General features: G+C 31.4%; 2 protein-coding genes across 4 annotated transcripts in view; one reads left to right on the top strand and one right to left on the bottom strand.

The window, feature by feature from the left end:
- Positions 1-33,586: 33,586 nt before the first annotated feature.
- On the top strand, positions 33,587-131,545 carry LOC115887881. Of its 2 annotated transcripts, none has more exons than XM_030907401.1 (9): positions 33,587-34,137; positions 62,698-63,034; positions 67,888-68,098; positions 68,164-68,363; positions 70,686-71,136; positions 74,492-75,383; positions 92,662-92,862; positions 127,450-127,579; positions 130,801-131,545. In XM_030907401.1, the coding sequence occupies exons 1-9, from the start codon at positions 34,042-34,044 to the stop codon at positions 130,986-130,988; spliced, it is 2,706 nt and encodes a 901-aa protein (XP_030763261.1). In that variant the 5' UTR covers positions 33,587-34,041; the 3' UTR covers positions 130,989-131,545. The 2 variants fall into 2 exon arrangements, with proteins under 2 accessions (XP_030763261.1, XP_030763263.1); XM_030907403.1 differs by lacking the exon at positions 33,587-34,137 and adding an exon at positions 51,724-52,121.
- An 11,080-nt stretch (positions 131,546-142,625) lies between these two features.
- The window catches only part of LOC115887884 (recQ-mediated genome instability protein 1-like), a 2,885-nt gene continuing 1,331 nt past the window's right edge, over positions 142,626-144,179 (bottom strand). Inside the window, exons 5-6 of one of the 2 annotated variants that reach the window (XM_030907408.1) lie at positions 143,435-144,179; positions 142,626-142,995 (exon numbers count right to left, since the gene is read on the bottom strand). The exon at positions 143,435-144,179 is cut by the window's right edge and continues 346 nt beyond it. In XM_030907408.1, the coding sequence (XP_030763268.1) occupies positions 142,882-142,995; positions 143,435-144,179 (859 nt within the window). In that variant the 3' untranslated portion in view covers positions 142,626-142,881. The remainder of the gene's footprint in view (positions 142,996-143,434) is intronic. The other variant, XM_030907407.1, reaches the window with a different exon arrangement.

The following is a 144,179-nucleotide window of genomic DNA, read 5'->3' as shown; positions in this document are numbered from 1 at the left end:
ATTTTTCATAAAAAAAGTTACAGCTATTTGTCAAAAATGCAAATTTTTGAAAAACATCCCGTAGGTAACTACGAAATGGTAACAGATATCGATATGCGGTTTTCACCATCATGTTTTTGATAAAAATTGAGCTCCAGACACCGATATTATTTTTCATCAATCTCCTATAGAAAAGGGTGTTTCTCTTTAAAATCGTCCAATTTGACCCACCCTGTACATTATAACTAAAAGATAAAATATTTATAGTTGAAAATAAGGGTCTTTGATATTATTGATGTAAATTCATTAAAAACGTAATTAAAGCACAAATTAATGAACTAAATACAGTCATCAATAAAGTGGGTCTCATTTAAATTGTATTTACTCAAACCCGTGATAATTGTGAAAAAAAACTTAAAAAGCTGTGTGAACTGTGAACTGCAAAAACCATCGTGGATCGTGGTATAACATTGGTTTCCAATGTTTCATAGGTATTTCATACATGTCCTTATATAAAATAAAGTTTCTTATATGCAACACACTGTATTTTATTTAAAAAATTAAAAGAAATTAATAATAATTTTGAATAAATAATATTTGGCGACATAATTCCGGAAAAAGCCGAACCGCTCCGAAATTATCAAAAGCTTTGAAGAGCGACCGTTGTAAGAATAGCGCCAAATAGTATTTACATTATCCTTATGGGCACTTTCCAATCTAAACTTGTATGACTTAAGTTTTCTGTGAGCTTGCAGCTCTGACTAAGAATAAAATTGTTTTGATATCTAAAAAAAATCTCTTTTCTTCACTCTAAGGGGTAGTAGTAAACAGCCATTTTCTCAACCATCTATCAAGATTTCTTCCGTATCGGGGGAACAAGTAAATCGATCCAAAGCTGTTTTATTTTCCGCTGAAATCCGGTGACAAACATCCATCATTATACGCTTTGATAATCGGAGAAACGCTCACTTCAAACTGCAGATAATCGAATTGGTTTTAATCTAAACCGAACGGGGAATGCAAAGGAATGTTTTGAAGTCGATATAAAGAGGTTTATATTTGGACGGCAAATATTATGTGTTGAGCTTTTAGGAATATTAAAATCGATTGTAATAATATAGGTGAAGCACAATACAGGGTGTTTAAAAAAACATGTGCCACAAATAACATTTATTTTTCGTATTATCATAGGTGCGATTCTGCTTTGTTTCGTAGCTACTAAGTCATTTTCGTAAAGACTTAAATTAATTTAACATGAAATATTTTTTTGGTTTATATTTTGTTGATTCCGGTGCTTGAAATTTAATGTTGATGTCAATATGACTCCTAATTGTAGGGGGCACCACCTACATATTTTTTAACTGGTTTGAAGAGTAATAACTTTTCGTCCCTACCTGTATAAAACTACTGAGTAAAAAATATACATTACCGACGTTTTTTACCTGAAAAAGGTATCTTGGTAAAAATCGCTGCGAGTAATGGTTCTCGAGATATTTGGAATCTAAATTATCAGTACCTGTTTGGATAACCAATAATGTTTTGAATTGATGTAACTTAAACATGTTGACTAAATAGTTTGACTGAAATCATAAATTTGAAATAGTTTTGTGCTAAAAGTTCAACAGAAACTGTTTTATGGTCATATTTTAAAAGAAAAATCTATAATAAATTTAAAAAAATAAAAAGTTCCCAAATTTATAATATCAGTCAAATAACTATCCACCCAACATGTTTATTTTTTGACAATAATGACATGTATTGACTATTTCCAATCTAAATATCTTGGGAAAGGTTGCTCGTAACGATTTTTACCAAGAGACATTTTTTACGAAAAAAATCACGGAAATGTACAAATTTTTTACTCAGTAGTTTTATGCAGGTACAGATGAAAATATATTACTCTTTAAAACAGTAAAAACACATGTTGGTGGCTCCCCCTACAAATAGAATTCATATTGACATCAAAATAAAATTTCTCATGTCAAAAAACTCCCAGACACCAATTTTCATCAAATATTGACGTTACTTCAGAAATTATTTGGAAAAAATCGAAATAAAAATGAAACTTCTACACCCTGTATCTCCTAAACTAAGCATTTTAGGACATGCATTCATACGAACTTTTTTACTTATTTTTATCTGCAGTATATGCTGCCGAAGTTTCCGGAATACAGTTCGGACCATCCTGTATAAAATTAAATGTGGTGTGTGCCTAAAAAGTGTTGGATTATAAATCAGTATAAAACTTCTTAGCGTGCTATAATAATAAATGCTAAAAATAGGACATACATTTATATGGAGTAATAATAATTTTTATCTGCAGAACATGCTTTGTAATATTCAGTTCACCCTGTATTCTGAATTGATTTTTTTACTGAATATTACGTTTTTACTGAATATAAGTTCTTTCTAATTTTAGAACATCTTCGAAGATATAATACACTTCTAAAATATAGAGTGTTTCAATATTCAGAAGATATATCATAACCATTCAAATGCAACCAAAACAGGACCCACTCTGTACACTAAAAATGTACTGCTTGAATTCATATTTAAATCCAATATTTTTGGATTTAAACAAAACAATAATTTCCGATTAAATTATTGTTTTATATAAATAGAATTTTTAAAACTTTTAATCAAACCTATCGTGTAGCAAATGCTTGTGCAATTATTGAGCTGTTATTAATTATTACACGTATTTGAGTTAAATTAATGAACTATCTGCAGAAGAAATAATCCGCACCTTAAAATCATTTATTTTCCTTAAGAAGGATGGATTTAAAAGAAAATAAATACTTCAAAGAAAGCTTTATAATGACCAATTAGAGTTACAGTTATCATTATAAAATAAAACAGTATCTTTTTTTCCGTAAGTACAAAAATTACATGTATATATACAAGGTGTCCCAATATTTCGATGACATAGCACTACTACGTATTTTTGGAATCAAAATAAGTTTATTGAATTTACCTCTATACTAAAGTGCTTCGTTTGTCCGTTAGAGGGCATCAACCTTTAAAAAAATAAACAAATTTTTTCAGATATTTTAAGAACCGTTATTCCGATTTGAATGAGATTTAGAGTGGCTATGTTTTAGTAAGTGCTTTATTATTTGACATTCACAAAAATCAAGAATAAATACGGAAAGGGTGAAAACCCCTAAAATATGTAAAACGGTAAAAAACCCTACATAAATCTTAGTAGAATTAATTTAATTTATAACATCACCAACGATCGATTTTTTTGTAAAATGGTATTTCTAGTATTTACTACATTTTTTGTCTTGTATTTTTTTTCAAACGTCACAAAAGTATTAATTTTTGCAACCGTGATTGACAATAAAAAAAAGCACAAAATACGGAAATATATTATTAAACCAGTGCCTTCTATTAAAAGATCAGCCTGGAAGCGGACTTTTGTTTACTTCATCAGCTGTACATACTTAGATATTGGGTTAGATTCCGTTTCATATTTTGTCGGTTGATTTTTGGTTTTAACTCTTTGATTTTTGGTATTATTTATTATTTGTAGTGCAAAAAACTAATTATTTTGGTGTTTAAGTGACATAAACTACTACCAGATATATGGTCACTCTCGGTTTCGCATAAAAAAATAGAAAAATTGAAAAATTACACGTTGTGTAATTTTTTTTAACACATTTAACCTAAAAGTGCCCATACATTTTTTACTTATCGTGATTTTTGTGTGTGTTTTTTAAGACTCTAACAATTCATCAATAAAGCTTAAGTGGAGTGTGTTTTTGGTGCTATGCCTCATCTTTGTTGTGTTCCTGGTGGAAAGGATAGTTATACTAGGCAGCCTAAAGTGTCCGGAAGAGCAAGAAAAGTGGGTACGAGTTATAAATCAAGAGAATTCTATTGAAAATATCTTTAATAAATTTAAAAATAATATTCTCCCATGATCGTATTAATGAAAACTGGACAATTATGTTTATTTTATTCATATTGTGTCACTCCACTCCAAGTGTTGTTGGTTCAGCTTCGATAGATTCAAACACGTAAGTAGGTATTATGATCTAGAGAAAAATAAAGAATATGTGTATTAAAGATCACGAAAAAGATTATTATTTTGAGTTCAAATTTTAAAAGAGATTTTTGTAAAGACAAGACTGATACAGTTTAAAAGACGAATGTGTTTTTGTTTGATAATATATAATGTATGTCAAGCATAACATATATTTGTTCAGTAATTTTTAATGAATAGTTTTGATTATTTATAATACCAAATTAATATCAAATATTTAAGTGATGGCTGAATACAGTATGAATAAAATAACAATAAAATTGGTATATTTGCATAATACAAAATTAAGTTTTAAGAATAAAGGTGTTACTAAAAATACTAAGAAATTCATACTTCTTTGTTTTAATTGGTCTAATGTTATTTACATTTTACGTAAGAATTATACCGTATCATCGAAAAAAATCGGCGTCTAGTTGGCTTGAAATGAACATCGATGACATTCCCTAAATAACTGTACACATAAAATAATTAACTACAATTTTACAATCTTGGAAAATTTGATATTCTTGAACCTTGTTTCTAAATATTCTAAATTTTTTGATTTTCTTGGGATTTAGGTTCGGGAAAAACGCTGATTAAGTTTTCATTTGGTTTTTCATTATTTTTATTTGGTTTAAAAAAAACGTTTCGGCTAACATTATAGCCTTCATCAGTGTTGTGTGATATGAAATAATAGTGTCGAATATAATCCAAAAAATTACATATAAAATATTCACACCACGCACATAATGTTTACTGCGTACTCCATAGTCAATGTAGATAATTTTAGTATTAAGAATAATAATTTTAAAAAATATGTGGTCATCTTTTGATAAGTTTATATTAGTTTATTAATTGCAGTAAACATTATGAGGTATGAATTATATTGTATATGTAATTTTTTGGATTATATTCGACACTATTTTTCTCATATGTTACAACACTGATGAAGGCTATAGTTAGCCGAAACGTTTTTTTAAACCAAATAAAAATAATGAAATCCCAAATGAAAACTTAAATCAGCGTTTTTCCCGAACCTAAAAATCCCAAGAAAATCAAAAATTTTAAAATAATTTTACATATAAAATGCCAGCGATCTTCATGTCATAGCCATCGCTGACGCCTTTTTTTAGATAATATTATATTATTTGTAAATATAATTTTTCGAACATTGATACTTGCAAAATATACATATAAATTTTGTTAATGCAAATAATAATACATCACTATTAGTAGATATTGAATGTTTTTTGTTAAATTAGATCGATTTTCAAACTCAAACATTTAAAATATATTTACATTTTACCCATTATCATATGTACCTATACATTATTTGTACATTGTAAAATATTTGCTGCATTTGTATGGTTCATAGTTTATTTACCAAAGTAGTTATTAACTGTATATTATGTATATTTCATGTAAACTATATCAATTTTAAAATACAAACCAAAAATCTGAGGAATAATTATTTTTTCCATGTATTCTACAACATATTTATTAATCCGTTATATCTAACTAGCGTGACGTCATAAATCTCGCCCGTAGGCTGATCTTTTAATAGAAGGCACTGATTAAACTGACACACAAAGTGTCAAATTCAACGAGCGTAACCATAGTTTCGCGATATATGATTACATACAAGGTATTACTTTTAAATCTTTTTATAATATTTGGAATGTTTGAAATTGTTTAACAAATTATTTGTGGCGTTTGAAACGAAAATAGCATGTTCTACTCGGAGTAAAAGAGAGTCTCGAGAGTTTCTTTTAAATATCATTTGTCATTGATATCCGATGTCAAACATTGTATACCAGCTTCAAACAAACTTTAAAAACACGTAAAGTTTATTGTAAAACAATTATATTATGTGACAACTATCTACTCAATTATTTATATAAAGAAATAACAATTATTAGATTCTGATGTTTAACAAGTTGTTTCCATAGTTTGAAACAATATTACCTCGTACAAATGAGATTTAGCAAACACTGGATTTTCCTAATTGCCTCGGAGAATTTAAAGTTTGCATTTTACTTATGCTACAAGTGGTAGCAAAATTAGTACACCGTGAATCCGGAACTTCCAGAAAACCAAATAATATTATATTATTTAGGAACCTTTTAATACGTCTAGGTAACTAAAATTTGTATACTAAATTCTGTTTTAAAGCTCTCTGTTTTAGTGTGATTCATTAAACAATAATGGAGAGATTATGTTAATCGTTTTAAATAAAATATTTCTAAATGCTTTTAAATATATGACATTAGTTCTTTTGTATTAAATTAATATTAAATTTAAAAAAATATTACAATACTGGGTGCGTTTCAAAAGGTACTTAGCACTTTAACTTTTTTATTTTTTCAGATAAAAAACGAGATTTGGTATATTAGCCCAGTGAGTATTTTATTCCTTTAAGGGAAATATGTCCTAGGTGACGTCGTTGTTACGTTACCAGACCCTTCTTTTGCTTGATAAAAATGAATAAAACGCAGATACGTAATTGTTCCCTAAATGTGACTTTGCTTACTTGAAGTATATGATATAAATTAGGATTGATTGACGTATACAAATTGTTTTCGGTCACTTCCTATTTCACAGGAAATAACTACAACTTTTGATTTTTAAATGACATCCTCGATATTTTTGGACTTTATTTCATTTGATAGAAAGCGACAGTCTGAAGAAAATGACATATCATATGTCAACTTTTGACATATTCGCATATGGTTTACTTGATACTGTAACACGCGGATTATAACGACAATTTGACTCGAAATACCAAGTGTGTGGTACCAATAAATTATTCGTAAATAATGCTTTTTTCAAAATGCTAATGAGCCATCCTTGTTCTATTTGAAGAAACTGAGATACGATTAAAAATACGATTTGGGCATCTTTTAACCGGAGGAGACACGAAAAACATTACACGATCAAATCTATTTTCCAAAGCTCCTTGAAAAAAAAAATAGTGTTTTAACACAGCTATGATACTCTAGATTGAAATTTAAAATACAATTTTTTTATAAACGAAAATGTCAAAAGTGTCATTTTCTATCGAATAAAGTAGAAATATGAAAATCAACAAATCACAGTAAGTTACCACTGATTTTTTAATTGCTTTAAGTAAAACATTAATTTTATCATCAACATATACTATTAGGAATTGCAAATTTACCGACTTTTTAATTTACTGGTACCGGGATAATATAAAACATGGAATTACCAGCAGCATTTTCAAATATTTTCTCTAATTACTTCTTGCTGAAAATATTGCGTTTCTGTTTTCAAGAATTGAGCAATAACCATAGATGTTATATATTTTACAGCTAGTTAAGCTTGGTTGGTTTTTACTTTTTTTCTTATTGCAAGAAACATATTTTTCTTAATCGATAACAGAGTTATTGCAAATGTTGAAAGAACCTGAGTCTTAACGTAATTCAACTTTGACCTTTTTAGAGACTGAGTTAGAAGTAACGAATTGGTCAATATCAATAGCGTTGGTATTCGAATTTTTCCTTTTTAACTTTGAGATCTGTTCAACTAGTTAAAATTTTTCCGAGGTTAATTGGAATAGGATGGGACTCTTAATTTTGTCACTATTTGGCGTCATAGTTGATATGGTCTGCACAAACGAATTAAGAGCCTCAGTATTTTCAATTCTTTTCGGAAATACTAGAGGGTGATTCACGGCGATGGCATGTTCGACGTTTATGGAGAACCGGTGGATTTTTACATAAAGGCACCTGCTCTATCTTTCTAAAATATTTTCAGCATTACAGTGTTGCCACGTCATTCGAAAAGTGGCAGCATTTTTCTTATTTTAAAAGAAACACCTAGTATATACTTACATTTTTGGAAACTACTTTTATATCTGATATTTTTTTTATTATACTAACTATACCTATCCCTAATAGCTTTTAAAATAAAAAATAAAACATTTGTAAAATTGGCAAAAACATGATCGTGAATAAGCATTGCTAAAATCATGAATTAAACATTTTTTAAACTTGAAATTTGGGTTGTATGTTAACGAAAGTCGATATATACGATCTGTTTAAATAAACCAATTGGATGTTACAGAGAGAGAGAGAGAGCAAAAATATCATTTATTTCCGTTTGTTATAAAATTACTGAAATCTTTATTATTTTAAATTCATCCCCATGAATATTATTCAAAAAATCAAAAGACTAATAAAATTGCTTTTCAACAATATATCATGTTCCTTTACCTAAACCTTCCGATTCCTTTAGTAAAGCTGTTTAAAAATTAATAATTATTCTATTATTATAATAAAATTATATAAGGATTCTTGCCACTTAACTGCTGATATAGAAATTTAATTCTACGCTGTGTTTGTCATAATGTGGATCAACCTGCTCACTACCGGTTTCGGAGCCCTACTCCATCATCAGGTGAGCTTGGGCAGATCCACAAAATGAGAACCACAGCGCAGAGATAGTTAATTCCGACTTGTCGGAAAGTGTCGGTTAGATATTAAGTCCCGAACGGGAGATAGCGGCCTGCGTGCAATGGTAGTACTTTCGTACCACCCAGGCGCACTATCGATAGCAAAAGGTTGTGTAACCGGTAGTGAGAGCAGGTTGATCCACATTATGGCAAACATAGCGTAGAATTAAATTTCTATATCAGCAGTTAAGTGGCAAGAATCCTTATATAATTTTATTATATACCTATACTGCAAGAAATTTGTTTTCTATTCTATTATTATAGTTTCATATCAAGAATTTCGTTACCATGACAATTTTAGAAATTTAGCACAAATTCTAAATTGATACTTGAATGATAATTGAATATTTTTTTCATGGCAACGATTTTCATTAAACGTCCATGGTTGGAAACAATGAATTTAAAAATCGCGCCCCGATTACGTAACTAAAAGTTTAATTGATATCAAATAAATATAGTTGCACTTATTGAAGGAACAATAAATATTTGATTTAACTCCAACTACTTTCTTTTACCAGAACAAAACTGTTACAAAAATGGATTATTTAATAAGACCTTGAAAACGATATGGCAGCTAAAGTCCAGACTGAGAAGGAAAAGTTGAAAAGCAAGCTGTTGCGTCAAGTTTCCCAACGCCTCGATCGAATTGTCATTAAATACACTTTCCAGGCATAAAGAGAAAAAGAAGATTTTGGTGGAAAAAGACGATCTGTGGATAGAAAAGAGACTGGCGTTTCGATCGAGTGACGTTGGAATTTAAAGAATTTCTCGATTCTAAGAGAAGTTTTTAAGCGGAGTGGTGTAATTAACTTTTGGTTGGAGATGGGAAAATGATAAGATACTTGCAATTTACTTTAATTTTTGTTACGTTTTAATGTTTTAATGAAAATGGTAATATTTTTATATGTTCTTTTAGGAGTGGTCTAGTTTATCTAAAAGAAAAATAAACAGATTTAGAGCTTAATTCAGAACCTCGAAATTAGTGATATAAATTAAATAAAAAAAAGTATTTCTTCTACGATGGTTATCTCTTTCTTACGCACCTACCCCAGTATCCTTCAGGCAGAAATTTACGCTATCGAAAGATGCGTACAATTTATCTTAGATAGGAACTATCGAAAACAGGAAACTGCCATCCTATCCGATAGTCAAGCAGCACTTAACGCGATCAGCTCAGTAACCATCAATTAGAAGTTGGTTAAAGAATGCCTAGAGAAGCTCAACAAATTGGGCAAAGAAAACAAAGTCCTCCTACTCTGGGTGCCTGCTCACCCAGGGATAGAAGGCAATGAAAAAGCAAATGATCTAGCTAGGAAAGGAGTGAACACTTCACTAACTGGACCAGAACCGTTCTGTTTTCCAAACGGGAACCAACTGAAAGCGGAACTGAAGAATCTGGAAGACTCCATCCGTAACTTGGAATGGGTGTCCTCCAACGGTCTAAGATATTCGAAAAAGTTCCTCAGAACTTACGACCGATACTAACTGGACCAGAACCGTTCTGTTTTCCAAACGGGAACCAACTGAAAGCGGAACTGAGGCATCAAGAAGACTCCATCCGTAACTTCGACTGGGTGTCCTCCAACGGTCTAAGACATTCTAAAAAGTTCCTCAGAACTTACGACCGAGAAAAATCAAAGATTTTCCTTGATTTAAGTAAAAACAATCTTCGGATTGCCACGAGGTTTCTAACTGGACACTGTCTCCTCAACGAACACCTCAGTAGGCTGAAGCTGAGAAACAACGGCGAAGGCAGATTCTGTGGGGAAAATGGGGAAACACCAGAACACCTTATCACTGAGTGCGCCGAGACGACGACCATTCGTGCCATGAACTTTGGTACGGCTGGTGTCGAGGATGCTGGCCTCTGTGGAGCCGTCTCAGATACTGGCTTTTGTTAAAGCCCTGAGACTGTATGATGAGTTATATCTCGTTATAACTCAAGAAAGGGGAACACACAATAGATCTGTAAGGTCGCGGTGATTAACTCCCCTCCTAACATTCTACATTCTATATTCTATGTATGTACCTATGTATGTGAATTCAGTACATGATTTTATTTTGTTTCCGTTTGCCATTTCTAGGTCTAGTCCATTGTTGCCCACGCATAGATATTCTGTCTTTTTAAAATTTATTTGTAAACCCAATCTATCATCTTTACTTTTTTTTTAATGTGCCAATATGGTGATTAAACTTGACCTGCACAGCGTTGCCAACTTTTACATATTTTTTTTAATCAAAATATTTTAGTAAACAAAAATAAATTAATTATAAATATCGTAACGTTTTTAGTTCGTTACATGTCTTTTTTATATATGATATATATGATGTCTGGCGTATCGTCATCGGATTCCGTATCGTTCAAGGCTGATAATTTATTTGGCACGCTTGGCGTAATTTTTACGTTCCCTAGTCGCCAACCCTGTTATCGTTTGACACAACCCTGTTATCGCTTTGAGGAGGCGCTGTCAACATCGCTTCTGTCAACTCTCTCCGTGCTTAACCTCACTTTGTTTTGCCGCTCTGTTGTATCCGGACTTTTAGAAATGGTGATTATTTAAATCTTGCTGTATAATCTGAATCAGCTGCTATTTCAAAGCAACAGGGTAGAGTTACGGAGGCCCCAACCTAACTTGTATTTGTATTTTGCTGGCATGTTGGCGTCCCTTTTCTTTTGTCCTCCAGAATGTCACATGGAAGAAAGGACAAGTTCTTTATTATTTAGTGAGCCCTCGGAAGTAATTCGAGGGTCTTATGAACGGACTGTGTCCAGGGTTATGGTCCAAGGTTATGGTCCAGGTTACGGACATTATCCAAGGTCCTAGTAGTGTTCCAAGGTACGGGTAGTGTCCCCATATTGCCACAGTATGGATACAGCGTAACCCCCATGCTGCTTCGCTCCCATTTCTAAGCCTAGTCAGTAGCTACGGCTGTATTGATTCATGGTGTCCTCCTCCCTTTTGTTGTTTTGGCCAACAGGATCGCCGACAGACAGTACAGAGATACGAGCCCACCTCACGCTGCTACTCTTAGAAACATGATTGCCTCAAGAGCAGCTAAGTGTAGATTTAGGTTCTGGTTTTCAGTCAATTTTCAGTCTCAACTTAACGTACATTTTAAATAATATCGTACAGACTATATTTAATGGTTAGATTATTAAGAACATTTATGTCGATTTAGTTGTTACAATATGATTTAGATTTTAGGTTTCATTACATTACGCCTTGTAATAGTATTACTTTCTATAGATATTATTATTACGCTATATTAACAGATGAATAACCAGACATAGATTCTAGAATCTACAGGTTGCAACATATCAGATTTAACACCGCATAAAATTTAACAATTTAAATAAAGTAATGCTACCTTTCTTATATTTTCTATAACGTTACACGCATTGTATTTTTTCATAGTCTTTTCATAGAACATATTTAATATTATTTACATACATAGCTTTTTTTACTCGACATATAACCACTATAATAATTATTAAAATTGTACAATGGTATTTACCATCAGTATACATCATGAATGAATATAGTCACTAGTTTTAAGTAATAAACAACTGTGTTTTCTTTCTCTCTTCATGCCTGGCGCCCAATATTTATAATTTCGAGTTATTATTGTTAATTAGTTCTTTCCAGTGAAATACCTTATCCACGACTGCTCTACCAACGAAAAGCTGTCGTTCGCAGTGGTAATGTTTATAAAAAAAACGCTACAATATATAAACAGTTATTATTTACATCGACAAAACTCACCTCCTTAACAGCACTTACTTAAAGTATGAGCATAAAGGGTCATTACTTACACTACTACTACCGCTTTCACGTTCAAAATGTTCTGATAGAGTTGCGATGAGTTTTTACGGCTATTACGCTATCTTGTAAACTTCGCACTAAAAGAGGTTCTATAAAGAACAATGTTCGACTGCAAGTTCATTCTGCTAGTAAACAGTTTTAAGCTTGAAGTATCACAACACAATTCATTTAAACCAAAAACTCGTAATACAAAACTAAAGTGTCAAAACGAATGACAATGTCAGGAAATAAATAAATAAATGTGGCGATTTAACATCTTTTACATTAGATCTACCACCTGAATCACAAGCGGGAAATTTAAATTCCACTTAGTCAGCCCGGCGCCGAATAGGTCTATAGATGGCAACAATGAATTTAAAAATCGTGCCCTCGATGACGTAACTAAAAGTTTAATTGGTATAGCTTATATATTTTTTTCTAAATGTATTGCATAAAATCTTGGTATATATATATAGTATATTCCAGAAAAGTATAATATCTAGATCGGATATTTATTTGGACATTAATGTCTTAAAATGTAATCTGTAGGTTAAGTAAAATTATGTCAAATATGGACTTAACCTTAAGGCTTTCTTCTTGTCTAATTTCTTTAATTGTGTGTCATTTTAGCTCTATATAACTTCTATATCTCTATATGATGACATGGGTCTATATTTTCAGCTTCAAATACTTAACCAAAACAGTAAGTAAGGTTTTTAAAGTCGTTAACCATCTATGCAATGCAATAATTTATTTTCCAACTTTTTTTTCAAATCTTTTTTTTTATTATTTTGTATATAATTATTACTATTATCCAAATAATAGTATTATTAATATTGGTTTAATTATTTACAAGTGCATATGGTGAATAATTTATTCCAATGAAACTGATTTTGTATTTTATACTTCTTATTACTATCTTATTTTTTTTACCAATATTTATTTTGATCTGCGGGGCCTTTTTTATGGAATTGGAAATGTTTATCTGGAAAAACCGGGATTCTAAGTCGACAAGCGACAAATAGGACAGACACAATCGCGTCACCTTGCTCCAGAAAATTTCGAAAAGTTAATCCGCAGCATTTCTTAGATAAATAAGTATGTACTATATACACAGGCACTCCATTCGTTTAAGACGACGATGTGGGTAACTAATATATTATTAATTTTTTATGATGTGCTTAGTTAAAGGGGAAGAACCATGGAAGAACATTGGAATCTAATATACAGGGTGGTCCGAATTGTATTCCGAAAACTTCGGCATCACATTCTGCAAATAAAAATAAGTAAAAAAGATCGTATAAATAAATGTCCTAAAGTGCTTAGTTTCAAAGTTACAGGGTGTACAAGTTTCATTTTTATTTCGGTTTTTTCCAAATAATTTCTGAAGTAACGTCAATATTTGGATGAAAATTGGTGTTTGCGAGTTTTCTAACATGAGAAATTTGATTTTGATGTCAATATGATTCCTAGATGTAGAGGGCGCCACCTACACATTTTTAACTTGTTTGAAGAGTAATAACTTTTCCTGCGTACCCGTATAAAACTACTGAGGAAAAAATATACATTTACGACGTTTTTTACGTAAAAATGGTATCTTGGTTAAAATCGTTACGAGGAATAGTTCTCGAGATATTTGGAATCGAAATTATCAATACCTGTCATCGTTTGACATAAATTAAACATGTTGACTAAATAGTTATTAGACTGAAATCAAAAATTTGAAATATTTTTGTGCCAAAAATTCAACAGAAACTGGTTTATCATAATTTTTTTGTAGAAAAATTTATGATTAATTTAAAAAAATAACATTTTTCCAAATTTATTATTTCAGTCAAATATCTATCGACTATTTCCATTCTAAATATTTTGAGAACGGTTGCTCGTAGCGATTTTTAGCAAGAGACATTTTTTACATAAAAAATCACAGAAATGTATATTTTTTCACTCAATATTTACAGTTTTATACAGGCACGGACGAAAAATTATTACCTTTTAAAATAATTAAAACACATGTAGGTGGCGCCCCCTACAAATAGGAGTCATATTGACATCAAAATCGAATTTCTCATGTCAAAAAACACCCAGACACCAATTTTCATCCAAATATTGACGTTAATTCAGAAATTATTTGGAAAAAATCGAAATAAAAATGAAACGTCTACACCCTGTATCTCTGAAACTAAGCATTTTAAGACATATATTTATATGAACTTTTTTACTTATTTTTATCTGCAGAATATGCTACCGCAGTTTTTGGAATACAATTCGAACCTACCCTGTATATAAATACAATACATGTATATTATAGGTATAAAAGTAATAATAAATAATATAATAATATGGTATATTGAAAGTTTTGTTAATGAGTTCTTGAAAAATATTATTAAAATAAATTCAACATACTCAGCACCAAAAAAAAGAAGTTAAAATCAAAAGCAAACTTTATTGGATACGTACCTACAAATCTTTAAATTCTTGTTCTCATTTAAAGAAAATATTTAGAATTTATCCCAATTTTATTTTATACAAGCTTTTCGACAGAGAACTTAATCTTTTAGTATCTACAATGTAGAAAATTTTAACTGGCACACAAAAATTCACTAGCATAAGAGCTTTATAGCTGTCTGAAAATATGTTTCATAAATTTCTAGAATTTTAAATCTTTTCGACATATAGGGGATAGAAAACGACCTATATTATAACATACAACACATAATAAAAAAAGTCCTTCTACTATGCTCGTGTTTGTTTTCAAGCCATGTTTAAAACGTGACTTTATTATCCTAGCAACAGAAGTTTTGTAAACAGCATAGAAGTTGTTTTATTTGTAGTTGGTTACATTATTGTAAAGCTCATTTCCGCGTTTACTTCGTATGTTTTTATGTAACAATTTTAGAGACTAGAAAATAACGTAATTATAATCAATTCATACGAAAGATAAATTTATGTGATATGGATGATTAATCAAATTATAGCAAAATATAAGAAAAATATAACAAAATAAAACTAATGATGTACCGCATGATCGAGAAAAAACGGCGTCCAGTTGGCTGGGAAATGACGATCGATGACATCTCCCATATAAATTTACATATAAAATGACAGCGATATTCATTTCATAGCCATCGCTGTATATAAACACCATACTAATACCTATATAAAATCCTTAAGTGACTGACTCACTGATTAATCACGATCCTGCTCAAACCACTCAACGTAAGAAGCTCAATTTTGGCATACATGTTGATTCTAGGGTGTAGAGGTTCGATAAGAAACTTGAAATTCCAGTTCCAAGGGGGTGAAACCACCCCTCAAATATTACAATATTTTTTATTTAAAAAAACGGTCAAGTTTCCGAAAAAACTCTTAAACACGTACATTTTATTTTGTTGTTTTACATATTTTAAGATTTTTTATAAATTTATACAGGGTGTTTCATAAAATATGGCCATTGAGTAATCACGATTCTGCTTAAACTGGTTGACGTTTAAAGCTGATTTTTGGCAAACGGATTGACCGTGGGGTGCAGAGATTCGATAAGGAGGGGTTTCTCGAATCTCAAATTCCAAGAGGGTAAAAACGCCCCTCAAATATTACAATATTTGTTATTTAAAAAAAGGTTATAGTCTTTCGGGAAAACGCTTGGACACGCATAATTTATTTTGTTTTTTTACAAATTTTGAATTTTTTTAAAAAATCATACAGGGTGTCCCAAAAAGTTGTGTAATTGATTAACCACGATTGTGCTTAAACTGCTTGACGTAAAAAGCTTATTTTTGGCAAACGGATTTTTCGAAACTCAAATTCCAACGAGATGAAACTACCCCTCAAATATAACCAAATTATATAATAATATCGCCATATTTTTTTTTCTCATGCTGACATAAATGTGAGAAAATTTTATCCAGTTTGTATGTTAAAGGAAATTCTTGCTTTGATCTATCATCACCATTACAAATTATTAATTCGACACGAACGAAGTCGCGGGTGATAATATAAAGTAAAAAAAAACAATTTAATATTTGAGTGTAATTTATTAGATAAAATTCTATCCCCCCCGTTTTGGTTTATAAAACTTAATAATAGTAACTAAATAAATGAAATGTGAACTATACAGGGTGGTCTCAAAAACACGTGTTATTTGTCCTGAAGAGATTCCTCACATATAAAAATAAGATTTATTTTTTATACAAATATAGTACCTATTCTGCTCTGTTTCGAAGCTACAGGGGGTTAAAGTATTCATTTTTTTATTACGATTTTCTTCCCAGTGCTTTTAGTGATTGAAATGAAATGTTGAGCGTAAAAGTTACTATAAGTCCTACATATTTCAATGGTAAAAAAGTGTCGACAGATTCACCAGGGACGTACAAATTCCTACATATTACATATGGGTTATCAATGGAATATTTTTCTAAAAAAAAACATGTACGCCACTGACTTTCTTTTCTCTTGTTAGAAAAATAAAAAAATATAAAAGTTCCTTGATATTTTGTCGATTACAATAGAGAATTTTTATTTAACTATTTTATTCATACAAATAAAATAGTTATAAAATATTACCTAATATTTATATAATATACAACGATGAGAACAATTAGCTTGACCAGAGGTGTATAATAAAATTTCAATATTTTGTGACACATCCTTTATTTTATAGTTTAAAAGATTAAATAATCGAAAAAGCTATCATATCGTAAAACACTTTTTATCACAGTTTGTATTAAAAAAATTAATAATAAAATTAGTAACTAATATTATTTGTATTCGATTTATACAGGGTGTGTCTTAAAGAAGTGCAAATATATTTAGGGGTAGTATATTTCGGCCCCAGAAACACGATTATGAGTTTTTTTTGCAAAAAAGACTTTAAAAATCAAATCTAGATTTTTAAAGTCTTTTTTTTTGAAAAATATTTTAATTTTTTTTTAGGTTTTAGTTAAAAAACATATTTTTTTGATAATATGGCAACATATGTAGTAAATTAAGTTTACAAGAAAGAAAACCCAGAAAAGATCTAGTGGTTTGGTTGTTTTTCTCAAAATTTAAGCAAAAATCATTTTTTTGTTGAGGAAATTTTCAAAGTAAAATAACTAAGGTTATTTTGAACTTATTTGAAAAACGGCAGAGAGAAAATATGTTTGTTTGATCGAGACCTATCAGCCCTGATATTTGCACTTATTTATGACTCGCCCTGTATTAACTATTCTCCTTAAATATTCTTATTTTCTACCAACTTTGACTTATTCAAACTTACTGAAAAACGACTTTAAGGAACTCGAAGGCACATGAAGCACACAAATCCTAAAGAATGGGAAACAAAATATGTAGACCAAAAAGCATTCCTTCTTTGAAATGATATTTAATAAAATTCTGGAATTTGAGAAGTTGTAAAATATATCCTGGAAAGGAAAACGTGTCTATTAAAATCTGGAATATGGATAAAAAACTGGGCCACCCCGTTTTGAGTCATTTGTGTTTTCGGGACATATTTAGAACGTGACGCTATTGCCCCAGAAAAAGGCTGCATTTCTAAAATATGGGTTTAGAGATGTCTAAAACAAGCATATAAAGGCTATCTCACAAAAGAAGACTATTGCGTCACAAGAATATTATCCAGAAAAAATATAATATGGTATCAATATCTACATATAGTTCATATCAAATAAAATTTTAGTCACGTGATTAAGCTTGGCCGGCACAGAGTTGCCTACTTTTTTATGTTCTCTTTTTTATAGGGCATTTTTATAAAAAAAATCAATAAAATGTGAATGGTGTACAAAAATATTATGAATATAATATAGGAATTATTTTTTTACATTGTTTTCATATGCTTCTCGTATATATGTTTTAAAAGGTTTTGATACTTGATTAATTTGGCGATATACCGGGTGCGTCTCAAAAGTGGCTTACCCCTATAGCTTTTTTTATTTTTTTAGTTAAAAAAACGAGATTTGGTATTTTAGTATATGACATAAACTAGGATTGATTGACGTATTCAATTGTTTTCGGTCACTTCCTGTTTCACCGGAAATGACTACAACTTTTGATTTTTAAATTACACCCCCGGTATTTTTTACTTTATTCGATAGAAAATGTCACTCTGAATAGAATGACATATCATATGTCAACTTTTGACATTTTTACGTATGGTTTATTTGAAAATATAACTTGCGGTTCGTAACGAAAATTTGACTCGAAATACTAAATATGTGGTATCAAATTATTCGTAAAAAAATGCTTTTTCCAAATATGCTAATGAGCCACCCTCGTTCTATTTGAAAAAATTGAGATATGATTAAAAATACGATTTGAGCATTTTCTAACTGGTCAGGACAAGACACTAAAAACATTAGACGATCAAATCTATTTTTCCAAGATTACTTGATGAAGAATTAGTGTTTTTAACATAGCCATGGTACTCTAGATTGAATTTTAAAATACAATGTTTTATTAAGCGAGAGTGTCAAAATTCATTCTATTTAGAATGTCATTTTCTATCGAATAAAGTAAAAAAATTCCGAAGGTGCTATTCAAAAATCAGAAGTTGTAGTAATTTCCGGTGAAACAGGAAGTGACCAAAAACAATTATTGAATACACCAATCAATCCTAATTTAGGTCATATACGAACATACCAAATTTTGTTTTTTTATCTGAAAAAATAAAGAAGTTATAGGGGTGAGCCACTTTTGAGACGCACCCGGTATATGTATTCAGTCAATCATTTATTCTTTTAGTCAAAATATTTTATGAAAAAAAATAAATTATAAATATATAAACAGTTATTATTTACATTAACAAAACTCACCTTTTTAACATAACTTAAAAGATATAAGGGGCCATTGCTATCGCTGTCTCATTCAAAATAGTCTAATAAAGTTGCAATGAGTTTTTTACGGTTATTAAGCTGTCTTGTACACTTCGCACTAAAAGAGGTTCTTAAAAGAACAATGTTCGACTGCAAGGTCTGTTAATAAAAATGGTTAAGCTTAAACTTTCAAAAGTTCATTTAAACAAAAAACTCGTAATACAAAACTAAAGTGTCAAAACGAATGACATTGTCAGGAAATAAATAAATAAATGTGACAACTTGACATTTTTTACAGCAGAGCTACCACCTGAATCCACAGCGAGAATTTTAAATTTCAGTTAGTCCGCCCGGTGCCAGCGCCATGGTTGGCAACAATGAATTTCAACATCGCACCCTCTATTACGTAACTTAAAGTTTAATTGGTATGAAATATAGTTGTATTTTGTATATTAAATCTTAGGTTCCCTTGACTAGCAATCCTTTAGATGTAGACGGATACAACCAAGGGTGTACAAGGTATTTTTATAAAAATAAATTAATAAAATGTGAATCATGTACAATAAGTATAATTAATTTGATGAATATAATGGATAATTTTTTTTTAATCGTTTTTATATGGTTCTGGTATGTATGATTTAAAAAGATTTGATACATTGATTAATTTGGCGATATGTGTGTTCAATCAATCAATCATTTATTTCCATAAAACAATATTAAAATTATTGTATAGGAACATTCAATAATAAAAACAAACACAAAAGGTATAATAAAAGATATTTTTTCATACTTGAAAACAGAAGACAAAGTAAGCAAGTATAAAACGAAGTAATTTTTTGATACTTATTAAATATTTATGTCTATTAAAAAAATAATTAAGATTTATGCTCTTGTTGTTTGAAAATATAAAGATTTCTTAAAAACAATATTTTTAATATTTTAATATTTTTCATCTCAAAATAATAATATTTGTTTCAAGAATTCTTTATTTTTCTCCTTTAAATATTCTTAAATTTAATTAAAAATGTTTTTTGTTTCCATTTCCTCAATAAGAATCTCTTTGTAGAATAGTCAATAATTAACAGAGATATATTCCAATGCAATTTTTAACAATAAGTGAATTATCATAAGTACGTTAATCCTAATACTCAAAGTATTTTTTAAACAATTTTATTTAAAAATAAAACTGAATACTGATAAGATGGTGTTCTACCATGACGTTGGTTAAGTTAGATTGTAAAAATACCATTTTTATTATTTTTCTAGATAAAAGTTTTTCCGGGTAAAAAAATATTTTCCTGAAATACATCATAATACATATACACATGACCAAAATTTGTATGTATATACACGACTAACTAATATAAAATTAAAAATCTAAGTGCAACTAGGCTGTTATTATAATTTTATTTCATAACGAGTGAAAATCAACAAAAACAAATTTTATTTTAAACAGAAAATATTGAAAACAATTTTAATTATTTCTCACAACTAATAGTCTGTATTGGCTCCTCGAGCCTCAATGCAAGCTGTGAGATGACGTGGCATGCTCTCAATTAAGTTGTCCAGAAAATGTTGAGGACTGGCTTCCCATGTTTCGCGCGCAGCAATTTTCAATTCATTTAAGGCACAGGGGGATCATTCCTTTTGGCAATATGGCGTTTTAGCATGTCCCAAGCATGCTCGATCACATTCATATCTGGAGACATCAGTGGCCACTACAGTTACCACAGATACCCTCTTCCTCACAAAATTCGCGAACCGCTAAAGTGCGATGGGGAGGAGCATTATCGTCCATGTAAACAAATTCATCCCCCTCTGCCCCTCGAAATGGACGCACAATAGGCTCTAAAACGTCTCTAAGATATGAGGCACCTGTCATTGTGCCATAAATAAAAACAAGAGGAGTTCGTGCTCCGTGCATTATACCTGCCCATACCATAATGCTTCCCCCCTTGAAACGGGACACGGGGTTGAGCAGCATTCAAGCGTGTTTGTCTTCCAGATGCTCTCCAGACCAAAGTTCGTCGCGGGTCTGACACTAGGCCTATTCTTGTTTCATCACTAAACATGGCGAAATTCCAATTAGGTCCATTTGCTCTCATCTCCTCAGCCCATTATAGTCGCGTAATTTTGTGCTGTAAATTAAGCTTCGGAACACGTGGAGGTCCCTTTAAATATAATCCTCTGTCATGGAGCCTTCTTGCTATGGTCTTTCTCGAAACATTTACTCCTTCAAGGCGAGCTAACTCGTTTTTAATAGCAGTACTAGAAAGCAGGAGATTGCGTCGTGCAATTAGGGATATTTAACGGTCTTGCACAGCAGTAGTAACTCTCTTTCTACCTCTTCCAGGCCGGTCTGTAACCTCGTTTGTCTCCCTGATTTTTTTTATTATTCGCGAAACATCGCTTTGGTTAACTCCTAGAATTTCAGCTATTGCAACTTGCCGATTGCCCTGTTGAGACAGTGTTACTATTCTGACTCTATTAAACTGTAAATAATGTTCCTATGCATTTAAGGCCAAAATGGTAAAATTTCTTCTGAAACCCAAGAGACCACAAATCGAAATGTGCAAGAATTTGTAATAATATTGGGTCAGAAAGATAAACATTGTTTACCATTTCCATTTTAACAAAAAAAAAATGATTATTACAGATTATCAAAAAAAATCTTTAAATTCTTTTCCGTATATTTTTAAACGATATATGCAATAATTTTGGCCATGTGTGTATTTTAGCATATTTCGTCCTATTGAGTGTTGTGCAAGTCGATAAATAAATTCGATATAACAAGAGTTCTCTTGCAAACTACTAATATTATTAACAATATTTTTAAAAAATTGTTCTATATCCGAATTCTATTAGAACTTCTTCTAAGAATCCTGTGGTTCCATCATGTCTCAAACGTATCGGTCCTTGAAAAAGCTAACTGCGAGAGTATTGAAGTCATGGTTACAAAATCCCGCTTAAGATGGGCTGGTCATGTATGCAGAATGCAAGAAAACCGCATACCAAAATTTCTGCTTTACGGTAAGCTTGTAGACGGTAAGAGGAGGCCGGGTGGACAACTCAAAAGGTACAAGGACATTTTCCACGAAAACTTAAAGGGGATTAACATGCAGAATCATTGGGAAGAAGCAGTTCACAATAGAACTGAATGGAGAAGGATTGTAAATTCAGTTAACAGCGACAACCAAAAAGTAAAGAGGCAACAAAGCAATGAGATTTTTGAATGTCCGAAGTGCGGTAGGCAAATAACATCACGTATCGGGCTTTTCAGTCACAGAAAAGCTCATGAAAGAAAACGCCTTGCGTGACCATCTTCTTTATGTGTGTCGAATACTCGTCGGCGAGTAATGGCAGTATGTATGTATTAGAACAAGATCACCGACTGATAAACTTATTATAAATTATTTTAAAAAAAGTTATATTATGAATATATTAAAAATTTTAGCCGGTTATTTGCCTTCAATAAACCTAATTTTGGTAAAAATCAATTTAACATTTTTATTAGGGTTTATTCTATAACAAAACCTCCTGTTCTTCCTCTATTCCCTTTTTTTTTGGTCGCTCCGAAATTCAATTATATTGTACCGATTGTTTTCCAGGCGTTTTCGAACAGTTTTGTAAGGACAAGATTTTCAGACGTTTTTCTTTCTCGGAAACCCTGTCTTTAGGAAACCTTTAACGCCACGAGAAAAAAAACAATTTCATTTAATTTTCTCTTATACTTCGGATATTTTACTGGCATTTTAGGTAGCGTCATATATTTTTTCTTATTATAGATTTTTATTTATTTATTTTTAGTAGTAAGTAAGACCCACATTTAAAAATTTGAGACCCAGGTTCAAAGAAGTGTGAGTGGATGGGGATGATTATTTTTAAATGAAACACCCTGTATGTTGCAATTTTGGCCTCTTTTCTGATCACTTTACATAATCCTAAGATATTAGTAAATAAATTTCAATAGTTTCAGAGATATTAATAAATAAATCAGGAATTTTAATTTGTCAGCCTTTATTAAAAAAAAATAAAGTGGTCCTGAAATCAAAACTATAGATAGTCTGTACTTACTTTGCTATAAAGATCAGAATCTTAAATTATACAGGGTGTTCAAAATTCTACGCCAAACTTTCTAAAATATAAAATAATATTTCTTCATTTTTTTAAAATGAAACACCCTGTATCTGATTTGTTTAATAAATGGAGAATTAAAAAAAGAACATTTTTTGTATTTAGATAATTTTTTTAACGATTTTGCAGATATTCGCGGCTTTATACATATAGCGTTTTCCACAGTAAATTTTTATCAAGGCCAATTTATATAATAATTTTTTTCTCCTATTTTACCGTTAAAAAGAGCCATATCAAACAATACTGTGTATATCTCCAAAACTGTTAAACATTTTGAAATACTCTAAATACAAAAAATGTTTATTTTTTAATTCTTTATCTATTAAAAAAATAATCCACATGGTGTTCCATATAAAATGACGAAGACAAAATTGTATTATATTTTAGAAGGTTTGGCGTAGAATTTTGAACACCCTGTATGATTTAAGATTACGATATTTATAGCAAAGTTAACCATGGACCATCTAAAGTAAATACCTAATATAGTTTTGATTTCAGGACAGTTCTTGTTTTTGTAATATTTTTAAGGAAGGTTGAAAATTTTTGAAATTGAAGCATGGTAATTCCAAAGCGTCTAAGTGCCAAAAAGTTATTTTTGAGTTATTAAGGTTTTTGTTATAATAAATAAAAAAAACAAGTATATTGCGGTGAAAAGTACTTTAATAATCAGTATTAACTGTTTGAAGCATAAAACATTTTAAAAAACTTTAAAATGTAGAAAAGTTTTGTTACAAAAAATTACCAAATTCATAAAACAAAGAAACAGTTCAAAATTAACATAGATTCAAAAGCGTCTATATTCCAACTAAACATACATCTAAAAAAATAAAACTGAACACGAACGTAGATTAAGTTGCTACTTATTTTGATTTCTTGGTATCATCAATCAAAGTTTCCCAATAACTTAAATATTTTAAAGGTCTAGCATATCTTCAAAATTTTTAATTTTTTCAGCAGAGATTCGATTCTTGCATTCTAGGAGAGGGATTTCCTTAAATGTCTTGTATCATTTTTCCCTGCTTGAAAACATTACACTCAGTCCATGCTTCCAGCTTACTGAAAGATTTCCTAATTTTCACCATTTTTGGATTTTCCTTATCAACCATAATCCAGGAAACCTGAGATATTTTTAACTTCGTTGTGTTCAGCATTTCGTCGGCAAGTTTCTGAATGTCTTTAAAGTCCTCAGATTGCATCGTAAGAGCTTTAAAAGGATTCTTGTGACATGCATTCTTTATCATATCTTTTATACCCTGCTGGCAAGCGAACCTTTGGGTCGGCGTTTACATGTATAGGAGTGAGTCGTTATGGCAATCTAGTAAGTCGGAGTGAGCAAAAATACGACGTATTTATTACATAACTACTTAATCTGCCGCTAGATTCCATGTGCTTGGGAAAATACTTGCCTTCTATCTTTATTCAGTATATCTTATTTTACTAAGCGTGTTGACCGTATACTCTTCGTACACATGAAAACCGGCATCCAAGACCAGAAATGCCCACCCTTAGTATTATCAGGTGTGAGAGCTTTTGTTACTCTTTTTCGCTTTTCGATTTGAGCGAAGTCACGATCACAACGGAAGTATTAGTGACCAGAAACTAAGAATTTTTGTTCAACTTGTTCATATACTCCCATAGCCACCAAATATATTAACAACAAGAGCATTATTTTATTTTTATTTTGACCAATGCAATTGTCACTCCATATGATCAAGTTTTTCTTTTTTGGAAAATCCACCCTCAATAATGCCAAACCCAAATACCAGTTTTTTTACGAGTAACAAATAAAACACCACGCGTCACTACTACCACTTTTCCAGGTCGTTACCACATGGTTACGTTTTTAGTTCGTCTGTCACAGCCTTGAATTTTTATTCGTAGCGTGCGTAAATAAGGTTCACTTCAAAATATGCTCTTTAAATGAACTATTTTCTGTGATCTACCATAATCCACCTCACTCATTTCTAAAAAAAGTTTCTGAAAAAACATCTTCCATATAAAACATTACAGTATACACTCGCCATATTTAGTAACTCATATCTCATATCTGTTCTAGCCGCAAAAATGGACAAAAGGGAATTTAATATTACCGCAAAATACTAGAGTCTAGAGTAAGCTTTAAAAATGGCTTAAACACACTGCCTAGTCTACATTAAAGCTGCTTAAATATAAACGAGTCCTTTGTCTCCTCCATAAAGAGGTTTTTAAAAAGTACTGGCCTAACGAAAAGGTTTTTAAGCTAATATTAAAAATAGTAGAAGAAAATAGGTCTCTAAATAGGAAGTTTGGTAAAAACTTTGTGAAAGATTTTTTTTTAATTCACCCCCGACAAGGAGTGAAATAAATAAATAAAATTATTTTTCGAAATTTTGGAGAAACGGTAAGAACTAGAAAAAAAAATTAAAATAAAAGTTGTGGAGCGTCAAATTCTACTTAGAAATAACCTGTATACTTTTTTTGCTCAAATCAAAATTAACCGAGATAGGGTGGCTAGAAGCTAGGGGACAGCTTTTATGGAAACATTTTTTTCAAGTCCTTACCGGTTTCTCTGAAATTTGGAATAAAAAAACACTTTATTTATATTTTCACCCCTTCTCGGAGTGAATTTAAAAAAAAATTTTATTGAAATTTATAATTTTCCAAACAAATTAAATATTATATATATAATAGCTCTAAAAGCCTAAAAGGGCTCATGGCTTGATTGGTTATCTTTCTCCATTTGTTTCTGTCTTTCGCCTTTATTTAGCACCCATCGACCCATCCACCCTTATCCTTCTCAAGTCCTCTTCTACATCCTTTTTCCATCTGATTCTCGGTCTACCCCTCCTTCTCTTTCCACCTATTTCACGTTTCATTATCATACTAGGAATTCTTGCTTCAGCCATTCTTTCAATGTGTCCCAGCCATCTCAGTCTTTGTGCTCTTGCTACTCTCGTTATACTCGGTGAATTAGGATTTTAAACAACGTTGCAGTTTGTACTAAATTAGGCTTCTAGCCAACGTCGGTATCCAACGTCGTTTCGACCCAAAAATTATTCTCCAAACTAGTGCAGACTAGGGTTGGCACGAGGTTGTGCCGACGTTGCTCCCCGACGTTTGGTCGCGTGACACAACGTTGTCCCGACGTCCAAATGCTGCTTGGGTTACAAAATTAATGAAATCTTAAATTTGATCAATTTGGCACTTAGACGCTTTTGAATTTCCACGCTTCAATTATCGAAATATATTTATTCATATCTTAGGATTATGTAAACTTATCTGAAAGGAAACTCAAATGCAATAATATACGAGGTATTCCATTAAAAAAACATCCCGATCCACTCACACTTCTTTGAGCCATCCTATAAAAGTTAAAATATTTTCCTGAAATACATCCTCGTACATATTTTAGGTTTGCATTTAAACAAAATTCCGAACTTGTTTTTTTATTCTAGGAGCTACAGATGCCCGACGCACTATTGACTGACCCTGTATAATCGAATTTAAAGTTTTTTAGAGTTTAAACTGGGGATATTTCAAATAAAACACCTATCAATTTGATTTTAAATAAATATATATCAAAGAATAATTTGATTTTAATAATAAAAATCAAAAACGGAAATGTTCAAAAATTTGAATTTATCTTTTAGGTTAAACTCTAAATACATTTTATGCTAGAGCTTTTATAATAATTTTTATATAATAGCACAGATAATAGATTTTATGTTTATATTTAAATATAAACTTTCTATCGGATATTTTCAATTTTGAAGCTAAAATGACATTTGCCGAGCGAAAAATAATTATTAAACATTTTTCTACATCGATGCATTTTTTAATTAAGTAATTTACAGAGCCTTCTCTCCAAAAAGAGACTAGTTTATTTACATTTTTCAAATAATTCAACAAATAATATACCGGGTGCGTCTCAAAAGTGGCTCACCCCTATAACTTTTTTATTTTTTTAGATAAAAAAAAATGTGATTTGGTGTGTTAGTATAAATTAGGATTGATTGACGTATTCATTTGTTTTTCGGTCACTTCCTGTTTCACCGGAAATGTCTACAACTTTTGATTTTTAAATAGCACCCTCGGTATGTTGTTACTTTATTCGATAGAAAATGACACTCTGAAGGGAATGACATATCATATGTCAACTTTTGACATTTTCGAATATGGTTAATTTGAAATTACAACATGCGGTTCATAACGACATTTGACTCAAAATACCAAGTGTATGGTACCAAATTACTTGTAAAAAATGCTTTTTCCTAATATGCTAATAAGGAACTCTCGCTCCATTTGAAAAAATTGAGATATTATTAAAAATACGATTTGGGCATTAACCGGCCAGGACAAAACACCAAAAAAATTATGCGACCAAATCTATTTTTCCAAGGCTTTTTGATTAAAAATTAGTGTTTTTACACAGACATGGCACTTTATATTGAATTTATTACAATTTATACAATTTTGTTCTAAGCGAAAATGTCAAAAGTTTGTGTGTCTGTCAGGGGTGGATGGGCCATATGGGAAAACGGGAAAATTCCCGGTGGGCCGGTGGAAAAATGGGCCGGTAGGTCGGTCCCGATCAGAGCTCAAAAAAGATTGGATTAGCAAAAATTAAATGGTTAATCTTCTAACTAAAGTGACGTAAGATCCTTAGTGACTTCATAACTAATTAATCAATTTTCATCAGAGTATAATCGTCAGTTGCTTTTAAACATAAACACCAATTTGTAAAATAACTATTGTAAAATGTCTTTCTCTGGGACTCTTATAATTTTAATAATCATCTGTTGTTTGTTCGGTTTGAAAATGTTTATTATACAAGATGAGTCTATAAGTGCAAATATTTTCAGGGCTGGTAGATCTCAATAAAATAAACATAATATATTTTCTTGATAAGAACTACATAATAACTTAAAAATGCTGCAGTTTTAATGGCGACCGCGGTTCATTCAGTTAACAACACGTGTACACGAGGAGGCTGCTGCTGTAGCAGAAAAGAGAGAATTCCTTTCTACAATGTGTAAGAAAGTATATACCCGAAAAGCTAAAAGTAATGTATTTCACAGAGGATTGGGTCAGCTGAACTGAATGAATCAGGAAGTCTTATTAAAGTTTCTCAAAATCGTGAATTTTATCTTGAATCGTAGCCTATCGAAGATTAAATTACTGTTATCGATAGTGGAAATATAGCAGTAGAACCCTGTAAAACTGAGCCATTTTGTAGTAAAAATTCTGATGTCCGACCCAATATTGGTCTTTACGAAAATTTTGACCAAGACAACTTGTTTTTTTTTAAAACCGGAGGCAAAAGAGCTTTTTCGCACGAGCGAAAAACACCCTTACTTATATACAGGTTGTCCCAGAAATAAGTCTCTCTCTCTCTCTCTCTCTATCTCTCTCTCTCTCTCTCTCTTGTAATAACATCAAAAAATTTGGTGGATAGTCGTTTTTTATTAATGTATTTTTTATGTGGTTTATATCTCTGTTTAGTGAAATGTCGTCTCATTATATTATTTTATAAACTATCATATAAACTTTTTATAACACCTTTTTTCACACTTCTGACAAGTAGTGTCCGTTTGGGATTAACCCAGAATAAGTGTTTACAAAAAATAACTATTTTATTTTGAAGATTTTCTTGCAGTGGCGAAATACCCCTTTACCAGTTTTAATGTTAGTTTACCCAAATACCAATTTTTTACGAGTAACAAATAAAACACCACGCGTCACTACTACCACTTTTCCAGATCGTTACCACATGGTTACGTTTTTAGTTCGTCTGTCACAGCCTTGAATTTTTATTCCTAGCGTGCGTAAATAAGGTTCACTTCAAAATATGCTCTTTAAATGAACTATTTTCTGTGATCTACCATAATCCACCTCACTCATTTCTAAAAAAAAGTTTCTAAAAAAAACATCTTCCATATAAAACATTACAGTATACACTCGCCATATTTAGTAACTCATATCTCATATCTGTTCTAGCCGCAAAAATGGACAAAAGGGAATTTAATATTACCGCAAAATACTAGAGTCTAGTGTACGCTTTAAAAAAAATGGCTTAAACACACTGCCTAGTCTACATTAAAGCTGCTTAAATATAAACGAGTCCTTTGTCTCCTCCATAAAGAGGTTTTAAAAAGTACTGGCCTAACGAAAAGGTTTTTAAGCTAATATTAAAAATAGTAGAAGAAAATAGGTCTCTAAATAGGAAGTTTGGTAAAAACTTTGTGAAAGATTTTTTTTTAATTCACCCCCGACAAGGAGTAAAATAAATTAAATAAAATTATTTTTCGAAATTTTGGAGAAACGGTAAGAACTAGAAAAAAAAAATTAAAATAAAAGTTGTGGAGCGTCAAATTCTACTTAGAAATAACCTGAATACTTTTTTTGCTCAGATCAAAATTAACCGAGATAGGGTGGCTAGAAGCTAGGGGACAGCTTTTATGGAAACATTTTTTTCAAGTCCTTATCGGTTTTTCTGAAATTTGGAATAAAAAAACACTTTATTTATATTTTCACCCCTTCTCGGAGTGAATTTAAAATTTTTTTTATTGAAATTTATAATTTTCCAAACAAATTAAATATTATATATATAATAGCTCTAAAAGCCTAAAAGGGCTCATGGCTTGATTGGTTATCTTTCTCCATTTGTTTGTGTCTTTCGCCTTTATTTGGAACCCATCGACCCATCCACCCTTATTCTTATCAAGTCCTCTTCTACATCCTTTTTCCATCTGATTCTCGGTCTACCCCTCCTTCTCTTTCCACCTATTTCACGTTTCATTATCATACTAGGAATTCTTGCTTCAGCCATTCTTTCAATGTGTCCCAGCCATCTCAGTCTTTGTGCTCTTGCTACTCTCGTTATACTCGGTGCCCGATATAGTTGCTTTAATTATTCATTTGTTCTTCTGGTCCATATGTTGTCTATCTTCTTTCCTCCAAAAATCTTCCTCAGTATTTTTCTTTCCCAAATCTCTAGCCTCGAACTTTCCGTTGCATTGAACGTCCACGTTTCACATGCATACAGCTATTGATCTTATCATTGTTTGGTACATTCTGATTTTTGAACTTCTAGAAATGTTTTAACTCTTAATAATTTTCTATAATGCGCTGACACATCTATTTCCTGCCATAATTTCTTGAGTTACATTTGGATTCCTTAGAAATACGGCTCCTAGATATGTAAATGTATCTACTTCCTCAAACTTGTATCGTTTACCTCTCTCAGACTTTGTAGACGTCTTCCCTTCTTAAAATCCTTATCTGACCACTCCATTTCTATGTAAAATTTGGCGCTCCACAAAACTTTGATTTGCCCTTTTCTTCTAGTTCTTACCGTTTCTCCGAAATTTCGAAAAAGTAATTTTATTTATTTATTTATCTCACACCTTTTCCAGGCGGTTGAATTTAAAAAAAATCTTTCACAATTCGTTTACCAAAACTTTGTATTTAAAGGTCCATTTTCTTGGACTAAAAATACACTAACCGCTGCACGAAAAATAGGTACCTTAAAATTTTGATGTATTTTAAAGTTTTTTTTAGTAGCCGATTTTGATTATTTTTTAAACAATATGTAGCTAACATATTCGGCTTTTTAGTATCTCTTTCTAAATTAAAAATAATGTTCCCATCTGTCAATAATACGAGGAAAAACAAATGTTGATGTTTTGCTGAAAGTTTGGAACACCGGGAACACCCTATGGACTATGGATATTGTGGAATATGTTAAGACAGCAAGGAATTTAAAAATCATTTTACCACTTAGGTACATCCTTTCTCAATAATTTCTTCTTTGATTTATCTCAATATCTTTATTTTTGTTGGAGATATTCGCTCTTGAAGCAGACATAAAAATTGAAAAATGGGAAAATTGACATAAAGATATTAAAGAGAGGTTTTTTTTATATAAATATTATATACAGAGTGGTTCGAACTGTATTCCGGAAATTTCGGCAGCATATTCTGCAGATAAAAATAAATATAAAAGTATTTCCTAAAATGATTGATTTCGGACTTACAGGGTGTAGAAGTTTCATTTTTATTTCGATTTTTTTCAAATAATTTCTGAAGTAACGTCAATATTTGAATAAAAATTGGTGTCTGGGAGTTTTTTGACATGAGAAATTTGATTTTGATATTTATATAACTCTTACATGTAGAGGGCGCCACCTACACATTTTTAAACTGGTTTGAAGAGTAATAACTTTTCGTCCGTATCTGTATAAAAGTACTGAGTAAAAAATATAAATTTTCGACGTTTTTTACTTAAAAAAGATCTCTTGATAAAAACAAGCTACGAGTAATGGTCCTCGATATATTTGTAATCGAAATTATCAATACCTGTCATCATATTAATTAAACATGGTGACTAACTACCATAGGGTCGAATAAAAACGGCGTTAGCGATGGCTATGAAATGAAGATCGCTGCCATTTTGTATGTAAAATTATATGGGAAATATCACCGATCTTCATTTCATAGCCATCGCTGACGCCGTTTTTATTCGATCATACGGTAGTTTAGACTGAAATCATAAATTGGAAATGTTTTTGTGCCAAAAGTTCAACAGAAACTGTTTTATCATAATTTTTTCGCAGAAAAATTTATAATTTAAAAAAAAAAATTCCCAAATGTATTATTAGAGTCAAATAACTATCTACTGAACGCGTTTATTTTTTGTCAATAATGACATGTATTTACTATTTCCATTCTAAATATCGTGAGAACGGTTGTTTGTAGAGATTTTTACCAAGAGACATTTTTTACGTAAAAAATCACGGAAATGTATATCCTTTTACTCAGTTGTTTTATACAGGTAGGGTCGAGAAAAGTTATTACTCTTCAAAACAGTTAAAACACATGTAGGTGGCGCCCCCTACAATTAAGAGTCACATTGACATCAAAATCAAATTTCTCTTGTCAAAAACTCCCAGACACCAATTTTCACCCAAATCTTGACGTTACTTCACAAATTATTTGGAAAAAAGTCGAAATAAAAATGAAACTTCTACATCCCGTATCTTCGAAACTAAGGATTTTAGGGCATACATTTATACGAACTTTTTTACTTATTTTTATCTGCATAATACACTGCCGAAGATTCCGGAATACAGTTTGGACAACCCTGTATAATATTAAAATTCATGTACTTGGTTTGAATTTGACCTTTATATGGTGATAAGAATAATATTTGTAAAATAGAATTTTACTATTTAAAAGCCAAATGAAACACAAATGACTAATATTGGCTACATTCATATTTTAAAGAAACTAACAGTGATTTTAAACAGCAATCCACAGTTTATTAAGTCTGTAAACTTTGGGTTGTATTATACAAAATCTAGACTAATCCCCAGACTAATTTTAAATTCTGTTTAGTTAGCGCGACTTGCAAAATTAATCACGTGGCGCCATCTGTTAAGGTAAGTGTGAAAAGTTAATTCCCTATTAAATTCATATGATGAATTGAATATTTGATGAAAAATAATGTTTTTAATTAATGTTCATTTTCTCTGGTGTTTATTTTGTTTCAAAGCATAAAATAATTGTAATTAGGCTTTATGAATTTTTAATACATATAAAGAAGCAAATATAAACAAGCAAAAATAACTAGGGAATAAATTATATTAAATTTTGTACTTCTCTTGAATGGAAAATTTAATGTTAAATTAATGTATCTAATAAACATAAATTTAAAGACAATCAATAGTAATTAAACTAATTACTATAGAGTAATTTTAATAGATAATATTATAAATAATATAATAATATAATATTATAAATAGATATAATAAATAATTTTAATAGTAATTTTTCTATAAATGTATGTATGTTTTCCCTCAGAAGGAATAAGAAGAAGGAAGAAAAAAATATAAAAGTTGCAGAACATTTTAAAAAATTTTATAATGTCGGTAGATAATAATAATATCTAGTCAATTTGCATCTTTAATATATTTATTACATTACGAGGTGCTGATAATTAAAATTATTATAATCACATATTGTGGCGCGCTTCTTTCTGCTTTACTGGCTGCCTAAACAAGCAACTTGATATTGTAGAAATTTACTTCCGAATATTTATAGTTTGAAGAGTTACCCCAGAGAGGGCGCCACCAGGATAAATGTCGTTTAAAAATCTAAATTAACTTTGTTATCTCTCTCCGATCTGCAGTCTTAAACAAAGACAGATAATAACCTCAGTTTTATGATTTTGTATTGATTTTGATTCTCTGTTATGATGCTTGCTAGGCTGAACAAATTCCGCTTCATCCTTTTTTAACTCATCATGTGTGTTATAAAAAACGGTGCCCATATTTCGAATATATCACCAGTGACTTGCGCTCTCTTTTCACAACTGTCAGATGGGGCCGCTACAGAATGAGCGAAATTAAATTGAATGCATTAAACAACTTATTTGATTCCATTGATGTGTGTGTATGTGCCAGTACATTTAATAGATTGTAGTTTTTTTTCCATGTACGTTAAGTGAGTGAATGCGTTTCTAGTCGGTATCCGCGTGTGCATCGTAAGGAACCGTAGAACTGTTAGTTAACGTATTTTCAAATTTTCTCGATAGATTTATACGATTATTCGGTTATCGGTTAAATAATCGCGCTTTTATTTGATTTAATTTGTTAAAAAAAGGTTAAACAATCAGATCTTATCTTATTTTTTATGTATCGAAAGTAATTCGTATTATTTTTAAACGGAGATAAAACATCTCACTTGACTTTCCAATATTGATTGAAAGTAAACAACTCGCCATGCATTTTTTCTCTTAATTTTACGGGTTTCCGGATTTTATTCTGTTGGAAAATAATGGCAACAACAGCTGTAGTAAATGTTAGTGACGATATACCCCAATGGAAAAAAGATTTAATTGCCAGATTGAGGAATCAAAACAAGAGGAATGAGGTAAGACTTTTAAGGGTATTTATTTAAAATGATTTGTTTTTATATCTACTAAGATTTCGTACACATATTATCTAGCGATAATGTTTTGTAGATCTTAATATAAATATATATTAATTATAGGTACTATTATTCTCCTCTTAACAATATTCAATATATGCACACAACATATTAAATAATCTGATATGACATATCTTAAAGTAGATTGTTTATTTACTACATATCAAAAGGTTTTTTTTTGCTAAAAATACGTAACTGTTGTTCTTTAAATTTTAAAGGCTGTTGGTTTTAATCATATGACTCACCAGTCACCACTTTTAAACGTCTTTTCAACCCTCCTAGTTTAATTCTCGAAGGGCAAGAATAAAGAAGGGTCTTTAGCATGTTACAAGAAGGGAAAGGCCTAAGAAATTATTTAGAAAGTTGTTAAATCATGTGCAATTTATGATTAATACAGCTGCAATATGTATCAAACCAGAAACATATTGGCCAGATGATGACATAATCGGTTATCTCGTTATCTGATCTAACGCTATGCATAATAAGTATCGACTGGGTATTCGATAAAACAAATAAAACTTGATCTGAAATAGAGCCTTACGTAATAACGAAGAGAAATTCAGAAGGCAGGTAGGCGTTCACAATGCTCGCGAATGGTTGCAAATTCGGTTTTGCAGCACCAAATTGGTTAAGTTAATTTGCATTAAATGGACAATACAATGCGTTCTCTTTAATTTTTTCTTTTGTAACAACATAAATTTAGTTTATTGCTCTGTATATTAAGTATTTGCTTTTCCATTTGAGTGGAGTAATCTGTACTCAATATTTTTTTAGTAACCTATGTATATAAAATATAAATTTTGTACTAATTTATGTTGAAAATATTTAGTGATTTCATTCGTTAAACATAAAACATACACATACATACCTACGTATTCTATGTTTTAAAATTTTCAAGAAATATTTCGTTATTTTTTGTCTAATTGCTAATAATATATTATTAAGGGTATTATTTAAGATTTTTTTCTTTTTCTGACAGGCACATTCAAATATTTATCATTTGATATTAAAACTCGAATTAAAATATAAATATTAGTTGTGTTGTTATAGACTCTTTAAATACAAGGTGGCGCCAAGGCTCCAAGGAGAATGTCAGTTGTCAGTAGAAGCTGGTAGAAGTGTCTAGTTCTAGCAGTCAACTATTAAGCTTGACCAATCAGGTTGGTTAGCGTGGTTATTTGGAGTGTATTCATTCATTCGTGTTTGTCAAAAACTCTAACGTGATTGGTCGGGCTTTACAGTTGCGTGCTAGGGCTAGACACAAGTGTTGTCAGTTTGTATTGAAATGAAATTTTGTGTGCATATTAGGGGTTTTCGGAAATAAAATCCTAGATTAGGTAGTTTACTAATCAGCTGTTCCAAGATCAGTGCTGAGAGTATATCAGCTGGTAGTTTAATTACGAACGGTTTGATCATTAGATTAACCGGGTTAACAATCACATTTAAATATATTTTGTAAAAAGAGATAAATTAAACAAATATAATCTTTACCTAATCTTAATATCCCTCTTTAACGATTGTATAAGATCTATTTTTATCCTATTTGTTTTGCTTTAAGCAACAGGGTGAGACAAAATTAATATTGAACCTTGGTCACTTTTAAAAGCATGTTACTCTTTTATTTTAAATGGAACACCCAGTATATTATTCCGATATTCAATGGAGAATTCTTGTCTCTTCAAAATACTATTAAGGTTACCTACCCCTCAAACAAAGATTTTCCTAGATACTTTCATTACATGATTTGATCTGAGTAGATCTTTATTATTTGATAAAATCTAGGGTGGCTGTGACATGTCTGACGTTACGTCAACATAGCTGTCTAATTAGTCCAACTTTAACAACTTGTTATCATTTTGTCAAATTATTGTAGCTGCTTTTCTAGGTAGCATTCCACATATGCCTTTTAAAATGAAAATATCCTTTTGAAAATTCGACCCTTTTAATTATTTTAAAGTTCCTAGCAAAATAACATGCATGTACCATTGTTACATATTGATGTGCGGTCCATCATGTTTTTGATAAAAATTGAGCTCCAGACACCGATATTAGTTTTCGTCTATCTCCTATAGAAAACGGTGTTTCCATTTAAAAGCGTCGAATTTGACCCACCCTGTACAGAAATTCGTCAGCGGTCAGTGGTGTTAACCCCTCGGTTAAAACAACTAAAAAACATTCAAAATAGTATATCACTTGAATATTGAATCTGAAGCTTTATCTTTTCCAATACTTTATGTAGCACAATTTACATCTAATTAGGTAATTAGGTAAGAGTTTAAGAATGTGCTCAAGAGAAATACAAGTATTGTTTAACTAGAACAAGACTATCAAGTGTCCTTCTGAATCTCCTACGCTATGTATATGTATAAAGAAGCTGAATGAAACAAGCCAATAATTTTTATTTTAATTTCTGCAGAGATTCGTTTTGCAATATCTTCCTTTATTTATTAGATTTTAACTATAATACTAACTATATATTTAGCTTAAATTTAAAAGCGAGATTGTACATGCTACCGCAAATTCCGATTTTAGATATTAGAAAGTGTTTAAAGCCAACACATACTTAAGTTTAGCGTGTAACACATAACAATCAAGTTTGGCATGGTATCCATTCCTTTAGGTGTCGATATACGCTTTCAGAATAATAATTATTGATTTATTTTGATTTAGATATCAAATATTTTTATTTATTATGAGGCTTTTGCAAATCCTACCAAGGTTGAATCTCGAATCAATGCCTTAAATGTAAGTTGAAAGAGTTCTGTAATTCTTTTTGCTAATTGAAATCTCTCGGCTGATGATAGATTGTTCGCTTACTAGAAAGTGCGTTGGTATTTCAATAGAAATTGTAACAGAATACATTTTATTTAACATTTACAATCATTAGTCAAATAAGTCGTGTATTTGCTATTTGTCAACAAATCTTATCGGTGTATTTTTTATTTATTATATTATGTATAAATAAATGTTATTGAACTTGCACACTCAAAAAAAATCATTATCTACAAAAAAGGTCCTGACACATTTTTTCGTAAGATCACTGGAAAACAGTCCTAAACGGTCAAAGAACGGTGTTTCCGCCAATATTGGCTGAAATATGGCATGTAGATGATTTTCATGATCGCCAAGTGGAAGATTCGGTCCTTAGCTAAAAAATGATCCTGCCACTTTTTTCCTAAAGTTTTGTTCGTAAAAAGAAACCAATTCGACTATTCATAATTATGCAATTTTCTTTTGTTTACGACACATTCCGGAAGTTCCAAAAAAGCGGAAATGGCAGTCACGAATAGTTATAATAGTTTTTTATTAAATGTGATTAAACAAAATACTTCAAACTTTCTGAGTTGCTTAAAAAGAGTATGCGTGCCCTAAGAACAACTGTTAAAAAAATCTTGACAAATAATTTTCTAGAAATAAGGAACAATTTTTAAATTACAATAAAAGCTACCTAAATTGGAATTTGCCCGGTATAGCCTAATATGTAGTTAAATTAACTATTGTACTTTAAATCAAATTAAAACTTGATCCAAAAAGTTATACAGGGTGAGACAAAATTAATATTGAACATTGGTCACCAAAAAAATTTCTAAATTGCCTATTTTGGCAGATATTTGTGAAAAACTGATTTTTGGGCCATTTGGGGCCATTTTTCTCGGCTAAAGCTGGCTGAGCAAGGTGTTTCCCCTAAAACTACTACCCCAAAAGGTACACAATCCACCTGAAAAGTCTTGGTCGACGAATTAAGCCGTGGTAGTTTCAACCTTAATTTATTGGACTACTAGCTTATCGCCTCATCAAAAAATTCTATTACAACTTTTACATTAAATCGGTACAAAAAGTTATATGGATATCACCGATCGTCATCCAAGGCAACTTGACGCCGATTTTTCAAAACCATAAACCATAACCAAATAGAAATCTTTAACTGCCCATTGAAGACGTTAGTACATATTTATAATCTGTCCAACAGGAGGATCCCTGACAGTCAGAGTCGTGTCTGTCATTTTAATTCACAGGCATATCATGTCCTGTCATTTTTTGGATGTCGTCTGTCAAAACCTTCGCCGACTCGTTGGACAGACTTTAGTCGTGTTATACAGGGTGAATCTTAAATAAGTGCAAATATTTTTAGGGGTAGTATATTTTGACCTCAGAAATACGATGTGAGTTTTTTTTTCGCGAAAAAGAAATTTCGAAAATTTGGTTGGAGTTTCTTTTAGTTTTTAGTTAAAAAAAAATACAATTTCCTGATACTATGGCAATATAGGTAGTAGATTAAATTTACAAGAAAGAAAACCTAGAAAAGATTCAGTGGTTCTCAAAATTTAAGCAAAAAATATTTTTTTTTGGTTCTCAGTCATTTTGGACTTACTTGAAAAACGGTAAAGGGAAAATAATGTTTTTTTTTATCAATATCTACCATCAGCCTTTTAAATATTTGCACTTATTTAAGACTTGCCCTGTAAAAACTGTGTAGTAGGTAAGTAATAGAACGGAAGAGTAATAAAATATTTGTAGTTCATATTCCTTGGGAATAGTACTGGTTTTCTTCGAACCTATGTATGTGTATAGAACGAGTTATATAGATCTGCTACGTGTATGAACTTCGAGATAAGTGATTATCATTTGGAGAGAATGCAAATAAATGCAAGAATTTCACCAGTAGAAATCGATAATTCAATATATTGTGTAATTGAATTTTTTCTCGCTAGGGATTTGCGAATAGTATAATTTATTATTCGATAGTAGTCTGTTCGAGAGAGAATTCAATTCCGACAAGTTATTTGCTATTAATCACGTGATGTCTGATTTAAAAAAAAATGTGGAATTATTTGGTGATATAACATCATGTAACATTTTTTTTTCATTTTAGCATCCAACTTTCACAATACATTAGATCCCCACAACATAGTGGACGACATATTGTATAGTTCTAGCTTATTATATTATTTGTTGAAATTACTGTGTACCTATCTATAACAGTAAAAGAAGTACCACCAGTAGTAATATCTACCTAAGTGGAAAGTACCCATCGAGGTACCCATTCGGGGGTGTTACCGAATCTTACAGGTTATATAGCCATTCTCTTTGCCATTAAAATATGTGTTAAAGTCCCAAATTTCAAGAAAACCAGTTTAGCAATATGTTTTTAAAAATAAACAAAATATATTAGTTTTATTTATCCTGTCGAGGGCTGTAACTTTTTCAGGAATCATTTTAGGGCATATGTTCATGGAACCTTTTGTTTCATTTTTATCAAAACACAATCAAACAAACAACGCTTTATTGTACAAAAAACCAAAACAGCTTCATCGACAAAGCACTCACAAACAACAAAATCACAAAGAAATACAAACAACAAAAAATACACAATACAAATAATACAATTCAAAAAAATTTAAGTCTTTAAAGTTACAAAAAGAATATACATGGACAATTTTAGAACAGTATGCAGTAAATAGATATAATTTTAGAGTTATAAAATATTAAATACTTGATCTTTGAACAGTGTGTGAGATGATCAAAATTTTAAAATTCAAAATTGTTCATAATTAAACATCAACAAAAAAGTCGTTTACCGCATATAGGGCTCTCTCCAGTAGGTATGATTTTAGAGCTTTGCGAAATGCGGGAAAGAATGAAAGCGACTTGATATTCAAAGGCAGATGATTGTACATTTTTTTGGCATTGTACAGTATTGAACCTTTAACTAGTTCTGGGGTTGGCAGATAAAGATCGTGCTCTGCATTCCTGAGTGAATAGTTATGAGATGGCCTTTCGGGAATAGCAGATATGTGCTTGCGGATTAAGCAAACGGATTCAAAAATGAATAAAGAAGGAAGAGTCAGTATTTTCAAATTTTTAAAGAAATTCTGGCACTGAGTTCTACTGTTCAGTCCCAATAAATATCGAACTGCTCTCTTTTGAAGTCTGAAAACACGATCAAATTTTGTTGCGCAGCAAGTACCCCAGAATGGAAGAGCATAACGAAGATGTGACTCAAAAAGGGCATAATAGGCTATTCTAGAGATTGAGAAGTTAAGTTCCTTAGAAACTGATCTTAGCGCAAAACAGGCCGCGCTTAGTTTCTTTGATAGAGCTTCGATGTGAAAAGTCCCATTTTAACGAGTTGTCTACAACAAATCCTAAGAATTTCACAGAGGCCACGACGTCAATAGTGGTGTTATTAAGTACAAAAGGTTGTATAGTACTTTTATATGACAAAACTTTAGTTTTTGATAGGTTGAGGCATACGAGATTAGAATCGCACCAATACTTAATGGTGCGTAAGTCACTGGATATAGTATCTTATAGTGCCGCAACATCTGGGCCGCTCCAAGTAATACTAGTATCGTCCGCAAAGAGGCAGATTTTACCGCTAATGTCTAGATTTGCAATGTCGTTGATAAACACCAGAAACAAAATAGTTATATCTGCAGAATAGCCAATGAAGTTAGATACAGTATTTCTTTGACACCCTGTATATAGAATTTATCAATAAATGGATTGTTTCTTAAAAATAATTAAAAACCAAATTACCAGATATATATAAACTCGTAAAATGGTTTATACCTAAATGTTTAAGTACCAGTTTTATTTTATTATTCCAGTACTCGATTATTGACGACAGAAAAACATGAAAGATGCATGTAACATGTAAACCTTGAAGCACACAATTTTGTTATAATTAGCCGATTTTGTGATTACTTTTATAGCGACAATTTTCCTTATAATTAATTCCAAAAATTATTATTCACTTTCTTCGAGAAAAAAATTCAATATCCAGTTTACGCTATTTATACATTTATTAATTAATTTATAACTTCCATTATTTATAGATGGAAAGTTGTACTGTGCATTTAATACTCTTATCTCCTTTGAATGATCTGTAAAATTCCATATTTTTTTTTAAATTATATAGTAATTTTTTAAATATATTTTTCTTTTTTTAATTTAGTACAGAAATGAATGTTATCTCTTTTATTTTGTTTAAAAACATTTTTCAGTTATTTTTTAATGCTTTAAACTTCTTGTAGTACATGTATGTGTACAGGGTGGCGCCTCTCATACGCCGCGGAGGCTCCAAGGAGAACGACAGTTTGTATTGAAATGAAATTTTGTGAGCATATGTAGGTTAATTCTAAGGTTAATTCAGAGCACTTTTTAAAAATATAGAGAGTTCTACAGAGTGTTTCCAAAAAAAAGTTATGTACATATCAAAGTTGTGTTTTTGGTAATGGAACACCCTATATATTAATTGATTTTAGGATTCTGGGAGAAAAATAAAGGTGAGTTTTATAAGAGAAGTATATGACTAAAATAGGCTAAAATGTAAAGTTTTTGACTTATTTAACATTTTCTAGAAATAAAGAACAATTTTTAAATTACAATAAAAGCTACCTAAATTGGAATTTACCCGGTATAGGCTAATATGTAGTTGAATTAACTATTGTACTTTAAATCAAATTAAAACTTGATCCAAAAAGTTATACAGGGTGAGACAAAATTAATATTGAACATTGGTCACCTTTAAAAGCATGTTACTTTTTTATTTTAAATGGAACACCCAGTATATTATTCCGATATTCAGTGGAGAATGCATGTTTCTTCAAAATACTATTAAGGTTGCGTACCCCTCAAACAAAGATTTTCCTAGATATTTTCATTTACATGATTTGATCTGAGTAGATCTTTAATATTTGATAAAATATAGGTGGCTGTGATATGTCTGACGTTACTTCAACATAGCTGTCTAATTAGTCCAACTATAACAACTAGTTACCATTTTGTGTCAGTTAATAAAACAAAAACATTTCTCAGAAATTTGCCGAAATGCAAACTCATCCTACATCAGAGAGGAGTGATATAATTCTATTAGTTGGTGAATGCAGTGTGCATTCAGCTATTAATAGAATACTTAAATGCTCCTGATTTTATCTAGATCTAGTCTGTTTTTTTTTATGGGGATATGTTAAAGACAGTATACAAAACTCGAACAACTATTGTCGACAACATTAGAGAAATTATTGTAGCTGCTTTTCGGGATAGAACTCCACATATGCCTTTTAGAATGACAAGATCCTTTTGAAAATACAATCATTTTATGCAGTTAACAAGAAAGGAAAGGAAACATTTTGAGCATTTGATTTAACTGGTAGTCAGGGGCGCAACTAGACACAGTCTTAGGGGGTTCAAGTCTTTTTTGGGGGAGAGGGGGCTTAGGTCACTATAAGATAATATTGATTTGAGGTTAAAACCAATTTTATATAACTCGCACCGGGGCTTAGCTTAAGGAGCTGGCAGTAAGCACCATTGCAAAAAGAAGAGTTCGGGCCAAATGAATGACATCTAGGGGTTGACCTCGCCAAAATTATCATCGATTGTTATTTCCCAGTCGTTTTTTATCGATCGTATGATTTAATACCAAAAACAATGTTAAGTTGTGTTGTTAAGTTTTGTTTGTATAAATAGGTACATATATTATTTATCAAAAAAGTAGTGTATTTAACTTCGGTGGGTCATTCTACAGATAAAAATAGAACAAAAATTTCCTATGAACAATTGGTAAAATGCTTCCCGAAGAAATGACAAATGCCTTCGAAAAGTTAAATAAAAATAATATACAGGGTGAGTTTCCTAGGATGTTTTCTATGGGTATCTCAGAAACTACCGAGGAAACTACTGGAGATAGAGAGTCAGTTAAATGGGGAAAGAATTGCAGTTTTGTGAGGTCATAAATATGCGCTTTTCAGATTTTCGAAAAAGTTCATGGCTTACTAGAGAGGCACTCGAAGAGGCGGAACAGGAGAAGTTTAATTAAGTCGACCGGTCGTTCTGTGACAATAGCTAGAAATTTAGTTTTAAAAAGATGCATTTATGTACTCAAAACAATTGCGGATTTTTTGAACATTTTCTAAAATAACTTAAAGTGTATGTATTGATTATTTTTTAAGTTTTAGATTGGGTAATGTAAATTGTAAAGAACCGTTTAATAATATATTTTGTCTTTTTATAAGTTATATATAATCATAACAAAATTAGAACACCATTGGAAACCGTTCTCTAAAAAACGTAAGAAATTTTCACTGGTCAACGTATCTTGTGTGGTTTAGAAAAGTTGAACCTACACGTTTTTCTTCATTTAAAAAAAAATATTTACAATTTTTGTTTATTTTAATTTACAAAGATTGGATGTGACAATTTCACATTTCTGAGAGCAATGACGATTGAACTTGTTTCCATGGCTAACTAAGTGAAATTAGTCAAGAAAGATAAGAATTGGCTATAACTCAGTAACTTTGTAAAAGTAACATATTATAGCTTACATCGCTGAAAAGCTTAAAAAATGGCGCTTTTTATGAAGTCATGGCCAACTATGGTTTCCATTTAAAAAAATATATGTTTGTGTCATATGTCAAAAATGACAGGCTTTAGAAAAAATCGGAGAACACAACCTCATTAGAAATGTGACTATCTACAACTTTTATCTGAACATTTTTTGTCTAAAATGGATTATAATGAAATTAGGGACAATTTTTAAAATAGCCAAAATTTGTTTTTTTCGAAATATCTAGTAAGCCGTGAACTTTTTCGAAAATCTGAAAAGCGCATATTTATGACCTCACAAAACTGCAATTCTTTCCACATTTAACCGACTTTCTATCTCAAGTAGTTTCCGAGATGCCCATAGAGAACATCGTAGGAAACTCACCCTGTATATTGTTTATTTTTAAGAACATTGGTAAACCGTTTTTCTTTAAATTTGGTACTCTTACACATATTTTAATGCCAAAACGAATGGCAATATAAAATTCCGTAACAGGGTAATACTACTGGTGGTCCTTCTTTTATCCTTATAGATACACTAATTTCAATAAATGAAAATTAAAGCTAGTACTTTTTTATGTAAAAAAGGTGCTCTTCGTTTAGTTCGAAACAGTGAACGGTTTTCAAGATATTTGCGTTTAAAGGTTCCGGTGCGTCGAGATTAATTTATTTAAAATTTCTTTACATTTTATCATTTTATGATACCATCATCATTCATTTATTATCATCATTCAAATTTAAACGCAAATATCTTGAAAACCGTTCACCTTTTCGAACTAGACGAAGAGCACCTGTTGAAGAAGAAAAATTTGCAATTTTCAAACTTAACTTATAATTATGCGCTATGTATAAACAAAGGTGTTTTTAATATGAATGTAAAACTCCAGTTATATATATTTAATAAAACAGTACTTAACCAATTAAATATAGACGGATGCACTATATATTTACATATAATTTTTTTATAGTTAAAGATTTAAATTAATTAATAATAAAAGCCTATAATTTGAATATTAAAAATATCAAGTTAATTTGTGTATGCAAATGAATAGAAAGGTAGACGATCTTTGGGATTCTGGTAGCATTATGTGCATATCAAGGCCGTAGTGTCAATTTAACAAAAGTTAAAAAAAAAACAATGTCTAAAAGGTCGTTTTGCGATAAAATCATCTTGAGATTTTGCATATTCCTCGATTTTAAGTGGAGAAGATAACAATTAAGATAATTTTTACAGAATTCAATAAAAGGTGCGGACTACCGACGGTGAAGAATGTGTACAGAACAGAAGCTGTTTTGGATTTAAAGCCGTGTTGCCAAAGATTTCCTATTTTATGAAAATTTATCGAGTTTCTCTTTCGTGTTTTTATTGATTATTATCGATGAAATATTCATAAAGCCGACATCAAGAAATGATATATTTCTATTTGTGACAAATACGGCATCAACTACTTTCTGAATTAATTAGTGAGTATTTATAATGGAGAATTTCAGTAAATTTCGTTTTTTTATGCAATTTCTTTTCTGGTTCGTAAAAATTACAAATTGCAACAATATCGCGAAATACTTCTGGGGAGTATGTAGTGTATAATTTCAGGTAATATAATAGAAAATATATAATTATTAGACGAAATAGGTTCGGTTAATCCGTACTATTGGACTAGTGTATGTGTGGTGAATGTTTCAAGAACTTTTTTGTTGAAATTCCTCATAATATTTTCTAAAGTAGAAAAAAAAACAATAGAAGGTAAGATGGTTTTTTACTAAGCATCAAAATTGATAACTGTTTTTACAATTAACTTTTTAGAGTTTTGCATAGTTGTTGTTTTTTCTTCTCATTTTATTTGCTAAAGCAAATGGCGTTTATGTAAAAACAGTTCTGAAAGGATACTTTCCATTAGGATAGAGGGTAGTACTGGTACTACTTCCTTTTATACACGGCGAGTCTTAAATAAGTGCAAATATTTTCAGGGCTTAAAAATGGTCTCGATTTAAGATACATATTTTCTCTTTACCGTTTTTCAAATAAGTCCAAAATAACCGAGTTATTCAAGTTTGAAAACTCAAAAAGAAATTGTATGTGCACTATGTTCGAATATTTGAAGTGAAACTTCTTACTAACAGCTATAAAATTGAACGATTTGAAGGACATGTTTGAAAAAGTAATGAATTAAAAATTAATAAATAATTTGATTTAAAAAATATCTATACCTATGTGGCGGATTCATCTCTCCAAAAAATCCTATATGGGTATTTTTTTTAAATCTACAAAATAACATAGTTATTTTTTATAAACACTTCTGCGTTAAACCCAAACGGAAACTACTTGTCAGAAGTTTTTGATTTACTTTTACAAAATTTGTATTAAATTGGCCGCCTCTCCCTTTGAGTACTCCATTCGGGTACCTCTATCCACGTGTCGAGTTTGGTTCCAATCGACCAATAATTAAGAAAAATCCTGACGAGTTCGTCCATTTAGAGGCATCGGTTTGAAACATCGAGGTCGTCATCCTGTAGTCGGTCTCCCATTATGCTGAAATTGACCCACATTTTCCTTCAATATCAAATTCTTAGTCCCACCCTGATGAAGATATAAACGAAACGTCGTATCCAACTTTGCAGGATGGGTCCGTGTGCACCGTCGCTCACATGGAAGGATCCTATTTCAGTTAATATGGAACTTTGTAAATTAGAAAAATCTGAAACATCCAGATATCTTTACAAAACTAGTCTAATACAAATTTTAGACGAAAAATGTCGTGACTATATTTGTTTTTACACACATGGCTCGAAATCTGACCAAGGTGTTGGCTGTGCTTTTTATAGCCCGGTTGCTAATAAAAAAATCAGGTTACCTATAATTTCTCTTGCATTTTAACAGCCGAACTCACAGCTATTTCTTATCCAAATTCAGAGCATGCCACCGATTGGAGCATTAATACTATCTGATTCACTTAGTTCCCTCAACAGTATTGCTTCTTTAAACTCCAAAAACTCTCTAACCTATGTTTATATACAATTTTAACTTTATGTGGATTCCTGGACAGACATTGCTAGTAACGACCGAGCAAACAAACTGGCTAACGAGGCAACGCTCTTACATAATATTGAAGGAATTCCATCCGTTGTCGATTTCAGAAATTTCCACAAAAATGTGTTCTTCAGTATACTTCAAAATGAATGGGACATCCTCGAGGGAACTAATAAACTTAGATCACATATGTCACATTCTTCATCTGTTTCAAAATATATTATACTTTCTTGAATGCAGATCTGTTTGTAAAGTTGTTAGAACCCTCACAGGACACTCATATCTTACCAAATCATATATTATCAGAAATGAACCCCCTCCGAAATGCACCTTATGCAATAATTTAATGTCAATGAGACACATTCTTTTTGAATGTGTCTTACCTGTTTCTTCCCATAGGTCTAGATTCTTTAATGGTGTTACCTATGAGAATATTTTCGCGCCTTTTAACATTTCGAAGATTAAAAAAGTTATGGAATTCTTAGACAGCATCAACATAACGAAAAAACTTTAATTTCTAATAATTTAAAATAACCTCATATTAACTAAAGCTTATTATTGAGCGCTAAAAAACCCTCGCTGTTGACGCGCTCTATAAACCAATACCTCTCTTTAAACCAATACCAAACTTTTGACGTTTCTTACGTCAAAACTAACTGTCACAGTGACACGTGTCGTACACGGTCAAGTTGGCCTTGGTCCAGCCTATCGACATACCAAATTTCATTTAAATATCTCAATTTTTTCTAAGCCGTAGGCTGTCCTTTACTTTTCCTCTCGCCTGTCGTCTCGCGTGTTGTGTCACGGCCTTGAATCTTTAATCTCAGCGCGCTTAAAGAAATTTCACTTTTTCGGGTCATATCACTCGCAGAGGTGAAGACGACCTTGAAAAACTCATAGTGCAAGGCAAAGTAGAAGGCCGAAGACCCAGAGGACAATCACCATCAAGATGGCTTGGCCAAATAGCAAATATTACAGGTATCAATTTCAATCAAATCTCCTAGCCATAATGTCACGATTCTTCAGATATGAAGAGACGACGAAGAAGAAGAAACTTTTAGTTACGTAATTGAGTGATTTTTAAATTCATTGTTGCCAACCATGGGCATATTCGGGGCCGGGCTGACTAACTCGAATTTAAATTTTCCGCTATGGATTCAGGTGGTAGCTCTGCTGTAAAAAATGTTAAGTTGCTACATTTATTTATTTATTTCCTGACATTCTCATTCTTTTTGACAGTTTAGTTTTGTCTTACGAGTTTTTGGTTTTAATAAATGGTGTTTTGACACTTAAGCTTAAAATTTTTTACTAGCAGACCTTGCAGTCAACATTGTTCTTTTTAGAACCTCTTTTAGTGCGAAGTGTACAAGATAGCGTAATAGCCGTAAAAAACTCATCACAACTTTATTAGAATATTTTGAACGGGAAAGTGGTAGTAATGGCCCTTTATGTCCCTTAAGTGCTGTTAAGAAGGTGAGTTTTGTTGATATAAATAATAACTGTTTATATATTTATAATTAATTTATTTTTGTTTTCTAAAATGTTTTGATTAAAAAAAAAGTGAACGTGGGCAACGCTGTGCCGGTCAAGCTTAATCACGTGACTGAAAGGTTATTTGATATGAACTATACAGGGTGTCCAAGAAATAAGTGCAAGTATTTTAACTCGGAGTATAGTTCAACCCCAGAAACACGCCTATGAGGTTTTTTTCGCGAAAAAAAAAATTGAAAATCCGGAATTTTTTGAAAACATTTTTGAATTTTTTTTTAGTTTTTAGTTAAAAAACATAATTTCTTGATAATATGGCAACATAGGTAGCAGATTACATTTACAAAAAAATCCAAAAAAGATCCAGTGGTTCTCAAAATTTTAGCAAAAAATATATTTTTTTTTAAAATTTTCAAAGTAAAATAACTCCTCCCTAAAATAATTAAAGTTATTTTGGATTTATTTGAAAAACGACAAAGAGAAAATATGTTTCTTTTATGGAGATCTACCACCCCTTAAAATACTTGCACTTATTTCTGGGACACCCTGTATATTATTTTTATTTACCATTTACTATTTTTTTTGGCACCCTGTATAAACTATTTTATAGTTTTTTTCGGGTGATGGAATTAAAATATGGATAGTTTTTACTACAATTATAATGATAATTATTATTTAGTGCTATTTTAATACACCAATTAGGTCCACTGTCTAAAAAGTTATTTTATTATCAAAATTAGAAAATATCTTTCTTGGAAAATGTATCGATCATAGCAGATACGTAATAGGTACTCGACATTTTTCAATAAAATTTAAAAATAAGTATTAATAATAAAACTATTATTAATTAGGGATTGTTCTGTGACTTGTTTTTTTTTCTTAAAATAATGATGTATTAGATAGATAAGGTAATATTTTTAAAACGTCTATAACTATTTTGTTTTATTAACACGTAATACTAATAATAACTAATACATATTCAAAAAGGAAGATATTTTTTTTTGGAAATTGATCAATCTGAATCGGCAACGCCGTTCGCGTTCATCAACCCGACCATCATCAGCGGCGCGCCAGCTGTCCGGTGCACCATGCGGTGTTGTAATATCTTTCGAATTTACGTCATTATTCTGAAATAATAAACAAACATTTTGTCGTGCACACGTGGATTTTTTAGAAGTTAAAAAACTGGTAACATTTTTTGTGAGAAATAGTAAACATTTTTTAGCTTTATTGTCGTTAAAAATAGGAATACATGGAAGTAGGTACCTATTGTTTAAATGAAATATAGTAAATGGATGTTTTTGTTTCTCAGTGAGTGTGTATGTCGGTATCAGTTTATGTGGAATTCGCACAGAATGCCTAATTACACAAAAAAATAAGTTCTCTATTATACCCAAATATACTAGAATTCAAAGAAAAAAAATATATAGTTAATTACATACAGGGTGAGTCTTAAATAAGTGCAAATATTTTCAGGGTTGGTAGATCTCGATAAAAGAAACATATTTTCTTTTTCCGTTTTTCAATTAAATCCAAAATAACTGAGTTATTTTCTTTGAAAATTTCTGGATTTTCTTTCTTGTTAACTTAATCTTACCTATGTTGTCATATTATCAAAGATATTGTATTTTTTAACTAAAAATTGACGTCATTACGGCATTTCGTAAATTACTGCATATTCTTTTTAGTAACTTTCATTGTCACTTGATTTGGGGTTATAATTTTATTGGGGACATCGATCACTGTTAAAATCAAGTCAAAATTAAAAATCGATTGTTGCTGCCAAACAAAATTCAAAATTTTTTATTATAAAAATGCCTCAAAGATTTAATCAAAATGAACAAGAGTTCATTGCTAAGCTTTTAAAATATTTTTCTCGAAAAAAATACGCTGGTAGAACACTCTTGCCCGTGGACCCGTGGACGCCATATATATGAAGTATGAAAATATGAAGTAAGAACAATGCAAATGTATAATATTCATATGTAAAATACAAGTTGATAACGTATAACGTTTTTAAATAATATAGCGAGTTGCTGATGCTTTAGAAATAGGAATTTCAACAGTCCAAAGGATTGAAATTAAAGGGATCGTAACTTAGTTCAAGAAAAAAATAAATAACTGTCGAAAAAAGACGGAACTCCCTCAATCTATACTAATATATTTATAAAATTCTTCAGTGACTGATTAATCACGATCCTGCTCAAACCACTCAACGTAAGAAGCTCAATTTTGGCATACAGGTTGATTCTAGGGTGTAGAGGTTCGATAAGAAGGAGTTTTTCGAAATTCCAGTTCGAAGGGGGTGAAACCACCCCTCAAATATTACAATATTTTTTATTTAAAAAACGGTCAAGTTTCCGAAAAAAGCGCTTAAACACGTACGTATATTTTATTTTGTTTTTTTTTATAAAATCTATACAGGGTATTTCGAAAAATCTGGTCATTGATTAATCACGATCCTGCTTCAAGCGCTTGACGTAAAAAGCTGATTTTTGGAAAACGGACTGACTTTAGGGTGTAGATGTTCGATAAGAAGGGATTTTTCGAAACTGGAATTCTAAGGGGCTGAAACCACCCCTCAAATATTAGAATATTTCATATTTAAAAACCGGTGAGTTTTTTGGAAAAACTCTTAAACACATTTATTTTATTGTTTTACATATTTTAGGATTATTTAAAAATTTATGCAGGGTGTTTCATAAATATGACCATTGAATAATCATGAATCTGCTTAAACTGCTTGACGTTTAAAGCTGATTTTTGGCAAACGGATTGACTGTGGGGTGTAGAGGTTCGATAAGGAGGGGTTTTTCGAATCCCAAATTCCAAGAGGGTGAAAACTGAAAATACCCCTCAAATATTACAATATTTGTTATTTAAAAAACGGTTAGTCTTTCGGGAAAACGCCTGGACACGCATAATTTATTTTGTTTTTTACATATTTTGAATTTTTTTAAAAAATCATACAGGGTGTTCCAAAAAGTTGGGTAATTGATTAACCACGATTCTGCTTAAACTGCTTGACGTAAAATGCTTAGTTTTGGCAAACGGATTTTTCGAAAGTCAAATTCGAACGAGATGAAACTACCCCTCAAATATTACCAAGTTATATAATAATATCGCCATATTGTTTTTTCTCATGCTGACATAAATGTGAGAAAATTTTATCCAGTTTGTATGTTAATGGAAATTCTTGCTTTGCTTTATCACCACTATTACAAATGATTAATTCGACGCGAATGAAGTCGCGGGTACACGCTGGTCAATAATATAGGAACGTATTTAGAATTTTCTAAACAATACGAACTGATCTGAGACACGCCCTAAAACTCGCATTTGACATATAATGATGACGTAACGTTGAACGATGGCTGAACAGTCTATATATTTTCACAGAAAACTCCTGCAATAATAAAAGTATTAATTTTTCTAAAAAGTAATTTAAATATGACATTGCTTAAACTTTAAAGTTTAATACTTAGTCATTAACAAAAAAATACCGATCAATATAAATTAAACCAAACACTAACAACCTCACTAACGGATGTCAATACACAATGTGCGACATTATTTTAATATCTATAGAAATTTGATAAAAATAATCTCATACGTCATTACCGACCCAAATGAAATTCGTAGCAAATTGCATTTATCCAACCATTTTATTTAGTTCGGTTTGTCGATAACAGTTAAAGCACTTAATAATGTTTATACATTAAGTTTATTGCTATAGAACAAGCGGCAACAATGCGCGAATTCACGGTCATCTCAAGCGGAACCCTGTTTTACCGAGAACCCAGCGAATCGAACACCAAACTGGTATCAGCGGCGCGGTGTCCAAATCGGCTTCACGGGCAACAGTAGTACCATTTCAGTCGTTCGGTACTGCCGGCAGTACCATCGAATAAGATAAAAACATCTTTGTGTGGATTTTCGCGATTTTTCCGCATTTTCATGACAGAAACAATAATGTGGACCTTGTGTTCTACGGTTGTAGAGTGTTAGTGTGTTCTTCGGTGGTGATTTTCAGTGAAATATTTCGGATTAATACATGATAGAGGTCGATATCAACATGGTACAGGTACGAAAATGTATAATAACTTGTTTTATTGATTTAAAACAAAATTATTATTGTGTTATAACAATAAGGGGTAAAGGGAGCGACTTTCTTTGATTATTGCGGGTACCACTTTCACCGGCATTTTTCAACAAAACCGCAATTTTTTTGTGATCCAATAACCACGGTTTGCGAAACGTATCGGTTTTGAGTCATATTTCTGCGTTTTTGAAGCGTTCGATGTAACCTTATTTCAACGATTTTACTACGAAAATGTATGGGTACCTACTATTTGAAATAGAATTCCTAATTTCTCCTTGTTTTGTGGAATATTTGTTGATGAAATTAAGCTAAAAAATAATGTTTTATTTGAATGTCATAAAATTAGTCATTGGATATAATAAAATTAATTCAGTAAGTTTTAACACTTTTGATAAGGTTTTATTGAGGTCGATAAGAACGTATGATATATATTATTTTTGTGTTCATTATTATTATTAAATATTAACAAATAAAGGATTTTGGTTAATGCACCCAAAAAAGCATATCTTGATATTAATTTATCAACAAACAAACTAAATTAAAAATAATTATAAAAGTTCAATTTATAATTTAATAATAAATAAGAAAAGAAATAATCCAGAGAAGAATTAAACTGTATTAAAATACATGGAAATATTCAAACAGAGAAAAAATATAGTATTTACTACTATTTACATTCAAATCTATATTTACTATACAAAATACCGTGTGATCCAGAAAAAACGTTGACTCGAAAATGACATTCGTCATATAATTTTACATACAAAATGACAGCGATCTTCATTTTCAAGCCGTATCTGACGCCGTTTTTTTTTCCTTCATTCGTATGATACGATACCTGTAAGTGAAAATATTTCCATAATAACATGTATTTTCACTTATAGGCATAGAGTATTTTTTATTGGTTAATTTTTTTAATATATTCATGTACATATTTTTTTAAATTTTAAATTTTGAGGTTCTTTCTTTTTTGTATTCTTTCTTCTTTCTATTCTTAATTAGTTTTTCTTTTATGCACAAACATGTTGTTATAGTCTATAAAATGAATAACTTTGAATTTTGACCGTTATTTTTTACCAACATGGCAAATATAAAATCCCTCTATCAAAAAAGTTACTGATATTCTTTAAATTGAGTGCCTGAACGAATCAGATAGATAACTCTTTTTACTTTTATGAAATAGAAACGGAAAATAATAAAACAAGTGACAGTTCTTCCTCTTCTTGCAAAAATCAAAACGAAATGTCATAATTGACAAAAGTAAAATGTCATTAGCTTTTGACATTTCTAAATATTAGACCAATGCCGTCTCTAATAGAACAGCCACGGAGCGAGATTTATGACGTCACGCTAGTCAGATACTACGGATTAATAAATATGTTGTAGAATACATGGAAAACGTAATTATTCCTCGTATTTTTGGTTTGTATTTTAAAAATAATATAGTTTACATGAAATATACATAATATACAGTTAATAAGTACAATATAATATATACCTATTTATAGTAATAAATACTTTGGCAAATAAAACTATGAACCATACAAATGCCAGCAAATGTTTTACAATATACAAATAATGAATAGTTGGTGCATAAGATAATGGGTAAAATGTAAAATATATTTTAAATTTTGGGGTTTGAAAATAGATCTAATTTAACAAAAAACATTCAATATCTACTAATAGTGTATTATTGTTTGCAATCACAAAATTTATTTATATATTATAATGTTTACTGCAATTAATCTAATATAAACTTGTCAAAAGATGACCACATATTTTTTTAAATTATTATTCTTAACACAAAAACTATCTACATTGACTATGGAGTACGATTTCAGCCATATTGTAAAACATTTGCTGCATTTGTATGGTTTATAGTTTATCTGCCAAAGTATTTATTACTATAAATAGGTATATATATTGTATTTATTAACTGTATATTATGTATATTTCATGTAAACTATATCATTTTTAAAATACAAACCAAAAATACGAGGAACTACAACATACTTATTAATCCGTAGTATCTAACTAGCGTGACGTCATAAATCTCGCTCTGAGGCTATTCTATTAGAGACGGCATTGCGTCAGCATGGCCGCAAGTTGATAACCTAATAAAATTAACACTAGAAAAGCCCGCGGGAACTTTCAAATTCAAAGTTATTCGTTTTACAGACTATATCTCAGTCATCTTTATGCAATATTTATCTCTAGACGAAAGTATTTAAGAATTTTTTATTGAAACCTGGTCATTTTCTTTTCTTCGTTGTTTATAATTTATTATAAATTCTCGATACATAAGTATAAAGTGCATAATGTATAAATATGACTAATTTTCTGTGAATAATAATTCACATAATTGATATTTATGTCTGGTTAATTTTTTTCTACATAATTGACAAATATTGACTGTATAATACATAATTACAGGTAACTGCAAACTTATCCATATATCGATACCTATCTATATACATATAATAACAATAATAATAATACTGGCAATATATCGTCACCTATCGATGCATCGATAGCATTTATCATTCACTCAGATGCAAAAAAAAACGCAACGGAAAAATTTTCCAACAAATTTAAAATGTTTTTAAGTGTTTAAATTATATTTCTTTCTACAGTCACGATCACGATACCTTTCAGCGAAAATATCATTTAAATTTAGTACAATATTTTAATATTGCCGCTACCCCTCCCAAACTCAATCTCTAGATGCGCCACTGACCCAACTTCACGCTTTATCTTAATGTAGCATCCGGCCCTAGGCCAAAAGAAAGGCGAAAGTAAATAGATAAATAATAGGAAATAAAGGTTCCTAAATATTTTCAAACGATCTTTAAAGCAGGTGGAGATCGTTGATAGTTTTGATATTCAGTTTGCGTAGAATAAATAGCAGGTAACAGGTAATGTTATGTCGTGTATGGGATCGGAATATCAATGAGAACTCACAGGCGAAAATTTATGATAAGAAAAGCTCTTGATCTTTGACTTATATACCGTGTGTTCCAACGCAGAGCTGAATATGAAAATTTTAAAAAATGTAAATCTTAAAATGGAAAAAATGAGAAAAAATCTCTCATGTAAATTTTAAAATATGATGGAAAAAAATTGACTATTTTAATTAATTTCATAATTAGCAAGAAATCCTGCAAGAATTCATTAAAATGAAGCACATCGTTCATTTTTAATAGTACCTTTCGGAATTCCTTGTTTAGTTATGGAAAATAAAAGGTTGTCTTTTTTTCTCTCTTAAATATGTGATCAACGTAGTCACGTGATTAAGCTTGACCGGCACAGCGTTGCCCACATTTCCATATTTTCGTTTAATCAAAATATTTTAGGAAACAAAAATTAATTATAAATATATAAACAGTTATTGTTTACATAACAAAACTCACCTCCTTAACAGAGCACTTAAGGGACAAAAAGGGCCATTACTACCGCTTTCCCGTTCAAAATATTCTAAAAAGCTTGCGATGAGTTTCTCGCAACGGCTATTAAGCTATCTGGTACACTTCGACTGCAAGTAAACATTTTTAAGCTTAAAGTATCACAACACAATTATTCATTTAAACCAAAAACTCGTAATACAAAACTAATGACAATGTCAGGAAATAAGTAAATGTGGCAACTTGACATTTTTTACAGCAGAGCTACCACCTGAATCCCAGCGGGAAATTATAAGAAAATACATTTTCCACGAAAACTTGAAAAGATAGTTAAAAAAATGGTATAATACAATTTGATAGACAATTAAATAGTGCATCTGACCCTCGTAAAATATACAGGGTGTTCTATTTAAATTAAACAAGTTATTGCAATCATTTAAAGCTCCTAATTATTTAAAACAAATTTTGAGACACTCTGTATAAGGTAGTATATTTTTTATTATTGCAACACAAAATTTAGCCAATAGAAAAACTTCAGTACAATATTTGGTTTAAAAACTGAAATACGCCTAGAGAAATGAAGCATTAATTCCTACTGTATTTTGACAAATACGTAAATATTATCGACTAGAACGGTAAGATTAAAATGCGATAAACTTTAATCAAATTTACCTTTATTTTAATAGTAGAAACAAAATATAATAATATACAGGGTGTTCCATTTAAAAAGATATAACTTTGATATTTTTTATTTATTTGGGACACTCTGTATTTTGTAAATATATTTTTATATTGTAGCTCCAATAGTCCTCCAACGCACCCAAAACTTACAATTTGTAAAAAGTCTAATCGTTTAGCTACAATATTCCGTGTCGTTTTTGGTGAATAACTCTGTAGATGTGTTCAACGGCAGCAATTTTTGATACCCCTGTGCCCCTGTATACATTAAAGGAAGCAATCCAATTTTTTAGTAAAAGCTAAAAAAAAGGTAATGCTTATTTATTCTTTTTTTATTGCTTTAAAGCTTATTTCTCTGGCTTAAAAATCAGCACAAGAATTAATTTTATTCTGAAAAGTAGTAAAGTACAAGGTGTTGACAAACTTTTTTATTATAGCATCCATATTATTTAAACATTTTTAAATATCTCAAAAACCAAAGATTTTTAACATTAAACCCTTATAATAAATGCCTTATTTCATGGCCATGAAACCAAAAATGAAATAAAATACCGGGTGTTCCATAAGAAAAAATATAACTTTGGTATGGATCTTAGTTCTGACACACCCTGTACATTTCAAAATAATTTTAAATTACGTACAGTAGTGGCCAAAATTATAGCAACTTTTACAATTCGAATATAAAATTGCCTACAAAGTAATAGCAATTTTCCTATTCACCCAAATAAAATGTTGTTGTTGTGAGTCTAGATGTCTATTTTAAGGACATTAAAAGTTGATTAACCAATTAAAAAAACGTATAATAAACTAATATACATGTATATTCTTGTGGATAAAATTATAGCAACTTTTACAAATTAATTTGAAAATATTTTGAAATAAATAGAAAACATGAAAATAATTAATATTTCGTATAATGTCCTTTCTGTCTGATGACCTCTTCACACCTTCTGGGCATAGATTGCAGCATATTGGTTATATAATGTTTATCTATTGCTTTCCCGATATTCTGTAGTGCTTCAAAAAGTTGATCCAAGTTGCTGTAGTTTTGATCTCGGATTTTTGTGTCCACATAGTTCCACATTTTTCATTCGGGTTAAGATCTGGAGACTGTGAACGCCAAGGTAATAAATTGATTATTTCAACTCTTAAATACTCGGTCACCAGTTTGGATTTGTGCTTGGGGTCATTATCTTGTTGAAAAATAGCACCTCTAGCCATTTTTTCTTCCAAATAAGGAATCATTTGATTTTGTAGAATGCCTTTATACAGAAACCGGTCCATTATTCCATTTATACTGAAGAGTGGACCCATGCCGTAGCCCGAAAAACACCCCCAAACCTGTATGGAACCGCCCCCATGTTTCACAGTAGGTGAAATATATTTTCTATTCAGCCTTTTTTCTACAGGGCGCCTCACATAAGCAATTCCATCACTTCTGAATAGAATGAATTTGGATTCATCGCTAAAAACTACTTTTTTCCAATGTTGATGTGTCCAGTTACAGTAATTTTTAGCAAACTACAATCGGGCCTTCACATTTTTTTTGAGAGAAGTGTTTTTTCTAGGCCTTCCTGTATTTTTTTTTTTCGGCGATTCTGTTTCTTCATATTTTTGCACAATACGTGATATAACGGACTTGTTTAATAACAAACTTTGGGCAATCCGAACTTGTTTTTCGCCATTTAAAAATCGTCGAATAATAATATCCCTAACTTCGGAAGACAGAGTTTTACCGATAAATATACTTTATTGCCGCATTTTAATTTCGCCAAAATGTCTGAACATGATTGAATATTATCTTTACAAAAAATAGTTGCTATATTTTTGTCCGGCAAAAAATTTAAAATGTATTTCCATTTGACAATAGTGTAATGATAAAAAATTGTATGCATAGTAAACAAATATTTGAGTGAAATACAATAATAATAAATTATAAACTACTCGCCAATTTTAAGTTTTCAAAAAAATTTTCAAGAATATTAAAAGTTTATAATTTTGGCCACTACTGTACATTGCCCTCCACATATACTCTATAAAATATTTGTTTCTACATCTTTCTGTTTTTGTATAATCAACCGAGGCGAATGAGGTGCGCCACTCTGGATGGTATAGAAAACACTGATTGATATAATAATAATAATAAGGCACAACATTCATCAATCATTTTTCTCCAAACAATTGTTACATATAGCTAGTCGCAAAATGCCTTTCTATACGAACTTTAATATTGCGACGTAAAATACTTTTAAATAACGTTGAACTACCACGGTTGGTCGCTCATACTTCAGTAATGAACACAACAAAACAACTCACCTGCTGAAGTACCGTACAGTGCCCGCAGACTGTGTCAATGAATCTGTAACTATTTCCTATTTTTCCTCTTCGGTCAATTATATTATTAATGTGCGTTATAAATTGTTTATTTATAATGTAAAGAAAGACGAAGAATACAGTAAAAACATTCTTCATGAAAGAAGGTATTTTTATTGTGCATAAATAATTGCACATTCATAATGAAGACGATAATTTAAATTGATGTTTACGTGATTTTATAATGTGTAAAAAAAAATGAAGTGTAGTTACTACTATACCGGGTGGTGTTTCAAAAGTGGCTCACCCCTATAACTTTTTTAATTTAGATTTTCAGATAAAAAACGAGATTTGATATGTTACGAGTATGTGAAATAAATTAGGATTGTAAAAAATGTCTATACTTATGTGGCGGATTCATCTATCCAAAAATATCCTTATGGGTTTTTCGCCACTGCACTGCAAGAAAAATCTACAAAATAAAATAGTTATTTTTTGTAAACACTTCTGGCGTTAAACCTAAACGGACGCTGCTTGTCAGAAGTTGTGTTTACAGTAATAAAAATTTGCCTAACAAAGAAAAAAATGCTTAACGTTTCGGAAAGTTTTCTCTTTCCGTCGTCGGAAGCAAAAAAATATAAAGAATCAAGAAAAGAACTATTTAAAATATTTAAATTGAACTATTCGAGAACACTTTACTTTTTAAAACAGATACGTCTACAAGAAATCGTTGACGTTCTGAATAGAACGTCAACGATTTCTCAAGCATATCTCTACAAGAAATCGTTGACGTTCTGAATAGAACGTCAACGATTTCTTGTAGAGAGTTAGTTTCTTAAACCTTTCTTGTAGAGTGTAGTTTCTTAAACCACCTGTTCGTTCTTCTGGCATACATACATAACAAAAATTGCGCAGAAAATATTTTGCTGAAAGTGGTTTACAGTTACTTAGATATTTTATTAACTACCTACTACCTATTATTTAAAAAAATAGTATCTGCACCCTAGAAGCATACTATGTTAAGTCCAAAATTGGCATATTTGAGATATACAGGGTGAGTCTTAAATAAGTGCAAATATTTTCAGGGCTGGTATATTTCGATCCCAAGAACTCATCTATGAGTTTTTTTTCGCAAAAAAGATACCGAAAATTGTGCATTTTCTTTTAAATTTCCTTGTATATTTTTCGAAAACTTTTTAGAACTGCCTGTTCACCGCAAATTTTACCACGTTATATTATCTTAATCTCTGATATTACCATAGTTACGGCTTAACTCAACCAACTAAATGGTTACGGCACTAAAAGGGATGGAATTACAGAAAAAATCCGGTGGCTCTCAAATTTTTTTCAAAAAGAATCATTTTTTTTTTAATTTTCAAACTTAAATAACTCGGTTATTTTGGACTTATCTCAAAAATGGCAAAGAGAAAATATGTTTCTTTTATCGAAATCTACCAGCCCTGCGAAAATATTTGCACTTATTTAAGACTCACCCTGTATAATATAGTCAAGTTCAATGACTAAAGAATCCAAGGACAAATAACACACGAGAGCAAATTGTGACGATGTCACCAAACAGTGCCGTGGCACATATTTTTCTTAACCTAGCTTAACCTATGGTGTAAAAAAAACATATTAAAATGTTAACAAAAGGTACAAAACTAGTATCGACGTGTAGCACATATCAAGTACATAAAGATGTTAATTGAAATTGAAGAATAATTATCGAATTCAATAAGAAAACGCTAAAAAGTTGGAGTGGACTGTTTATTTACCTATGAAACGTAACTCCTGGCTCTTTCTTATCGCTGCTGCTTTTACACTCTCTTGAAAGCTGAACAACTAATCACCATGGTAATAAAGTTTATACAAAGTTTACTACACACAAACTATTAAAAATCGCTACAATTGTCGCTGGTGACCAAATGATGACTCATTGTTTGCCACTAAAACAAAAAAAAAGGTCACAAATTCTGCTGCAGCCCGTATAGGGGCGTTACATGTCCTTATACAATTCTTTAGTTATTGGTCAAGTTACTTGACTTTTTATGTTCTACACTTTGCTCTTTCTCGTTTTACGCTATCTGTACCAATAAATAAAATAGTCGCTTTAAAATCAAATTAAGTCCGATGTCAGCCCTGTGCTAAATGAGCCTAAGTCACGTAGATGCAGTTTGGCTCAAACATCTTTGGATAGTTTAGTATGTTATGTCCAGGGGTCCACAGTGATGAAAATTGATTTTGGCAGTTTTGTTATTGTAGTCAATTTAAACTTTATAAAGATAGTAAAATGGTTCCAAATTGCAAAATTATCATATTAGGTTTTTTATTACATCAGTAACATACTTTTATTTGGACTTTGGAAAACATTTTGGTATAATTTAGTTAAAAAAAAGTTTTACTTTTCATTTAAGTTCAAAATAAGTTGTTCATTAACTAAATGTTACAATCGTAGGTTTAAAAATAACCGAATAATTAGGAAATAACTTCAAAAAAGAACTTTATGTGTGTAAGTCTTAGTAAAAATCATCACCTATAGTTTCAAAATCTTTACGTGTGTAAGTGTTTGTCAAAATGAAAAATTTATGATTGTTTATTGTGATTGTAATGTGCATATTGTGCAGCGTGTTATGCAAAATTTAATCAGAATTAATTTAATTAATAATATGTTACTAGTCCGCACGCTTGAAAATTTATATTTTTTTATGAAACCGTATGATTTTACATTTTGCTGATATGTAAGTAACCTTGGGTTGGTTTGTTACGATATATTATTATATAAAGTATGAAATTTCATGCAGGCATTTTAAAAATTGTTTATATATCAATATACATACTGATTGATCTTAATCTTTATACTGAACCAATATACCGGGTGCGTTAATATACCTGTAAACAGCTTTGGGAATATACCGGGTGCGTCTCAAAAGTGGCCCACCCCTATAACTTTTTTATTTTTTCAGATAAAAAAACGAGAGACCAAAAACAATTGAATACGTCAATCAATCCTAATTTATGTCATATACTAACATAGCAAATCTCGTTTTTTTATGTGAAAAAATAAATAAGTTATAGGGGCGAGTCACTTTTGAGACGCACCCTGTATAACTAGAAATTTATATGTTAAATATGTATTGCATACAGTTAGAAAATTTAGCAAATAATGCCTAAGTGATACTTTAAATGAAACAATATAACAGCATTATATTCTTTTGAATGACTTTACTGAAGAAACTAAACGGTTTAGGTATAGGAACATGATATATCGTTAAAAAGTAATTTTCAATTGTAATCATCTATATTATATCATATTTGTCTCTAAAAGGAGAGAAACTCGTGTTTCGAAAATGAATCGACAATAAAATGGAAACCTTGTTTCCAAAATGTTTCAATTTAGCGCTATCTTTGTGGAAATTTCGAACTAGTCACCTGTCAATAATCAATCAAAACTTCTGGTCAAAATAATTAAAACATTTTTATTTGCTTATTATAACACAATTAAAACATAAAAACATGTATTCCATTGTGGAAAAAAGAGAAAAAAACGTTTGCTGGTGACATGTTTCTTCGGTCTCCTGTTGGGTATGGGTAGTGGCTGTTATTACATTTATTCCTAAGACAAATCGTTTCTGTAATGCGTATAATAAATAATTATAAAATCGCATAAGAAAAATGTCTGTATTTGTACTCACCATATGTCCTTCCTTCTGCTTTTTAATCATAGTACTACAAAAACTAGAAGAATGCTTAAATGCAAAAATAGAACAAGCAGAACAAAATCCAAACAATAAAGTTACGGTTAGGTTATGTTCTCATATTTGACAGAATATCAAATAAATTATGGCAACTTTTCAGGCACAAAACGGGTACGAAATCTGTAAATGTGAGCCACGTCTGAATCTTAAAAGTTTCGAAAAAATTGTGACACTAAGATCTTTATTGTTATAGCTTATGTAGCGAAACCATATTTTGGTAAAATGTTTCAAAACAAAAAGCGATTTATGTTATGAAACATATGTTCGAAAAATGTGACGAAACTTTGTTTCAATTCTGTCAAAATGCTACTATAAATATTTCGTGGTGCTTATGTAAATTTAACAAAAAATACTCAAAAACAGTTACTTGTAATGTAAATTTTATTAATAATATTTAATTTCTCTTTCCAGGAACGGCTCTGGATTGACCATCACACACCCCACCCAGTCCACCACTCTCATCCCCATCCGAAAACCGAGCTGGTGTGCCAGTCGCCCGAAAATGGTTTCGACAAAAACCACCAATCGACGGAATCGTCCGACTCGGAGGACCTCCACTACGGGCCGGGCATCGTCAACCGACTCAAGAACAAGTACTTGAGCCTGGCCTTGAGGGAGAGCAACGCTAGGCCGACCATTTTGAGGAAGGCGACCAGTTTGGAGAACCTTTTGGATGAGGATGAGGGCGAGGATGGTGAGAAGGAGAACGAAAGACTGTTTAGGAGGAGAGGTGGCGGAAAAGATGGAGGTGAGTGTATATTTTTGAGTAGAGTAGGTGAGGATAAAAATAGGGTATTAACATAGACTTAAAATAAAATATAGACTACACTATTTACATCTCAACGCGGACAAACAATATTTTTTGTACACATGTTTACTTCTGGGTACAGTCGACCGAGCCTTCCTCATCCAGCCTATGTTGTCACGTCTTTAATATTATCAATATTTTTTTTCTTGTTATACACATATATTGAGATATTAATACTACAGTTTAATAAAGTAGGTTTTAATATTCCATAGATGTATTAAATAGTCCTTATACTACTAAATTATAAGTCGGATACTGTTTAAAAAGGATAAGTTCTTTACAATATGACAACACCGATTAGAAGCGAGGGAGCCTATTCATTCATTTATTACCTTGTAGTACGCGTCGCACGTGTGCGGTAAAGCTTTGTTGCCGCTATATCCCCGGCTGTATTAACGCATTTTCTTAGCTTGTAGTCTTTAATTGTTTATTTTATTGACTTTTTCTGTTCAAGAACTATAAAATATGGTTCGTCAGTGCCAAATTTGCAAGAAATTTGACTTAAATAATCCATTTAAGTCTTGAAACAACTTTCGACCGGTAGGCAACTCTCAATATACCCATTAGGAGTAAGTGGCGTTGTTGTAGAAAGGCGCTTATTTAGATAATATTTTAGTAAAATGTAAAATCTGAATTTTTTCTCTTACATTACATTATTTACTTACTTACATTGTAACAAAATCATAATTATAACCCTGTTAATAATTAATAATGCTTTTATTAAAAATATATTCCGGTTTATTCTAAAATTATCTTGAGAATCTAAAATAACATACAAGAATTTTAAAATGATATTACATTATGAAGCAATATTTTTTAATATACCGGGTCGTCTCAAAAGTGGCTCGCCCCTATAACTTTTTTATTTTTTCAGATAAAAAAAACAGATTTGTATGTTAGTAGGTATATGACATAAATTAGGATTTATTGACGTATTCAATTGTTTTTGGTATCTTCCTGTTTCACGGAAATGATTACATCTTTTGATTTTTAAAGGCACCTTCGGTATATTGCTACTTTATTCGATAAAAAATGATACTCTGAATAGAATGGCATATCATATGTCAACTTTTGACATTGTCGCTTAAAAACAAATCGTATTTTAAATTTCAATCCAGGGTGCCATGGTGTTGTTAAAAACACTAAGGTTTAATCAAGGAGCCTTGGAAAAATAGTTTTGATCGCTAATAGGTTTCGTGTCTTGTCTAGGTCGGTTAAAAGATGTACATATCGTATTTTTAATCTTACATATGTCAATTTTTTCAAATGGAACAAGGGTGACTCGTTAGCATATTTGGAAAAAGCATTTTTTTATGAATATATTTATACCACACACTTGTCGTTATGAACCGCGTGTTACAATTACAATTAAACCATATGCGAAAATGTCAAAGTTGACATATCATATGTCATTCTATTCAGAGTGTCATTTTCTATCGAATAAAGTAGAAGTATACCAAGGGTGCCGTTTAAAAATTAAAAGTTATAGTCATTTCCGATGAAACAGGAAGTGACCAAAAACAATTGAATGCTTCAATCAATCCTAATTTATGTCATATACTAACATACTAAATCTTAGTTTTTTATTTGAAAATATAAAAAAATTATGGGGATGAGCCCCATGATTTTTGATTTTTGGGACGCACCCGGTATAATAAAGACAGTACCGAGTTAAATAAATGTAGTTTTCATTTTATCCACTTCCAATCACCTTCCTTGCTTTAATGGATTGGATTTATGTTTTCTCTAATTTACATAAGACATAACTTAACCAGAAAAAAAATTACAACAATCATATATTATTTTTTCTCTCCCTGTCGCCGATTCTATTATATCTGTGGAATAGATCCTGTTTTGATTAATATTAGGGGTTGTAAATGTTTGACTAAAATTAATAATTTATTATTAATTTCAAAAATTACGTAATTTCTATTATAAAATTTCTTCTATAACGTGTATTTTATAATTTTTATCCTTTTGGACTCTAAAACGTTTTTTCTAAACTTTTATTAAAAAAAAAAAACCCTCCTAAATCTTAATAAAATATAAAAAGTTTAAATACGATATATTTTTAATTTAATTATAGCTTCATTAAAATAAAAAAAATTACCCGGCTATGATACGGAGAGTTCAGGTGTACTTGAGAAACGAAAGACAGTGTTGTGTTTCTCGGCAGAGTCGTCAGGGAACGACCGTTACGACAGAGACAACCTATCTATCGCTCGTGTCGCACTCGTTATAACCTAAAACAATAACACAACAATAACAAGACAGTGTCTGACCGCATGTTCCAGCTATTTATGAATGAGATGCTCAGTCTATATTTTATTTTAAGTCTATGGGTATTAAGTAATAATCGAGGATAAAAATAGGGTATTACCTCCGAATTCTTGACACCCGCACCGATTGACGTGAAATTTTAACAGTGAATAGAGATATGTATATGTAAGAAACAAAAGTTACATAGTAGCAATGTGTGCTTTAACTCTGGGGATGAGTCAAAAATCAAATAAGGGATGAATTCTAAGCAAAAAATGTTCTATAACATTTTTTCAGAATATTAATATTTTCCGATTCCTATTTAGGATTGAAAATGTTGATTTTTCATCTAAAAACTGCAAAATAAAACACCAAATCGCCACAATATACCAAAACACTTACTTTTACACTGGACGCGCGTTTCGCTAACCATGTTAATATCATCAGCAGATGATCTAGACTTGAGTCTTGATGATGATGATGCTAACATGGTTAGCGAAACACGCGTCCAGTGTAAAAGTAAAAGTGTTTTGGTGTGATTAAGTGTTTTATTTTGCTATGTAACACCAAAGGTTCCAACCCTTAACTGTAATCTAAAAACTGCATATTTTTCTGCCATTTTTTATAAATAACTCGAAAACTTTGAGTTTTATCGCGAAACTCATATAAAGCAAAAATGAAGGTTTTGGAATAACGAATCGGCTCATTTTTGTTGATTACCGTAGGTCTAATAATAGCCGAGTTATCACCCTGTAAAGGTGATTTTTTTATTTTTCGAAAACTAAATTGCAGCCTTTTACCATAAAATAATGGCGAAAGAATACACTTTTTCGAAGAAAATGAATATTACCGTTTTTAGAGTGCTTGAAAAGATCTTTTAAATGCTTTTTTAAAAGTTCGTAGCTCAAAAACTCGCGGAGTTATGATAAAAATAAAATGGTCACTTTTTCGAAAAAAAAAACAAGAAAACCTATGACTAAAATCATAAAAATAAAAACTGTCAATTTGTAGGAAATTACACGAGCTACAAATTAACCTCTATAGTTGTACAGGCTTGAACTCATCATTTTTACGAGATTTTTGAGTTTTAACGGCTCAAAGAAGGTGGTCCTTACACGCAAGTCAAACTAAAAAAACGTAATATCTACAAAATAAAGATAACTACAGAACAATTGAAAGAGAGCAAAAATATTGCCAAAAAAAGACCTCCAATTTTACTCTGTTGCATTTTTTACGTATCTTGCTTAGTTTTTGAGATATGTCAAAAAAAAATAAAAAATTTTAAAAAATAAAAAAAATCATTGTTTTCAACATTTTTCCAAACTTTGGCATTCTAAACCGCTCGAACTTTCAGAGCCCATTGTTAGTACCGAAATATAGCCAACTGTAGATGTATTACGCTTAGTTTTTATTTTTATGATTTTAGTCATAGATTTTATTGTTAATTTTTTTCCAAAAAAATGAGGTGACTATTTTATTTTTATCATCATAACTATTTTTAAAAAAGCATTTAAAAGGTCTTTTTAAGCACTTTAAAACGGCCATTTTCATTTTCTTTGAAAAATTTGTTCTTTCGCCATTATTTTACGGTGAAATGTAGCAATTTAGTTTTCGAAAAATAAAAAATCACTTTCACAGAGTGATAACTCGTCTATTATTAGACGACCATACCAATAGGTATGGTAGGCTATTAGAGGATCGGCAAAAAAAAGTTTTTTTAATTTCACTCAAAATGAGTTATTTGGGTCATAAATGACCTAAATACAAAATATTTTCATGGTGTCTGTCTGTCTGTCTGTCTGCCGTCTGTAACACGATAACTCAAAAACCGCTGAACCGATTTTAACCAAATTTGGCACAAAAATACTGTGGCACCCGAGAATCTGGCCATAGTTTTTGGTGGGGGTGGGGGGTTGGTAAGGGGGTATGGGAGGGGGTTAAACATTTTTAAAAATCGTTACTCTAAAATTACAGTAGCTAGCGAAACGCGGTTTTCAAATTAAAATTAGGAATAATATTTGCAACAAAATTTGTAATAACATCAAAATCAGTCAAAGTCGCAGTTTTCGAGATATTTACATATTTTAGTATGGGCGGCTATACGTGCCTCTTGGCGCCAATTTTTACACCTACGGTAATCAACAAAAAATGAATCGATTCGTTATTCCAAAAGCTTCATTTTTGCTTTATATGAGTTTTGCGATGAAACGCAAGGTTTTCGAGTTATTTATAAAAAATGGCAGAAAAATATTCAGTTTTTTGATGAAAAATCAACATTTTTAATCCTAAATAACTAGGAAAATATTAAAGAGATTTATTTTTCACCCCCGAGAAGGGGTGGCACTCACCCCCAGGGTGAAAGCTCACATCGCTACTATGTAATTTTTGTTTCTTTATATCTCTATTCACTGTTAAAATTTGACGTCAATCGGCGCAGATGTTCAGAATTCGGACCCTAAAACCCTCGCTTGCTGGCCCTATAAGATTTATGGTTCGACTAGACTCGCATCTAAGTGAAGAATGATTATGTTTAGGGTCTCATCTGAATCATTATCGATCCGGTAACAGAAGACAGGACATGAAGAGAGCCCGCTCGGTCGAAACCATCTCCCGAGTTAGCCACGACGAGGAACTGACAATGACAGCGTCTGTTACTGCCAAAATTAACAACAGACAGTCGTTGCACGAGGACGTTTTGCTGCGCCATCCGGTGGAGGAAGTAGACAACGGCTTAGATAAGTTAAAGTAAGATTGTTGGCATATTTGTTTATTGTTTTCCGGATAATTATATAATTACTACACTTTGGCAGAACGAATTCGAGACCTAGTTCAAATGAACACAAAGCGGATGAGAACATTACCAACAAACTGAATGGTAGAGCTCACAGAACGTGGTGGAAGTCACCTTTATTGGATGAAAAAGAAAAACCGCCTGCGGATGTGGTCAAGCAAACGAAGATGATTTTCGAGAAAAGACCAGAACAACGGACTAGGAAGCCTCCACAAACGGGTAAGTTACATCGTTGATTGAAAGGTTTGGAAAGATACGTATATCCATTACCTCTCTATGGATTATCGCCTATCCCTGCAATGTGTTGGAGTTGGAGCCGAGTAAGAGACATCTAGATAACCGGTCCATGTATATTTTACATAAGTTTTTCTGGCCCAACAAGCCCTGGCGCAATAGCGCAACTCCAAAATTCCGAATATCGATTAGCCCTTACTCTGAAGGCGAACGAATGAACAGCTGATACTAGTGTCTAGTCTCTTATTGGTCTAGTTATCCGATCGATAATTCAAAATCCAGGCTTGTGCACTACGCTTGAGCTCGCTTAACTCAGCGACTTGTCGCTATGCAAATTCCTACAGAAGATTTATATACCCATTTCACCGGCTCGGCTTCACAGAGGAGTCGATATAGTTACAGTACAGTACTTTGGTACGTCTGTCCGTTCTGTAGCTACGGGGTATCCGTGAGAGGGGAAACGATATTCTCTCGATGTTTTTCGTAAAAAATTAGACGACGCGTCCCATCAATAAAAATTCGACAAATTTGCAAGTAGCCAATAAAATGAGTGGGCGGAGCTATTTGCGGTGACGTACTCGTCAAGTCGACGTATAAAATATATTGCTGTTTATTTAAGTGTTTTTTGTCCGCATTACTTTCATAGACACAGATCCAGCAGACGTACTGTACTTTATAAATATATGGAAGATACGCAACCTAGTGGGCGAATTCGTGACAAGTGCTGTACGGTGGAGCCTCTACTCGTTCTGCGGTCAACGCATAAAACAGTCATTTTCTCTAATTCGGCTAGCGAAGGCATACCGAAGACGGTGTGGAACCGAAAGCGACAGTGTTGTGATATTTAAATGTGTAATATCTGTAATACGTTTGACAAAAATATCTTTGGATGAAAAATCCGCGTTTAAGTATTCAAAATTTATTCGTGTTAAACATAGAATAAACAACAAAAATAAAAATTCTTTGATAGGTACTGAATATTTCGTATGATCGAAAAAAGTCGTTTAGTTGGCTTGGAAACAACGACTTGTTATTTACCATAATATTTTATATATGAAATAACAGCGATCTTCATTTCCAAGCCAACTCTGACGCCGTTTGTTTTTTCATATATGTTTTTTTTTCGAAAAATTACTGAGTTATAGCCAATTCTTTTCGTTTTTAAAAAATGTCACTTAGCCATGGAAACAAGATCAATCGTGAAATGTGAAACTGTCACTTCCAAACTTTGTAAATTAAAATAAACAAAAATTGGAAATATGAATTTTTTAAATGAAGAAAAGCGGGAGGATTATTGGTTCAACTTTTCTTGGCTATACATTTTCGAGGATACGTTGATCTGTGAACGTTACTTACGTTTTTTAGAGAACGGTTTTTAAGACATGTTAGAAACGTTAAATTTAGATACTCGCTGTAAATTCTAAAGAACCGTTTAATAATATATTCTCTCTTTTTATAAGTTATAAATCATAAAAATTAAGAATACCATACCAACTAAGTGAAATTAGTCAAGAAAGATAAGAATTGGCTATAACTCAGTAATTTTTCGAAAAAAACATATAGCTTATATCGCTGAAAAGCTTAAAAAATGGCGCTTTTTATGAAGTCATGGCCAACTATGGTTTCTATTTAAAAAAACAAATGTTTGTGTCCTATGTCAAAAATGACTGACTGAAAAAAATGGATAACACAAACTCATTAAGGATGTGATTATCTACAACTTTTATCTGAAAACTTGTTATCTAAAATAGATTATAATGGAATTAGGGACAATTTTTAAAATAGCCAAAATTTGTTTTTTTTTTCAAAATATCTAGTAAGACATGAACTTTTTCAAAAATCTGAAATGTGCATATTTTTGACCCCACAAAACTGCAATTCTTTCCCCATTTAACCGACTCTCTATCTCAAGTAGTTTCCGAGATATCCATAGAGAATATCGTAGGAAACCCACACTGTATATCTAAAGCAGAAAAAAAAATAACCAAGTCTTCACAAGCTTCTCTTTTTAAATTCCTATGAACATAAATTTCATCTTTAACTTTTCATGGACATATTCTTTCTTTGTGTAACTCAATAAATTCAGTTGTAATTTCTCTACTCCCCTCCAATTTGCTTTCAATTTTGATTTAATTTTTATAATCACAAGCACTTTATTTCAAGTAAATTGAAATAAATATGCAAGCAACATCAGCAAGGGGTACTCTTTAGTTTTATAGACTGCGGCGGAAGAAAATCGCTTGCGTATATGGGCGGCTATATTCTTGTTTAAGTTATCTCTCTCTTAACTCAATGTTATTTTCACAGGTGACGTTGCTGCTAAAGTAGACAGTTTCAACAACATCATAGTCAAGGCCAAAGTGGCCTCTAAAACTTCCAAACCTCCTATAAAACATATTAAGTCATCAACAAACGACAAACACAAAAACCAGCATCACCATCGCCCAGTAGCGAAACCGGTCATTTTAAACGAGGACATTATCAAACCGAAGACTTTGGACCTGAAAGGTTCGAAAAGGAACAGAAAAGATATACGCAGTCTTCCGAGTCCTATTCCGGATGTATCCAGAGTCGATATAAGGAATCAGGAGACTGGCGATGCCAGAAACAGTATTAGGAATCATTTATGCGAAACTCCGGATTTGATTTTGACGTCGAGTCCACTACCTAAAGTCGCTTCGCCGGGCTTTAGGAAACACAGTCCGGAGTATTTTATGGCGGATGTTAAGCTTCTTCTTAGTCCGGAAGCCACAAATCGGTAAGTGTGTCTTTATTTTTTTTTCTCATATAAATTACATTAAATATTATACAATAAACGAACGACATATGCGCATTAAAATAATTGTTAGTCATGGGTCAGACTAGGCAGCTTTTTTATGAGCAATAATCTACTGGACCACTGACAATCGTTTTTCGTTTAGATTTGAACGCAGTGGAATTTTACTATTAATAGCGTTTAATTTTTTAGATATCTGTTTCTGTTGCGAATTACTCAGATACTCAGCCTTTTTTCGAGAGTTTTTTTCCTCCTATTATTTTGGTGTGACACATGACGTTTGTCACACTTTTATGTCTTATAAACTTTGTGGATAAATAAATTCGCTTCATTTTTGTCGAAGATACCCCTGCGACAGTCGACTATCTGATTATCTTTGTCTTTGACATTGACTGACCAGTACCAATCGTCTGTCTTTCTTTTGTATATATGTCATTTTTACTAAATCAATTAAAATTTAAGCCCGGGAAATATATACGAGGATGGTCTGAAAAGTTTCCGTTCTCAACGTGAAGATGGCAGCACTCGTAGATAAAAGCTAGTGAATTTTTATTGTTCATCTGTTGACAGTTATTCACCAAAATTTCAGCCATTTTGGATGCGCAGTTGTTATGTAACAGCCGTTTGAGTGAGTTGATGTGAGTGTTTTTGCGAAAATGGACAAAATCGAGTATCGAGCTGTCACTAAATATCTGGTTTTGAAAGGCAATACACCTACACAAATTAAACATGAGTTGGATTCTGTGTATGGGGTCTCTAAGCAGCTGAATTTCAACGTGGCTGTAAGCGCTTGGGAGACGATGAACGTTCGGGACGTCCAAAAACTGTAACTACCGACGATAATAACGGCAAAGTTCACCAAATGGTGCTAGACGACCGCCGAATTAAAGAGAGAGAGATAGCAGAGATTATGAACATATCAAAAGAACGTGTTTGTCACATATTAAATCAAGATTTAGGCATGAGAAAGCTGTCCGCGCGTTGGGTGCCGCGTTTGCTCACGTTAGACCAAAAGCGTGTTCGAATGAACATTTCCAACGTTATGTTGGCGCAGTTTAGGCGCAATAAATCCGAGTTTTGGCGTCGATTTATTACTGTAGATGAAACTTGGATACACCACTACACACCAGAAACAAAAATACAGTCCAAACAGTGGACGGCAAAGGGAGAACCGGCTCCAAAAAAAGCAAAAACTGTTATTTCGGCTGGGAAAGTGATGGCGACTGTTTTTTGAAATAGTCATGGAGTTATTTTAATTGATTATCTTCAAAAAGGAAAAACCATCACAGGAGCATACTACGCATCATTACTTGACAAGCTAAAAGCAGAACTTGCGGAAAACGGCCACATTTACAGAAAAAGAAAATCCTGTTTCATCAAGATAACGCACCGTCTCACACCTCAGCGGTTGCCATGGCGAAAATCCACGAATTACGGTTTGAACTGCTTGACCATCCGCCTTACTCACCAGATCTAGCCCCTAGCGATTTCTTTTTGTTCCCTCATTTAAAAATTGCGCTCGGAGGACAGATATTTTCGTCAAATGAAGAGGCAATCACCTTCGTGAACCACTATTTGGACGGGATACAGAGATGGGAGCATCGCTGGGAAAAGTGTGTGTAAAGAGTTACAAGGGGACTATGTTGAAGAATAAAAACAAATATTCAGAAAAAATGTCTTGTATCTTTATTAGGTCGGAAACTTTTTAGACCACCCTCGTAAAATAGAAAATATCGAAATAGATAAAATAGAGAAAATAATATTGTTATTCGGATATTAATTATTTATTGGATAATATTTACTAGTATATTAATTATTTAAAGGAAAAAAAATAAAGGTAAATTACCTAATAATGTTTAACGTGATTATGTTAACAAAAAGATACAGGGTCAGGCAATAGTGAGTCGGGCATCTGTAGCTACTAGAATAAAAACCCAGGGAATTTTGTTTAGGTGCATACATAAAGTATGTACTAGGATGTATTTCAGGAAAATATTTAACTTCTAGAGGGTGGCTCAAAAAAGTCTCAGTGAATCGGGATTATTTTTTTAAATGGAACACCCTGTATATTGTTGCATTTTTTGCTTCCTTTCAGATCACTTTACATAATCCTAAGATATGAGTAAATAAATTTCGATAGTTTCAGAGATATTAATAAATAAATAAAAAAATATATATTTTTCAGCTTTAAAAAAAATACTAAAAATACAAGAACTGTCGTGAAATCAAAACTATATTAGGTATTTACTTTAGATGGTCTATAATTACTTTGCTATAAATATTGTAATCTTAAATCATACAGAGTGTTCAAAATTCTACGCAAAACTTTCTAAAATATAAAATCTTTTTCTTTGTTTTTTTTAATGGAACACCCTATATATTATTTTTTTATTAGATGGAGAATTAAAAAAAAAATTGTATTTAAAGTATTTCATAATTATTAATGGTTTTGCAGTATTATTTCATATGACTCTTTCAACGGTAAAACAGAGAAAAATCATTGGGTCGCTTTGATAAAAATTTACTGTGGAAAATGCCATATGAAATATAAAACCGCGAATATCTGCGAAACCGTTAAAAATTTTAAAATACTCTAAATACAAAAAATGTTCATTTTTTAAATCTGCTTCTATTGAAAAAATAATATACAGGGTGTTCCATTTAAAAAAAAACGAAGAAAAATGATTTTCTCTGTTAGAAAGTTTGGCGTAGAATTTTGAACATCCTGTATGATTTGCGATTACCATGTTTATATCAAAGTAAGTACAGACCATCTAAGGCAAATATCTAATATAGTTTTGATTTCACGACAGTTCTTGTATTTTTAATATTTTTTTTTAAGAAAGGCTGAAAATATATATTTTTTTATTTATTTATTAATATCTCTGACACTATCGAAATTTATTTACTCATATCTTAGGATTATGTAAAGTGATCTGAAAGGAAGTAAAAAATGCAACAATATACAGGGGTTCCATTTAAAAAAATAATCCCGATTCACTCACACTTTTTTGAGCCACCCTATAGAAGTTATAATATTTTCCTGAAATACATCCTAGTACATACTTTATGTTTTCACTTAAACAAAATTCCCGAGTTTTTTATTCTAGGCGCTACAGATGCCCGACGCACTATTGCCGGACCCTGTATATCTAGCTGATTAAAAGTCGGTTTATGAAACGATTTTAAACATGTATCCTGTTTTTTTTTGAACTTATGGAGTTCTGTTAAGTATAAGAAATATTTTTAAATATAATGAACTTGAATGTATTTTTAAAAATACTACTTTATTGGCCTAACACGTTTTTCAACTACTTTTTTTATACACATGTTTCAGATTTGTCAGTCCTGTTCTGAGTCCAAAACAACATCACTTACACGAAGACAAAATGGACCTACCAGGCATCAAACTCATCTCTCCGATTTCCCAGAATAACATCACCAAAAGCTCAGCCTCTTCCGTGTTCAACTTCATCAACGCTCAAGTAGATCAGAAACACCTTCCTATTGTTAATAAAAATGTCTCCGATGACAAAGTTCCTGTTTCTGAACCGCTAAATATTGAAGTAAACGGTTCCGGTGGTGAGCAACGAATGAAACGCAGTTTATCCGCTATCGAGATCGAGAAGAATCACAAGAATTCTTTGAAATCAGCCGAAGACAACCAGAATGAAGTTGAGGAAGTCACTCATAAAGATGATGAAACGCTGAAGAAACTGGATGAGAAGAAAGGGATCAGGAAAATCGTGGAAAGTTTGGAGAAAATCGAAAAGGAAATGGGAATTCCGAGTAGTGTTAGTGTCGAGGTTTCTAGTGATAACCAAAACGGTTTTAGTAATAATAGCAAAAACTCGTTTGATGGTAGTGGTGTTACAGAACACATAGACAAACCGAAAAGTATAACGGAATTAACGGGTACCACTGTGAAAACGGCTCCAAAATACACCAAACCCGCGTCATCATCGGAAATAACGTCACCGGTTTCGGAAAAATCTACGAAAGATGTGGATAGAATAGATCGCGTTGCGTTAAAACCAGTGCAAAGTGTCAGTGAAAACATTAGAAAAACTAACGATGAGGGTACGGTAAAAATATTGTTGCCCAAGAAGCCAAAGCCGCGAGTGGAGGAATCCACCACTGCCGTGTTTAACTTTACTACTAGAACTGACGTGCCAGATTATATTGCCAACGACAAAAGCCGAACGCCCAGTTTACCAGTTATACCAAAGGTAGGCTTGTAACATTATTTTAATAATTATTGTCCTTGTGTCCTTTTCTGGTTTAGGTTCAAAAACCTGTTCCACTTTGCTGTGCATAAAAATTTGGAACAATATATTTCTTGATACATCTTGCAATATTAATAAATTAACAGTATACAGTGTGAATCTCTAAAGTGGAATAACTTCATTATATCAAACCTTTGAATAAAAATATTAAGGAGGAACTATAATGTTGTCCATGTATTCATGCACGGTAGACGCATAGATAAATGAAACAAATTTAGATTGGAAAGTGTCCAATGTAAAGGATAGTGTAAATGCTATTTGGCGCTACTAACGGTCGCGACTCTAAGCTTTTGGTAATTTCGGATCGGTTCGGCTTTTTCCGGAATTATGTCGCCAAATATTATTTAATTTATTCAACTTTATTATTATTTTCCTTTAATTTTATAAATAAAATACAGTGTGTAAAATGTCATGTAAAATTTCCAGAAATATATTTTCGGAAATATTTCCTGAAACATTGGAAATATATGGAAATATTGGAAATATATGAAATATTTAAAAAAATAAGAAAAACTGAAATATTTATTTATAAAAATCATAACAAAACATCGCAAAACACAAAATGAGTTATTCTTCAAATTAAAAAATAAATTAAGGTTAAATTTGTACAAAAAAAAATATATTTTTGATACACTAGTCGAGCAAGAGGCATATTTTCATCGCTGTCATCAGCATCACACTCAATAACATCTTCTTGCCAGTCTACTTCCTCAAAATTTTCCATAGTATCGGAAATAAAAATTGATCTATTGCCGTTTCCTATTTTCTTCCAAGTTTTCATTGTGGGATACATAGAGTAGCTTAGCGGCTCTATCATTAGTAAGCCTGTTTCTCTTTTTTGAATGAATATGACTATAAAAAAAAAAAAACTAACTAACTGCTAAAACTGCGTTCCGTGGCAGCCGAAGATGCTGGCATCATCAACATTCGTGAAGCTACTTGTGATAATGAAGATGAAGAACACAGTCCTTTCCACCAGGAGACTGGGTTATCAAAACTACTTTTCCATATGAAGTTATTTCCAAATAACGTGCCACTTCTACAACGGTAATCTGCTATTTCATCTATTATTTCTTGCTCCTTTATATTGAGTTTATTTTTTGATATATTAAGTATGCATTCTAGGGCAGAAAGAATTTGGGTTTCATCAAGTTCAGAACCTTGTGATTTTGGATTTAGTAATTCTGCAGCGTAATAGATGGGTTTAATAGCAAATTTTTCTCTTTTGTCAACAAACTCCAACAATTCGAATTTTTCTTTGTCGTCAAGTGAGGACAATGCAAGATTATTCTGAATTACCCTTCTAATATCACAAAATGCTTTTACAGCAAAATGAATGTCGATCAGGGATTCCCCTACGCTACCACCTACAAGCTCGGGACTTCCCAGTAGAAATGCGAGGTTGCAAATACGTAGGTGAATCCTCAAACTGGATATATTCACCATATTATATGTTTGTAAAACTGTTCTATAGTAAGTTTAATGTTTATAGGGTTACAAAAGATGAAAGATATATTAATAAACATCGGGTTTGAATCGTTAATGACAAGATTTAAGTATTTTTAAAAATATTTCCAATATTCCCAATATTTCCAATATTTCCGAGACACGTTTGGAAATTTCCAATATTTCCATTTACAACACTAGTGTGTACAGAAGGACACGTATGAAATAGGTACCTATGAAACATTGGAAACCGACGTTATGCCACGATCCACGATGGTTTTTGCAGTTCACAGTCCACAACACAGCTTTTTAAATTTTTAATGCCACTTTTTCACAATTATCACGGGTTTGAGTAAATAAAATTTAAATTAAACTTACAAAATAGCAATAATTACTTTGAGAATGGACGCTTTAGATATTTTTTTCAATGAGGGCGGTTTAAATTTTGAAAGATTTTATCATGATTTTATAATTTTTGAAGATTCTGACTTTGACAAGAAAAAATTATTTCTGTTATTGTTTGCGGTTGTTCTTAGCAACTGCTATAGCAGCGCCAGATCGCATACAACGGTCGCGACCCAAAACAAAAGGACGGGCATATATTTTGATGAGCATTCCAATCTAAATTTATTTCCTTTATCTATGGGTAGACCGAGCAAGGGTCCTAGAGTGGGGATCCTTGACAGTTCTGTTTGATGATTCATTTGACACTTTTGAATTTGATTTAAAATTTTGTGGATTTGTCGGTCTTTACTGAGCTTATTTTATGTTATTTATTATTTGTTCTACTAATGATGTTTAAAAATAGTAAATCTAGAAGGAAATTGTAGCAGAACTTAAATTAACAGTGACGCTATTGCGTTTTATCGAAAAAGATTGTAAAATAGTTGGTTGTGTAGCGTGCAGTAGATCTCGGTCAAAAATGGAGAAAAATAATGGAATCACTTTTCGCTAGTAAGTGACTGTATAATATATTCACTTAAAATTAACTAATTATATATTTTTTCTTGCATTTTTGCTTTTACTACTTGTGAAAGATTAAATGTCAAAGAATTTAGATACGTCAATTTGACTTACCTGCTTCAGTAGCGTATCGGATGTTTGTGTTAATAAATAATTATTATAACTTATCTATTTTTATTAGAATTGTATATTTTTAGAACAATTTTAAGAACTACCAGCATTTAACAACGTAAAGTAAAACAACAAATTATTGAGTCTACCCTACATCATATTTTTACACGTTTTGAATAAAATTAGAACGGCACTGAAAAACCGAAATTTAAGTCCTTAATCTTTTTATTCAAAGTATCAAACAGAGAAATTAAACAAAATGCTTGATCGCGTCAATTATTACATATTTAAATTGCTCATATTTTAATAAAAAATATTTCTACAGAAAGTAGATATTTCTAAAAAAATGTTTCTAAAAACAGGATCGGGGAATAATATTGCCAGATTTGTAATAAGCTCCTTCCTAAGTTCTTATAGATCTGAAGAAAAAACGGGATTTTTTTCATTATTAGCAGAACTTTATCAAAAATGGAAAGGACAGCGATCGTTTTGTACCATTTCAGCATGGATTTATCTAATTATATTTTACAAAATGATGCATTTGGCAACTGTGCTTCATTTTAATTGTTAGCTTCTATGGTTTTTATAAATTATTTATAAATAGCGGTATTTTATCTTGACTGTTTCCTGCTGTTCGTGTCATAACCGACATCGACGAGAAGATGGAACTATAGTGTGCCATCAATTTAATGTTTATTAGATAACCTCTATAACGTGTCTTATCTGGCATATTTAAAAGAGATCTTTAGATAGATATATAGATGAAGGTTTCCGCAAATAATAACAATTTTAAACACTGCAACATACAGTAAACAATTTGTATACAAAGGTATGAAATAATAATTACCTTTGTTTTATAGTATTAAATAATTGAAAAATAGATATTTATATAGTTTGGTTTGGTTTGTATTGTATTTATTTAGTACACATTAATGATAAAAACTTGAAAACAATATAAACTTAATAGGTTGTGCAAGAATTTTAATTATTTTAATTTATATAACTAATTTCTAGTTAATTACATTTTACATTGAAATTAATAAAATTCTGGTCTATGTGAATATTATAAAATAATTGAAATATATTCGAATTTTTTAATTGTTTGCTCTATTATACTAAACAATAATTAATATGATTAGAATAGAGTTAATAAGTATTTTCTTGTTATATGAAGTGGTTACATAACAACATAATATTCAACTCATTTTATCAAATACTTAATATAATATACAGGTATGTCCTGGCAATTAGCTCAGTGATATAGAGAAATTCTGAAATAAATAACTTCTTTACACAAATACATATGCACTAAAATTAGTAAATTACTAATAATAGTAATACATACTTACCCTAATATCTTTATGTATTTGGCCTTGTTTTCTCCGCCTTGAAAGTGACCTTTGTAACTTATGCACATTATTAAATAAAATTACCATATTATTACTATATTTTACTACTACCCATAGAATACTTGCGATAAAATGCACACTTTATTTACATAACATTATACACTTAAAGACGTTTATTATTCAGTATCGTATAAATTATTATTTTTTGCACAACCCCTGTGCATATTGTATTAGTTACGATCCATGATCAGGGTGATATCTTATTAAATGTAAAAGATTGATATAACAAAATATTCTTTTTTTAATATTCGTAATTATTCGTGTACAAATATTATCGTAATTATAATATTTTATTAAACAATTTCAGTTTAATGCAAATAACTTACGACCTGTACAAAATATCAAAACCTTTTATCAAGATAACTTATATCGACAAGAATTATAGAGAATGAAAAGCTCTACAAAAAATGTCCTGTGAAATTTTCCCATAAAGTTGATAGTTGCGTCAAAAAATTTAAAAAATGTTGAAAAAAGATTCGGTTATTAGGAGCAGATATTTGGTTTCTTAAATCATGCAAAGCCAATTCAGTTTATCCTAGTTTTATTAAAGTTGATATTCCAAAAAGTAACGTTAGTGATAAGGTAGAGAAAATTGCAAAAGAAAAATGGCTTTATTTAGAAATCAAATTCCTGTATAGTAAACGAAGTATGCTTGAAATTGAAGCCTATGGACTTTACAAAAAACTGACTTATAAGCTAACTAATGTAGAGTATGAATGTTGGTGTCTCTTTCAGAGAAATATGTTTGTGGTTATCAATTCAAAATTTGTTAAGAAAATGTCCATTTTGAATAATAAGTTTAAAAAATTAAAAAGCTCAAAAAACAAACATGTTTTCCAAAGAGACATAAACATAGTGGAAAATCTTTCTTCGCAGACTTTTGATAAACAAGAGCTCAGTTTATTAAACAAAGGTTTAAAGTATGCATTGCCCAACTCTGGTAGCGCTTTGGAGGAAATCGTCGTGGGTGTTGAAACTGCTATTAAGCACTTACCCGAGGCTTCTAAGGTATTTACAAGAGAGGCTTGTAGAAATCAGTTATCAAAAATATCGTTTCAAGTAAATCATTAAAATCTAACAAAGAGCACAAGATTGTCAAGAGTTTGCGAAACAAAGATTGTTTCTACCTAAAAGCTGATAAAGGAAATAAGGTTGTTATTTAGTTTATAATCATCTGCTGATGATGCTGACATGGTTAGCGAAACGCGCGTCCAGTGTAAAAGTAAAAGTGTTTTGGTGTATTATGGTGATTTAGTGTTTTATTTTGCTGTGTAACACCAAAGGTTCCAACCCTCAACTGTAATCTAAAAATGACAGCGATCTTTATTTCATAACCATCGCTGACGCCTTTTGTAACATTTTCTGCATTTGTATGGTTCATAGTTTTTAGTATTTTTCAAAGTATTTATTACTATAAATAGGTATATATATTGTACTTATTAACTGTATTAACTGTATATATATGTATATTTCATGTAAACTATATCATTTTTAAACACAAATAAAAATACGAGGAATAATATATATTTCCATGTATTCTACAACATATTTATTAATCCGTAGTATCTAACTAGCATGACGTTATAAATCTCACATTTCGTGTTGATTTTTGCAAGAAGAGGAAGAACTGTCACTTGTTTTATTATTTTCCTTTTCTATTTCACGAAAGTAAAAAGAGTTACCTATCTGATTCTTTCAGGCACTCAATTTAAAGAATATCAGTAAATTTTTTGATAGAAGGATTTTATATTTGCCATGTTGGTAAAAATAACGGTCAAAATTCAAAGTTATTCATTTTATAGACTATACAGAGTTGTATTATAATTTAGTTAGGTAGGTTAGGTTAATTTTATATAAAAAAGTCATTCAGAAAAATATTATAAGGTATTTAAAAATATTATTTGCTATAACATGATACATACTTTTAGTTGAAAATTACTTTAACGGCACATGTATAAACATCGCATAATCGAATAACCTGGATTGTAGCTAATGTCACTAGCGGAAAAAACGTGAAACTGAAACGGTACTACCTTACGGACCGTCTTGGTAATTAACCGAGCTAAGAAGTGCGACTTATGTCGGGCAGGAAGTGTTCGAAATTAATAAGTCCATTACGGTGAAGCAAAATTTTGATCTAAACAGCACTTACTATGCCATAAAAATTACATTCCATTATAATTTTTCAATTTTTTAAACTCTCTGTATAAGTTGTTCACTTTCTTGTGGACCTTCTTGAAAAATTAATTTGAAATTTATATGTACCTAAAGTAGGGTTGCCAACTGTCAAAATAAAACGTAGGGGACGAGAAGGTAAAAATTGGCCCCGGGAGGCACGTATATAGCCGCCCATACTTAAATATGTTAATATCTCGAAAACTGCAACTTTGACTGATTTTGATGTTATTACAAATTTTGTTGCAAATATTATTCCTAATCTTAATTTGAAAACCGCGTTGCGCTAGCTACTGTAATTTTGGAGTTACGATTTTTTTTAAATTTTTAACCCCCTCCCATACCCCCTTACCAACCCCCCTCCCTCACCAAAAACTAATGGCCAGATTCTCGGGTGCGACAGTATTTTTGTGCCAAATTTGGTTAAAATCGGTTCAGCGGTTTTTGAGTTATCGTGTTACAGACGGCAGACGGACAGACAGACAGACACCATGATAATATTTTGTATTTAGGTCATTTATGACCCAAATAACTCATTTTGAGTGAAATTAAAAAAATTTTTTTTTGCCGATCTTAATAGCCTACCATACCTATTGGTATGGTCGGCTAAAAAAGATGAACAGGCGAAACATTTTTTTGAAACCTCGCCCAAATGTCTAGAATTTGCCAAAAAGTTATCTAAACAATATGTGATTGATGGTCTTTGTTACTTTTTTAAAAATGTTTATACTCAAAACCATTTTCCACAAAACTTTTTTTTCAAAAAATAAGCTAACAGTAAGTAAACATAAAATAGTTAAACGTTCTCCATTTTCTTTTCTGTACAAACGAATGGGAGTAGCGAAAGAGACATATTAACAATTTTTTTAAACATTGTACCGATAGACGAATATTTTTTAGATTTTGAGTTTGGTATGTAAAAAAGAGGACTTTTTCAATACGCGATAGAAAAGAGGACAGTAAGATCAAAAAGGGGACCTAAAGGCTTTCGACTCGACATATCCTAACGCAATAATAGAAGCCCTAGCGAGACAAGGTATTCACAGGCCTTATAGTATAGAAAGCCTCGCCAATATATACAAAGAAGCCAAAGCGTAGAGTAAGAGTAATGATATATAAAACAACCCCAGAGTGCCCAACTGGTAAAGTAGTACAAGGAGACGCGATATCCCCAAAGTTTTTTAGAGCAACGCTAGAAGAAATCTTCAGTCAACTGGACTGGACTGGAAATAGTAGAAGAATATTTATATTTAGGACAACTAGTACACGGCTCGGGATTTCTACTACCAGAAATCAACAGTAGAATTAAGTTAGCATGGAGTACTTATGGAAGAAAATATTTAAATCTAAATGCCACTTTATCTAAAGAAGAAAACATTCGACCAATGTGTACTACCAGTCATGACCTATGCATGCGAAACATGGGCACTTAAAACAGACATTATAAGGATACTGCAGATCGCACAACGCTCAATGGAACGAAATATGCTGGGAATAACCAAAAGAGACCGTAAAAGAATAGAATGGATACGACAAAAGTACCCAGGTAATAGATGTCATCCACAGAATCACCTTCCTCAAGTGGCAATGGGCAGGACACCTGGCAAGAAGAACGGACAACAGATGGACCATTAAAATTACAGCATGGTACCCACGAGCAATTAAGAGACCTAGAGGAAGACCGAACCCTGAGATGGGACCATGATATTAGGAAATTAGCAGGGATAACTTGGGCTCGCATAGCCAACAATAGACAACAATGGGTCCAACTACATGTGAGGGAGGCTACACGATAATCGGAAATAGTTGAATAGGCTGAGAATGATGATTACCGTGAAAAAAAAACTGCGTTGCTAAATGAAGAATAAAATATAAGAACTTGAAGAAGATTAAGATAAGGTAAGATAGAAGAAGAACTTAGAAGAAGTTAAGTCTTAGAACCAGTTTTAAATCTAGTTTACATTAGCAACATTTGCAGGTTATACTGCTTTGCTTGCTAGTAGAAATAGCTTGCAAATGGTGAAAGATGTAGTTGCCAAACTATTGAAAGCCATGCATCGGTCTAATTCAGAACTGAACTGATTTTTGGAGAATCAGGCTTAATATGTTGAGATCTCTCCACATGAATTTTGGATATGACAAGATAGAAGACCTTCTCTCAGTCAATAATAAGCATCTAATAAAGAGGAATAATATCAGTTACAGAAATATGAATCCATGAACATATTTTGGTAATTTTGTACATTAAGTTCAAAATAACCGAGATATTTTACTTTGAAAATTTCAAAAAAACATAATTTTTGCTTAAATTTTGAGAACCACTGGATCTTTTCTAAGTTTTCTTCCTTGTAAATTTAATCTACCACCTATGTTGCCATATTATCAAAAAATTATGTTTTTAAATTAAAAACTAAAAAAAAATCCAAATTTTTTTTTTCAAAAAATTCCAAATTTTCAGAACTTTTTTTTCGTTATTATTATTATTACATTTATTTTCCTTGTATGCCAGCAGAGATCTATTGAAACTTAAATAAAATCACACGGCACTTGTTTAAAACTCTCTCTCACGCATTAGCGTTAATCTCACTTTTCAAAGTATCGATAATGTGCTCTTTAACAGGCATCATTTCCACAAAAACGTGACGACTCCAAATCGTGATTCTTTTTGCGTTTTCTCTTAAATGCGGTGAGATAATTGCAAGTGAATTTGGAATTGATTTTTTTACTGTTAACACAGTTAAATTTAAATATACCGTTTAATAAAATAGTGTTATTATTAACCAAAGTTGGAGGTCAAAAAAATGAGCACTATTACAATGAGAGATAAAAAGTCTACCTTGGTCGCATATTCATTACTAGAAATACTTATTTATAATTTAAACATTAAAGAGTTATAAAAATAAATTAAATGTTATCAGGTAGTAATTGTTAATTTTGATTTTAACAGAACGTCAACGGGGTTCTTGTAGACGTCTGTTTTAAAAAAAGTAAAGCGTTCTCGAATAGTTGAATTTAAATATTTTAAATAGTTTTTTTCTTTATTCTTTGTATTTTTTTTTTGCCTCCGACGACGGAAAGAGATAAACTTTCCGAAACGTTAAGCATTTTTTTCTTTGTTAGGCAAATTTTTATTACTGTAAACACAACTTCTGACAAGCAGTGTCCGTTTTAGGTTTAACGCCAGAAGTGTTTACAAAAAATTACTATTTTATTTTGTAGATTTTTCTTGCAGTGCAGTGGCGAAATACCCATAAAGGATTTTTTTGGAGAGATTAAAGAGTTAGGTATAAATGTTTAAATTAAAAAACTTCAAAGAATTAAAAAAAGGGTGTACATTATGTGTGCATATTTGAAGTATAACTTCTTACTTCCGTCTCTCTGTCCGTCTGAGGACTCCATTCGGGTATTTCTATCCGCGTGCCGAGTTTGGTTCCAATCGGCCCATGATTAAGAAAAATCCTGATGATTTCGTTCATTTAGAGGCATCGCGATCGATTTGAAACGTCGAGGGCGTCATCCTGTAGCCCGTTCCCAATTATGCCGAAATCGACCCACATTTTTCTTCAAGACCAAATCGTTAGTCCCACTCTGATGAAGATGTAAACGAAACGTCGTATCCAACTTTGCAGGATGGGTACCGTTCACATAGCCTACCCACCAATTAATTTGGTCGCGATCGGACGACATCAACTTTTGACATTTCTTACGTCAAAACTAACTGTCACAGTGTCACGTGTCGTCCATGGTTAAGTTGGTTTTGGTCTAATCTATCGACATACCAAATTTCATTTAAATCGGACCATTTTTTGATTTGATTCATTGATGATGGGGTTTCGTAGTGAACGAAACGTCGTCAAAAATCCTGAAAATATGGGGCTTTTCGAGCGAGAAAATAATTAGGGTTGCCAGGAACATCTATACAAAAATAAGTGTAAAAACTAAAGAGGTTCTATCCTCGTCAAAACAACGAAACTTTCCCTGATAATAGGTCTACGGTAATTTCCCTACGGTCGTTTAGATGTCATTGGTTGTGAAAGTAAATATAATATATAATATCAAAGTATAATATTCATTAGAAATTTTGTACAAATTGCCACATTTTTTTTTAATATATATCTATGACACTAAAATATTCCGAAGAATGAAAATCAGTAGAAAATATATTCTTTTTGGTAGATCTACAGAAAAATCGGTAGAAGTGACATCACTCTGTTCCAACTTGGATAAAAATACAAATATATTATAAGAATATATTGCTAGTGCCGCGTTTACACAATGAGTGAAAAGTGAAGCCAAAGAAAAGAAATAGGAATATCCATCTTGCATAAGTCTATACTTTTCGTTCAACAGGATTTTCGTGCGCACGCACCAAATTAAACGATTTGATTCGTCTACTTCATCGCTGAACGCTGTCATCTGCCCGCGCACTGTTTTAAAGTCTAAATAATAATAACGTATAATATTTTTATATTATTTTTTTATTGGTAATGGCATTATTTCAACCTATTATTTTAGATATTCATCATATCTATCCGTTTCTTGTTTTTATTTAAATATGTCAGAGATTAAATATAAATTTATATGTAAAGGCGCGAATAGTCAGATGCTAAATTGATTTAGGTGGTAGATAGAAACTTAGAAAATTACTTCTATTGGTTAGTATGAAATAAATCAACTAATCGAGAAGCACTGCTCACGCCTGCGTAGTTCAAAGCTGTTGAACGAAAAGGACCGACTTATGTGGATTTTGTATAGCTCCATATCAAAAATTTGGCTTCAATTTCTATTCTTGTAGTGTAATATAGTAGAGTTAATACTAATACGATACAAGCAGAGGTAGTGAGACGTGCGCAGCATTACAATAAGAACAGTTATCATGGCAGCATCCAAGTACACTTGAGCCGTGTCAACACGCCTTAACAAGACGCAATCTCAACTAGGGACACCCTGTATACATATATTTATCGAATTAGAAATTGCGTTCACGTTTTCGTCATTCTTGAATGAAACAATTTTTCTAGATATTGTACTCTTCGTGCGTTTGGGTTCGGTCTATTTATTTTTTGATAAATATATTGATAGTTGGTCATGAGACTTTACTCTAAGCATCAGACCGACATATTTATTTACTGTAAATTTACACAACTAACATTTAAGATACTTTGACATTATCATCAACTTACTATACTAATATGACTAATAAAGGGTTAATAATGGTTAATATGCTAGATATGAAATTTGTCTAAGGTGTGGCATAATGATAATTTAACACTAAGGTTTAAAAAAACCGTGGTGTATTTTCATTTTCACCAAGACATAGTTAAATTTCAATTTATGATAAGTTTTTAGATAACATTTTGTAAGTCAAAAATAGCTTATTTGTAATCTCATAAATGAAAAGTTTATGGTCTTCTGGTAGTATTATTTTAGACTTATCTTTAGTATCAGGGAGCTAATGTTATAAATAAGGAGATAAACTTAATTGGTAGAAAGTTCAAAACAATTTTAATTGAATTAGATATTTGTCTAGTGTTGTTTTTCTCTAATCTCAAAAATGGCGTGCATAGTGGACGCACCTAAAGAAAATGTCGAATCTAAAAAGGAGGTAAATTTTCTGTTGGACTGATGTATAGTAAGTGAATTGTTAATGATTATTATCAATCTATAATTATAGTTTTGTATTCAGATAATGTAGTTGGAAATGTCGTCGCCATATTGTGTCTGAATCAATTTGTCTATTAAACTTTTTAATGTATATAGCTAGTATTTATTCGGAAGTGATAAAGATAAGTACTATGCTCACTAGAGGTCACTTTGGCCCAATTTAAACCAACCTGCATCGCTTACCCAAATATATTATAAGAATATATTGCTAGTAAGGAACAGAAATTGAAGCCAAATTTTTGAAATGAGCTATACAAAATCCACATAAGTCGGTCCTTTTCGTTCAACAACTTTGAACCACGCAAGCGTGAGAAGTACTTCGCGATTAGTTGATTTATTTCATACTAACCAATAGAAGTAGTTTTCTAAGTTTCTATCTACCACGTAAATCAATTTAGCGTCTGACTATTCGCGCCTTTACTTATAATTTAAAATTTTATCTCTGACATATTTAAACAAAAACAAGAAACGGATATATATGATTATACTGGGTGCGTCTCAAAAGTGGCTCACCCAGATCAAAAAGAAACGAGATTTGGTATGTTAGTATATGACATAAATTAGGATTGATTGACGTATTCAGTTATTTTTGGTCACTTTCACCGGAAATGACTACAACTTTTGATTTTTAAATGGCACCCTCGGTATTTTTTTTTACTTTATTCGATAGAAAATGACATTCTGAATAGAATGTCATATCATATGTCAACTTTTGACATTCTCGCTTAATAAAAAATCGTATTTTAAAATTCAATCTAGAGTGCCATGGCTATGTTAAAAACGCTAATTCTTAATCAAGGAGCCATGGAAAAATAGATTTGATTGTCTAATGTTTTTAGTGTCTTGTCCTGGCCAGTTAGAAAATGCTCAAATCGTATTTTTAATCATATCTCAATTTTTTCAAATGGAACGAGGGTGGCTCATTAGCATATTTGGAAAAAGCATTTTTTACGAATAATTTGATACCACACACTTGGTATTTCGAGTCAAATTTTCGTTACGAACCGCAAGTTATAATTTCAAATAAATCATATGCGAAAATGTAAAAGTTGACATATGATATGTCATTCTATTCAAAGTGTTATTTTCTATCGAATAAAGTAAAAAAATACGGAGGGTGCCATTTAAAAATCAAAAGTTGTAATCATTTCCGGTGAAACAGGAAGTGACTGATAACAATTGAATACGTCAATCAATCATAATTTATGTCATATATTATGATACCAAATCTCGTTTCTTTAACTGAAAAAATAAAAAGTTATAGGGGTGAGCCACTTTTGAAACGCACCCGGTATGATGAATATTTAAAATAACAGGTTGCCATTACATTATTTGCCATTACCAATAAAAAAATGTATATATTATACGTTATTAATATTTAGAGTTTAAAATAGTGCGCGGGCAAGTAGCAGTAGACGAATCAGATCGTCTTCTTTGGTTTGGCGCACGAAAATCCTGTTGAACCAAAAGGATAGACTTATGTCAGATTGATATTCCTATTTCTTTTCTTTGGCTTCACTTTCCACTCATTGTGTAGATACGGTACTAGCCACGATATATTTAATAATAATAAATACTGTTTATGTATATCGTGGTACTAGCAATATATTCTTATAATATATTTGCGCTTACCGTTTTAGAGATCTCACTGGTGAGAGGCGAATTTGAAACAGCCTGTATTTAACTTTTTTAGCACTTCCACAATATATTTTTATAATAAAATGTATGTCAGATGACATCACTGTACACTGTACTGTAAATTGTAAATTCATTATCCGGAAAATTAAAATATCATAAATTCCGTTAACCTCCATAAACTCCATGTAATTAATAATACATAAACATTCTGTAAAGTTATTCGAGCGAAGATATTTGTTTACTGACCAAAATTCGAAGGCGCCTATTTAGCGGTGAAATTGAATTTCTTTTATTATCAATTTGTGAATCGGATCTGCATAATATCCATTAAATAGCGACAGCTCGGGTCTGAACTTTCCCACGAATATAATCTGTGGAGCCGATCACTATATTTATGAGTTTTTTACTCTTGTTTTTAGTGAAGATATATTCTTTTTTTCTATCCAATTAGTAAATATTTTTTTTAAACACGCAGACTAACTAATAACACTAATTAATCAAGTGATCGGGATTTGAACACATATTCTAAAATAAATTCAACATCACACAGGGTTTTTCGTATACCTACGTATAAGAGTATTGTAGCTAAACGATTAGATTTTTACAAATTGTAAGTTTTGGGTTCGTTGAAGGACTATTAGAGCTACAATTTAAAAACATTTTTACAAGATACAGAGTATCCCAAATAAATAAAAAATATTCAAGTTGTATTTATTTAAATGAAACACCCTGTATATTATTACATTTTTAGTTTCTACGATTAAAATAAAGGTAAATTTGATTAAGGTTTACCGCATTTTAATCTTACCGTTTATGAAATATTTACGTTTTTGTCATAATACTGTAACAATAATTTTAATGCTTCATTTCTCTAGGCGCATTAAAGTTTTTAAAACCAATAAATATTGTACTGAAGTTTTTCTATTTACTAAATTTTGTGTTGCAATAATATACATTATACTACCTTATACAGAGTGTCTAGAATTTTATTTTAAATAATTACTACGCTTTAAACGGCAATAACTTGTTTATTTAAACGGACCACTCTGTATATTTTACGAGAATCAGATGCACACTTTAATTGTCTATCAAATTGTATTATACCACTTTTTACTTATCTCTTCAAGTTTTAGTCGAAAATGCATTTTCTTATAATTTAGACCTCATTTATCAATATACCCATGGATTATTGACATTTTATATGTATTATTGACATTTTATATACATGAAGAACTGTACATCGTAATATGTGTCAAACTAATACATATAAGAGTTTTCCCCAATGCAATTTTTAATATATTTCCATTTAATACGATATTGTTTAACATAACTGCGTTATATCTTTTTTAATAAAGTGGAATCTTTCACATAAAAACATCTTCATTCATCAAAAAATAAAACGATGAATACTTTGTTTTTTGCGATTTCCTCTGCGATATTTTGCAATTCTAATTATTTTTTAAAAAAGACGTTTTCAAGAACAATGGATCTTCTGTTACAACATTTTCTCTTATTATTTCCATTATGCCGACGCGCAAGTGCGCTCATACATACGTATATGATGATTGGCAAAAATTAACTTATCTCAGTGAAATAAGTAAACGTAGACACGCCATTACATATGCATAAACATTAGTTTGGAGTGAAAAAATATCGTGTGAAAAATTCTTCTATGCTTATTATAAATTCTGTTTTCAACTGATATTTCTCTGAAATGTAGTGACCTTGGTAGTAACGTTGCAAGATGCAAACAAAAATATCACGGTTATATCAAAAACTTATTTTAGAACCCCTCTACGTATACTTTTTTCTCTAAGAAACCTTTTTTCACCTGGAAACCTACAAAGTTTGACTGTTTATTGTTTTGTTTACGCCACCATTCGCTTTATTCTAACGATTTTGAGGAATTTTCAATTAGTTAAGCAAGAGAAATTCGAACTGGGCGACCTTGAACTTGTCGCTAATAAATAAATTATAGTTAAATAGGTGCTATGCGTAAAGCGCGTTGATGCAATTAGTAATTGCTGCAAGAGTTCAAGTTTGGAAGTATTGACGGACAGTCAACGAACTATTTTTTTATTAAAAAAATTTGATACAGTAGGTATTTGAATTCTTTAAAAAAAACAAACTAGCGAATTATTTTGATTAAATTTAATGTCATTATCTAATTTTCTATGAATATAGATAATCTAGAACAGTGATTAACCTACGGCACGCAGAACCTATGACACGCGTTCATTGCTGACACGCGTGCTCATTGCATTTTTGATGACATGCATCTTCTAAGATTACTATTTTAAGGATATTAAATGACACTCTCGGTATTTTTTTACTTTGTTCGATAGAAAAAGACACTTCAAATAAAATGACATATCATATGTCAATTTTAGATCGGGGAAGTTAGCAACTCATTGAAAGCAGGAATTATAAAATACGATCCTGCTTGGGCTCCCAACCCAGCCACACCTACCAATTTTATAGCTCAACAATCAAACTGTTGCTGTTTTTTAAGATACAGCAAGTTTAAGTCTGATTGGTGACGTCACACATAGCAACACAATAAAAGCAGGATGGCTGAAACAAATTCCTGCTTTTGCTGGTATAATCCTGCCTCATCCAAATGACAAGAGTGGCTGGTATGAGGTTTGAAGAAGGCTTATAGCAGCCAAAGCAGAAACTTGTTTTAGCCATCCTGCTTTTATTGTGTAGCTATGTGTGACGTCACCAATCAGCTTGATGTATCTTAAAGCAACAAGTTTTGCTGGGGCGAAATTCGCAGCAGGATGCAACAAGGGTATAGCAACGCAAGCAGGAAACAGTTTTGGCGATCCTGCTTCCCATGTGTTGCCAACTGGGAAGTCAGCAACCAAAATATAAGTAACTATAGCTCAAAATAGGTAGGTGTTGCTGGGTTGGGATTTGAAGCAGGATAAAGCAGGAAACTTGGGCTACAAAGCAGCCCAAGCAGGGTCGTATTTTATAATTCCTGCTTTCAGTGAGTTGCTAACTTCCCTCATCTGTCAATTTTTGATATTTTCGCTTAAAAAAATCGTATTTTCAATTTCAAACTAGAGTGCTTTGGCTGTGTTAGAAACACTAATTTTTAGTCAAGGAGCCTTGGAAAAATAGATTTGATCGTCTAATGTTTTTTGTGTCTTGTCCTGGCCTGTTAAAAGATGCCCAAATCGTATTATTAGTATATTTGGAAAAAGTATTTTTTTAGGAATAATTTGGTACCACACACTTGGTATTTCGAGTAAAATTATCGTTATGAACCGCATGTTACATTTCAAATAAATCATATGCGAAAATGTCAAAAGTTGACATATGATATGTCATTCAATTCAGAGTGTCTTTTTCTATCGAACAAAGTAAAAAATACCCAGAGAGTGTCATTTAAAAATCAAAAGTTGTACTCATTTCCGGTGAAACAAGAAGTGAGTTTATGTCATATTAACATATCAAAATTCGTTTTTTTATCTGAAAAAATAAAAAAGTTATAGGGTTGAGCCACTTTTGAGACGCACCCGGTATATAATGTCATTTTTCGCCAGATTTTTGTGAAGATTCCATTTTACTATTGACCATAGCAGTTGCATCTTCTAGAAGTCGTTCTAGGAAATTTAGAATAATATCCAACGATTTCTCATTCCTCTTTGGTAATATTTTTTTCGACATACAGCCGAGAGTAATTTTTACCTACATTTTTTTAACAAAAAGACGTTTAGCCCAATGATTAAAAACGATAGTTAACATTTCCATTTATTTAGTTTTGTTTTTCCATTTCATTTTCTAAAGTTATCGTTTAATTTCAGCCTGACGAACCCGGTATAAAGATCATATCCGAAACGTTCCTGTCGAACTTCAAGGAGATCCAGGAATTGATGGAAGAGGACGACCTGATCCGTGCCCTGGAGACGCGGCCGCCCAGCCCTTGTGACGTCACATTCTTAAATGACAACATCCTGATCGATGGTAAATCTAGTCTGATACAGTGCACATCCAAACGAACAAAGGTGAGTCGTATGCACCAGTGCAATAACACATTAAAGACAAAGTTATATTCTAAGGCAGGCACTTTTTACGAATATTTAAAATATTCAACATTTTTACAGTAACTTACCGTAAAATTTAATTTTAAATTTTATTAGAAAATTCATTACTGTACTAGTCATGAATTCATTACTAGTATATACCATAGATGTAAATAACATCTGGGCAGCTAAATTTGATGTGTTGTCAATTCCTCGCAATTGATGGCATTCAGACTCATACTAGACATTTTCTGACAGTGGCACTAGAAACTTTCTTGTCTTATTCGAGTTTCTTATTTCAAATCTCTACCATACAGGTTAATGTTCTAAAATCAAGATGAAACAATACAAAAACAGGATTTTTCGTACTGAGCATAGCTTTATTCTGAACCTCAGAATTAGTTGAATAAATCAATGGTTTCAAGTTTCAATTAGCGCAAAGCTTCATTTAGAACCTCGCAGTTAGTACAATAAATTAGTGATTTCAATTTTACACTTTATACTCTTTAGTTTACGATCATTCACAATATTTAAGAAACACAATTAAAATCAGTAGAATATCCTAGCAACAGCTTGCGTTAGTCAGTTGTATCCACAGAGAAAGCTTAATATTTACTAAACCTTCTAATAATAAACGGCTTAATATTTAGCTTATAAAACAATCAACTTTTGATTTCTAACCGCAATTTCTCTTGACGGAAAATAATCAAAGGCAAAAATGACATTTCCCGCCAATTTTGAAGTATAATTAATTAGTGGAAAAGTTAAAAGTTTGATAACTTTTGCTACTAATTGAAAATGTCGTACGTGTACTCGATTATTGAAATAACCGACATCTCTCGATTATGAACGAGCGATGCAATTAAGTGACGAGTTCCAAGCGATGAATGCAAGCGATCCTAGAATGAAATAAATTGAAATCCGATTTTAATATGACATACTCGATAAAAAGCCGAACGAATTTTCTACATACATTGCAGGTAGCAAATTTATACGACGCCGTATATATATTTATCCGTTTCGTATCTGAGAGACAAAATTTTACGACCTACATCGACATTGCTTTGTAATTTGAAATAAACTAAATTCAAGCGAATCGCTCGACGCCGCTTGCTACTTGCGCTATTCATCACCGAAAGAATATGTGCTCTGCGCACACAACTTACTGCTTGGCGCTTGGCGTTAACGAGTACTTACAACATAACAAGCGACGCGCTACGGGTGAAAACCCGTTTTTTTTAAATACGAGTGATATTTCGCTCGAGCGATCACTCGGTTATTGCAATCGCTTGAAACTCGAGTAATCGATTATTGAAATTAAACGGGTTTTCCCATCACCAATTGCAACCGCTAATTTATTCCACTAATTGCGAGGTTCTGAATAAAGTTTTCTCCAAGGAACCCAGGTTTTCCTGACTACCTCAAGAGAAAATACAACAGCCCAAGAAATATGGGAAGCTTTCAAAAAATGCACAACAACTGCAACAGGGTCAGAAAAAGAAGATCAACCGATAAAACGAAAACACTGGTTATCGAACGAGACATTCCAGATCATCGAAGACAGAACTTCTCCACCGGAAAGGCATACATACAGAAGAAGAGAAAGAAGAACTAAAATACCCGAATAAGGCAATAAAGCAAGGAGCAAGAAGAGACAAACAACAATTTTACTCTGATATATGCAAAGAAATCGAGGGACACAGTCTAAATAACCAACCAAGAGACCTCTTCAAAAAAATAAAATATATTACCAGGGACTTTAAAGCCAGAAATTGGGCAATCGAAGATCAAAATGGAACTTTAAGAACCAAAAAACAAGACATTATTGAGGTGTGGAGATCATATTGCGAACATTTATACAAAGACAGTGAGAAATATAACTATGTCGACCACCACGAAAATTCAGAGAAAGAACCGGACATCCTTAAAAGTGAAGTTGAATTGGCCATAAACAAATTAAAATACCATAAAGCACCAGGTTCAGACCTAATGACAGCAGAAACAATAAAAGCCGTTAAAGAACCTGGATTAGAAATGCTTCATCTGATCTGTAATAAAATATGGCACACAGGAGAATGGCCCGACGACTGGACACACTCCACCATTGTCACTCTTCACAAGAAAGGGAGCATACATAAGTGCAGCAACTATCGTACAATTTCCCTCATCTCACATGCCAGTAAACTAATGTTGCAAATTATAAATGAAAGACTGAAAGCTTTTCTAGAAAGAGAAATTCCAGCAGAACAAGCAGGTTTCACCAAGGGCAGAGGCAATCGGGAACATCTTCTGAATATTCGCCAAATCATAGAGAAAGCAAGGGAATTCAACATTCCTCTTTATATTTGTTTCGTAGACTATAAAAAAGCTTTCGATAAAGTCGGATGGCATCACCTGTGGAAAATCTTAAAGGAAGTGGGGGTACCGCAACACCTTATTTCACTTATCATTCAGTTGTATCAGCACACTACAGGATCAGTTAGAATACTGGATTCAGCTTCAAAGGAATTTTCCCTCGAACAAGGAGTCAGACAGGGGTGTATATTGTCTCCTCAACTATTTAACATATACGGAGAATACATAATGAGAAGGTCGTTAGAAACATGGGAAGGAGGCATTTCAATAAATGGCCAAAAAATAAATAATCTACGCTTTGCAGATGATACAGCACTACTCGCTAACAGTCAAGAAGAGTTAATCAATTTAGTAAATAGGGTAGAAAACGAAAGCAATCGGCTCGGTCTGGAACTAAATACGCAAAAAAACAATACGTATACCTGGGATCACTATTGACAAATACAGGCACATCGGAAGAAGAGGTGAAGCGTAGATGCAACATGGCAAAGGTAGCTGTTGGGAGACTGACCAAGATCTGGAAAGACCGCCAGATTTCAAGAGCCACCAAAAACCGGCTAGTCAACTGTTTGGTACTCCAAATATTGACGTATGGCTGCGAATCGTGGACTCTCAGGCAGACGGAACGTAAGTAGATCGATGCTACCGAGATGTATTGTTATAGACGTATGCTCCGTATCCCATGGACTGAACGCCGTACAAACGTTTCCATTATAAATTAACTTAATATTACTAACACAGGCTTTCCTGTAAAATCCGACTAAAACAACTAAAATATTTTGGACATATAATGAGGAAAAGTCCGGACAATATGGAAAGACTCATAATTCAAGGCAAGGTGGAGGGACGTAGACCACGTGGCCGCTCTCCAACTCGATGGATTGACCAGATCACGACTAGCTGTAGCAAGCCAATGCACGATGTCATCGAGATGACAAAAGACAGAGGCACATGGAGAAAAATCATCCATGATGTTACGCTGACCACTACACTCCCTAATGGGGGTCAGGACTGAAGAGAGAGAATGAAGTTTATGACGACTCAGCCGGCTTTATTTCAGACGGAAATATTTCATGCGTTCTTTTAACTTTTTCACAAATTTAAACTAGCATTTAACATAATTTTTGACGTTTATTTTATAAAAAAAATACTGTGGATTGAAAGGAAAAATACAATTTTTATGTATTAGTTTCTTAGTCACAAATGATTCGTAAACAAAACTAATCATTAACAATAAACAATTGCCTAGTCGCGAGTTCGTGGCAACCAAGTGTTAGCCACCGACATGTGGAACTTTCGTTAAACTGTTGAACTTTATTCGCAGCGACCTCTTCATGCAATTTCACATTTCATAAAAATAATGTCATGATGGAAAATAATTATGGAAGCCATTATTATTTTTCGTTATTTGTTATTTACCGTGCGATTTTAACGCCTTTTTAGGTAAATTCAGAACGCAATCAACTTTATTGAATAAAATAGTGGGTTTATATAACAAAATTTTCGAGCGCCTCTCAAAATATTTCAAATTATTATATTATTTTGCAATAGAAACTCATGTTTGTAATTAAAAAAAAATAATAATAATTTGCTTGAAACCAGGGTCAAACTTTAAAATATTAGTCCACAGTCAGAAATAACAAAATAGCTAAGGAAAAAAGCTTTTAATCTAGGTATATTTAGCTTAAAAAATGCATAATGTTTGAGCCATTTGGGTGTTCGTCTAAAAAATTCATGAAAAAAATATGGCCGTTTAATCCGAAAAATACTTTATAGTTCCATATGCTTCCACAAAGTACCGGGAACAATAACATATTAGGCCAACCCTACCCGTTTGGACCTTTAAAATCTTCGGATTGATAAAGTGACAATTGTAGCTATCTAAAGGCGACTTTATAGAAACAATAACTTTTTTGGAACTACATGGTCAACGATTCTTTGGAACCATAAAGTTATTTTTCCAAGAAAGTTCTCTGCGCCACCAAATTGCCGCTTAATTGGAGCGTTGCTACACCGATCGCGGTGGTGGCGACTATACATTCCATTGGTGCCACTATAACGTTCCGCCTTGTCCTTTGAAGTTATTTTTTATTTATTGTGCATTTTCTATTATTAGTGTTTCTATATTATTCAGAGCTACATGAGGTATAGAGTATTTTACCGCCCACTCTTTTAGTTCTTGTTTTATATTGTTGGGTCTCAAATTAGTTCTCCTCTGAGATTTAGTTTCAAATGAACTAACACTACACTCTTCTACAGAAATAGCTTCAAAAATGTCTCAGTCACTACCTGATTTATGATGTTCATCACTAGGATTATAGAAAGATGTATTTTTTGTTTCTGATGTTGATGCATCGGCTCGCAGTGATTCCTTTTGTTTAATTCTTCGGTTGAAAGTACTAGAATATCTAAATTTCTTTTTATTCACCGTTGGAATTTTACAAAATTTTAATAAAGCTTAAAAGCAAGTAAAAGAAAACAATAAAACAGAGCAGCACACGATGCAATCTGAGGCAATTACATTTATTAGGGTATATTAAGTTACGGTCACTATAAAGTAGCCGTTTTTGACCCCCGTGACTTTTTAGTGGCAATGGATGAGCGACGGCTACTTTATAGTAACCTAGGAAGGTAGCAGTAACCATTTTGCTACTTTCAATGCTACTATAAATTAGAAGTAACTAGGTATCGTGGCCGCGACTACCCCGTAACTTAAATTGTTACTATAAAGTAACAAAAACTTAATGGAGGCATTATGGTAGCACTTGTTGGTAACCCCTACTTTGAAAAGTTACTACAAAGTTTTTGGTTTTTATGGTGTCTTATTCGAAGATTCGGGTAGTTCCAGCCACTTCTTTAAATTACATCTTTGCGACTTGCAATCGGGGTGTTTATTTTCCACTTTTATGGTAGGTAGGGACTAACCGGTCACTCTTGAAATATACTTCAAAGTGACTATTCCTTATAGAGTAACATTTTAAGTGGCGGAATGAGCCTAGGAACTATACTTTAGGGGCAGGGACATTTCAAAAAGGACTGGGAACTATATTTGCTAGTTGGGTACACTCCCTAATGGGGGTCAGGACTGAAGAGAGAGAACGAAGTTTATGACGACTCAGCCGGCTCTCAATATTTCATGCGTTCTTTTAACCTTTTCATAAATTTAAACTAGCATTTAACATAATTTTTGACGTTTATTTTATAAAAAAAATACTGTGGATTGAAAGGAAAAATACAATTTTTATGTATTAGTTTCTTAGTCACAAATGATTCATAAACAAAACTAATCATTAACAATAAACAATAGAATATAATATATTGTTTTTGGAGCAAAATTGGACACACCTTTTTTTTATCATAAAACTTAAACATGGCTTTAAAGAGCAGTAAGTAAATCAGTGATATATTTTTAGATACAAATTTTAATGAACTATTGAATGGCGATTATGTTGCAATTGTAATATTTTATATTTATCATTATTATCATATTTCCTAAAGATTAAATAGTAGAAATTATAATAAGTGTACAGAAATTCATATTGATAATATATCAAAAAAAATACCTGCCTAACTATAATCGATACCAATTAAACTTTTAGTTACGTAATCGAAGGCGCAATTTTTAAATTCATTGTTACCAACCATGGACATATTCGGCACCGGGCTGACTAACTGGAATTTAAATTTCCCGCTGGATATACAGTTTCATCTTTATTTCGATTTTTTCCAAATAATTTCTGCAGTAACGTCAATATTTGGATGAAAATTGCTGTCTGGGAGTTTTTTGACATGAGAAATTTGATTTTGATGTCAATATGACTCCTACTAGTAGAGGGCGCCACATACATATTTTTTAACTGGTTGAAGAGTAATAACTTTTCGTCCGTACCTGTATAAAACTAGTCAGTAAAAAAATATACATTTAAGACGTTTTTTTCGTAAAAAATGTCTCTTGGTAAAAATCGCTACGAGTATCGGTTTTCGAGATATTTGGAATCGAAATTATCAATACCTGTCATCATTGACATAAATTAAACATGTTGACTAAATAGTTATTAGAGTGAGATCATAAATTTGAAAGTTTTTGTGCCAAAAGTTCAACAGAAACTGTTTTATCATCATTTTTTTGCAGAAAAATTTATGATTAATTTAAAAAAGATAAATTTCCCAAATTTATTATTTCAGTGAAATAACTATCTACTCAACATGTTTGTTTTTCGTCAATAATGACATGTATTGACTATTTCCATTCTAAATATCTTGAGAGCGGTTGCTCGTAGCGATTTTTACAAAGAGAAATTTTTTGCGTAAAAGGTCGCAGAGATGTATATTTTTTCCCTCTGTAGTTTTATACAGGTACGGACAAAAAGTTATTACTCTTCAAAACAGTTAAAACATATGTAGGTGGCGCCCTCCACCAGTAGAAGTCATATTGACATCAAAATCAAATTTCTCATATCAAAAAACTTCTAGACACCAATTTTCATTTCCTAGACATCAATTTCGGACCACCCTGTATACACTGCAAAGATAAATATATTTAACAACGATTTTACAACCATTTACAGTAAATCCTTTATTTCATTAAAATTAAATAATATTATTGTTTTGTTTATTATTAACGCAAGCACATGGCATTGTTTTATAATTTCTAATGATATTATTACCATTGACCTCATTTGAACCAGTAGTACATAATTATAAATAATATAAACAATGTCGGGTAGGGTTCAATAAAAGAATTAGTCATTGTGTGTCAAAGTGCTGTTGGTAGTTTTGTTTATCTAAGCACGTTTGGTCTGAAAAATCTTTTTGTTTTTGCAATATTGTTTAATACTGTTGGCGCAATTATGCGTTTTGTCCGAGAAAAAAATGGATGTCGTTGAATCTTTCAAGGTTTTTGAATGGCCAGTGATATAATTATGCCGTATGATTGCGAAAGAATTTAATAGAGTTGGCCATGTAATCGCGTTTTAATCGAAATATAGATCTATTTCGGTTGACAATTGCCCATTGAATTCTGTTCAACCGTTCGAATTATTTTATGGAATTTTTCGATTACAAGAAGCATTACAAATTTAATTTCAAAAAATACCGGGTGCGTCTCAAAAGTGGCTCACCCCCTATAACTTTTTTATTTTTTCAGATAACAAAACGATATTTGGTATATTAGTATAATGACATAAATTAGGATTGATTGACGTATTCAATTGTTTTTGACCACTTCCTGTTTTACCGGAAAAGACTACAAATTTTGATTTTTAAAGGACACGCTCGGTATATTTTTACTGGATTCGATAGAAAATGATACTCTGAATAGAATGACTTATCATATGTCAACTTTTGACATTTTTGCTTAAAAAGAATCCTATTTTAAATTTCAATGTAGAGTGCGATGGCTGTGTTAAAAACACTAATTTTTAATCAGAGATCATTGGAAAAATAGATTTGATCGTCTAATGTTTTTACTGTCTTGTTCTGGACGGTTAAAAGATGCCAAAATCATATTTTAATCATATCTCAATTTTTTGAAATGGAACCAAAGTGGCTCATTAGCATATTTGGAAAAAGCATTTTTTACAAATAATTTGGTACCACACACTTGGTATTTCGAGTTAAATTGTCGTTATGAACCACATGTTACAATTTCAAATAAACCAAATTGACATATTATGATATGTCATTCTATTCAGTTTGTTATTTTCTATCGAATAAAGTATACAAATACCGAGGGTGTCATTTGAAAATCAAAAGTTAGTAGTTATTTCCGGTGAAACAGGAAGTGACCAAGAACAATTGAATACATTAATCAATCCTAATTTATGTCATATACTAACATACCAAATCTCGTTTTTTATCTGAAAAAATAAAAATGTTATAGGGATGAGCACCTTTTCAGACGCACCCGGTATACACTCACCGGTACGATCCGAAAATCGGATCCAAAAATATAGGATACATAGGGAAAAACATGATTTTTTTCTTTCTTTTAAGAAGACGCCTACCAATTTTTGATTGCATCATGATTTATATTCTTTTTAAATTAGTTGGTTTGGTCTCACCATACCGTGAGACTAGATATTTCATTGTCATGTCAGAGTGCTAAATTTAGTTTTTTTAACTTACAATGTGCCGTAATTACTTGGAATATTTTGCCTTGCATTTATCGTACAATTCATACAAGACAACAAGGTCATTGAGGAAGAATTAAATTTGCTACAACCTTGGACCTTAATTTTTTCCCAAACAGGAAAATATGTAATCTCTTTTTTCTGATATATCATTGTTACTCAATTGTAATGGTGTGACTATCAAATTTCGATACTTAATATGGGGATTATCGAAACAATTTATGGAATTACTTTGGAGATTAGATTGTGCGCCGTTGTATCATATTGTATTTATAATCGTAAATAGGTATTTAAGTAAGCGTGGCATATATACTTTCTTACAACCTTGCGATTATTATTTTGAAAACGGCGTCATGTGGTTTTGAAAACGGCGTCATGTGGTTGTCACCTTAAAATGACAGGTAGATTGCTGCGCGCTGATCGCGTCGTTTACAGCGCAGCGGATAAAAAATACTGTACCGTAATTCTGCTTTCAGTCGACAGAGTGAGTGGTTGCCGAGTGTTGCCAGAACTACTGATTAATCCGTAGATTTACGGCTTTTGGGTACAGTACGTTAATAATACGGATTTTCTATCATTAAACAATTTAATATAATATTATATGATTAAACAAAGAACGGCGTCAGAGTTGGCTTGGAAATGAAGATCGCTGCTATTTCATATGTAAAATATTTTGGTAAATGTCAATAATTGGTCATTTTCAAGCCAACTAAACAACTTTTTTTGATCATACGACATATTCAATACCTATAAAGGAATTTTTTATTTTTGTTGTTTATTCTATGTTTAACATGAATAAATTTTCAATACATAGATGCGGATTTTTCATCCAAAGATATTTTCGTAAAACATATTACAGATATTACACATTTTAATACGGCAACACTGTCGCTTTCAGAGCCACACCGTCTTCTAATGCCTTCGCCGGCCGCATTAGAGAAAATAAGTGTTTTATGCGTTGATCGCTGAACGATTGGTATCTCCACCGTACAGCACTTGAGACGTAAGAGGAAATCAAATCAGCCTTGTCACGAATTCGCCCATTAAGTTGCGTATCTTCCCAATTTTTTCAATCAACGGTAGGGGTTGGTTGAACAGCTTTGGAGAAACTTTTTTTATTAAAAGGAGGCGAAGAAACTAAAATGTGTGATTAAATTTGTAGAAAACCTGACGATTCAGGCGATACCCAGGCTACTTATAACAGTTCTCGAATGCTATTGTACATTTACAACAGTACTGTCAATAAAATACGCCATTCCGTAGCAGTTCTTAATGATAGCCTCAAGAATGCGGCTCCTACTACGTAGTACCGATGATCTGGGTTCTGTAATTTGTTACGATAGATTTGCGAAGCTCGCCGTCATTACGGTACTACCACTCTCTCACGTGCTCCGACTCGGTTGACCGTAACTGTACAACGATGTACAGGGTGTTGCACAATCGGGAATTTCCTGTCGGATGATGTACCAAACATCGGTAGATGGTCGAATACAAAGGACCGTCTCTTTTATGAAAACTGATATATTTATGGTTACTTTTGAAGGGCATAGTTGAATACTAAAATGTTTAAATGGTTGAATAACCTGAAAACGATGATGATGACATTGAAACAGTTTTTCTTTCATTAAAAGATTATGCAATAGTTGTAAAAATACTATTTTGTATTGAATTAACAGGGTGTCCCAGGCTGAGCGTGCGTGAGAAGTTTCTAGAGAACCACAATATCTAGATCGGAGATTTTTTGCTCATCACTGTTTCACAACGAGATATATCGATTAAAAGTATTTTCAATATGGGTGCACTTCCGGAAATACCGGAAGTTGACAGCAACTTTCTTATTTTAAATGGGTACTCCCATTTTTTATTACATACTTAAATTCTCTGTAAAATTTTATGAATTTTCATATCAAACACTCTATATCTAACATTAACCATTTTTGAGGAAAAAAATATTAAAATTTTTGGAGGAAAAAAACGACCTGTCAAAAAAATCTGTATAGCCTAAACGACAAACTTAGTACAACCACTGTGGCATAAAGAAAAGACATGTGGCTACCTATTCCAAAAATTAAATTGTTCAAATGTCATATAATATTGGCCATAGCTGTCATGGAATTCATCGATTAAAAAATTATCATAAATTATTTTTTTCAAATGGAAACCCACTTTTTTATTTCACTAATAAAAATACCTTTTATCTAAAATAAATCATTTTTAAATTATTTAAGATTTAGTTTTAAAGGGTATGTTTTTTTGTTTATTAACCAGTAACTTATGACTTTAAACGTCGCGCGATGTAAAACTATATCTGGCCATGTCATATTACCATTAGCTATCTAAAATACGATATATATTTTTATAAAGCAGAAAAATTAGTCTCGACTGACTAGTGAGAAAGAAAATCTAGGAACTAGTGGGGTTGCAGAAGGGTTTGACAAAGAATTAATACACTTTGTTAATTGTCAAGCTTTCGGAATTTATTCATTTCTTCCTCAGGACACTAAAATGGAAATACATGTTAGACAATTATTGCTCTAAAAGTTAAGAAGAAAAAACTTACCTTAGGTGGTACAAGAGACCTTCATAAAAAAAACTACATTAAAAAATTGGCTTTTGTTGAAAACTCCACCGTGAAGCATCGCTGACCAGTCAACCACAAAAAAGAGAGGGCTCTTGTGGGGCGGTTAAGCCGCCTGATATTTATTTAAAACATTGGAATAATTAAGAGATGTTCGATTAAAAATTCAATTGCGTCTCAATCTAAGCAACCGACATGCGACAACTGTGACATCCATCTGTCACCGGTCAAATGTGAAAAGTCAAGAAATTTATAAAAATGATCTATGGATGTCGAACAGGGCTGTCGCATGTCAATTTAATATTATTATATTCCTATAAAAATTAATTATGTGGGTGGTTATGTAGAAAAGTGGAGTGATCAAGGCACGCACACTTATAAAAACATTTAAGAAACACCCTTATTCGTGCAACAAGGAAAAATAGGTAGTCATTATACAACTACATTTACAGTCTAAAAAGATCTCACTAAATGTCTGCAACCAGCACAATTCAAAAATTTTCCTATGCAATTAATTATATGTATAAACATTTAAAATGTACTGAAATTTAAATAAGAGAAAGAGGTATATTGCAAAAATCTAAAAATCGCAAAAATCTTTTACGTAGACATTACTAACATTTATAAATTATATGGGGTATAAAAAACTTACAAAATCACTCCGTAGAGGGGGGGGGACCAAACAACATCAATAATTGAGACTCAATTGAATAACAAAAGTAAAAACTATATGCGACTTGGACAATCCAAGAAAAGGCAATGCACCAAACTAGCAGTGCACTCCGCGCAAATTATTTATTATTAAATTAAACGATTAATCAAAGGTAAAAGATTTTTATAAATATATTTTATCAAGTTTTTTGACAGAAGGAAATAAATCGTCCTTTGGTTTAACCATAGACTTAAAATAAAATATAGACTGAGCATCTCATTCATAAATAGCTGGAACATGCGGTCAGACAATGTCTTGTTATTGTTGTGTTATTGTTTTAGGTTATAACGAGTGCGACACGAGCGATAGATAGGTTGTCTCTGTCGTAACGGTCGTTCCCTGACGACTCTGCCGAGAAACACAACACTGTCTTTCGTTTCTCAAGTACACCTGAACTCTCCGTATCATAGCCGGGTAATTTTTTTATTTTAATGAAGCTATAATTAAATTAAATATATATCGTATTTAAACTTTTTTATATTTTATTAAGATTTAGGACAGGTTTTTTAAATAAAAGTTTAGAAAGAACGTCTTACGAGTCCAAAAAAGATAAAAATAATACAATACACGTTATAGAAGAAATATTATAATCGAAATTACGTAATTTTTGAAATTAATAATAAATTATTAATTTTAGTCAAACATTTACAACCCCTAATATTAATCAAAACATTATTAGCTATTCCACAGATATAATAGAATTAACACTATTCCACAGATATAATAGAATCGGCGACAGGGAGAGAAAAAAAAATATGATTGTTGTAATTTTTTTTCTGGTTAAGTCATGTCTTAAGTAAATTAGAGAAAACATAAATCTGTTCCATTAAAGCAAGGTGATAGGAAGTGGATAAAATGAAAACTACATTTATTTAACTCGGTACTGTCTTTATTATACCGGGTGCGTCCCAAAAGTGGCTCATCCCCATAATTTTTTATATTTTCAAATAAAGAAACAAGATTTAGTATGTTAGTACATGACATAAATTAGGATTGATTGACGCATTCAATTGTTTTTGGTCACTTCCTGTTTCACCGGAAATTACTATAACTTTTAATTTTTAAACAGCACCTTATTTCTACTTTATATTTACACAGTATATTTCTACTTTATTCGATAGAAAATGACACTCTGAATAGAATGACATATCATATGTCAACTTTTGACATTCTCGCATATGGTTTAATTGTAATTGTAACACGCGGTTCATAACGACAATTTGACTCGAAATACCAAGTGTGTGGTATCAATATATTCATAAAAAAATGCTTTTTCCAAATATGCTAATGAGTCACCCTTGTTCCATTTGAAAAAATTGACATATGTATGATTAAAAATACGATTTGTACATCTTTTAACCGGCCTAGACAAGACACGAAACCCATTAGACGATCAAAACTATTTTTCCAAGGCTCCTTGATTAAAATTTAGTGTTTTTAACAACACCATGGCACCCTGGATTGAAATTTAAAATAGGATTTGTTTTTAAGCGACAATATCAAAAGTTGACATATGATATGTCATTCCATTCAGAGTATCATTTTTTATCGAATAAAGTGGCAATATACCGAGGGTGCCTTTAAAAATCAAAAGATGTAATCATTTCGGTGAAACAGGAAGAGACCAAAAACAATTGAATACGTCAATAAATCCTAATTTATGTCATATACCTACTAACATACAAATCTGTTTTTTTTATCTGAAAAAATAAATAAGTTATAGGGGGTGAGCCACTTTTGAGACGACCCGGTATATTAAAAAATGTTGTTTCATAATGTAATATCATTTTAAAATTCTTGTATGTTATTTTAGATTCTGAAGATAATTTTAGAATAAACCGGAATATATTTTTAATTAAAACATTATTAATTATGAACAGGGTTATAATTATGATTTTGTTACAATGTAAGTAAGTAAATAATGTAATGTAAGAGAAAAAATTCAGATTTTACATTTTACTAAAATATTATCTAAATAAGCGCTTTTCTACAACAACGCCACTGACTCCGAATGGGTAAATTGAGAGTTGGCTACCGGTCAAAAGTCGTTTCAAGACTTAAATGGATTATTTAAGTCAAATTTCTTGCAAATTTGGCACTGGCGAACCATATTTTATAGTTTTTGAACAGAAAAAGTCAGTAAAATAAACACTTAAAGACTACAAGCTAAGAAAATGCGTTAATACAGCCGGGGAGATAGCGGCAACAAAGCTTTACCGCACACGTGCGACACGTACTACAAGGTAATAAATGAATGAATAGGCTCCCTCGCCTCTAATCGGTGTTGTCATATTGTAAAGAACTTATCCTTATTAAACAGTATCCGACTTATAATTTAGTAGTATAAGGACTATTTAATACATCTATGGAATATTAAAACCTACTTTATTAAACTGTAGTATTAATATCTCAATATATGTGTATAACAAGAAAAACAATATTGATAATATTAAAGACGTGACAACATAGGCTGGATGAGGAAGGCTCGGTCGACTGTATCCAGAAGTAAACATGTGTACAAAAAAGGTTGTTTGTCCGCGTTGAGATGTAAATAGTGTAGTCTATATTTTATTTTAAGTCTATGGGTTTAACACTTAATGTCAAAGGAAGCTAGATAACATCAAGAAAAAATACGCTTTCAAACTAAGTCTTAAATAACTTAAAAAATATTTATTTTAGGCATAGGAACATATGTATGTATAATCAAAAAGTAATGATTTGAAAAACCTTTTCACCAGTGAAATAAAAAAAGTGAGTTTCCATTCGAAAAAAATGATTTATGATAATTTTTTAATCGTTCATTTTCATGACTGCTACGGCCAATATAATATGACATTCGAACAATTTAATTTTTGGAATAGATAGCCACAAGTCTTCTCTTTATGTCACAGTGGCTGTGGTAATCACTAAATTTGTCGTTTAGACTATACATATTTTTTTGACAGGCAGTTTTTTTTCCTCCAAAAATTTTAAATATTTTTTTTCTCAAAAACGGTTAATGTTAGGTATGTAGTGTTTGATAGCAAAATTCATAAAATTTTACAAAGAATGTAAGTATGGAATAAAAAATGGGGATACCCATTTAAAACAAGGAAGTTGCTGTCAACTTGCGGTATTTCCGCGTAAGTGCCGCCATATTGAAAATATTTTTAATATATAGGTCTCGTTGTGAAACAGTAATGTGCAAAAAATCTCCGATCTAGATATTGTAGTTCTCTAGAAACTTAATACAAACTTACAACATAAACTAATGCACGCTCAGTCTGAGACACCCTGTATACAGACATCTAATGCTTTTGGTTGGCCATACTTCATTATAGGTAACTATCATCATATACAAACTGCTAATTTGAAGTTTGATTTTAAGTAATGCCGACTTGTCAGAACGACAACGGTTTAAGACGTGTCTTTGCTAAAAAATGAATGCGTGTTCTCGAAGTAGATAGTTTACCTTACATTTTTAGTTAGACATTTTTGAAATAGCTTTTCTGTATTTTTTTGCTCCCAGACTACTGGTTTGAGTAATGAAAGTCGCAGCAGATGAAACGCGAATACTAACGCTGAACCCTAAAACGACCAGCTGATACTAAATAAGCTGTGTTACTACTATATTATCACATAAGACTAAAATACAGGGTAAGCGCAAGAAAGGTAAGTGAAGGTACCTACATTGTAATGATCTTTTTTAGGCGAAGAGATTGTAAAGGTACACGCTTCTTTATTCGATACATTGTTAACTGAGAATTTGTATTTTACGAGCATTTTGCTTGGAAATACCTAAAGAGAAAGAGATTAGGATTATACAGTTCGGTAATTTACGGTTCAAAGGTTAAACGTCGAATGTTATGTCATAATTTTTCTAAAGGAGTGAACTGTATTTCAGTTTATAATATAACAGTAATTGGTAATATGAATATTCTTATTCTTTAATTCCAATAGGAGGATCCTTGACAGTGACAGTTGTATTTGTTATTTTAATTCACTAGTTATTTGTTACTTTAATTCACATAATAATATTTTAGAAGAAAATTGTATTTTATATTGTGTTTCTAAAGTATTGATTACAAACATCAACCAAGTCGTTTACAAATACCTAAATAACTGTCATAATAGTATATTCAGGACAGTATACCGGTTGGCCAAAAAATGTGCTAATATTTTCCTGATTCTGATTCAACCTACTTAATTGCTGTTTTTCAGTAAAAATACTAATAAATAAATGAACGGTGTTTTTGTTTTTTGTTTCTCGCAATAATTTAATCAAATAAATTAACAAAGAGAAATGGCCGCTCGAAAAATAAATCATAAAAATAGGTGTATATGTATCTATAAGTATAATCTAATACCACAATCAAGAAATTTTTAAAAAAGTTAGATGATTTTTTTTTTAAATACCTCTATGCCTTTATTTACATTGATAAAATTATTGAGGCTATGTCACTAAAATGTATTGGTTACACAAATAGATACATACACACCTTTAAGTGTAAACTATAGCAGCAATGTTTCTAAATCAGATATGCTTTTAGTACATTAACCTTTCTAAACGCGTATCTCAAGAAAGTGCTTTTTCCAACACCTAAATATGTTGTTAACGGTACCCTTCGACACAAACAACAAAAAAGCCGTAAACTCTAGACTAATAAAATTAGACAACCGGTACATCACAGGAAAAATTGGGCGTGGTCCGTACATTCTTTCCGAGGACGCATTGTTCGTTGTGTGGTTGTACGTTGTAATGTTCGCGGCATTAACAATATCGGCGGGTACATTTGATAGCTCAGAGTGATGAGAAAATAGTTAAATTTTTATTTGAATATTCTTAAGTGTCCATTTCACTAGTCCGAAAACGTAGCAAAATAAGCGTTCGGCATTTAACGTTTTATGTAAAACGGGCTAGGTATTTTTACCCAAATGAAGAAGGAAATTAAAGATAAAGGATTATACTATATACGTATTGTAGCAGATTTTTAGACAACTTTATTTTTAAGATTTTGATGGTCAAACATCAACAAAATATTCCTTATGTTTGGACTGAATTTTCTCGAAAATAAAGACATAATTTAAAATTCCGTTACAATACGGAAATATACAGGGTGTCCCAGAAATAAGTGCAAATATTTTAAGGGGTGGTAGATCTCGATAAAAGAAACATATTTTCTCTTTATCGTTTTTCAAAGAAGTAGTAGTTTAATAATAACCTATTAGTTTCCAAAAAAAAATGATTTTTTGCTCAAATTTTGAGAACCACTGGATCTTTTCTGGATTTTCTTTCTTGTAAATTTAATCTAATACCTATGTTGCCATATTATCAAAAAATTTCGAATTTTCAAAATTTTTTTTTCGCGAAAAAACCTCATAGCCGTGTTTCTGGGGTTGAACTATACTACCAGTTAAAATATTTGCACTTATTTCTGGGACACCCTGTATAGATAGAAGTTTTGTGATTACAGTGATATATAATTTATATGGTTTTGTAACAAATTGCTCGCCATTTTATGGTAAATGCTGAAGCTCTGCAAACCTTAGTCGTCTTAATCAAAGCACGTGGAATTTTGGATTGGACGACAGGATCGGGCTACCCTTAGGCAGATTTCTGAAATATAATATATATTTCCTTCAGCCAGACACCCGCTTTACCCGACCCCTGTGCAGGTCGGAATGTGCCTCAGGGAACGTGCCCATGTTCTGGGAACGTTCCTCTAAGGTCGGGAAAGTGACTGAAATTCGGGAAAGTTGTATTTTGATGCGAGTTGGAATATTCCTCGGAACATTCCCCACTTTTCGGGAACTTTTCTTAAATTTAGGCAAAGTAATCGTTTGTAATTTTTACTTCCACGTTGGGTGGAAAATCTGATAGTGATACAGAGAGTTCAGTGTCACAGACACAGAGCATTGAAGAAGAGACTGAAACTTTAGTAGTTGATACGGAGACTGAGACTGAAAGCAACTCTGCTGACACTGATATGTCTGATATCTCTGACTCTGAGATTGTTGAATTCACAAACGTGACCCCTGCCCCTGCAGCTGCCTCTGACTCCCTGACTGATAATAAGAAAGATTAATAAGTATTTATTTTGTTTTGTTATTTAGTTTATTTGTCTTGTTCTTGTTGTTTTGTTATGTTGTTCTGTAGTACTCTGTATAGAAAAGTACTATAACTTGATTTATTATTAGATTTATGAGAATAATAAAAATTAAATATATTTTGAAAGTTATATTTTCTTAACTTTATCACTTTTTTGCTTTGGGGAAGTTTCCAATTTTTCATAACATTAAAAAATTTTCCATTCCCATCACTATCCCGATTTAACATTCCCTCAAAATAAGATTCCCGGAATGTCCCCATCTCTAAGCGTAATAGACTCTTCAGTATAACGGTTTTTCCCATCACTAGAAAATGCACAGATTACAGAAATAAATTTATTGTAAATTAAAACAGCATTATATTATGTAACTTTTTCAAACATGTCCTTGAAATCCTTCAATTAAATAGCTGTTAGTAAGAAGTTTCACTTCAAATATGCGCACATAGTGCTTACACTTATTTTTTTTTCTACTATCTTAACTAATACTGCTTTGAATAAAGTCGTTTATGTCCCAAAGATTATTGTTTTCATAATATACACTTTCGAAAATTTCTCCAAAGAATTCGTAAAGAAAATGTCATAAAATTTTATTAAATTGTATTTAACATAATGGTTTTTACACCTATCGATATAAACAACATACATACATAACCCAGTAACAGATGTAAGGTATGTTTTTACTGCTCTGATGTTTGCCACTTTCCTTTCAATAAAAATTCGACCTTACGAATGTTAACGATAAAACAGCGTGTCAATCACACTTATTATCATTCAAACGAGTACATACATACATATTATATGCTAATGGATATGCATACGCTTAAATGTGTTATGATCTATATTATTATCGATTCGATTTATTTGTTATACCTACAGTGAATTACGAAAAACGTTATCTGACATTAAAAAGCTACGTTAATTAAATAATTTAGAGGTGTAATATCTAATATCTACGGGGTTTATTTGCCAAAAACTTTCATCGGCTGTCATTTCAAAGACCACTGTGACGCCGATTTTTTTCGTCGATAAAATTCTGTTCCGAGAAAAAAACTGCAAAAATAACTACTTTTGAAAATCCAAATACACTACTCAAAAAAAAATTATCGCATATTTGAATAAAAGTAATTATTACATATTTCTTAATGAAGCGTGCATTTTTCTGCCTTTTTCTTGTGAGTTTTTTAGGATAATTAGGGTACGCACTGACATGTAATTTTTAGTCGGCCGACTATTTAGTTGAAAAAGTGAAAACAATAAATTCTTATGGAGCCGATCGGTCCAATATTTGATTGCATTTCGTAGCCTTAGGTTATACGCTGGCAGGCAGTTTTTAATCGGCTATTTAGTTGCATATTTCTAACCAATATATTGTTGCGAGCCGGTGTGGACTCGACCTAACCTCACAATATGGCCCGCCCTCGGATGACCTTAACATCGCATAGACACCGCAATGACTCATTCGTTCGAGAAGAATCGAGACCCACTAGAATGGACGCGTACATACGAGAACATTCTTACAGTATTCAAGTCAGGGAATTCAAAGTGTCTTGTTTTTCAAATTAATATATATTTTTTAGAAAATTAATGCAATAATTGTTTTGTGTAGTTTATTAATTTTATGAGCATCTATAATAAGCGACTTTTGAAATCTAATATATTTGCATAGTTTCACAAATTATATGCATATTTTCAAGTAAGTTTAAGTCCTATGGATATTTCGCCACTGACTGTAAGAAAATCTGCAAAATAAAAAAAATATTTTTGTAAACACTGCTGCAGAGACTAAAGGCGGGCAGCCAATGCGAGCGAAACTAAACTAAGCCAAGCGAAGATAAGATTTGTAAAAGTCAGCTCCCATCTCCCATATTTTTAAATGCATTAGCGGCCACTTGAGCGACACTAAACGAAAATGTATGAACGAAGATTTAAATCGTAGTTTAGTTTCGCTCGTTTTAGTTCGTGACAGGTTCCAGCGAATTTTTCGCAGCGATTAATTCTCTGATAGCAGAGACACAATATGAAAACGTAGCTAACTTAGCTGACTACTAAGCAAAAATCGTTCCCAGTGGCCGATGAAACTTATTTTTGTTTAGTTACCGTTTCTTTCTATATTCGTAGCTTAGTTTAGTTTCGCTCGCAGTGGCCGCTTGCCTTAGTTGTCAGCAGTGGTTTACTAATAAACAAATTTGCCTAACGGACAAAAAAGTACTTAATGTTTCGGGAAGTATATCTCTTCCCGTTGTCGGAAGCAAAAAACACAAAGAACAAAGAAAAAAACTATTTAAAATATCTAAATGCAACTATTCGAGAACACTTTAGTTTTTTTCAAGCAGATGTGTCTATAAAAACCGTTGACGTTCTGTTAAGATGACATTATATCAAGTTAAACTTCAATATTAACAATTACTACCTGATAACAATTACTTAATAAGGTAAAACCTAAAAGCTTCAAACTTTTTGTATGATTATTATTCAATTTGTTTTTAGTTTTTACTTATATTATGTTTATTTATGCGTTATATTCTTTAAAATCAAAGAAGCGATTGTCATACATTACTAATCTCTACAGATGCATGAGCAATACATTTATTTTTATTAGATTGTATTAAAAAATCCTCTGTTATTTTTCTTTCAGAGGCTATTGCTTCTTTCATTATAATTTTTGCGTTGTTAAAATCTACTCTATGCCCTGTGTCCCATGAATGCTGACAAATCTACATATGTGAAAATCGCTCTTTCTTAAATAATCTTTATGTTCTTTAATTCAATCATTTAAGGGTCTAGATGTTTGATTAATATAAAATTTATCACATTCACATAGTATTTTGTATATTACATATTTTGTTTGATGTCCAGTGTTCATTGGTTTAGTGTTGGTTAAAATGGATCTGAGTGTATTTTGTGTTTTAAGGATGTTCGTATGTTATTGTTTTCCTATCCTTATTTTTTTCCGACGCCTCGTATGTATAGAATTGTAAGTCGTATATATTGTGTATTGTTTATCATTGTGTGTATTATTCTGTCTATGATTTGGGGTTTGTGTTTCTTTTAATATTTTTTTTATTTTTACCCATACGACTTTTTTGAAGAGATGAATTCGCCACAGATGTATAGACATTTTTTTACAATTTTGTAGTAAAATTTCATGTTTTTTCTCTTCAACTTCACTAAATACAGTACTATAATAATTGACAACAATGTGTATATGAAGCTTAAAGAACGGTTAGTTTCAAGTAAAAGAGAAATTTATGACATATTTCTATAAATGACTGTATCATTTAACTCACAAATTACTGACCCAAATCGGCTTAATCATTTCTTATTGTTCGAATAAGTATTTTCATTTTTCAAATTATTTAACGATTTAGTGTGAAAAGTAGACTATAGGTTGTTATTCTATTATTAACATACTTATACAGTAGTCTTGAAGGAAAGTGTTATAAATGATTTCTAGAGAAGGTCCAATACATTTAACAGCGTTTGTTAATTTAAGTAACCGTTTCCAATGAATGAATTTATCAGTATAACAAATACATTTAAAAGGCGTATAGAAGTATTCTATTGGCCTCCTTCCTGACAATCTTGTTTCATTTGTAATTTCAGAATTTATATTACTTTCAATCACGGAATGTTTATTGTTATTTTGTACTATATTAAATCGGACTTAATAGTTTTTCAAAATTTTTGGTAATATAGACATTTCTTATTATTTTTAGCTGACCATACCAACAGGTATGGTAGGCTATTAAGATCGAAAAAAAAAAGTTTTTTTAATTTCACTCAAAATGAGTTATTTGGTTCATGTCATAAATGACCTAAATACAAAATATTTTTTTTCATGGTGTTTGTTTGTCCGTCTGTAACACGATAACTCAAAAACCGCTAAACCGATTTTAACCAAATTTGGCACAAAAATACTGTGACACCCGAGAATCTGGCCATTTGTTTTTGGTGGGGTTGGGGTGTTGGTAAGGGGGTATGGGAGGGGGTTAAAATTTAAAAAAAATCGTAACTCCAAAATTACAGTAGCTAGCGAAACCTGGTTTTCAATTTAAGATTAGGAATAATATTTGCAACAAAAGTTGTAATAACATCAAAATCAAAGTCGCAGTTTTTGAGATATTCCGTGTTTCCGTAGTCCGTTTTTGAGAAAATCCGTGTGGAGAACTCCAACCTTTCATCGGGCGCGACCCCGGGTGGCGGATAGGGGAAATAACCTCGGACCAAAATTGAAAAAATTCCTTTACTTTGAAACTAAAAGAACTGCCTACCAACTTTTTATTAACATATTTTGGTATGGGCGGCTATCCGTGCCTCCCGGCGCCAATTTTTTTTTACTAAATTTAGTGTTTAGAATCTACGAAAGACATTCTGGTAGTTTTTTACTTATATTTCACTTTTAAGTCACGTGATTAAGCTTGACCGGCACAGCGTTGCCCACTTTTATACATAAATACTTTTAATCAAAATATTTTAGGAAACAAAAATAAATTAATTATCAATATATAAACAGTTATTATTTAAATCAACAAAACTCACCTCCTTAACAACACTTAAGGGACATAAATGGCCATTACTACCGCTTTCCGGTTCAAAATATTCTAATAAGATTGCGCTGAGTTTTGGCATTGGCTATTAAGCTATCTAAGAAACTCCGAAAAGAGAAATATTTTCAAGAATTGAGCAAGCGAGAAAAATCTTCGTGAGTATGAAACCATTTTTTACAAGACGAGACCTCAGTGCGGAACTCAGAACTCGAATGGCCAGATGCTACGTCTTCTCTGTGTTACTCTATGGATGTGAGAGCTGGACACTGGATGCACAGACCGAAAAGAGAATAGAAGCCTTCGAAATGTATGTGTACAGACGGATGCTACGAATCTCGTGGGTACAAAGGATCACCAACGATGAAGTACTCCAGCGCATGCAGAAACAAAAAGAGATACTGAACACCATAGATAGCTTAAAAACTACATCAAACAACATCAACCAACCTGGAAATTAACTTAACTAAATTAGAAAAAAATAACATTTTCAATTAAAGATGCAGATGCCTATAAAAACATAACACAAAAAAATATAACTAATACATTCAGCAATAATATACTAAATAATAAAATAACATATTTAAACTTCAATAATAACACCCTTTTGTATAAGAGATAGACGAAAACCAATATCGGTGTCTGGAGCTCAATTTTTATCAAAAACATGACGGTGAAAACCGCACATCCATATCTGTTACCGTTTATGAGGTACGGGGTGTTTTTCAAAAATATGCATTTTTAACAAATCGCTGTAACTTTTTTTCTATGGAAAATTTTGTATTTTTGTGAAAACATTTTCCAAAGCACTTTTTTGCGTAGAATATAATGGTTTAAGTATAATTTTTTTAAAGTTAATAATTTAAGAGTTATCAACAGAAAAATTGATTTTTAATTTGGGACACCGTGTATATTTTTAATTAAATGAAAAGAACTTAAAATTGCCTTTCCAAAAATATAGCACACTTGATATTTTGTTATAGTCCTCTTCGAAATACAGAATTTTTATAAGTTCGCCACTTTTAACTAGTAGGCTTTGAACCCCTTACTGATGATCTGCCCCTAATGGAACTCGAAAACATATTTTTCCAGCAAGACGAGGCATCGCCTCAGAAAGCTGAAGTTATCAGTAAATTTTTGCAGCCAATTTCGAGAATAATTGAATAGCTAACCAAGATCTCAGCCGTTGGCCGTCGAGGCAGCCGGACTTAGTGCCTCTTATCCTTAGTTGATTTTTTAACTTTGCGGAAGAATAAAGGTCCTAATTTTAAAATTGCCCGTATAATCTGAACAAGAGTTAGAAGTACTTAGCGGTTATGCGAGGGTATCTTTCACCCTCACTGAGTTAATGAATTCCGCGAGAAATGTTCAAAAACGGTCCCGTCTGTCCATAATAGAAGACGGTTGACATGTCGAACGCCTGTAGCAAAATCTCATGTCTTGGTTTGCTATTAATTTTTATTGTTATTAGATATAATTTAAATGTGTTGATGTTGTTAAATATAGTTTAAATTTTTATAAAATTCTGCATCTCTCATTGCAACTATTATTTTTATTTTAATTGCTGATCACAGCTAGAATTTTTTTGCATTACAGCCGACGTCGTTCAAAGCCTGCTTATTCAAAGTGGGCAAATTCTTAAAAACTCTATATCTCGAAGAGGAATCGAGCAAAATATCAAGTATGCTATATTTTTGGAAAGGTAATTTTAAATCCTTTTCAACTAATTAAAAATATACAGGGTGTCCCATATAACAAATCAAATTTTCTGTTGATAATTGTTAAATTATTAATTTTAAAAAAATTATACTGAAACCATTAAATTTTACGTAAAAAGGTGCTTTGGAAATGTTTTTACAAAAATACAAAATTTTCCATAGCAAAAAAGTTATAGCGATTTTTTAAAAATGCACATTTTTGAAAAACACCCCGTAACTTCGAAACGGTAACAGATATCGATATGCGGTTTTCAACATCATGTTTTTGATAAAAATTGAGCTCCAGACACCGATATTAGTTTTCGTCTATCTCCTATAGAAAAGGGTGTTTCCCTTTAAGAGCGTCCAATTTGACCCACCCTGTACAATTTTTCTTGTTCTGTCTATGGATTAAAATATACTATGAAAAAAATTACTGAATATTTAGACGATTTTATTACTTGATGTTATCCTGCATAAGAGACGATAAGCCATATATATACGCTATTAAAATTGCATGATGCTAAATTTACTGAGACGTCGCTTTTCATTAGACAATTTATTAATCAAATGATGTGGGTGTCAATGAGTAGTCAACCTCTCCAGTAAACAAATTAATTTAAAGCTTTGATTAGTTGTTTTTAATATATCCAGTCTGTGTTTGAACGCTGATAAGTGGATTAAAAAGCTTGTGATGTGTATGCAGTTGTATTAACGATACTTGTTTGTGTATTTTAGCTGGATTATAAAACAACATTTGTTTTATATAAATCTTTATATTTGTTTTAGTTATGTCTATTATTTATACTACTATGAAATAAACTACCTATGATTAAAGTAATATTCTGAAAAATTACATATTTTTAAGTCTAAAAAAGTTATTTTTTTCCTATTAGTATGGGCAAGAGATGTCAAGATCCCCCACAGATGCGCAGTTCTTTAACACAAGCGGAGGGTCCAGGCCAGTTTGCGCAGTTTCAACTGTACAGTTTTACGCAAAAGTATTGCTTTTTAAGACTTTGCCTAGTTTTTTCTTTTCTTTTAGTTTTTCTACTGTGTAAAGTGTTCATACGCTGCGGATTTTTTATTTTTATCACTATAATCCTGATTTTTTGTATTTTCCTTAAACGAGACATGATTTTAAATACAGGGTGGTCCGAATTGTATTCGGGAAACTTCGGCAGTATATTCTGCAGATAAAAATAAGTAAAAAAGTCCGTATAAATGTATATCCTAAAATGCTTAGTTTCTGCGATACAGGGTGTAGAAGTTTCATTTTTGTTTCGATTTTTTCCAAATAATTTCTGAACTGGCGTTGATATTTGGATGAAAATTGGTGTCTGGGAGTTTTTTGACATGAGAAATTTGATTTCGATGTCAATATGACTCCTACTTGTAGAGGGCGCCACCTACTTATTTTTTAACTGGTTTGAAGAGTAATATCTTCTCGTCCGTATCTGTAAAAAACTAATACTGAGTAGAAAAATATACATTTACAACGTTTTTTAAGTAAAAAAAGTATCTTGGTTAAAATCGCTCGAAATCGAGTTGGTTATCGAGATATTTGGAATCGATAATTTTATCAATACCTGTGATCATTGACGTAAATAAAACATGACTAATAATTATAGTTATTAGACTGAAATAATAAATTTGAAATGTTTTTGTTCCAAAAGTTCAACAGAAACTGTTTTGCCATTTTTTTCGAAAAAAATATGATTAATTTTAAAAAGTTTTCAAATTTATCATTTCACTCAAGTAACTATCTACTCAACATGTTTATTTTTTGTCAATAATGACATGTATTGACTATTTCCATTCTAGATATCTTGAGAACGGTTGCTAGTAGTGATTTTTACCAAGAGACATTTTTTACGTAAAAAATCACGGATATGTATATTTTTTCACTCGATAGTTTTATTTATACAGGTACGAACAAAAAATTATAATTTTTCCAAACAGTTAAAAAAACACAAACTTTAAAGATAGTAAAATAATTGGTATAGGAAATACCAATCAACTGTAAAAGATCATTATTGTATTATCATTCCACACAGTTATAGTGTCTGCAAGAGGATGTAATAAAACTTACCAAAAGCATTATTTTCTCGAATATACAGTTGGTCTCCGTCATATTTCAGTTTATAAGTATTCCATTTTCTCGATTCAATTTTAAGTTATATTTCCACCTGTCACCTCATAATTGTCTTCTCGGTTAATTTAAACACTTCCTTCTATTTACACTACGATTATTCAAAATATATGCATCGATTTAAAAGAATTCTTTACCTTTAATAATACTATTAAGCCCACCTGCAATGAGCAAGGCAAACTATTAATTTAAATTTATTTTAAATTATTCATGGAATTTAGCTCGTGCGAACAGTGTAGATGTCTGAAAGCTCTAGAGATTTTTTTTTATTTATTTGTAAGTGAAAAAAATCGGAGAAAATGCCTATTATTTAGCAATATATAAATATGCGACTCTGCAGGCATTTATTACAATAAAAGAATAGTTTTACTGAAATAATGACGACACGTGAGAGATATTCATGAGAGAAAACAATGTGTAGTTAATATTGAAATTAAATTGAGTTGCTGTCACATTATGTATCAGATACAAATTAAGATTTCTCGGCATATTGAAATAATATATCAAAATATAATATATTTAGAGTTGTCAACATATATAGCAAATGTCAAAATTAACTGTCATCTTTAGTTAACTTAACGCGAAAGTCAGTCGAAAAAAATTGTGTGTGCACTACGTGCGCATATTTGAAGTTAAACTTCTTCGTCTGTCTCTCTCTCAAGACTCAATTCGGGTACCTCTATCCACGTGCCGAGGTCGGTTCCAGTCGACCCATAATTAATAAAAATCCTGATGATTTCGCCCATTTAGAGGCATCGATCGGTTCGAAACGTTAAGGGCGTCATCCAATGACCTCTAAATAAAGTAGACCCGGCATTTCATTCATAAAAAGAAAAAGATCAGAATCAGACATTCGTTTTTTGTTCTATGCGAGTGGGAACAAGACGGGCTGATCGCAGTCATGAAGGATTCCCGAGAGAATGGCAACGCTGTTCAGAGATCTTGAGAATGTGTGCCAGTGGCGTAGTTACTTTGATTGTAATATATAATTTAATATTATATTCTCGTAAATATGCTTTTTGGATACGATATATTGTTGTGCTAGATGGCTCTTCAAATTTTGAAAATGACTACTTCTATACTCCAATCACTTCTATACGAAAATAACTGATTGAAATTATGATATGCACATTTCCATAGTAATGTCTGTAAATTGCTCCAGTAGTAATATAATCCATCAAGCGTTCAATGAATACGAGCCGAAGACGACTTTTATAAAACATTTATGTGAATTAATGGTATTATTTTGATTGAAGCAACGGTGAAAAATGAGAATATTTTAAAACTGTCGTGACGAATTGCAATTTAATATTAGGTATAAAAATATTACTATTTATAACAACAAAAATTAAGATCTTTGTTAAACAAAAGAAAATTTCTAAAATATTTACTTATTTCTGGATCAGTTTCTTCGCGGAAAATCGGGACCTTGTACTGAATAAATAATTAACTATTCAATAAAACATATCAAACAAAGACGCATTCATCTTTAAAACTATATAATTTTTTTTAGTCAATAAACAAAAAATACATTCATCTATTACAAAAATTCTACTATCAAAAAAAACGGCGTCAAAAATGACAATCGGTGATAATTTTGGCAAGGTGATATGTCATGATCCTTACTCTTGTTTATTTTTTAATGACACTTACTGGCAGTAGTACGCCTTAAGGTTGTATTTGATTTTTAAATGGTGTAATATAAATTCGAAAATTTTTTTTGGATATCGATTTGTGTTTCTGGAAACGTTCTATCCTTTTATAATTTTTCTATAATCAGTATTAGTTTTTGACAAGTTTTATGTCAATTTTTAATAAATGACATCTAGAAATAGACCTCGCCAAAATTATATTCGATTGTTATTCCCAGCAGTCTTTGACGCCGTTTTTTTTTCGATCATACGGTATTTAGTATGTTATATCCATTATATAAATCTATTTTGATTTTACACTTAAAAAATCATCTTTAATAACTAAAAATCCTAATAACAATCAGTATGATCGAAAAAAAAAGGCGTCCAGTTGGCTTAGAAATGAACATCGATGACATTCCCCATATACGCCGTTTTTTTTTCGATCATATGGTATATCACTATTGATCATTTTTCGTAATTGTGACATCTTTAATTTTTTTATATATTTTTTCAACAAATTAATATTCGCATTTGTATACTTGGTTTTGATAATATTTAAATATTATGATCAAGATATTCAATAAAACCAAACGTGACGAAACTAACTTAATGTAATGGTTCATTACTTATAACGGTACATTCCAAAACTGTGTGATTTACTAATATTTTCAAAACTTTTTTCCTATTTTACCTTTCGGCACCGCACTGATGTAACATAGCCTTACTCACCTGTGAAATCAAACTTCTAGGTTTAAATCGTCTCTATTTTTGCAAATTAAGCAAGTTCGCACCATTGTCTTATTGTTTCTGAATAAAATCACTAAAAATAATACCACAAAACACTAAAATATCTGGAAATCACCTCATAAAACATTTCGAAAAACCACACATTGGCAACGCCGTAAAGCAATTTATGAACGAATTCGAACTGGATGTTTTGTTGGCTGCCTGAATTTAGGAGTAAAGATAGTAAAATTCGTACGTTTTCAGTATCAGCTGGCGTTGCGACGTTGTCGATTGTTTTATGTTAAATTTCTTAAAATCTAAAAATTATAATTACAGAAGATTTAAATAACGGCTAATGCTGATTGGGAGTACATAGTTCGTGATAGTAGGCTACCTTTAATTATTATCGGTTTAAAGTATTCTACGACGTAATCTATATTTGGAATTCCTGGTTTACAATGTGGGTTAGCTATCCCCGTACGTATACGTAGGTAAGATTTCCTTTTAAATGCGGTCGAAGTGGAAATTTGGCATACATGCAATTTTCTAAGGCAATGATGGATTTCGCCAAAATGTAAATCGCCGGGTCTAATTTATTTCGATGTCATTGGCGTCATCCTCTAACCCGTCCCCAATTATGCCGAAATCAACCCACATTTTTCTACAATATCAAATCGTTAGTCCCACCATGATGAAGGTGCAAACGAAACGTCGTATCCAAATTTGCAGGGTGGGACCGTGTGCACCGTAGCTCACATAGCCCACCCACCTAATTTGGCCGCAATCAGATGACATCAACTTTTAACGATTCTTACGTCAAAACTAACTGTCACAGTGACACCTGTTGTATATACGGTCAAATTGGCCTTGGTCCAATCTATCGACATACCAAGTTTCATTTAAGTTGGACGATTTTTTCGAAGTTTGATAGTTTTTAAATGTTTCTTGTTTTGTTAATTAGTGAAAATAAATTGTGTTAAATAAATTTAGACTTTTTATCCACACAGAACCGAGTATAAACGTAACAATACTTATATCAGTTTCATACAATATAAAAAACTACTGTCATTAATATTGAAATATACGGCGACAACGTCCTATTATGTGAACAGGAAATAATTTCTTTTTGCTTCTCTCTAAAACAATCAAGGAAGCCATATGAAAGTACTTTCTTTCCGAATGATCTGATATATACTGAATATATAAATCTTTCAAACGCTATTTAATAAGTGAAATTAAATGTTACTATAAATATCAAGCCCCATTTGGATAAAATACACTCACCGGCACGAAAAACAGGCGCCTTAAAATTTTCATGTAGGTATTTTAAAATTTTATATATGGCTCTAGTTAACCGATTTTGATGATTTTTTAAGAAATTTGTAAGTAAATTATTTGACTTTTTATTATCTTCTTCTAAATTAAAAATGAATGTTTCCATCTGTCAGTTATACAAGGGAAAACAAAATGTTGATATTTTGATGAAAGTTTGAAACACTCTGTGGAATATGTTAACAAAGCAAGGAATTTAAAAATCATTTTATCATCTAGGTAGGTACATCTTTTTTCGATAGTTTGTTTTTTGATTCATCTCAATAGCTTTATTTTTATTGGAGGTGGATTCGCTTCAAAAAAATAAACGCTGCTAAAAGCGGGACAAAATAAAATGCGAATACTGTACGAAGGACCTAATGTAAGTGATGCAACCTCCAAAATTTGTAAAATATTTAATATTTTTAATAACATTATTTTCGACCGGGTCATAATATTACATACTGAAATTTATATAAGTTTTAAATGTACATTTTAGAATTGCGTTAAGAAACCCCCTGTAGATGCACAGTGCCAAATAGTTCTATTCAATTTTTTTTTGTAAAACCGGAAGGAAACATGTGTTTAAAATATGTATCATTCGACCTCCAGCGTCAAGTTTACTACTACCGAATGCCGCTTTCTATTATAGCCACTTCCTCTATTTGGTAACTCTTTTTATTTTTTCATTATATGTTTCGTAGCTTCATATGCAAAGCATCGATTTGAAAATTTAGATCGTTTTTTTGTGATTGCTATAATGATGTAACTAGAACACATACATATAACGTATGCTCCACTGATATCACAATAAAATAAGCTACCACCAATAATACGCATATAAAAATTATAGTTGATGATTTTGAACCTTTTTTGTAATACATACATATACCGGGTGCGACTCAAAAGTGGCTCACCCCCATAACTTTTTTATTTTTTCAGATAAAACAACGGGATTTGGTATGTTAGTATATGACATAAATTAGGATTGATTGACATATTCATTTGTTTTCTGTCACTTCCTGTTTCGCCGGAAATGACTACAACTTTTCTTTTTTAAATGGCACCCCCGGTATTTTTTTACTTCATTCGATAGAAAATGACATTCTGAATAGAATCACATATCACATGTCAACTTTTGACATTTTAAACAAAAATTGTTTAAAACAAAATTGAATTTTAAATTTCAATTTAGAGTGCCATGGCTGTGTTAAAAACACTAATTTTTAATTAAGGAGTCTTGGAAAAATACATTTGATCGTCTAATGTGATTCATGTCTTGTCCTGGCTGGTTAAAAGATGCCCAAATCGTATTTTTAATCACATCTCAATTTTTTCAAATGGAACGAGGGTGGCTCATTAGCATATTTGGAAAAAGCATTTTTTTTACGATTAATTTGATACCACACACTTGGTACTTCGAGTCCAATTATCGTTATGAACCGCATGTTATAATTTCAAATAAACCATATGCGAAAATGTCAAAGTTGACATATGATATGTCATTCTATTCATTTTCTATCGAATAAAGCAACAAAAAACCGATGGTATCATTTAAAAATCAAAAGTTGTAGTCATTTCCGGCGAAACAGGAAGTGACAATGAACAATTGAATACGTCAATCAATCCTAATTTATGTCATATATTAACATACCAAATCTCAATTTTTTATCTGAAAAAATAAAAAAGTTATAGGGGGTGAGCCACTTTTGAGACGCACCCGGTATAGTAATTTTTGGGTCTTTAGGTTTTTTTTTTTAAAAATTCAGTTGATTACTGAAAACATTAGTAAAACAGGAAACCGTTAAAAAAAATATTTCAAGAAATCATACAAATTAATAAAACAAACAGAATACTATTCTCGAGCAAACCTGGTATGTTTCAGTTTGGTTAATGATTCGGAGCGTTGCATTGGAGGAAGCCCATCAATTTAGAACAATTAGAAAAGTGAAGCGTATGGCCGATGAAAATTAAATTATATTCAGATTATGGGCATGGTTATGCGGGCCCCAGTTATTAAATTAGGCCTAATTTGCGATTAACCCAGTTCCGGAACTAACTATTTACTATATCGATTGGAAAAAATATTATTTTCGATATTCTAATCCGTCAGAAAGGTCAGTCTCTGATGTTTTGTCGTAGAATGACCCAATTCCATCAAAATCTGTAGCATTAGAAGAAACTGTTTTTTTATAAGAATTTTCTTTTGGAAAAAATATTAAAACAACTAATACTATGCGACGGAGCTGTTCGCCGGTGAGCAATGGGTCGTAAGCTAGTAAAAATTAAATTGTGATACTTACGTCTTTATAATATACTGGGCGCCACTCAGTTTTCCATTTACTTTCGAAAACTTCTAAGTTGAGAACTGAGAAATCAACTCAGAATATAGGTGTTACTTATTTTAGGAATTACACAAATGAAACGCTGAGTGGCGCCCAGTATATTATAAAGACGTAAGTATCACAATTCAATTTTTACTAGCTTACGACCCATTGCTCATCGGCGAACAGCTCCGTCGCATAGTATTAGTTGTTTAATATTTTTTCCAAAAGAAAATTCTTATAAAAAAACATTCCATCTTTTTTTATAACTTCTAAAGCTACAAAATGGCGCCCAACGTGGGGCTCGACTACACCCGGCTCAAGCATATGGCAACTCAAGCAATGGCGCCCCACGTTGGGCGCCATTTTGTAGCACTAGAAGTTATAAAAATATGATGGAATGTTTTTTCATAAGAATTTTCTTTTGCAAAAAATATTAAAACAACTAATACTATGCGACGGAGCTGTTCGCCAGTGAGCAATGGGTCGTAAGCTAGTAAAAATTAAATTGTGATACTTACGTCTTTATAATTTACTGGGCGCCACTCAGTTTTCCATTTACTTTCGAAAACTTCTAAGTTGAGAACTGAGAAATCAACTCAGAATATAGGTATTACTTATTTTAGGAATTACACAAATGAAACGCTGAGATAAACTAATAACTAAGTATAATTAATAATTAAATGTTAAGTAGAATAAAATAAGACTATGAAAAATTTGATGTTTGAAAATATTTGTTGGTAAATTGTATGTATCAAAATAGATCACTCAAAATGGAAATTAAATCTGCACGCTTCTGAATATTAATATTTTATTAATTATTCCGCAAAAAGTCTGGCGATCTTGGTACCAAAATGTAGGGACTCTTTATATTTAAAAAACCGTACTATGTAGATATCAGAAATATGCATAACATGAATAAAATATTTCAAAGTGACTCTAAAGCAATCAAATATATAATATGCCTGAAAGGGCTTAATGCATTCAAATGAACTTAAATTAAATAGATATAAAATGAAATGATCTGGCCTTTTTTTATCCGTTCTGGTCACAAGCTGGTTGTGGTGAACTGCTACTGGAACTGGATTGTGATAAAAACGTCTCTGCACAGACAGGATCGAAAACTTATGTGGATTCAGGAGATTCCTCCGTTATTCCCGGTGTGAAATGTAGGGACAAAATGTGGCCCAAATGTCAGGTACAAAAAACAAAATGGCACCAGAAAATACTACCATAAAACAAAATGCGTACCATAAAATAAAAATCCTGTACAAAAAAAAGGTATTAGGAAACGTTACGTTTAAAATAAAAGTCTTACATCTGCTCAGAGGGTTTTCCCAAACAAATTGGCAAAATGCCAACAAACGCCGATAGCTCTATCGGTTTGAGCTTTTACCACCAATATAGCGAGATAAGGTAGGCACGAAGTGTGACTATACACCGTCAGATATAAAGTGACCAACAAACTTCGACCGGACTGAAATATTTCGCCAGAAATAAACTTGAAGAAAAAAATAAAAGATAATAGCAGTACTTAGAATGCCATCTCGGTGCGAGGACTTTAACTTGATTTATTTAAATAAAATAATTCTGTACATTTATATAAATTATGTGTATTTTAAATAAAATGCTACAATCAGCTGCAACAAGTCAGATTTAAAAGACAAATCTTAAGTCTTAATTCACTTTTACATATTTACAATAGTTTATATTTTATTTATTACAATATTTTGGGAAACAAAAATAAATTAATTATAAATATATAAACAGTTATTATTACATCAACAAAACTCACTTCCTTAACAGCATAAGGGACATAAAGGGCCATTACTACCGTTTTCCCGTTCAAAATATTCTAATAAGGTTGCAATGAGTTTTTTGCATCGGCTATTAAGCTATCTTGTACACTTTGCACTAAAAGAGTTTCTAAAAAGAACATTGTTCGACTGCAAGGTCTGCTAGTTAAAATTGTTAAGCTTAAAGTATCACAAGACAATTCATTTAAACTAAAAACTCGTAATACAAAACTAAAGTGTCAAAACGAATGACAATGTCAGGAAATAAATAAATAAATGTGGCAACTTGATATTTTTTACAGCAGAGCTACCACCTGAATCCCCAGCGGGAAATTTAAATTCCAGATAGTCAGCCCGGCACCGAATATGTCCATGGTTGGCAACAATGAATTTAAAAATCGCCCAAAAATTATATTATTATCAATTAGATAAACTTGTAGAGTTGTGTACTGGGTAACTCTTCCTGTTCCTTTTTTGAATGAGTTGTCTAATTTTTGTTAATTTTTCTTAATTGTTACAGCTCAAAATATCTTTCGTGGACGATGCCGAAATCTACGAATATCCTTCAGAAACGTCAGTTTTGTTAGAAGACTCAGCCCTTTCTTCGCCTTTAGGGGGAGCCGTAGGTCACTCAGTTCCTTTACTTTCAGGTAAGCTTTTGATGATACTTTTTTTTATTTATATTATAGGGTCTGGGGTCTGGTCCAGCTAGACAGGGAATATTCCTATAGATATCTAAAAATTGAAAAAATATATATTGTTAAACATATTCTCTCATTGGACAGGCGCTATTAGTCTCTTGTATAAAATTATTAACAACTAATGTATTTATTATTAGTACATTTTGGAATATTTTTAGTTTTAAGTAACTACTAAATAAAATTATTATTACATTTTTTAAGAACCTTTGAGAGAAAGTAATGTAATAATTATTACAAATTACTAATTTCTTCGATGGGAAATAGTTTTTCAAGGACTTCGGTTAATGCCAGATTGATCATTTCTTATTCTTCTTGGTTCTTTTTTTAATGTTGTACATACAGCCCCAAAATACAGGGTGGTCCGAACTGTATTCTGTATTCCGAATACTTAGGCAGCATATTCTGCAGATAAAAATAAGTCAAAAAGTTGTTATAAATGTATGTCCTAAAATGCTTAATTTCGGAGATACAGGGTGTAGAAGTTTCATTTTTGTTTCGAGATTGTTTCCCAATAATTTCTGAAGTAACGTCAATATTTGGATGAAAATTGGAGTCTGGGAGTCATGAGAAACTTGATTTTGATGTTAATATGGCTCCTATTTGTAAAGGGCGCCACCTACATGTGTTTTAACTTTTTTGAAGTGTAATAACTTTTCGTTCGTAGTTGTATAAAACTACCGAGTGAAAAAATATACAGTTCCGTGCTTTTTACGTAAAAAATGTCTCTTGCTAAAAATCGCTACGACCAACCGCGCGTTCTCAAGATATTTAGAATGGAAATAGTCAATATGTCATTGACAAAAAAAATAAACATGTTGAGTAGATAGTTATTTGACTGAAATGATAAATTTGGGAACTTTTTTTTTAAATCATAAATTTTTCTTCGAAAAAATGATTTTCTGTTTCTGTTGAATTTTTGGCACAAAAACATTTCAAATTTGTCATTTCAATGATGACAGGTATTCATAATTTCGATTCCAAATATCTCGAGAACCAGATTTTTTTACGCAAAAAAAGCCATAAATGTATATTTTTTACTCAGTTGTTTTATATAGGTACGGACAAAAAGTTATAACTCTTCAAACCAGTTAAAAATATGTAAATGGCGTCCTCTACAAGTAGGAGTCATACTGATATCAACATTTGTTTCTCATGCGAAAAACCAATTTTCATCCAAATATTGACTTCAGAAATTATTTGGCAAAAATCGAAATAAAAATGAAACTTTAACACCCTGTATCTTCGAAACTAAGCATTTTTGGACATACATTTATACGAACTGTTTTACTTATTATTATCTGCAGAATATGATGTCGAAGTTTCCGGAACACAGTTTGGACCACCTTGTATATACGAGCCCTAACAACTATATGTTGGGACAAGGTCTTTTTTGCAATAAAAATAGTAATTTGTTAAAACGACTCAATTTATTTTGTTTATTATTCTAAATTCAAACATTATAATATGATCTAGACAATTTTACTATATTTTTATAACTTTGCAAATAAATCACTTTTGATAATAGCTTATTTTGACAAGATCAAGCCAAATTTGCTGACAACTATATATTGGGACAGCACAACAAGAAAATTGTTTAATACAGAGTTACATCATCTTTCGCCTTAACAACTGCCTGAACTCTTAATGGCATTGTATTTACCAAAGATTGGCACATTTGAGAAGAAAAATTATCCCAAATTTCCTGCAGTTTTGTCCGCAAATCAAAAATTGTTCGTTGAGGGTGGTTTCTTAAATATTGCTTCATTTTATGCCACACAGTTTCTATAACATTGAGGTCCGGACTACTTGAAGGATGGGATAGAACTTTTATATTATTATTACCGAACCAATTTTTAGTTGATCTTGCTGAATGGCACGATGCTCCATCTTGTTGGAAAATATAGTCTTCGTTTGGAAACAATTCTTGAGCACTAGGCAAAAGTGAGGTCTCAGGAATATGTTGATATTTTTGGGCGTTAACAGTGCCATTTATAAAAATTAATTTGCCCAAACCTCTTGCTGACATGCAACCCCAAACCATAATCCCCTTAGGAAATTTAACAACCCTCTTTAAGCAATCTTTATGAAAGGCTTCTGCTTTATTTCGTATTATTCGTTTTCGATGATCTCCAACGCACACATCAAATTTAGACTCATCGCTAAATATGATCTTATTCCAATCATTTTGTGTCCACGATAATTTAGATTTTGCCCAATTGTAGCGATTTTTCTTTTGAATTTCTGTCAGTAGCGGTTTTCCTTTGGCCTAAATAAGAATTTGTATCAATAATCTTCAGGTAATTGAGTATCCACACAAAATAAAGTTTACCTTGTAAAACCCCAGACCGCATTTGTGGATATATTTTCGGCAATATTCTCTTGATATATTTAAACCAGTTACAGTATTCCATTTATCTGTTACTTCGCGAAGAGTACTTCTTCTCGCAGACTTGCAAATTTTTACTAAATTTCGTAAATCTCTCTGAGATACAAACTTTTGGCCTTCCCGAACTTTTACCTCTATCGTTCACATTGACAGATTCGCCGTATTTTTTTATTATATTAAATACCGAGGTTTTTGGAATACTTAAATCATCAGAAATTGTTCGAATTGTTTTTATTGACGAATGATAATTTCGCGTAGTTTTTGATTTGTAGCTTTTCCACGGACCATTACTTTGGATTAAATTAACAAAATTGAAAATTAAAAAAATTAAAATTTCGAAGTATCGAGTCCCTTACAGTCAATGCTGAAGTAAACAGTTTGCGACATTTGTGACGTTTATAGCAAAGCCGCCTAGGATGATATTAATTATTTAAAAATACTTGTCCCAACATTTAGTTGTCAGCAAATTTGTCCTTTTATGAACAAAATCCGCTACTGTAAATATGGATTGATTTACAAATTCATAAAACTATTGTCAAGTTGTTTAGGATATATGGCTATGTTTATATTTAAAAAATTAAACATATATTTTTCAGTCATTTTGAAAAACCATGGCAATAATTCCATAATATGACCTTGTTCCAACATATAGTTGTTAGGGCTCGTACTCACGCGCCACCATTTACTGAAGTTCTCTATTTTCGAAAACACTGCCTTTGAAGTAGTTTGTTATTTCTATTAACTCTCTCTACTATAACTAAATCGTATTACTTCTATTATTTAGGGTCAACTCTAGCCACATACATACCAAAATCAACCGAGGAATTCCAGTTGGGTGTAACTAAAGCACCACCGCCACCATCTCCCAAACCTGACGTCACCGAAGTACCCGAGATGTCTGAAGTTATTCTGGAAGAAGTCGACCAACCAGTAGCTTTCAGCTCGGGTGGTACAACCGACATGCTTTTCTGAGAGACTGATGATGGTTTTAAAAACTCCTCAATATTTTAGAACTCCGTATTATGTTTACATATTATCCTACTGTTTATATTATTAAGTTCAACCGAGTCATTCCATTTTAGAACCAATATTATCAAGTATTTGGATAATTTAGTTTTATAAAGTATCTAATTCCAGCATTCCAATTTTTCAAACTTTGTAAGGATTGTTTTAAGGAATGCACTTACAATTTAAGGAATGTAGAAACCACGATACATGTACTAACGGTATGTAACATACTGGACCAAATTGCGAATACAGATTTACGTGGCATTTATTTCGAAACTCCCCATACTTTTTTTTAATTTTGTCTTTTCTGTTTAAATATCATACAGGGTGTGTCAGTATTCCGTGGACATAGAACTACTACGTTTTTTTTGGCATCAAAATAAGTTTATTCGGCACAGTTTATCTCTATTCAAAAGTGCTTCGTTTGTCCGCTAGAGCATCAAACTAACTTGAAAAAAATAAACACAATAAACACAAGTAGTTTTCATCCTTCCCATATTTTAAGTCAAATGTTAGAGCACTTAGCAAAACATAGACACCCAAAATCTCATTTAAATCGAAATATCGGTTCTTAAAATATCTGAAAAAAATGTGTTTTTTTTTAAAGTTTGATACCCTCTAACGGACAAGCACGAAGCACTATTGTATAGAGATAAATTGTGTCTAATGAACTTATTTTAATTCCAAAATACGTAGTAGTTCTATGTCCACGAAATATTGCGACGCCCTATAAACATAGATACTTATACAGCTATACAGGGTGTCCCAGAAATGAGTGCAGATATTTTAAGGGGTGGTAGATCTGGTCAAAGTAAACATATTTTCTCTTTACCATTTTTAAAATAAATTGAAAATAACCGAGTTATTTAACTTTGAAAATTTAAAAAAATCATCGCAACATTTTGAGAACCGCCAGCAGATATCGCCAACTACATCCAATTACCCGGATCAAACCCGGATTTCAGTTAATTCGGCGCACTGTGTTGCCATAGGGACAAGAAAGTATATGTTAAAAGTAAGTCATAAAATCACAACACCTGAGGAGTTTGCAGAGATGCATTACATTTAAAGATTGTGATATTATTAGATAAAATAAATTAAAAGTTAAATGTTTAATAATGTGTTAAAAAATGTGTTAAAAAAGTTAAATTAAAAAACTTACCCAACATTAAAAAAGATACTTATGACAGATCGATGTAACTGTGACAGTTCTCTTTTTCGATATACACTTAACTAAAATACACTTCACTGTGCTGCTTTACTTGTACATGCTGTAGTTATTATAATAACTACTAAAATAACAGTCCCCATTTTTAACACATTATTTTCATATAGGCCTCATCACAATTTGAATCACTGATTTACAAAACACCTTGAAAAGCACACATTACTTTGAATACCTTTCTGAATGAATAAATGTTGAGAATTATTGTCTCTTACCGCCACTTTCCGAACTACTTTCAATCTAAGAAAATACATGTTTCACTCAACAATTTTAAATACGTATTTTGTTTTTTCGCTATTTTTTCTATGTATTTCAACAATTCCATCGACAGCCCAATCGTCAAGTCGGCCGCCGGATAAGAGAGCGGCGCATCACTGGTAACTGTAGTTTCAACAATTTCAAATTTAAGACACTCGAAGCAATCAAATTCGTATTAAATTTTAAAAATAAAACAGAAAAACATGAAAGGAAACAAACAAAACACGAATGAATTGGTTATTGATCAGGTCACAAAAAAGAAATTTCTAAAATGTTTATCGTAATTCAGAATTCAATACATCGAAAACAGCCCGACGAATAATCAATTCATTTTTGTTTTGTTTATTTCCTTTCGTGTTTCTCTGTTTTATTTTTAAAATTTAATACGAATTTGATTGCTTCGAATGTCTTGAATTTGAAATTGTTGTAACTACGGCAACGTTGCTTAACATCGTCGTCTGACGCAAGCCCGCCACGACGGCGCGGCGACCGGCGACTCAAAGGACCAGTTCACACGCGGCGGTTCTTGGCTGACGGTTAGGCCAGAGAAGAACGACCGGTTAAGCTGTCGATGGAATTGTCGAAATACATCGAAAAAATAGCGAAAAAACAAAATACGTTGTCAATAATTGTTGAGTGAAACATGTATTTTCTTAGATTGAAAGTAGTTCGTGAAGTGGCGATAAGAGACAATAATTCTCAACATTTATTCATTCAGAAAGGTATTCAAAGTAATGTACGCTTTTCAAGGTGTTTTGTAAAACAGTGGTTCAAATAAAACAGAGAAACATGAAAGAAAACAAACAAAACAAAAGTGAATCAATTATTCATTGGGCTGTTTTCTAAATTTCTTGAATTGAATTCTAAATTACGATAAACATTTTAGGAATTTCTTTTTGTGACCTGATTGTGAATAATATGAATCATTTTATTAAATTTATTCCAAAATAAAGCTATTTTGCAGCATAACAAAGATTTTCGTAAATGTCATAAACGTAATGTTTTAGTTAATTTTCGGTGGTTTTTGTTAAGTTTTCATTGAAAGGGTAAGTACTAAAAATAATTAATGTGTTTTTTTTCTATAATTATTAATAATGAGCACTGATAAAAGATTAAATTTAACATTCCTAATTTTTTGAGTAGAAATTTGTCTATGAATTTAAAAATGTAGAACTATGTTCCGCCGAACTATGTAGAATGTGGATAACATAGGAGGTTGCAACACTGCAAGGTTTACATACACCGTAGGGAAATCTCAGGTGAATAAACAAGTGGCACTAAAAAGTTTTTTCGAATTTCCCGGAAAATGTCAAGAAAAATTTTAAATTTTCAACATTTTTTTTTCGCAAAAAAAACCTCATAGGCGTGTTTCTGGGGTTGAACTATACTACCAGTTAAAATATTTGCACTTATTTCTGGGACACCCTGTATAAACTTGTTTATTTTTTGGAGAATGGATTTTCAACGTTTTTTAGTAATAAAAAATGATACCGTCAAAAACGTTACAAAAAAATACAAAGGGAACAGAATTTATTATACAGGATGTTCGAAAAATGCACGACCAAATTTTAAGAGGGTGATTCCTCATCAAAAAATATTAAAAAAAGTTCCTACAAACATGGGTCTATGGACCCAGAAACGTATTTTTAAAGACACAGGACACTAAACTTTTAAAAATAATAATTTTTTTTTGAAGTTATCTTAAATTCCCTTTAGCAGACTTTCTTGGAATTTGTCTATAATTAAACAAAATATTACACCTTATGTGAAAAAATGTACGCCACTGACTTTTCTGCAATTTTTTTAGATTAAGCAACTAACAGGGATATGATAATATAAGAGAAAAAAAAGTTTTATTTGACCTGTTTCTTTTATATCATATGCCTATCTAAAACTTTTTCCGCGATTAAAAAAACAAACACGTTGTAGATCTCTGGCCTTTTTTTAAAAAAATTAAAAAATTAAATTTCAATTTACGGTCAGAGTAAAATATTCAAATATTTTATCAAATTACAATAAATTGGTATTTTTTTATATCATTGATGTTCACCACCAAAAACGGTCAATTAATAGGATTGCTCATCCTCATAAGGCGTACGTTCGCCTCTTCCCGCGCTTCAGCTGACGGTTGTGACGTCATTGTAGTCCTTGTCATGATAGTGTGTATTGTTGGTTGCCTATGGCCTATGGTAAACTTATAAAAATAACAGCTGAGAAATTTTGAGTTAATTATTTTGTCGATTTTAAATGTGAAAAAGGTGTTTTTAAAGTTTTTAGAGCTATAGAGTATATAAATACGTCCATTTTTTGTTGTGGATTGTGACTAAGTGCTTACTAAGTGCCTACGTTATTGTTTAGTAATTATTTTAAAGAAAAATATGGAAGTACTCTAAAAAAAATGCCTGCATAACGTGATGCTGGGAACTACTGTTCTTAAAAATGGATTATCCGAGTATTTAATACGATTTATACAGTTAATTTTCTATACTGCATACATATAAGGTGTTTAAATAAATAAACTAAGTAATGCATGTTTTGCATACGGCAGCCAATAATACACACACTGTCCTGACAAGGACTACAATGACGTCACAGAGCGAGGAGTTTTCGCATGCACCTGGCAGACGATATCGGCTAAATGAGCAGTCCTATTAGGTTAACTGTTCTTGGTTCACCACAACCTACAGCAAATAAGACCATTTAAGATAATTACAAAGAACTATTTTTTAAAGGTTTAACATCCTCTATCTTTAAAACTATTCATTTATGGAGCCACATTTATAGGAACTATTTTTCATATTATCTAAAGACGAATCTCCATCTGAAATTTCGCCCTGCATTATTTGAAACCCTGTATATGAATCTTGAGAAATGGATTTTGTAGATTCACTTTACATATACATATTTGCTTTTTTTTTCATATTATAAACAAAAATGGCGCCGATTGTTACGTCATGTCATTCACAGTAAACCACATGACGTCATAGCTTGCATCACAGCATACTGTTATTCGTGTATTGTGGGAGAGACTATATTTTTTTTAAATTAGACATAAAAACTGAAGGACCATTTTATGTATTTTAAAGAGTATGCCTCAAATAAAAAAAAACTCTACAGTAATTAGTGGAATATATTTACTGAACAACATTGTTGTGAAAATTTTTAACACTAAAGAAAGGTTGTTTTTTGTTTACTTTCTCTAATTATTATTACATTTTGTGTATATTATTATTTCATGTATTATTTAGTTTGAGTTTGCTTCAATAAATTGATTGTATTTTTTTCCATTTGTTTTTCTAGGAAAAATTTCATTAATTTTAATATGTTAAGAGTATCTGTGATTTAAGTAAAAAAAATAATGGTATAATAAAACTTTTTAAGATTTTTTGTTTTTATAATATTTAAAGCAAACTAGTAAGCCTTTAAGCAATTTTGTAAGTAATTTTAATTTTGCAAATAATTAAAAAGATAAATTAGTAAAAGAAGTTAATTTGCTTTAATCCTTTGTAATAAAAAATGCATTTATTATTTTTTTAAATTAAGAAAAACATAACATGTGCTTACAGTGTGTACGTCACAAAAACATGTATTTAATATAAAAATATTGTATTGTGGAAAAGTAAACGATGCTTTTTGATATGTTTACGACGAATCTATGCGTCATTTGTAATGATTTTTTAAAAATATACACAATATTTATTATATAAACTTGATGGTATTATTTTAATAACTTAACCCCTCAAGCCCTGTCTACACATAAGGTTTTGCCTGTTAATCTTACCTGTTCAGTCAAAATGCACTTCAATAACGTAGTAAAAAAATAATTTTTTAATTTTTTTTAGTTAGGCTTTGGAAAAAAGTTGCTTTTGACGTAATAGTATAAACGTCAAATTGTTATTAGATTAACATTTTGATAGTCTTAGCAGCGTTTTTTATCTTTTGAATGCTTTTTCAAAATGCCAACAACTTCAACTACTTCAAATAATAAAGGCATTTTGAAAAAGCAACTAAAAGATAAAAAAACGCTCCTAAGGCAATCAAAATGTTGATCTAATAACAATTTGACGTTTATATTATTACGTCAAAAGCAATTTTTTTCCAAAGCCTACCATGACTTCACTGAATCATCGTTTCTTGTTCATTGTTATTAATATCTTAATTATTAGATATTAATACCTCTGGTATTACGATTATGGTATTCTGGTATTTCGTCGATTTTAAAATAAACTAACTGTTTCTATATTATTTTTTGTTAGAATGGGCATAATCAAGAGGGCTACTGATGCAGTGTTGTAAAAATAAGGTAATTAAGGGCTTATTTTTTGGTATTTATTATAATTTTGCTAATATCTTCGGTTTGAAAGAAGATATCAAGATGCGGTTTTCGCTGACTTTTTAAGCTTTTACTACTCTTTACTATCAGCTAAAATTGCATATACTATTGCACTTAATTTTTTTGAAAAAACGCGCAATGTTTGTTAAATTGTAAGATAATGCCCCCTAGCGTTTGCGTTCAAAAGCTTATTACTATTGTTTATATGGTACAATATAGAGTAAGAAACGCTCTTTTAAACGAGCCCTCGCTTGTTGGATTCCGATCATCTAATTCAGAGTTATTAATATTTAAATAAAAACAGATCTAACCTTCCCCCACCACTTAATGTTGGTAGATAGGGGAAAATGGCTCTAACAAAAAATATTCAGAATTTACTGAAGATTATGAAGCTATTACTTATAGTACACCTTATCTAGGCAAAATTGTGAAAAAACTCCATTTTCTTATTTTTTGTTGCAGTTGCGCCCCCTAGCGGTCGTTCTACAAACTTGAAAATAATTTCCAGCAATTTCTCATAGCCTCTTTAGTTATAAATATTTTTTTTATGCAGCCCCTACAGCTAATACTTTCCGAGATACAGCCGAGAGCTATTCTTAGTGGGACACCCTGTACAATATAGCTTAATAGTCGTTGCGAAAAATTGATCGCAACCTTGTTAGAATATTTTGAACAGGAAAGGGGTAGTAATGGCCCTTTATGTACCTTAAGTGTTCTTAAGGAGGTGAGTTTTGTTGATGTAAATAACTGTTTATATATTTATAATTAATTTATTTTTGTTTCCTAAAATATTTTGATTAAAAGAAAATATGTAAAAGTGGGCAACGCTGTGCCGGTAAAGCTTAATCACGTGACTAAAAGTTTATTTGATATCTTTAAATAAGAAGACTAAGGAAGGAGCATATCAAAAATCTTAGGTACACCGCGATGGGCCTCAAATATGGCCGACTTAAATTTCGGTTTATCAGTGTCGTTCTAATTTTATTTAAAAAATGTAAAACTATGATGTAGGGTAGACGTGGGGTAGACTCAATAATTTGTTGTTTTATTTTACGTTGTGAATAAATGTTGGTAGTTATTAAAATTGTTATAAAAATATATAATTCTAATAAAAATAGATAAGTTATAATAAGTATTTATTAACACAAACATCCGATACGCTAATGAAGCAGGTAAGTCAAATTAACGTATCTAAATTCTTTGACATCTAACCTTTGACAAGTAATAAATAAAAGCTAAAATGCAAGAAAAATATATAATTTAGTTAATTTAAGTGAATTTCATAAATGATCGGTTTACTACACATATGTATATTATATAATCACTTACTAGCAAAAAGTGTTCCATTATTTCACTCAATTTTTGCCGAGATTTACCGCACGCTACACAACCAACTATTTTAGAGTCTTTTTCGATAAATCGCGATAGTGTCACTGTTAATTTAAGTTCTGCCACAATTTCCATCTAGATTTACTACCTTTATACAACTATCAGTAGTAGAATAAATAATAAATAACATAAAATAAGCTCCGTAAAGACTGACAAATCCACAAAATTTCAAATCAAATTCAAATGTGTCAAATGAATCGTCAAACAGAACTGCCAAGGATCCCCACCCTAGAGTGCTTTTTCCGCCCACCATGCATGAATACATGGATAGCATTATGCTCCTTCCTTAGTCTTCTTATTCAAAGTTTGATATGAACTATATGCGATATTTCTAGTGATTTTCCGCAATAATCTTGGCAAAAACTGAGTATAGAGTATAGTTAAAAAAACGCCGGTTTTCTGCTATGTGGGTGCAATATTTTACTTTTCTATTTTTGGAAAGATCTTAAGATATTTGTCGCTCAAAGTTGTATGAATAAAGGTTTATATGGCAAAGTTGAACAGTCATCATTTTCACAAATAACTAAAAAAATGTAGAAATTGAAATAAAGTTCTACATAGGTAGTTTACAGGACTATACATATATCTTTTTACGTTAAATTAATATAAATTTTGAACATGTTTTAGTTGAATTAATAAAAAAAAATTTGAGAAAAATTGCTTTTTATTTTTATTTAATTTATTAATTAAATATGCAAACTACATGCATATTGTGTACAATCTATTAATCATCTGCTGATGATGCTAACATGGTTAGCGAAACGCGCGTCCAATTCAAAAGTAAAGTGTTTTGGTGAATTAGTGTTTTATTCTGCTGTTCTAGCACCAATTATTGTTCATATCATGTGTTGCCATACGCTAAATAAAAATAAGCATCAAAGGTTCCAACTCTCAACTGTAATTTACCATTTTTTGCTAAATATTAAAATTTATAAAAAATATTTTCAGTAATATTAAACGTTCTCAAACTGGTAACGCATTTTGGCCCCATAAGTGGAGCATTGGAGCAAGTGGCTCCTCTGTTATCCTCACTTCCCTCAAAACCTGATAAACCTCCTTAAATAGCATCTTTTTAATTATATATCACGCGAGTTACCATTATATCCCAAAAATATCACTCTCGATCAACTCTCAAGTAAACGCTTTTGTACTATGTAGTAGGCTTTGATTGTTTTCTAATCCATCATGGCTGATCATGGATAGAAATTTGACATCTTGTTACCGTTTATGTTGTTACCTGGTAAAGTTTTGTTTTAAGAATTCGTTAAAATAGACTAAAAGAATGAAAAAAACCGTGATATAATAAAACTCAAATAGGAAAACGATAGAAACAGTGTTAACACATCGGAAATGTATTAATATATGTACCGCGAAAAAGGATTTTTTTAATTTGCCGGACAAAAATCGCGAATTTGCAGATCCAAGTCAAGAATATGGAGGGAGGATGATGAAATTAAAGAAAACTTAGATGATGAGGTAAACATTAACATTAAATATCTACTAAAGAATTATTAAAACCTAACATTTTTGTATGATAATGACAGCTTTTTATTACAGTACATGATTGATTATTTTAATTAAAACGGACGTTTTACTTTAAGAAATGAAAATAACTATTTAAAACTGGTTTATAAAAAAGATTTTTATTTTTGTATATACCATAAGATAAAGCCCAAAAAAATTGTGAATATCTTTTAAATGTATTTGTGGATATTTTATTATTGTTAAACTCAAAAAATTGGACTATTTAATAGGTCGTAGGGTAGAGGCACCGGTTGTGGCCAGGTTAAGGGATTTTTAGAGTTTGACTTATCAGAAAAACCATTTGTAGTTAATTTTGGAGATAAAGCAAAATTTTTGGTGCTTCTCCAAACATTTTTCTTTCAAAATCTGCTTTTATTGTAAAGATTTGTATTCTTGATAAACAGAAAATAAGCATTTTATGAAAACATACGATTTTTCCCATTTGTGGCCACCTTGTGCCAAATGTGGCCACATTTACTACCATTTGTGGCCACATTCTTGCAAAAATGTTCTCTATATTGAATTTTGCAGATAACAAAGCAAATATTATTATTTTATTTATTAATTTCTTTCAAAAAAAGACCTAAAATAACATTTGGCACAAACAAAAAATAATATGAACGTTTATTCCTATAATTCTTAAAACAAATCAAGTGATACCTAATACCTTATTTTGCTTTTTGTCTGTTATACAAATGTTAAATAAAAATTAGGTACATATTACTACTACTGTGAGGAACAATAAGCAAAGTACACTAATTTATCAGAATATTCTTGAATATTTGTTAGTTCAGGTACCACATATATGCCTCTCGAATTGACTTTTTAGATTCATCAATTTTCATTGTTATATCACTCAGTTTGTACTAAAGCAAGTAATTTTTACTTCCAATTGCCGCAGATTTGAACCATTATAGCTATAATATTCATTATTTTCAATTTGTAATATTTTTCCTGGATTCAACTAATTTCTGTACTTTAAAATAATAAAATTTCCTATATTTAATTCACCAGATGTCACAGAAGTTTAAGCTGGTGTTGGTTTCTCTTTTTCATTTCTACTGGAAAGATCATTATTTTCTTTAAATTTTATTTTAATTGTTTTCTTTTTTGTAAAGTTTTCATTGTCAGTTTTTGTTTTTTGCTCCTTTCCTTTCATTAATTCAATCCACTTATCATAGGTAATGACTAATGGTAGATGTAGCCTCTTTCTTTTTAAAGATTAACATCTTCCCGGGCATTATCCTATGTCTACTAGTCTTCTTTTCCTGCATGGTTTGGTCTAGTGGTCCTGAATTATCTTTCTTTGAATTCCCATAATTTTTATTTTCATCGCATTCGTTCATGTTTATTCCATTTAGTTCTGTATCTATATTATTTTCTATATTGCTTTTCTCATCTGAATTAAAACTTGATGACGATATATGTTCAGATTGGTAATCTTGGCCGATAATTGTATTTGGGATATTATTATACTTAGGTACTATTATTCAGCTTTTATTAAAAGCTGAATAATAACAAATAAAATGTTCATATTATGTTGTCCGTCGTTTGCACTTATATTATAAAACTAAATAATATGTGGCCACAACTAGATTTCGATTGCACCATTTTTGGCCATAACCTGGCCACAAGTAGAACATAATTAAAATTTAATTACACCTTTTGTGGCCACAGAAAGAATTCCTAAATATTAATTATTTGAATATAATAAATTTAAAAAATAGTTGCCAGATGTATAATATTTATTAAAATCATGGAAAATTAAACCTCAATACAGATTATTGTTAATAATTTGAGTTCTACTTAACAAGCTATCCTTAAGAAATGGGTTAAGAAAACAGTATCTAGTAAATATGTGCTACTACTTTTTGATCTAACGGCCGACTTTTACACCAAATTTGAATATTTTCTATCGAATATGGTGCTGAATATATCTATTTAGAAAATTATAGATGCACGGTTTGATGACGTAAAAAAGTTTAAATTTTAAGATTTTTTAAAGAAGTGGCTACAACAGGGTCAATGGCCACAAATGGTGCGTCTACCCTAATTCGTTTTCGTCTAAGGGCCATCCGAAGTCAGTAGGAGAAATAACCATAAAATAATTAACCAGGAAATAACTGTTTTGTTAATAAATGAATTTTTTCCATAGCAACTGTTAAAATTGCCTTATATCTATCAAAAATAGTAGATAAAATAGTACTTTAACCGCAAGGGTAGAAAACATGATACTTTAACAGCGAGGATAGGTTAAAAACTTTATTCGACACGAAAGAGAATTAAAAAATATTGGCTCAAAACTGATAACTAAAGAGACAGCTTTATATATTTATTTTTCAAATTACATAGAAACCAACGCCAACCCAATACAATATTTTTTCTACTCGTAATAAATTGCTTGAAATAATAATTTCTGAATATTTTTTAAAACGTAACTCGCTATGGAAAAAAATATTGTTTTATACACGACGATAAAATTGCATTATCGTCTCCCGAAATTTATTCACCCGCGATTTAATCGCTCGTGAATTAATCTTTTCGGCCGACGATAAAATACCATTTTATCGTCATGTATAAAAAATAACTATTAATAACACATAAAATATATAAAAAAATAAGTCATAAAAAGCCCCCACCCAAAAAAAAACACCCCGAATTTCACATCTCGACCTTGCTGCCGTCAGTTCTTATTTCGCGATAAAATATAAAAAATTGTGGAAAGTATCATATACGATTTCAAGTTGAACTTTTTAACTTTCAATAACTGTCAAACGAATCGATTAAATGAAAATCCATATCAGACCTTTGTAGATTTGTTAGAAAGCAATAATATTGCAAAGAAAAAAAATGTCTCCCCGTGTTATTTAAATGGGAAATAGAAAATCATGATGAGGCACCTCTTAATATCAATATTAAAAGCTCAAACTACCAGAATTTTTTTCACACTAACATCACTAATATTACAAAAACATTTATTACTTAAAAACAAATTTCTTATAAATATATCTACATTTTAAAACATAATTAAATAACGTAGCAGAGAAATTATATTTAATTTTTTTTTTAATATTTAATTGACTTACAAAAAAAATATATCTAACATATATAAAAAATTTGTGATATTTCTAGTGATTTTCCGAAATAATCTTGGCCAAAACTGGATAATCTTCACCTCTGGCAACGTGTACTTCGAGTATAGCGTTTAAAGAAACACAGGCTTCGTGAATCTTTCTTAAAAACTAAAAAATATATATTTTTTAATGTTTTATAGGTATAGTTTCATTAGGATAAAAACTGGGTGTTCCATATTCGCCTCTCACAATTGAAGGGTCCAGAGGAAAAACTTGATAAGCGGCAATTTCTAAATTTCAGAATCTTACAATATTATAGTAGGTCTGACTGCTACCTACAAAATGTATAAACTCTCCAGGGCAATAAGTTGTTAAATCCTATGATATATGCCTAATAAATATATAGAATACATGACAAGAACCTGATAACTACCAGACGTCCAGTGCTCTCCTGTAAAATCAGTGAAATGGCGCGTGAATCATGTTTTTCCTCTGGACCTTCAATTGGAATCTCACAAAATACCCCAAAAATATAAAGCCCCCCAAAAAAAAAGAACTTTTTGGGCTTTATCTTGGTTTAAACCTAACCAAACCAAACTATTCTTACCCCTAAAATTTTGTCTTTGGCCGCTTTGTCATCTTTATAAACTAATTCCTTCAAATTTTCAATTTCATTTGCAGGTACACCCACAAAACTTTCAACCACATCACTGTGAACTCTCACGATCATATCACCAGTGCTGTCTTCCACTTTTATCACCAAATTATAAGTATTTCCTTTTGTCACCATTTTCTCAACAACTTTCTTAAATTTTGCCTTTATTTTAAACTTGCCTTTGCCAATATTTGGAACCATTCGGTTTAATTTCTCTATAGGCAAAATATTGATTTTTGGAGAGGTTTTCGACATATTACTTTCAGTTTCCGTTAAAACTGGTCTAACAGGAGAATATTTATCAGTATTAGTTGAGCTTGTATCAAGTAAAGTAGATTTTTCAAAATTAAGTGTAGTTTGTGCCACTGTCTTGGAAGTTTTTTGAAGGTTCTTCACACTCATATTCGATGATTTTATATTGGAAGATTCTAAAGAACGAGATTTTTTCTTCAAAACGGGTGAAGTAATTTGTATTTGAGTACTGCTAGGTAAATGTGCCATTTCTAGATCAATATTATCCAAATGTGAGTCTATATCAATATCATCAAAACTATCATGTATAGTTATAACATTTTCTGATTCTTTATTACCATCACTCACTTTTAAACTTGTACCAGAATTATTTACATCTTTTCTCACTTTGTTTAAGTTTGTACCTTCCAGAACATCACTTTCGAAATCTATATTATCCAAATGA

The sequence above is a fragment of the Sitophilus oryzae genome, unplaced genomic scaffold, assembly GCF_002938485.1.
Source record: "Sitophilus oryzae breed Bouriz unplaced genomic scaffold, Soryzae_2.0 scaffold_660_pilon_pilon, whole genome shotgun sequence".
NCBI lineage: Eukaryota > Metazoa > Arthropoda > Insecta > Coleoptera > Curculionidae > Sitophilus > Sitophilus oryzae.
Note: the sequence above shows the minus strand (reverse complement) of the source record. Positions and strands in the feature narration are given on the sequence as shown.

Bases quoted from the DNA above. Each gene is read 5' to 3' on its own strand.
- LOC115887881 (XM_030907401.1), top strand. From the start codon at position 34,042: ATGGCAACAACAGCTGTAGTAAATGTTAGTGACGATATACCCCAATGG. The intron at 68,099-68,163 runs GTAAGATTGTTG...ACACTTTGGCAG, and splicing joins AACGGCTTAGATAAGTTAAA to AACGAATTCGAGACCTAGTT. The intron at 75,384-92,661 runs GTAGGCTTGTAA...GTTTAATTTCAG, and splicing joins GTTTACCAGTTATACCAAAG to CCTGACGAACCCGGTATAAA.